General features: G+C 51.8%; 1 protein-coding gene across 1 annotated transcript; it reads left to right on the plus strand.

Moving 5' to 3' along the window:
- Positions 1-37,416: 37,416 nt before the first annotated feature.
- FA2H (fatty acid 2-hydroxylase) lies at positions 37,417-114,790 on the plus strand. The gene is made up of 7 exons (XM_039502554.1): positions 37,417-37,756; positions 76,632-76,724; positions 92,847-92,989; positions 94,084-94,190; positions 99,293-99,465; positions 100,564-100,816; positions 112,874-114,790. The coding sequence occupies exons 1-7, from the start codon at positions 37,484-37,486 to the stop codon at positions 112,951-112,953; spliced, it is 1,122 nt and encodes a 373-aa protein (XP_039358488.1). The 5' UTR covers positions 37,417-37,483; the 3' UTR covers positions 112,954-114,790.
- The last annotated feature ends 28,161 nt before the right edge of the window (positions 114,791-142,951 follow it).

Genomic DNA, 142,951 nt, shown 5'->3' on the forward strand with positions numbered 1-142,951 from the left:
TAGCTATGGGCACTGGGTGGGAGAATCATAGAATCATAGAATTCAAGATCAGAAGGGACCATTATGATCATCTAGTCTGACCTCCTGCAAGATGCAGGCCACATAAGCCGATCCACCCACTCCTGAACTAATTCTCTCCCTTGACTCTGCTGTTGAATGCTCCAAATCATGATTTAAAGACTTCAAGTAGCAGATAATCCACCAGCAAGCGACCCCTGCCCCATGCTTCGGAGGAAGGCGAAAAACCTCCAGGGCCACTGCCAATCTACCCTGGAGGAAAATTCCTTCCCGACCCCAAATATGGCGGTCAGCTGAACCCCGAGCATGTGGGCAAGACTCTCCAGCCAGACCCTCTGGAAAAGGCTAACAATATCCCAACATTGACCCTTTGTACTAATTACCAGTGTGGCACGTTATTGACCTATTGACTAAACCCGTTATCCTATCATACCATCCCCTCCATAAACTTATCCAGCTTAATCTTAAAGTCATGGAAGTCCTTCGCCCCCACTGTTTCCCTCGGTAGGCTGTTCCAGAATTGCACTCCTCTGATGGTTAGAAACCTTCGTCTAATTTCAAGCCTAAATTTCCTGACTGACAATTTATATCCGTTTGTCCTCGTGTCCACATTAGCACTGAGCTGAAATAATTCCTCTCCTTCCCTGGTATTTATCCCTCTGATATATTTAAAGAGTGCAATCATATCTCCTCTTATCCTTCTTTTGGTTAAGGAAAACAAACCGAGCTCCTCAAGTCTCCTTTCATACGACAGGCTTTCCATTCCTCGGATCATTCTAGTGGCCCTTCTTTGTACCCGTTCCAGTTTGAATTCATCCTTCTTAAACATGGGAGACCAAAACTGCACACAATACTCCAAATGAGGTCTCACCAACGCCTTATATAACGGGACTAGCACCTCCTTATCTCTACTAGAAATACCTCGCCTAATGCATCCCAAGACCGCATTAGCTTTTTTAACGGCCACATCACATTGCCTACTCATAGTCATCCTACGATCAACTAGGACTCCTAGGTCCTTCTCCTCCTCCGTTACTTCCAACTGGTGCGTCCCTAGCTTATAACTAAAATTCCTGTTAGTCATCCCTAAATGCATAACCTTACACTTCTCATTATTGAATTTCATCCTGTTACTAATACTCCAGTTTACAAGGTCATCCAAATCTCCCTGGAGGATATCCCGATCCTTTTCCGAATTGGCAATACCTCCCAACTTGGTGTCATCCGCAAACTTTATCAGCCCACTCCTACTTTTGGTTCCGAGGTCAGCGATAAATAGATTAAATAAAATCGGACCCAAAACCGAACCTTGAGGAACTCCACTGGTAACCCCCCTCCAACCCGACAGATCACCCTTCAATACGACCCTCTGCAGTCTCCCCTTTAACCAGTTCCTTATCCACCTCTGGATTTTCATTTCGATCCCCATCTTTTCCAATTTAACCAGTAATTCCTCATGTGGTACCGTATCAAACGCCTTACTGAAATCAAGATATATTAGTTCCACCGCATTTCCCTTGTCTAAAAAATCTGTTACTTTCTCAAAGAAGGAGATCAGGTTGGTTTGGCACGATCTACCTTTCGTAAAACTATGCTGTAATTTGTCCCAGTTGCCATCGGCCTCAAGGTCTGTAACCACTCTCTCCTTTAAAATTTTTTCCATGACTTTGCATACTACAGATGTTAAACTAACAGGCCTGTAGTTACCTGGGTCACTTTTCCCCCCCTTCTTGAATATAGGAACTATATTAGCTAATCTCCAGTCAAACGGTACAACCCCCGAGTTTAGAGATTTATTAAAAATCATCGCTAACGGGCTTGCAATTTCACTCGCCAATTCCCTTAATATTCTAGGATGAAGATTATCCGGGCCCCCTGATTTACTTCCGTTAAGCTGTTCAAGTTTGGCTTCTACCTCAGATACCGTAATGTCTACCCCCATATCTTCATTCCCGTCAGTCCCTGGGCTCTCCGGCTCATGCTGTACTTGGTGGGAGAGGCTCAAGCAGCCTACAAGGCGCTGAGTGAAGAGCATGCCTGGGATTATGAGACCTTACGCGCCGCCATTTTGGACTGCGTGGGCCTGTCAGCCGAGCACTATCAGCAGAAATCCGGGCTGCGCACTGGATGGCAGCCGTGCGGCCTTGAGCCTTTGCTCAGAGGCTAGTGGACTGGGCGACCCAGTGGTTAAGGCCAGAGACATGTGCCACAGCGGAGATAATAGACAGTTTAGTCCTGGAACAATTGTTACAAAGCCTCACTGAAGCCATACAGGTCTGGGTGAGGCGACACCAGCCGGGTATTCTGGAGGTAGCAGTCAGATTGAGGCTGAGGGACCGGTCCCGGAAGGAGAGGGGGCCTGGGAACAGACAGTCTGAACCAGTTTCCGGGGCGGCCCAGGGGAGGAAGGGCGAGCCCCGAGGGCAACCCGAACGAGTGGCCAGGCTAAGCTGCTGGCAGTGTGGAAAGCCAGGACATATAAAACGGGACTGCCCGGAGATGGAGTGCAGGTGGGCTGAATTCTGTGGGTGGACCCAGGTAGAGGGACAGATAGGGAGACATAACCTGACCACCATCCCCGTAAGGGTGGGGAGAAAACCCCAAACCAGCCTGCTGGATACAGCTTGTGCAACAGGCATTGGTAAAACCTCATTGGCTGGTCGGGGGGTGAGAATGGCCCTTGGCTGCATACATGGGGATAAAAGTTTTGCCAGGAGGCTCAGGTACCCCAGGAAGTGAGGGGCTGCTTCAGGTGGAAGCGGGTGGGGGGGTCTTGGAGGGGCTACCCTATTTGGTGGTGGTGGGCAGGGACTGGGCCTGTCACTAAGAAGGGAGTGGGGGGGTACCCTGGTTAGGTGGGCGTACTGCCCGTGCCAGAAGGCTGAGAGGTGTGAGGCCGGGCAAGGGTTTGTCAAGACCAACAAGACTCCTAGACAACAGAGCACAGAGTGGGCGGACCTGCAGGAGGTCTGCCTGGGAGAGCTGGTGGGCCCAGGCCCCTCAAAGGGAGGGCTGGCCCCTGAGGAGGGCCCCATGAATGTGGTACCCACGGATGAGACCCCAAACCCACAGGAGAGTGTGGGGGAAACTGAGGCAAGGAAGAGCCGGCCAGAAGAGGGGATAGGTTTCGACCCCATACCTGAAGTACGGGACGAGCAGGGGTTGGGGGCCCTGCCGTCACGCGTGTGGTGTGATGACCTGCGCACAGGTCGAGTTATGGGGACAGCCACTACCGCTGCAGTGTACCTTCTGTGGGCGGAGGATGGAGCGACCACCGGCGGAGGTAGTTGGGGTCCACCCGGCCACAGGTGGAGGCCTCCCACCGGAAGGCCCCACCCCGGGTTGACAGCGAAAAGGCCGAAGGGCAGGTGGGCCGAGGGCGGCTGGGCCTTGTGGCTCTTAAGGGGGGCGAGGGTGCAATAGGGTGCTGGCTAGGAGATCCAAGCCAGGCCCCTGTTAGCCCAGCTCCACTTAAAAGGGGGATTAGTTAGGACTGGCCGGGGAGGCCACGCCCTAATCACCTGAGGGGATGCACCTGTGGGCCTGAGTGGCCAGCCTGATATATAAAGCTGGCTGGGAGGCAGCAGATGAGGGGGAGACAGGAAAGGGAGGAGCAAGGAGTAAGGAGTGCTAGATCCCTGCTGGCAGGAGATGCTAGCGGTCTCCCAGGGTGTTGGTCTGTAAGATATGTAAATAGTAGGTGGTGGGCATAGTCGCGAACAATAAAAGAGCACTGGTGCCTGTACTTTGGAGTGGTTTCCCACTGAGTTTGTGGTGAGGCTGGGAGAAGGCACTGCTACAAGGATGAACAATTTATGAATTTATCCGGAATAAGCTTTATACAGGGTAAAATGGATTTATTTGGGGTTTGGACCCCATTGGGAGCTGGGGACAGGAACTTCTTAAGCTGTTTTCAGTTAAGCCTGCAGCATTCAGGGTACATGATTCAGACCTGGGTCTGGGTTTGCAGCAGGCTAGCGTTTCTGGCTCAAATCAGGCAGTGTTCTGAAGTCCCAAGCTGCCAGGGGAAATGGGCTTACAGTTAGTCTCAGCACATCAGGTGGCAGTTCCCAAGGGGTTTCTGTGATCCAACCCATCACAGAAGGTTCATTTGCAGAGTTTTTGTTGCCAAACCACTGCATAGGCTGGGTGAGGAAGGGAAGCTATTTCAGTGCTCATCAGAGGGTGATGGAGCATTTTCAGAGTTGTAAAGGCTCTTGTATCTGCTCCTGTCTTGGCCTCTCCAGGGTTCAAAACCCTGCTCGTATTGGACACACATGCTTGTGCTTGTGGTCTGGGGGCAGTATTGACCCAAGAACACAAGGGACTTGGGAGGCTGGTGGCTTATAATAGCAAAAGCATAAGCTCTCCTGAGAGAAACTATTGCACCACCCGAAAGGCAGTGGTGCAATCAATAGAACACTTTCATCACTATTTGTATGGGAGGAAGTTTATGGTCAGGACAGATGAGACCAGGTTTCCCTGTAATGGCCCTTTAGATTTAGGAATCCCAAGAGACCACTCGCCCGGTATTTGGAGAAACAACAGTGCTATGATTTCAGTCACACACTGGCCCAGCCATACACATGGCAATGCTGATGTCAGACAGCCTTGTTGGGGAGCTAATTGCAAACAATGCCGTAAGCAGGAGAGCAAGGAATTAATTACTCGAGGAAAAAGGTGTGCGTCTCTCCCTCTAATTCACAGCCTGGTCCTGTTTCATCCAGTGGATGAAGACGCCCCAAACCAGATCCAGTGGGAAAGCTTGGACTTTCAAGTTGAAATCATGTAAAGGAGCTGTGGGAAACCAGTGGGTGATGGGCACCACCTTCCTGTACTGGATACTGTGGAAAAGGAGTGTCTGAGGTGGTGCTGTGATCTTAAAACCGCTGGATATTTTGCGGTTGCAAAAACCTTAGCCAAGCAAAGGGAGAATTTCAGCTGGATTACAATGCAGGCAGGATGTAAAAAGCTGCTGCAGGAAATGGGACGCTTGTGTTGCAAAGAGGGATTGCCCTAAAACTGGGAGAGCTCCTCTGCAGCAGCAGCAGCGTGTGGGTGCACCAAGGGAGTGCATTGCTATTGGTGTTCTTGGGCCCTTACCTGAGACAGAGACTGGCAGCCCATCCTTGCTGGGAGCTATGGACTACTTCACAAAATAGCCTCAAGCTTATCAAGAAGGTGAGACAGTAGCAGGGGTCTCAGTGAATGAATTTGTCGCCAGATCTGGGGTCCCGGAGGAGTTATACCCAGATCAAGGGAGAAATTTTTGATTTCAAAGTGTTTCAACAGGTTTGTGAGATGTTAGGGATCCATAAAACTCCCAGTACACTCCCAGTCTGATGGGACTGTGGCAAGGTTCCATGGGACTTGGGTTTGGCAGGCTAGCTTTGCAGAACAGCACCAAAGGGACTGGGACCAGGATCTCCTATTCCTCTTGACGGCTATTAGGACAGCAGTAGTCCATGAAAGTACAAAGCGTACCCTAGCACTCTTCATGTCTGGGCATGAGCTGATGACTCCAGCAAACCTCTTGTATGGAGTTCCTGGAAAGAGAAAGATCTGGACTATGTGGAAACCCAACAGTTCAAAACTGGAAAAGTTTCCACATTTGTTTGGGAAAATTTTAAGGATAGCCTCTGATGAAATGAAAAGACTCTGTGGCCTAAGGTTATGTGGAGAAACTTTTAAAAGAGGGGGAGCTTGCTCTGGTTTCACAATCCTAGGAGAAAGGTTAGAAGCCCTAAACTAGATAAACCTTTACAGTACTGACCTGAATAAATGAAGTTGTGTACAGGATACAGCTGGGCTGCAGGAGTAAACCCAGTTATCCATAAGGACCATCTGAGGAGGCACTGGGGACAGGATTCCAGCTTTGCGGTCCCCGGAGGTAGACTGCTGCTGTGGAAGCTGAGGCTGGAAAAGTTGTGACAGAAGTGAACTGCAAACCCAGAGTGCCCACATGGCTAGGAGAGGTTGTGCTTAAATGACTGGGGAGAATGGGGGAGGAGGGGAGGGAGTCAGCAGTGGTCCTGGAGGCCTAGGGCAGATGGGAAGAGATAATAGACTGGCAGCCCGGGCCCTGAAAATGTGCCAGAGAGACCAGGCAGACAGTGCTACAGCCTACCTCAAACAAGGGAAGCTGAAAGTGCACACGTCCAGTGGATTGGGACCCCATACTGCAGCCTGAGGAGTGTCCAGCAGAGGGAGTTTCACCAGGGCTGTGTGTGACACACCTCATTTAACAGGTAGGGAAACTGAGGCACGGTTTAAGCTGAGGATGCACTTGATTGGGGTGAGAAGTCCTGTGCCATCACAGGAGGGACAGAACCCCTTAGCCCTGAGCAGTTCAGCCTCCCCAAAGGGCTTATGAATGTGACCTGCTGATTTTGATTCCTGGAACCAGAACTACCAACATAGCACCTTTCTCCGTAGAGCTGGGCAGGCTCCTTAGTGTAACACAAGGCTTGGGTAGTCAGGGCTAGCTCAGTCCCTGGGCAAGCAGGATTCTGGGAGTGCAGAGGCAGTGAAGTGCTCAGCCTGTGGGACCAGGAATGCCTGGCGTTGCTTTCCAGGGACTCTCGGGGGGGATGCAAAGAGCAGCATTGGCACGGTGTGGGTGCAGTGATGTCCTTGCTGCTCTGCAGAGGACTGGAGCATGGGTGGCGGGAGGTGTTTGGCTGATCCAAAGTGTCTCTTGTTCAGCATGTCCATGTAAAGGTTTGAGCCGTTCTGCACGTGACTGTTTTACTATTGACATTAACTGAGTAAAGTCTAAGCATGCCACGGCTCTGCCCGTGGCTGTGGCTGAGCTCTGCTTTCCCCCCATTTTGATTGGATCCAAAATCTGATGGGCTGGGTTCTTTCTCCACTGTTTCTCCCCCCCACTTTATTATTTCCCCTCTCCTTTTACGCTTCACCCATCCCTCTCATTCAATCCTCCTGACACCCAACACACCCCCAACACTCCAACTTCCCACCACCATCCATACTCTCTGGTCCCTCCCATGTCCCTGCCTTCCCCCCATTTCTCTCTCTATATATGGAGATATACCTATCTCCTAGAACTGGAAGGGACCCTGAAAGGTTATGGAATCCAGCCCCCTGCCTTCACTAGCAGGACCAAGTACTGATTTTGCCCCAGATCCCTAAGTGGCTCCCTCAAGGGTTGAACTCTCAACCCTGGGTTTAGCAGGCCAATGCTCAAACCACTGAGCTATCCCTCCCCACTACTTCCCCCATTGAGTTGTCCCTCCCACAGTGGGGTTCATCTCAGCCCCTTCCTTCAGGTTCCCCTCTACAGTGTGGGGGAGATGGTAAGACAGAGCTCGTTCTTTATAAACAGTCCGGGCCTGCAGGACAGGGACGATAGAGATTGCTGGGCACTGTACACAAGCAGGAAAATGCCTCCCCAGATCTCTTGCTCGAACTACACATTGAGTCAAGATTTCGCAGCCCTCACATTGATCCCAGAGACTCTCCCTTTCCTGTGGTTTGCACACTGCAGATATCCCTACACTGCACTTTGGAGGTCTGACTGCAGCTTGTGTTGATGTGCCCGAGCCAGCTAGGATCCCCAGGAACAACAGCTGTCAAGCTGCAGCAGCATGGGTGGCACATGGGCTAGCTCCACCCAGGACCGTGGCCCGTGGGTGTATATCTATATGAGTGGACCCTCACTGCCAGGATTTCCCATCTATGGTTACTGAGCTAGCTGCGCAAGCTGCAGTCACTCCTCTGGACTGCTAGGTAGACGGACCCATGGGAGCTTGCACTGTCTGACAAATGGCAGGCAGGTGGGAAACTCCTCAAACCTTTAAACTGATTTTCTCCTTCTCCTTTTAGTGGTGCTACAGTCAACAAACTTCTGTCCATGGCTGAAAGCCCCAGAAGCGATTGGAGAAAGCATCCAGCATGTCTGAATTTGGATCTGATCAGCCAAAGTGTGTGTGAGGGAAAAAGCAGAGCTCAGCCACAGCCAGGGTATGCATCAATGAGAGGTAACTGCTGTGGGGCAGAGAGTAATAGACTTTATTCATCGGCCTTGCCCTGGGGGAGGGAGCTGGAGCATGGCTCTGTGGGCATCCTTCTTGAATTGTGCACACCGCAACTGGACACAGGATTCCAGCAGTAGTTGCATCAGTCTCAAATACAGAGGTAAAATAACCTCTCCTCCTCCTTGAGATTCCCCTGTTTCATAGAATCATAGAATCTCAGGGTTGGAAGGGACCTCAGGAGGTATCTAGTCCAGCCCCCTGCTCAAAGCAGGACCAATCCTGTTTAGCCATCCCAGGATCATATTAGGTCTGTTTAGCCACAGCATTGCACTGGAGCTCATGTTCACCTGATTACCCACCATGACCCCCAAATCTTTTCAGAGTCACTGCTTCCCAGGGTAGAGTTGTAAGTATGGCCTTCCTTATGGTCTCTCAAGTCCCAGAGTACCACCCCGCAACCACTGGATTGTTCCCTCTCTAGCAAACAGCAGTCGAGAGCAAATTCTGGGCTTAAGGGCAGCATGAAGGAAGGCCCAAAGTCACAAGAGGGCAAAGGAGACAAAGGAAGCCATCAGCAGAGAAGCTTGTGGGAAAGAGCAGGCAGGGATGAGGCAAGAGAGACACCAAGGCAGAGTCCTATCCAGACTTGATGGATGGACTAGCTTGAACTTGACATGGCAGCTAGGTGGAACGGGGAAGCAGGAGAGAAAGATTAGCTGACAAGATGTGTTTGAAGTTTAAAAGTTCAGCCATTTTTGATTGCACAAAAATGTTCCAAGATTTTTTCCCCCTTCCCTGTCCACAGAGTCTCTCATCTCACAAACCACTGTAGGAATTTTCCTCACACCCCCGTCCATGTGCCCCTTTGGGCCGAGACCAGGCTTGGAGACTGCAGCCCAAAAGAAGGCTGTTTGGGAAAGCTATGAGGCAATGCAAAGTAGGGGCTTAGAATAGAAACTGTTTTGCAACCTGTTTGAAAGCAGGAGACTGCTATAATTTAGACCTCTACAAATTCTACACCAGTTGAGCCACCTGCCTGATTGAAGAGTCTTGACCATGTTCTCTAAAGGCCCAGTGGGGTCATGGGTCACTCCATTTGGGGCTAGGAGAACTCATGTGGCCTGATTTTGAACTCATGGGCTCTAGATTCCATCGGCACTCAGACCATTCTAGAGGTTTGAGTTCCCTTTGGTTCTGTCCATGTCTGGAGAGGCCAAGGGGCAGGCTGGGCCCTGTGGAGGGGTGTGAGACTCAGGCTGCAGTTCCTGTTGATGGGAAGGAATGGGCACCTCAGCTAGGAGAGCTGTGTTGGAATCCAACTGTTCTACCTCTCTAGACACAATTGTTGGCAGTTCCAAGCCTCTTCCCTACACCTCAGTGCATGGAACGGTGAGATGGGCCTATGAGAGCACTTCATCCTCAGTTAGTCCCTCAGGGGTGCATGAAAGATAAGTGCGAAGAACTTCTCTCAGGAAGGAAAAATCAAATGCACAATTATAAAATGGGGAATAACTGGCTAGGTGGGAATGCTGCTGGAAATGACCTGGCTGGTATAGTGGATTACAAACTGAAGGAGTCAGCAGTGTGATGCAGTTGTGAAATAATGCTAATATCGTTCTGGGGTGTATTAACAGGTGTTAATACACAAGACACAGGAGGTAACTGTCCTGCTCTACTTGGTGCTGGTGTGTCCAGTTCTGGGCACCGCACTTCAGGAACAATGTGGACAAATTGGAGAGTCCAGAATAGAGCAACAAAAATGAGAAAAGGTTTAGAAAACCTGACCTGTGAGGAAAGGGTGAAAACCTGGGTGTGTCTAGTCTGGAGAAAAGAAGACTGAGGGGGGGATCTGCCAACAGTCTTCAAACACCTTGAGGGCTGTTATAAAAAGGACAAGGATCAATTTTTCTCCATGTCCACTGAAGTTAGGACAAAAAGTAATAGGCTTATTCTGCAGCCAGGGAGATGTAGGTAAGATATTAGAAAAACTTTCAAAATCTCAGGGCAGTTCAGCTCTGGACCAGGCTTCCAATGGAGGCTGTGGAATGCCTGTCACTGGAGGTTTAAGAACAGGTTTGACCAACCCCTGTCAAGGCTGGTCTAGGTTTAACAGTCCTGCCTTAGCACAGGGAGTGGGCTGGATGACTTCTCAAGGTCCCTTCCAACCTGACATTTCCATGATTCTAGGATGACACTCCTTGTCTTGTCTCACCGAGCCTTTATCAGCTTGCCTATATATGTTACACCCGTTAGGGAAGAACTCAGATCTCAGACAGTGAGTCACTGGACCTGGTCTTCAGAGTACATGGGAAAGGTGTGGGCTTTGCCTTGGGACAGGGCTTCAAAACATATTTAATGCTCAGAGGTTGGGTGTAGTCTTGAGCCCTGAAGCATTCGCTAGACAAATTTTTAGAGCAAGAGTCCAGAAATTCAGGGCCATTGAACCACCCCTGTTGGCCCATAGGCAAACTCCAATCCAAGTGTATGGACAGGGACAATGAGAGAGGTCCTCATATTAGATAACAGAGACTCTTACAACAGTGGAAGAGGGAAGGGAAGCCAGGCTGTAGACAAGGCATGAAAGTGCCATCTTTCACCAGAGAGTTGAGAGCTGGGTGATTGTGTTGACAATGGACATTCAAACTCTGTACACACCCTAACCCAACATTCCTCCCAAGGACTTGCTTACAGGTGTGTTCTGTCCTCACTGAGGAATGAGGAGGGGTCATTCCTGCCTCGGCCTTATTTGATAAAGCTAAGGAGCCCCCAGCTAACGGTATCTTGGGGAGCAGTGAGAGCGAGGAAAGGGAGAGGCCTCTGTGGCAGGTGTTGCAGAGCAGCTCTCCATGTGCTGATGTCTTTGTTTTCTGTTTCACATGCTGAATCCTCACTGGAGGCTATTTGAATAGAAGGACTGGTTCACCCTTGCCTGAAGTACTACAGCTGGGAAATGCGCTGACACTCCCGTGTGATGCAACAGAGATAGGATTGGATATGGCTCTTTCGCAGAAGCAGTCACTGATGCCAGCAGAAACTGAATAGGGATGGGCCCAAACAGAAGAAGAGTTTTTGGTGGTGGTATTAGGAGTGAGGTGATCCCATCAATACATCTATGGCCATCCAGTGATAGTGCAGTCAGGCAATCATGGCCAAGCCCCTTCTTAGCCAGCAACGCATGTTGCTGTACCTTCGGTGCTACCAGGTAGATATCAGACATTGTCCAGGACAATCACTGGTGTTGGCTGACCCCTCAAGAAACCTATAGATCCAGCATCAGTGAGCTGGGGGAAAGGGGTCAGGACATTGAATCCATTGACAGGCTGCACTATCTCCTAGTTTCAGCAGTGAAGCTGATGGAAATCAAAGAGGCGCTGGAAAAGGCCATCCAGCTACAGGCAGGCCAGAGAGCAATCCTGGCAGTGTGGCCAGAAGACGCTAGCCAAGGAGGAGCAGAACCATATTTTCAAATTTTAAGATGAGCTGTGTGTGCAGGATGGAATCTCATTTCCAGGACGGGGAGGAGTTGTCCCCACATTACATAAGGATGTCATGTGAAAAATAAGTCTCATGCCTCAGCATGGCCCCTGTCAAGAGCGTGTTTACTGGCCAGGAAGGAATTAGCAACTCTGCTCCTTGATAGCAGGGTGTGACGCCTGCCGCTCATGTGATAACTGCCACAGAAAGAGCGAGACCAGCTGTGTGAGGCAATATCTTTTATTGGCCCTTCTGTTGGTGAAAGAGACCAGCTTTGGAGCTCCACAGAGCTCCTTAGACCTAGGGCTTGGCTACACTTGAGAGTTGCAGCGCTGGGAGTTACAGCGCTGGTCTTACAGCTGTGTAGGGAAAGTGCTGGTGTGTGGCCACACTCACAGCTACCTGCGCTGGTGTGTGGCCACATTTGCAGCATTTGCAGCGCTGTTGGGAGTGATGCATTATGGGCAGCTATCCCAGTGTTCAAGTGGCAGCAACGTGCTTTTCAAAAGAGGGGGGTGGGGTGCAGTGTGACAGGGACCGGGGGGGGGGGGGAGAGTGGATTTTTGGAGCCGACACTGTGTATCAGCTCCCTGCCTTGCAAAATCAGAAAATTTTCCCGACCCCTTACTCTTAACTGCAAACAGCCTGCAGACCAGATAAGCAGCTGTTTCTCTCATCAAGCAAACACTCATCCCCCTGCCTGCCTCATTCACAGGGGTTATCTCATTTGATTGTTCACAGTCAGTTACAGATTGATCACAGCAAACAGGAGCTGTTTGTTTTTTAGATAAGCAGCTCCTGGAGCCCCGAGTTCACAACAAAACAAAGAGAGGCTGCATAACAAAACAGAGTCATTTAGTTAAAAGCATTCTGGGATATTGCCTGATACCCTGGAGGCCAATAACAGCACTGGTGTGTGGCCACACCTGACGAGCAGTGCTGCATCACCAGCGCTGCATTCGTTACACCCCAAGCAGACCAGGTGTACAGCCAGCGCTGCAGCCAGGGAGTTGCAGCGCTGGATGTGCCTTGCAGGTGTGGACAGTTACTAAGTTGCAGCACTGGAAAGCCTCCACCAGCGCTGCAACTTTCAAGTGTAGCCAAGCCCCTAGGAAAGGTAATCAAAGTGTCCCTGCTAAATACAAGGTGGACCAGATTGCTAAGCATAAAGAGGTAACACATGTTGCAAGAGGCCATTCAAGATGAATTGGGCAATTAACACCTCTGCATTCATGGAACTAAGGAGGGTTAGTAGGTTACAGAGGGCTTGTGTTACAGCACTGTACTGTGCAGCTGTGCCCCGTAGCACTCACTGAAGACCCTGCCTACACTGACAGGGGATCATCTCCTGCCGGCGTAGGTACTCCACTCCCTGAGAGGTGGTAGCTATGTCGACAGAGGCTACACTTACAAGTTGCAGCGCTGGTGGAGGCTTTCCAGCGCTGCAATTACACCCCGTCCACACTTGCAGGGCACAACCAGCGCTGTAACTCCCTGGTTGCAGCGCTGGCTGAAAACCCGTTTGGGTTGGGGTATAAGGAATGCAGCGCTGGTGATCCAGCGCTGCTCAGCAGGTGTGGACACTCACCAGAGCTTTAATTCACCTCCAGGGAATAAGGAGTTATCCCAGAATTCCTGTTCAGCCACTCTGCTCATCAGTTTGCACTCTACTGCTCTTGCCTCAGGTGACCTGCCCTTTAAATGCCCCGGGAATTTTAAAAATCTCCTTCCTGTTTGCTGCAGCCAGGTGTGGAGTGCAATCAGTTAATCAGTTACAGGTGACCATGCCTCCACATGGCAAACGAGCCCCAGCATGGAGCACTGGTGAATTGCAGAACCTCATTAGTGTTTGGGGGGAGGAAGCTGTGCAGTCCCAGCTGTGCTCCAGCTGTAGGAATTACGATATCTTTGAGCAGGTATCAAGGTCCATGCTGGATAGGGGCCATGATCGGGACGCACTACAATGCAGGGTGAAAGTTAAAGAGCTGCGGTGTGCCTATTACAAAGCCCGTGAGGGGAATCGCCGATCCGGAGCTGCCCCCACGACCTGCCGTTTTTACAGGGAGATGGACGCGATACTTGGGGGTGACCCCACTGCCAATCCCAGGACAACGATGGACACTTCTGAGCAGGCTGGGGGACAGGAGGAGGAGGAGGAGGCGGATGCGGAGGCGGCTGGGGGGGAGGAAAACACGAGTGAAGCTACTGGGATGGGGGAAGACACCCCAGAGTGGGCATGCCGCCAGGAGCTCTTCTCAAGCCAGGAGGAAAGTACCCAATCGCAGCAGCCAGCAGTTGCAGAAGGACAAGCAGAGCAGCGGGTTACCGGTAAGCGGCTTTTATTTTCTGGGTGGAAATGTTTCTGGAGAGGAAGGGGGTTTAGGGCTGCATGCATGCATGCCTAGATGTGGACTAGCCCATTGATGTGGTCTATCACGTCGCGGTAATCGGCTGCAGTGATCTCAGCAAAAGTTTCAGCCAGAGCGTGGGCAATATGCCTGCGCAGGTTTATAGGGAGAGCCACTGTGTTCCTTGTCCCAGTCACGCTGACGCGTCCGCGCCACTGTGCCGCGAGGGGTGGGGGGACCATTGCTGAACACAGGGAAGCCGCATAGGGTCCAGGGCGGAATCCACATTGCTGTAAAAGAGCCTCCCGCTGTTCCCTAGTGACTCGCAGCAGGGAGATATCTTCCAGGATTAACTCCTGTGAAAAATGTTGGGAGACTCTTTAGTGAAGAGATAGGGAGATAGTGAAGATCACCCCTGCAGCTGCATCTTCACTCAACCCCTCTATCACTCCAGATTACCCGAAGCAAGCACCCGAAGCCCCACTTCTCCCTCTATAAGCACCCCTCACTCACCATTTCGTGGCTTCTGTTGTGTTATGTGTGTGGTAAAAGAATGCTAAACTGAGGACTAAGAACTCCCTCAGTGTAGCAATTAATGTCTGGAGATAGTGAATACAATGCTGCCCTGTTAAATGTATACATTTCTGGCTTTCTACAGTGACCTTGACTGCTGGACTGAGCAGATGTACCACAGCACAGAGGCTGCACAATTTGAGGAAAAATCCCCGAAAGAGCAAGGAGGACATGTTGAAAACTGTTCTTCATCACTCTGCTAGAGAGAGTAAAGAATTGAAGGAGTGGAGAGAGAAGGAAAGCAGGATCCGCAAGAGAAATGCAGTGGCCAAGAGGAAAAGCACAGAGCGGCTGCTAAGCATCCTGTCGCGCCAAGCGGACTCTATAGAGTCACTCGTTGCCATGCAAGCAGAGCACTACCGTGCTACTCCACCACCACCCCCATCCCAAAGCTTTTTGCCTTGTGCCCCAATGTCAGCTCAAACCACCTTTCCCCAGCATCCAGGTTCTTACCACCACCAGCTGCCTCCAACACCTGTACGTTCACCAACCAGCCCTGATACCTACCACCCTTACCCTCTGCACTCAACCCCCATCACCATGCAGTATATGCACCCTGAAGTGCAGGATTCATTAAACAGCACTCCAGACAGGACATATGCAAACTTGTGACTGTACAGTTCACCAACCCACACCCCTGCCCTCTTGTGTTCATGAAATGTTGTGTGTCTGTCTGTCTGTCAAGGAAGTTTTTTTCTTTTCAATAAAACAATTCTTGGCTTTGAAAACAGTCTTTATTATAGCAGATAGTGAAAGATACCTTAGCCCAGTAAAGAAAGAGGCACTGCAAATCATATTATTATTATGGATAATAGAATAACAGTGTAAACAGTGCAATTCACTCCCATGCAAGGCAGCAAACATTACTGTTGGCTTTCAGCCTCAAATTCTTCCCTCAAGGCATCCCTAATCCTTGAAGCCCTGTGCTGGGCCTCTCTATTAGCCCTGCTCTCTGGCTGTGCATATTCAGCCTCCAGGACTTGAACCTCGGTGGTCCATGCCTGACTGAATGTTTCACCCTTCCCTTCACAAATATTATGGAGGGTACAGCAAGCGCATATAACCGCGGGGATGCTGCTTTCCCCCAAGTCTAGCTTCCCATACAAGGAACGCCAGCGTACCTTTAAACGGCCAAAAGCACACTCCACAGTCATTCAGCACCGGCTCAGCCTGTAGTTGAACCAGTCCTTGCTCCTGTCAAGCTTCCCTGTATAGGGTTTCATGAGCCAAGGCAGTAACGGGTAAGCGGGGTCTCCAAGGATCACAATGGGCATTTCGACGTCCCCTACTGTGATCTTCCTGTCTGGGGAAAAAAGTCCCTGCCTGCATCTTCCTGAACAGGCCACTGTTCCGAAAGATGCGTGCATCATGCACCTTTCCAGGCCAGCCTGTGTAAATGTCAATGAAACGCCCGCGGTGATCCACAAGCGCCTGGAGAACCATAGAGAAATACCCCTTACGATTAACGTACTCTGATGCCAGGTGGGGGGGGGCAGAATAGGAATATGCGTCCCATCTATCGCCCCTCCACAGTTAGGGAAACCCATTTGTGCAAAGCCATCCACAATGTCCTGCACGCTCCCCAGAGTCTCGGTCTTTCTTAGCAGGATGCGATTAATTGCCTTGCAAACTTGCATCAAAACGATTCCAACGGTCGACTTTCCCACTCCAAACTGGTTCCCGACCGACCGGTAACTGTCTGGAGTTGCCAGCTTCCAGATTGCAATAGCCACCCGCTTTTCCACCGTCAGGGCAGCTCTCAATCTTGTGTCCTTGTGCCGCAGAGTCGGGGCGAGCTCAGCACACAGTCCCATGAAAGTATCAGAGGGGTAGCCGTGTTAGTCCGGATCTGTAAAAGCAGCAAAGAATCCTGTGGCACCTTATAGACTAACAGACGTTTTGCAGCATGAGCTTTCGTGGGTGAATACCCACTTCTTCGGATGCAAGTCCCATGAAAGTGGCTTTTCTCATACGAAAGTTCTGCAGCCACTGCTCGTCATCCCAGATTTCCATGACGATGTGATCCCACCAGTCAGTGCTTGTTTCCCGAGCCCAAAAGCGGCGTTCAACGGTGCTGAGCATTTCCGTGAATGCCAAAGCACTTTAGTGTCACACGCGGCAGGAGAATCGATATCGATATCATCGTCAGACTCCTCACTGTCACTTTGGAGCTGAAGGAATAGCTCGACTGCCAAACGTGTTGTGCTGGCGACACTCATCAGCACAGTCCTCAGCAGCTCGGGCTCCATTTGCCACAGAAATCGCGATTCACACACAGAGAGTAAAACAGAAAGACACTCACAATGGCGCCAAACGTTGCCGGAAAGAGTGAATGCTGGGATGTGAAGCGATGCACCACGGGGCGTTGGCACAGGAAACGGAATGACCCGCACACTTCCTTCCCCTTCCCACAATACTCAGCGCCAAAATGGGACGAGGTGCTCTGTGGGATAGCTGCCCACAATGCACCTCTCAATACAGCGCTGGAAAGTGCTGCAAGTGTGGCCACACTGCAGCGCTGGTAGCTGTCAGTGTGGCCACACTCCAGCGCTGGCCCTACACAGCTGCATGACCAGCGCTGTAACTCCCAGCGCTGCAACTTGTAAGTGTAGCCAAGCCCAGAGAAGCCCTCCCTTTGACATAGCACTGGCTACACCACAGCTGAGGAGTATAATGAGGTCCCTCAGGGGGGTGGATTTCCACCCCTCTGAGCAATGTAGTTATACCCCCGTATGTTTAAGTGTAGCCCAAACCAGCTTGTTGTAATGAGACATCAAACCAGTATCTCTACTGAGTCCATGATTTTTGGTGTCTAGGAAGTTATGAATTAAAGCTCCCAGGCTCGTCTCTCGAAGGTGTAATGCAGGTTCCCTTTGAGGTCAAACAGAGTGATTGTTCAGTGAAAGTTGGTCAGCCACAGGCGAGAGGGTGTTTTGTTTGTTCTTGTCGACAGCTCTGCTCCTTGGCCCAGTCGAACTCTCTGCACTGAGAATAAAGCTTGTCTGGGCTGAGAGAGAACTTACCCAGACTGTGGAATGAACTCCCTGGAGAGCTAAGGGCCATCCCCGACCTCCCCACCATCCACTCCAAGTGCAAGGCCCATCTGTTTGACCTGGCCTTTGCTAGTATAAATAACGACCACAACAAGACACTCCACTGCACGTGTTTCTTCCCTGGGGAGAGGATGGGGAAAAAAACGACATGTGGCAGACCTGTTGGTGAATGGGTTACTGGCAGGCTCTCAGATATTGCAGTGATGAGCGTGATATAGTTGGGAGCAAGGGAGAGATTGTGGCGATATTGCCCTACCAAGTCTCATAACACACTGGGATACAACTTTGGCACGCAGCTGTGGGGATGGGAATAGAAGGGGCGCGGGGGATGGAATGCAAGAACAAAGTAGCTGGCATAGCCCACTTGCTTCCTTGGTCCTTTATACAATTGGCAAGAAAATACCTTTTTGATTAGACCAATGGACTTTTCAGAGCCGTTCCCTCCACCCAGCAGCAAGTGGTATGTTCTGCCAGGGGACAGCAGAACTACATATGCTGATGGTATCTTAAAGGAAGGAGCGTTATAAGCATCTCACTTGTGGGAACTGAATAAACACATCAAAACACAGGCCAGCGGTGATTGGCGAGTGGCGATGGGAGCAGAGCAGTGATGACCGGAAGCACCTCGTCGTGGGCTGGCACTCAGACGGCTGCTGTTGGATGGTCGGTTTGCATTTGGACAGAGGCAGGATTGCAACTTGGCAGCTGCAACTGTGATTGAGCAGCCCTTTTCAGGATCCACTCTGCTCACCCCTGCATGCGGAGATGCTGGGGTGCTGGAACCGGGAGCCTGGGGGGCTGTGGCCCCATCACTTTTGAAAGTGGGAAGAGGTGGCATGGGGGCGGGATCTTGGTGAATGGGCAACATGAGGGCAGGAACTCGGCGCGGGAAGGAGCGGCACGGGGAGTGGGGGGAGCCACTAATGGCCCCCACGGATTTTTAGGTAGCTTCCACTGCTCCTGGGGAGAGGGCTAGAAAAGGTACTCTAAACATAAGAATGGCCAGACTGGGTCAGACCAAAGGTCCATCCAGCGGTGGTGTGGCTGGCGCCAGCCAGGCGGCACAGCTGTAGTGCCACCAGTGCTCCAGGGAGCAGGGAGCGGGGAGGTTGGATAGAGGGCAGGGGAGTTTGGGGTGGTGGTCAGGGGGCAGGGGTGTGGATAGGGGTCAGGTTGGGGAATGGGGTTGGATGGGGCAGTGGGAGGCAGTTAGGGGCAGGGGTTCCGGGGGCAGTCAGGGAGAAGGGGTGGTTGGATGGGGCAGGAGTCCTAGGGTGGGGGGCAGTCAGGAATGAGAGGAGGGGTTGGATGAGGTGGCAGAGGCAGTCAGGGGTGGAGGTTCTGGGGGCGATCAGGGGACAGGGAGCAGAGGCGGTGGATGGGGGAGGGGCCATTAGGGAAGGAGGGGGTTGGATGGGGCAGGAGTCCTGGGGGGGTCATCAGGGGGTGAGAAGTAGGTGGGGATAGGAGGCAGGAGCCAGGCCACGCCTGGCTGTTTGGGGAGGCACAGCCTCCCCTAACCGGCCCTCCATACAATTTCCGAAACCCGATGCAGCCCTCAGGCCAAAAAGTTTGCCCGCCCCCGGTCTAGATAATACTTAGTCCTGCCATGAGTGCAGGGGACTAGACTAAATGACCTCTCAAGGTCCCTTCCAGTCCTATGATTCCCACATGGTGTGAAGGAGTGTACTGTCCCTTTAAGGAACGGGCTGGAGCCTTTTTTGTCTTGCAGAAACTTTTGATTTTCATCTCATTGAGAAGTTTTGTTTAGAATCTGATGAAATTGAAAAATAAAGTCGTGGGGAGTTTTCCCACTTCTCACCCATGTTTCCCCCTGAAAAAGGGGATGAATTAACCCCCAAAATGAAAACTAAATTTATTTATTTGTTTATTTATTTTGCTCTGAATCCAGATGAATGGAAATTGGGAACCAGATTTTATTTAGATGGTACCTAATCCCAGAGCAATGACACAGTTTAGAGCAGAGTGTCTGAAATCTCCTTTACACACACTGGTGTGCTGGAGCCTGCCCATAATACACTTCTGGGGAAAGCTATAGGAAATACTATGGGACAATATTCTCGGTGGTGCTATCTCTCGCAATTTTATCACTTGTTTCGAGATATTTGGTGGGTTTTTTTCTCAAAGCCTCAGATCCTGGAGTCATGTTATTTTCTGAAATTATCGACTTTCCTTTTTAAAGAGTGAATTTCTACCTGTCTGGTTGCAGAGAAAAGACTGAAAACAAGAAGCTAGGGCAGAGGTCTGCAAACTGTGGAGTGCATTCCCCTGGAGGAGGGAGTGGAGGACTCTTAGGATGGCACAGCAGGGCCCAGGCCAGCCCCCATGTGGGGTGGGGAAGGAGCACCACCCAGCCCCTTCCTACAAACCGCTCTGCTCCGATCCCACCTACAGCTGAGGCTGGGGGCAGGAGCAGAGCTGCACCTGGCTGTGGGCCTAGCTGCTGGCCCCCACTGCAGCCCAGCTGCAGCTCTGCTCCTGCCCCCAGCCTTGGCCTCTGGTTGCAGCTCCGGCCCTGCTCCTGGCCCCAGACCCACCCCCAGCTGCGGCCCCCTTACCCCTGTCAATGCCCCCTCACCCCCAAGCCCCCGGCCCTGGGAGGGTCTAGGGGAAGGCATGGACAAGAGTAAGAGGGGACATGACCCTCAAAAGTTTGGGGACTGCTGAGCTAATGCAACCCCAAGGTTCAGAAACTAAAAGGCAAAGAAAAAGAACCAACATTTTAAAAAAAAGTCATGAATTTTATGATTTGAAGGGAGGAGAGGCCTAAGCCTTGAGCTGTGATGCTTGGGGTGGACAGTACCGGGGTGATACAGGAAATAGACTCAGGCAGTACTCAGACATTTTGTGATGTGGACACTGGCACTGCCACCCTGGGTTCCCAGCAGCAAGTTGGCTCCAGCTTCCAATATGAAATTGCATCCTGAGCCTCCTCTGGTGTCATGTGACCAGGGGCGAGAATTCATTTCCTTTCTTTCGTTTTAGTCCAGAAGCCACAACTGCCTTCAGCTCGTGTTCTGTGTGACCTGCCTTTGGCCCAGCTCAGCTCTGCCCTGCGCGATGTGCTCATTTGGGTGGGTACAACATGGTCCTGCTCCGAAGCAGTAGCTCTGTGCAGTCACAGGGCAGTAGGGCAGATGACTGCATGAGCCAACAGAACTGGCCCCGCTATTCTCTTCTTTGGGCTCTCCCTGACCGCTGTGCTCAGCTCTGTTGGGGATTGGCTGTGGCGAAGGGCTCCTTCCATGCAAGCTGTTCTGTAGGATCACCAGACTGAAAGGTTGGGCCAGGCTGACCTCCCTCCTGCAGGTTCTTTGCTGCTTTGTGTCTTGCTGGAGTCCACTTCCAACCCCACGTCATGTGACCATGGTGCAGAAACCAGGAGTGAGCCACTTTCTTCTAACACTGAACGAGAAACTTTAATGGGACCAGGAAAGCAGAATCATCGCTAAAGCTACTCCACCCATTTCTCTCTGCTTCCCTACAGTGTCTTCCCCAGATCCCTCCTGTTGCAGATTTAAAGCAAAAGTCCACACAACCTCACAGTTCATCCTTTCTCACTGCTGCATCCCTCAGCCATAATCTCTGACAGCAAATGTGCCATAACGCTGAGTGATTATGGAAAGTAGGACTTTGTCTTCAAAGGGCATTACAAAGATCAATGAGCTAATCCTGCTCATCTGAGTAAATGAACATGGTTGCCATGGAACCGGTGGTGAAACTGATCTTCTCAACACTCATATGAGTAAACAAACAGTGTCTCCAGTTAGCGGATGGTGAAACTGAGGTGGGGTGAAATGCCTTGGCTAAGGCCATACAGTAAGCCAGTGTTGGAGTCAGGGATTGCTGCTGGTAGTTAGTCCCAGTCCGTACCCTTTACACAACACCACTTCTCCGCTGTGACACAGTCTACCCAATTCCATGTCGTGTGCAATTCAACACAGAGCTGTAGCCAAGTGCTACCGTGAGGCTTGCTGCAGAACCAAACAAAGTATAGAATCCGACCCTGCAACCTAAAAGGTGTGTGTGTCGTGTGCTTGTGCGACCACGTCATTGCATGGTGAAGGCAGCTGGGGAATAGCTGTTTGTTTGTGCATACTGGTATTACCAGCTGCATTCCTTGGTCATGCAGAGACAGATCCTCAGGTGACAGAGCATGTTCCTGGCACCTGGGGACAATAGGGCACTGGTGGTTTCATGCCACCTCTCCACCTCCTCGGTTCTGGAGGTTGCCAAGGGACCAGTGGGGCTCAGGGCTACTCTGACTTGTGCTGGTGGATAACACCCCCTAAGGGGCTGCTCAGTTACCCGGGATCTCTGGCTTGTATTGCTGTCTTCCCCTGCCCCCTCTCACCTCTGAATGCCCCCTGCAAGCACAGCTGGCATGCAGCTGCCTGCACCAGTAGTGAAAGTGATACACTGTCCCTCAGCCTCCATTAATTCTGGCTGAAATTTAGAACCATGTCTGGAAGTTTAAAAGAAATAACAGAAGATGCATTCAAATGCAGTGTCCTTCTTAAGAACATAATATAAGAATCGCCATGCTGGGTCAGACCAAAGGTCCATCTAGCCCAGTATCCTGTCTTCTGGCCAAGGCCAGATGCTTCAAAGGGAATGAACAGAACAGGGAATCATCAAGTGATCCATCCTCTGTCTTCCACTCCCAGCTTCTGGCAAACAGAGGTTAGGGACACCATCCCTGCCCATCCTGGCTAATAGCCATTGATGGACCTACCCTCCATGAACTTATCTAGTTCTTTTTTGAACCGTTATAGTCTTGGCCTTCACAACATCCTGTGGCAAAGAGTTTTACAGGTTGACTGTGTGAAGAAAAACTTCCTTTTGTTTGCTTTAAACTTGCTGACTGTTAATTTTCATTTGGTGAGCTCTAGTTCTTGTGTTATGAGAATGAGTAAATAACACTTTCTTATTTACTTTCTCCACACCAGTCATGATTTTATAGACCTCTAGCATATCCTCCTTAGTCATAGAATCATAAAATATCAGGGTTGGAAAGGACCTCGGAAGGTCATCTAGTCCAGTGCTTCTCAAAGACTGTCCGCTGCTTGTTCAGGGAAAGCCCCTGGTGGTCCGGCCCGGTTTGTTTACCTGCCGCATCTGCAGGTTCGGCCGATCGCGGCTCCCACTGGCCGTGGTTCGCCGCTCCAGGCCAATGGGGGCTGCAGGAAGAGCGGCCAGCACATCCCTTGGCCTGCGCTGCTTCCCGCAGCCCCCATTGGCCTGGGATGGTGAACCGTGGCCAGTGGGAGCCGCGATCGGCCGAACCTGCGGATGCAGCAGGTAAACAAACCGGCCTGGACCGCCAGGGGCTTTCACTGAACAAGTGGTGGCCCGCCTTTGAGAAGCACTGATCTAGTCAAACCCCCTGCTCAAAGCAGGACCAATTCCCAACTAAATCATCCCAGCCAGGGCTTTGTCAAGCCTGACCTTAAAAATCTCTAAGGAAGGAGATTCCACCACCTCCCTAGGTAACCCGTTCCAGTGCTTCACCCACCCTCCTAGTGAAAAAGTTTTTCCTAATATCCAACCTAAACCTCCCCCACTGCAACTCCTTGTTCTGTCATCTGCTACCACTGAGAACAGTCTAGGTCCATCCTCTTTGGAATCCCCTTTCAGGTAGTTGAAAGCAGCTATCAAATCCCCCCTCATTCTTCTCTTCTGCTGACTAAACAATCCCAGTTCCCTTAGCCTCTCCTCATAAGTCATGTGCTCCAGCCCCCTAATCATTTTTGTTGCCCTCTGCTGGACTCATTTCAATTTTTTCACATCCTTCTTGTAGTGTGGGGCCCAAAACTGGACACAGTACTCCAGATGAGGCCTCACCAATGTGTACATTTAAGTTGAGCCTCTATTATGGTGTCTTTAAAAAGTTTCCATGCAGCTTGCAGAGATTTCACTTTTGGCACTGTACCTTTGAATTTCTGGGTCTTTGTCCCAGGGCTTAAGATGTTCTTTTAGCTATCCTGGGCCCAGGCCCAGGCCATGGAGCACTTTGAAGATAAGGACCAAGACCTTGAGCTTGATTAGACGTTCTTTGGGATGCCAGTGCAGAGAGTGGAGGAGAGGTGCAATGGGCTTACAAAGCCTGTGTTGTTGAGGAGATGCACTGTAGTGTTTTGTACTCCTTGGAGTTTCCTAAGCACTGAAAGTTTAATGCCCAGGTAGATTGCATCGCAGTCATCCAGCTCATAGGTGACAAAGGCATGAATAACTGAGGCCAGGTCATTGTCCGCCAGGATGGGATTGGTATTTCCTAGCCAACTGGAGATGGTGGAAGGGCTTACTTGCAGACACTGGTGTGTGAGAGCTCACTGTTAGCAAGGAAACCAAGAAGGCTCCTCAAGTACAGACTGAACTGGCCAAGTGTGAGAGTGAACCTTCACTGTGGCTGCGAGCTCATGCCCCTGGCATACACCAGAACCGACCAGTGGGTTGCTCTAACTTACAGCCACTTTACCCAGACTACATATGGGCCTGGTCATCACCCGGAATCTGTTATGCCATGTGCTATGGAGATGTCCCCTCCCATTCCTGCATGCCTCTTCCTGCCCTTTCTGCTGGGGCTTGCATATCAGCCCTACATTGCTTCCGCATTGGAGGAACTCTCCCCCAGCCCCTTTCAGACCCTATCTAGAGTGGAGAGAATCCCTTTCCTGCAACCCCTCTCTGGGCCACATTTGGGCTCTCTGCCCTGCCCTGCTGAGGCTCAGAGCTATTTTAAAATCATATTTCTGCTCTCACAGCCCTAACCAGCTGCACTATTTTTGCTCAGAACTTGCAGAAGACATTTCCCCTGGGGCAGGAACCAGCCCTTGGAGAGGCGAGGCGGGTGTGGTAACCCACAAGCTGGAAATACGAGTCCAATTGCTGTGACTGTAACCTCCCTGAGAAGGGAAACTGGCTTTAACCAGCCAACTGCCCTATTGAAAAAGAGAGAAGAAAAATGCAATTGAGCTGCGCCAGGAACTGGCCCAGTGACAATCCTCAGGCTTGGCTGGAAGACACCAGGCCCCATCCCTAGAATACTCGCAGGGGAAGAAACGTGGGTGAAAGAGGGAGGGGATATTAAAGCCAGCTCATGCCTCAGGGGCCCACAGGAACAGGAGTGTCTGGCCTGGGCTACACTTAAAACTTAGGTTAACGCACCTACAGGGCTCAAGGCTGTGAAAACCCCACACCCCTGAGCCCAGTAGCTCTGTCGTCCTAACACCCCATGTAGACACGGCTGGGTCGATGGGTGAATGCTTCCATTGCCCTAGCTGCCATTGCTTGGGGGAGGTGGTCTTCCTACAGTGATGACAAGAACCTTTCCAATGCTGCAGGGTTACAGTGGCATAGCTGTGCTGCTGTAGTGTCGTCATGGCTGGAGTCATTCTGGCTTGAAGCCTGGGTACAAGACCCTGTTTCACAATGAGTGCAGTATCAGCACATTTCACCCTCCCACAGCTTCACTCTTTTATATGGCTAGACAACAATTTATTTCTTAGCATCCTGGATCCATTTGATTTCCAGCAGTCTGTACAGAAGAGGCAGCTCCCAATCCTTTGTTCCAGGAGTCCTTGACACAACCATAGACACAATGAATCAAGAGACAGCCCAGCTGCCCATGGAACACCACAAAACTCCCTCCTCCATCAAAACTCTTCTGACTCACAGACAGCAGCCCCCTCCCCAAGCCAGAGCAAACAGAGAGGCCTTGCAGCACTCTCTGAAACCCAACAGACCTGGGCTACTTAGGACCAAGGCAGGGAGCTGGGACACCAAAAGGGGCAGGCTCTGAGTCGCTACAGGGAATTCTTTTCCAGCTGTCTGGCTGGTGAGTCTTGCTCACATGCTCATGGTCTAACTGATGACCATATTTGGAGTCAGGAAGGAATTTTCCCCTGGGTCAGATTGGCGGAGATACTGGGGGAGGGGGTTACCCTCCTGTAGTGGGGCAGACTACCCCACTCCCAGAGAGTGTGGGCTGCAACAGGCCAGGACACCTGCGCAGACAGGGAGCCCATTAGAGAAGGGCTTATTGTGAGCCAATCAGGGCCCAGACTGGAGGCATCCAATCAGGGCCAGGCTCAGCCCTATAAGAAGGCTGCCCAGGAAGAGAGCCTTTGAGAGGGGAAGGTCAGTCTCCAAAGGTGGGAGACTAGCACTGTGGACAGTGCAGTGCTGGTCAGGCTCGGGGAGAAAAAGGGAGCTCTAGCCCGTAGGCTGCAGGTCCTGAAGGGAAGGGCCTAGCGGGTGCAAGGGGCTGTAGGGGAAGTGGCCCAGGGAAGCAGGCAGACAAGGGGAGAGAAGGAGGACAGCAAGGCTGCTGCCAGAGGGACCCAGAGTAGAGGGTGGGGCCTTCCTCCCTTGCAGTACACCCAGCCATTGGCTGTAGGAAGCGGTCATCATAGACTATGCCAGATCCCTGGCAAGAGGGATTAGACTTTGGGGTGTGTGGTTGGACATGGTGGCTGGCGTGTAGAGAGACTGCTGGTCACCCCGCCTCCCTGCCCCCAGAAGGGGGTGTGGCTGGACTAAGGGGCACTGCCGGAGGGCAGTGGTCCGGAAGAAGACGCCGTGAGTTGGGAGCTATGCGGGTCCACATGCCAAGTGAGGGTGAGATGATGGACAGGACACCACCAGGAAGGGGGGGCTCCAGAGCTGGAATGAGCTAATTCCCTGAGAGACCAGCAGGAGGTGCCAGGTGGTGAGTCCCCACCCATTACACCTCCTCTTCAGCATGGGACACGGGTCACTTGTGCACTATTGTATTAAGTGAGTTGGGTTACAGACCCTTCTGCCTCTATCCCCCAGAAGCCTGATCCATTTTGTCCCTGCCTCCTCCAACCTGTTCTTGGCCCAGTCTTCTCCCCCCACCCCATATCTCCACATAGCTCTTTGTCCCAGTCTCCCCACACACCCTGGGACTCTTGTCCCAGTCTCCCTACTTACCATTCCCACAGGCCTGGCTCCTCATTCCTCTGCACTCCAGTCAGAGTGCTGCTTCTTTCTCCTCCTCACGGCCTTGGCACCAGCAGGGGACAAGGGGGAGTGTGAGCACAGAAGAGACAGTGTCAGCTCTCAGTTCCTGTGCCCAACAGCAGGGAGAAGCAATTGCAGAAAAAGTCCTGCTCAGCCCCTGCATCCCAGGGCTGGAGCATGCTCAGAGGAGATGGAATCTTCAGAGAATTTAGGTGCCAAATTCTGACAAGTATCTACGGAGCATGTGCAAAGTGAGTTTTTCAGAGGCTCATAACTTGGCCAAATTTCATTGAATGTCCTCTTGTTCTTGTGTCATGAGACACTGGGACAAAGTTCAGAGGCCTAGTACTCTGATCATTGTAGCCTCATTTGGTTTCCCCAGAGATAGATGGTTGAGGAACTAGGGAGGAATTAGCTAATCAGATGGGGAAGCTGGGTGAGGTCAGGAACAAACAGGCCCATCAGCTGACTAGCTTGAAAAAAGGCAGGAAGGAAGTGATAGAGGGGAGGGGGAAGAGGACAGGCAAGGAAGGGCTAGGCTAGGCTAGCTGTGCTCAGACAGAAGGAGAGCCCAAGGAAGGGAGATTTCCTCCCAGGGCTTTGATGAACAGGGGCTGAAGAAAATAAAAAGGATCACTTGACGATTACCTGTTCTATTCATTCCCTCTGGGGCACCTGGCATTGGCCACTGTTGGAATACAGGATACTGGGCTAGAGGGACCTTTGGTGTGACCTGGTATAACCGTTCTTATGTTCTAAATAGGGTCATAGATAGTAGAATTGTTGTGTTACACTATGCAGGTGTTGGTGGAGGGGACATGACTAAATTCTGTGTAGTGGACACTAAAAAAAAGTCTGAGCAGTTTCTGTCAACTAGTTCTCCTTTATCCACTAATTTACTGCACATTCAAAGAAATCTAAGAGAATAATGCGATGCATTTTACTTGGTAGAAACTACGCCGGTTAGACGATGTCGGATGATGATCTTCCAGGTGGTTTGTTACTCTGTTTTTAATTGTCTCATCTCAACCAATTTGCCAGTTGTAGATGGAAGGTCTTACTGATTTATAATTCCCCAGATCACATTTTAAAACATAGGGACACTTGCTAGGTGGCTCTTTGTAATAAGAGGGGGTATATTTTTGATAGCAGCTCAGCTACTTCATTCTTGAGCTCCTTCACAGCTCTTGGCTTGACCATCTGGCCTGGCAACTTATTGGAATTTAAATGGTCAGTTTGCTCCAGCACCTCTTCTTCTGTCCCTGAAAACTCAGAGTGCATCACCTTTGTTGGCAGAAAAGAGCTGGTCAGAGCGGTGAAGACTGATGTAAAAAATGATGTAGCTTCTCAGAAGAAAGTGAAATGTGTAGGTACACACACACACACACACACACACACACACACACACACACACACACACACACACACACACACACACACACACACACACACACACACACACACCTCCTCTGCCTCCCTCTCCTCTCACCATCCATAACACTCCCTTCTAGCTTTGTTCCACCTGTGATGGGTTTCGGCCCTTTGGGGGTATCATTTGATGTGCTGAGATACCACTGAGCCTGCCTGTTATGCCAGGTTGGTCACCCCTTTTACCTGTCTTGCTCAACTAGGCTATTAAGCCTCTTCCAGCCAAGCACACAGGCAGGGACACACCCAGCTGCACAGAGAGCGAGAACAATCCGCTCTGGAAAGATTCAGCCTTAGGGGCTCGCCCCAACGCTCTGGTGCCCACTCCCTTTAAGGGGTACAAACCCAAAGGTTTTATGAAACTTGCCCCCAACCTCAATGTGGCAGGAAATATGCACAACTTCTTGGCCGCCCCAGTTAGAAACTGCATAAATTGGGTTTCATTATAAACAAGTTTATTAACTACAAAAGGTGACTTTTAAGTGAATATCAGCGATAACACACAGAACAAAGCAGATTACTGAGCCAATAAAACCAAGTACACAAGCTAAGCTCAATATACTTAAGAAACAGGTTACACAATGTAATTTCTTACCCTAAATGTTATTTTGGGCAGCTTGCAAAGTGTCTGTGGTTCAGAGTTCCGGTTCTATTTCTTTTCAGACTGGACCCTGTCTCAGTCTGGACTCCCCCTCCCTGCCCCCCTGCCCCCCTGCAGGTGACTTTAGCAGTCGTTATTCTTGGGCAGACAGGCCATGAAGAGGAGGAGGAGACCTGTTTGCCTTCCTCCCCACCCTTAAATAGGATTTACATAAGGTGGGAATAAATTTGTTTCCCAAACTTGGCCGCCCCCCCTTCCCTTCCAGTGGAAAGTTACAAGTCGTCTCAGGTAATGTTTAATATCAGGTGACAAGACCCCCTGACTCTGTAGGATCTCAGCGTCCATGAGTCAGTGGCAGTATGGAGCATCCGCAGGAAGACCAAGCCTTTTCACAGTCCATGGTCCTCGGTGATGGGCCATCCGCCCTGTCTGGCTTTTCCGTTGTTGTACCTGAAATGTTAGGAGTGAGCATCACCCAAAGTAGCATAGCTGAAATACAGATACATAGTCAATATTCCTGACTTCAGATACAGAAATGATACAGGCATACACATTGGATAATCACATTCAGTAAATTACAACCTTTCTAATGATACCTTACAAGACCCATCATGCATAAAGTACATCTCAATTATACCATATTCATATCATAAGCATATTTTCATAAAGAATATGGAGTGAAACGTCATACCACCCCCTCCACTCAACTAAATGTGCTCTTGCTAAGATCCCCCTTCTCCTAGCCACAGTCTTTCTCCTTGTCTCATCCCCCTTGCCTCTCCATTGGCTTGCTGCCCCAAGTACAATCCCATCTAAAACCCTAGGTATGTCCTTGGGCAGCCAGTGCCTCCCACCACTCGCACCACCACGGCGACGCTTCTATTTGTAGCGCACTAGCTCGATCAATGCTAGCACACATACATCAAGAGAAGCTGGAAATGACACTCCCAGCCGCAGTGTAGATGCATGCAGAGGTCACATCCTGGATGGCTCACCAGCTGCTCAGTCTCAGCATACTGAAAGCTAAGCTCCCTTTCCTGCCAAGGCTATTTCTCCTTCTTATTGCTACCAATGGCACCCCTTTCCCTCTTGCCACCCAAGCACACCACCCTGGTGTTTTCTCTCTTCTCCCCACATATTCCTGGTATCACCAAATCCTGTTGCTTCTTCCTCCAATCTCTGCTTTTGTCTCCATTGCTAGAGCAATGGCCCTTGCCCATGTCCCACCTTTGCTCTTTGGCTTCCCTGATTCTGACCTCTTCCTCCTCCAGCCCATCCAGGGTGCAACTGTTGAGCTCAGTTTCCTTTCCCACTGCTTCCGCCTCATCACTCCCCTATTTGAATCACTTTGCTGACTACTCATTGCCTTCTGCATGCAGTTCAAACTGCTGGTCCTCAAGGCCAAGACTCTACAAAACTCAATTCATGACTCTCTGGCCTTGTCTCCACAGGTGGAGGTGTGTAGGGTATGTGTAGCTTCATGCATTGCTGCAGTAAAAACTGACTGCAGCCGTACTTTGGTGTGTAGCCACATGCTGCAGTGAAAGGCTCTAGCAGCAGGGAGGCAATGGGACACTACACTGATACGGGAGGCACCCCTTGGGTATGTAAAGAGCTGTGTAGGGTATATACCCTAAGGTTCTGGAGTGTCTTTATTCACCTAAGCCATGCCTCTCCATATACACTGGTATTTAGAGCCATGCTCGGAGGGGGGCGTGCAGTGTGTGTTCTCGGCACGTGGCCATAAAGCTCTGTCTATACTTGCACGTGTCCCCGGGTACTTGTCCTGTACTGATAGCACAGGCATCCCACACCCGAAGTGTCCACGTGTGCTGTGCTGGGTATATACCCACGTTTACTCTGCCCTTTTTTGGTACATGATGCTAGTGCTACCATTTCCGGGACAGTATCCCAGAATTCTGTGCAGCACAAGAGACACTCTAGGTACTGCCTTGCTGTGTGTTACTGGTATGATAAGCCGCCCTCACACATACAGTGATGACAGCTCCTGCTCATCTCTTTCCTGTGCCAAACTGGGCAGTCAGAGAGTGTCCCTTTACCCCCTCCCCAGGTTCTTGTCATGCAGACAGAAAGCAGAAGACCAGAAGTCCGAAGTGCGGACAATGAGGTGTTTATTGGGATTAGTTCCAAGCAAACCTATCCAGAACTCTACACGCAGCAGAGTCTGTTTCCCAGTGTTCCATTCCCAGCTCTGACACCGCAGAGCCTTGCCTCTGTCTCCATTCAACATTCCCCCGTGTCTATTCCCCCCTCCTCCTCCTCCTTGGCAGGCTGTAGCGGGGTGGTTACCTGCTCCAGCCCTGACAGGGTTAAAGCCACCCCTGGGAGAGGGAGGCAGCCTCAGCTGGAGGACATGCCCCAAACAGACCCAGTTGGCCCTATAAAGGTCAGGGCAGCCAGGAGTTCAGAGGGCTCTCTCTGGTCTGAGAGGGAGCAGGGTCTGGCTGCCAGCAGAAAGGGTACTAGGAGTGAGGCAGGGCTGGGGAAAGCCAGGGGGTCCTGGCCCCAGGCTGGCCTGGTTTAAGCCTAAAAAAAAGGTACTGGGGGTAGAGGGAAGGCAGCAGCTCAAACCCTTGCCTGTGATGAGTGTGGGACACTGCAGTCTGCCCCCCAGGGGGGGGGGATAGATGGTGACTAGTAGTAGCCCACAGGGTGGGTGCTGTCTGGTAAGTCTTGCATCTTGCCCATTCTCTGCTCAGAGTTTATATTTGGGCCAGGGTCGGAAGGAATCCATTCCAGGGCAGATTGGCAGAGGCCCTTTTTTTTTTTCCCTCTGCAGCGTGGGCATGGGGGCTGGGCTGGGGGATTCTCTCTCTCTGGTCTTTAAACCACCACAATTTAAGGACTTCAATAAGACACAATAACAGGGGTTTTGTAGGGGGGTGGGTGGGGTGGGTTCTGGTGGCCTCGTTGCAGGAGGCAGCAGGTCATGATCATGAGATATTGGTCCCTTCTGACCTTAAAGTTAAAGTTGGGGGGGGGTGGGGGGGGGTGGGTGGGGGGGGACCAGAGACTGAGAGAGTGTGGGGGGTACTGCCAGAGGCAGCACCCCCAGAAAAAAGAGGCAGGGGGTCCTGGAGGGGACGGGGGGGCGATCACTGGCCTGCAGAGGGTGCTCTGGCCTGGAAATCGAGCTAATTCCCTGAGAGACCAGCAGGAGGTGCCGCAGGGGTGAGTCCAATCGTTTACACAGGTCCAAATATACCTGCAGTGAATGCCACTAGTCACACCCCTTACAACTTATAGTCATGTTCCATTTTGGAGGGTCGTGAGTCTAGGGTCTTCATCCCACCTCATCCAATGGGAGGGGTAAGGAGTGAGATTGTGTTCTGGCCAAGGACAGGCTTTTCTTTGGCTTTTAGTGTTTTTATGCCTCCCCCCATTCCCCCTTGCCCCTCCTAACTGGTTGCTTGACCTTGGCTTAAGAAAGGAGCCAGGCAACCTTTCAGTGTGTGCTCATATATTACACTCCCACCATGCCCTGTAACACTTTAACTGCTCTATCGCTTATCTCTTCCCATTTTACTAAAAGTCTCATCTGGTTGTGGGAAATGCAACACACAGTGTCTTTGTTCATTGTTCTTCACACATATTAGTATAAGATACACAATTTTGGGTTTGACTTTTTAATACTCTTGTATCAGGTAGACAAACAAGCCTATATACTAACAGGTGGAAGTTCCTGACAACGTGGGTCTGCACAAGACAAATGTTTGTGGTGCAGTACCGGATACTGGATGGAATATTTGAGACACTGAAGATGGCTGACCGAGAGGGTGAATGAAGATCCAGTGGGCTCCCATGGAACAGATGTATTGAATGCCGCTGGGATTGCAATGGTATGTCCCTGGTATTACCCACACACTCTAGGGCACTCCACCTTTCTCTTCTGTGGGCTCAGGGTGTATCCTGGTTAATTTATGCTCTTCCACCCTTACCCAGTTCCTAGAGCTCAGCGTGGAACCTGTTGGTCATTGTAGCAGTGGAGATATGTCTGTAGGTTTTGCACCTGTTGTTCTGGTAGGGTCTGGTGCAGCTTTGAGTTGGTGTGTCCTGGTCTGTGGGCAGCTTGCTTCTGATGAGGAGCTTGGAGAGGTTGGGGGGTTGTCTGAAGGCCAGAAGAGGGGGTTCAGGAAAGATTTCTTTCCAGATGGAGTTCTGATTGAGTATGTGTTGTAGTCTGATAGGTTGTATGGGTTCCATTATGGTGTGCTAGAGGTGTGGAAATGTTTTTGTTATACGTTAACAGCTCTGTCTAAGGGTGCTTTTTGGTGAGCAACAATCATTGGTAAATACATGAAAACAGGTCAGTTTTCCCACTCTTTTCTGCCACCAGTGCTCACAGCACTTCCAAGGTTTCAAACAATGAATGTTTGTTGAGGATGGAGGAAGAGAGGCAAGGATGACAGATCTTCATGGCTTTTATCCTGACCTGGCTCTGGCCTGGCATGAGGGCAGGGTCTTGGGGCCAAAGAGCTGCAATCAGGCCATGGTAAGAGACCTTCCACGTGCCCTGGGCTGCATCCCGGGGGACAGGGATTGGCAGGGAGCTGCTCTTGGTCCTCCCACCCCAGGCAGGAGGAGGGTCCATGGCTCCCCACAGCTGCCCGGGCTCCCTGGGCTGGGCTCCAGCGTCTGGCCTGGCTGGGGGGAGGGGCAGGGGGCCAGGCCCATGGTGATAAGTGGAGGTACCAGGCCCATCCTTGGCCCCCCTGTTCCAGTGCCCTGATGAGGGGTTGCTAAAGCACAGCTTAGGGTCAGATAGCTACATTCTGCACTGTTAATTTTTTAGTTTTGTTTCCTTTCTCCATGTTGTCACTTGCATTCTTTACAATGGCATGAAGATGTACACGTACACATCACTTGTGCTCTGCATTCTGGTGCTGTGGACAGCAATCGTCATTTCCGAGCTTAGCTCATTGGCATGAGCCATGGTTTTGTTGTTGGATTTTTTTTTTTTTAAGATGGGCATGGCTGGAGGGGATGCGAAAAGGAAAAGAGGATGTGGGGGAGAGAGAATTCATTGCATTTGTATGGCACTGGACAGTTACAGAAATCACTGTCATGAGCTGTAAATCTTGCCGACCCATTCAAACCATATGGGGAAACATCCCGTTGGTCGCACTCACAATTTAAATGTCAGCTGTATGGAGTTTGGGGACCACACAGTCTGGGTTGCACAGGGACTGGCTTGGGTTCATTCTTCCCCTCCTGCATGCTCTGGGGGTCCCCATGAGGATTTTCAGATGCTGGCTGAGGATGCTGCACTGGGCATCTGTCAGGCTCCTTCCTGTGATGGGGAGCTGGGTTGGATCCGCTGCCTTAACAGCAGCATGGGCAGCAGCTGGTGGTGGAGGAGGAGCAGAAGGAGAAGGTGTGTGTTCCCAGAGAGGAGCCCTGGCTATGGTGGCAGGCTGGACCTGAAAGCACTCAGCCACCAGCTGCACTAGTGCCTGCCTAAATGCATGACTTATTCCATTCAGTATGCAGCACTGCACCACATGAACATTCTTCTCACAAGCAGAAGAGCCACAGCATCATGGACTTCGCCACATCTTCCACCCAGGTTGGCGGATCGGAGAGATGAACAGAAGCTGCCTTTGTCAAATGTGTGAAGGCAGCACGCAGCACCGGCAGCACGCAGCACCGGCAGCACGCAGCACCGGCAGCACCGGCAGCACCGGCAGCACGCAGTAAGGCAGTTCCTAGGGCAAGGGTCAACTCAAATGACCACGAGGGCCACATGAGGACTAGTACATTAGCCCAAGGGCTGCATTACTGACACCCCTGTCTCGCTCCCACTCCACCCCTTCCATGAGACCCCCTACCTCTTCCCACCCCTTCCCTGCCCCCATTCCAACCCCTTCCCCAAAAGGGTGACAGTAGGGTGACCGGACAGCAAGTGTGGAAAAATTGGGATCGGGGTAATAGGTTCCTATGTAAAAAAAAGACCCCAAAATCGAGACTGTCTCTATAAAATCGGGACATCTGGTCACCCTATGTGACAGGGAGTGTGTTGTGTGTATGTGGGGGGAGAGAGTGGGGTTTGGGGGTCTGAGAGCATGTCAGCATGCTGTCTTGCAAGTTCAGACAGTAGCAGACCTCCCCCAGCATTCCACAGTAATGGTTCCTTTGTCTCGGAGCAGATAAGCAGCCAGCTGTCAAATGGAGCTTTCAAAGGGCATATCCCAAACAATGACAAGAGTGGCCACTTGATTTAAGTGGATTATAGCACTTTAATGGTTTGCAGACTCACCCAGTGGCACCTCCTGCTGGTCTCTCAGGGAATTAGCTCTCCAGCCTCCAGAGCGCCCTCTGTCAGCCAGTGTCTCGCCTTGTTCTGGCCCTGTGTCTCTCCCAGACCCTGGTGCCCCTTTCGCTGGGTGCTGCCCCAGGCAGTACCCCCACAGTGTCTCTGGGTCTCCCCACCCAAGGGAACCTGCACCCACTATCCCTGCCTCACCTCCGTCATAGGTTACTGCCAGTCACCAACTAGCCCCTGCTCCCTGGGGCAGACTGCAGTGCCAGCCTCTCATCACAGGCAAGGTTGGGGTTGGACCTGCTGCCTCTACCTATAGCGGGGCTGCCCCTCTGCAGCCCTAGTACTCCTTAGTGGGCCCTTACTTCAGCCTGCAGCTCTGCTAGGCTGGAGCTCCCTGGCCCTTCCCCAGCACTGCTCTGCCCTCAGTACCTTCCTCAGCTCCCCAGGCAGCCTGGTCCCTCCCTCTCCAAAGGCTAGAGAGAGAGTGAGAGTCTCCTGGCCCATGGCCTACTTACAAGGGCCAGCTGGGCCCTGATTGGGGCGTGGCCACAGCTTAGCTTGCCTCTCCAATCAGTCTGGGAGCTACTTGCTCCAGCTACAGCCCTTTCCTGGGCCGTTTTTAAGCCCCTCAGGGCCGGAGCGGGTAACCACCTCACTACAGACATGTTTCTGCCCGGAACCCAACAGGTACAGACCTGTTTCTGGAGGCCAATCAGAGTTCAGTAATGCAACACCTCGTTCACACTGATGCCCGGGTGTTGTAGCCAAGGCGCAGCAAACATCATTCCTCTAGCCAAGGTGGAGAACCTGCAGCTGTGGAGTCAGAGCGCCATGCCAGGGTGGACGGGGAGTGAGCTAGTGCGCCCAGGGCTCCTTTTTGCGCTGTAACTTGCAAGTGTAGTCAAGCCCTTTGTAACTCTTTGCCACTGCACTGTTGGGTTGTTGTTGTTGTTGGCTTTTTTTGAGTGCCACTTCACCTTTTTCCAGATCATTTATGAATATGTTGAACATCATTGGTCCCAATACTGATCCCTGGGGGACCTCGCTATTTACCTTTCTCCCCTGTGAAAACTGACCATTTATTCCTACCATTTGTTTCCTGTCTTTTAACCATGAGAGGACTTCCCCTCTTATCCCATGATGGCTTACTTTGCTTAAGAGCCTTTGATGGAGGACAAGTACATGAGAACATGTGCAACTAGCCATAGCCCCCATCCCCCTCTCTTCCCCACAACCTTCCTTCCTAACCATTCCTCTGGTCTTCTCCCATGCTGTCCTGTAGGCCTGGGTCTGTCCCCCTCTCCTTGTTCACCAAACAGCCTCTGTTTCTTTATTCTGCACATGCTAATTTTCCAGTGAAAGGTACTTCCGTCGTAAAGATATTTATCAGCACAGTAAAGTAACAAATAGGAAATCTGTGTCACACAGAGTTTCATGTTCTTCTCTTTGGGGGAAAGTACAACCCCACCTCACCCATGCCCCAAGAGGAGTATCCCCTTCCCTCTTTTGGTGTGCCCTTGTGCTCCACACCCTTCCTTGCACCATTATCAGCTGTTATCCACGCTATGGCTCTTCCCGGTTTGTTCCCCTGGATTATCTCTCGTACACTAGGGCAGTGCTCCCCAACCTTTTCGTCTGGCGGGTGCCAGACGAAGGACTGTGGTGGCGGTCGAGCATCCGCTGAAATGCCGCCGAATTTTGGCGGTGATGCCTCTGGATGACGTCACCTCAGGGCTGCTCTAATTTATAGCTGTCTGCAACATCCCCCATTATGGAGGCTGAGGATTGTCTGAGGGCAACCTGTTCTGGCCATGGTCCATCCACAAAGCACCCCCTGTGCTGGGGTCCCCTGAGCATCCCCAGCCAGATTCTCTGGCCAGGTTTCATGCTGCTTTGGGCCTGCAAAGTAGTGCGAAGGGGCCAAGGATGCAACTCCTTGTATTCTCAGCCCAGCTGTAGCTGACCTGCACTTGGGGGAGGGCTGTGGGTCCCTTGCCTGTGTGGTTTCCTGGAAGGTGACACGCAGTTATAAACCTAGCAGCTTTTGGGGGATTGTACAGTGAATAGGGCTAATTATTAACCAGCTGGGTAATTATTATTACTAATAAGTCACCTGCTCCCTTTCTAGGTATCCAAAACCTCCGTGAAGTGGCTTCACACCCTCCTCTGGGTGGCTCCCCTCTATCCCCTGTGGGTGGGGTGAGGTATCTTGTCTGTAACCCAGCGGAGGGAGGCAGTGTGTATCTCGGGACTGGAGCGCTAGGCTCTGGGCCCCGTTCCCTGCCAGGTGACCTAGGGCAAGCCACGCTGTGACTCAGTTTCCCTTCTGTAAAATGGGGCTGCCGCTCCTGCCCACCTAGCCGACGTGCTTTGCCGCTAGAGGGGGCTGGGCGCTGTTAATAACACTCAGCTGCGCCCAGCACCGACGCAGGGCCCCGCCCGGGGCCAGCCTGCCCGAGGCGGGCGGGATCCCTCCCTTGCTCCGGCTGCCCCCGGGGGAGGCGGGTCTGGCTCAGGGCTCCGCCCTCACCTGGGCGCTCTCGCCCTGCCCGCCGCCCCAGCCACCAATCAGAGCCATGCGCGCCTCGTGAATATTCATGAGCCCCGGGGCGGGGGCGTGGCATGCCATGTAAACGAGCAGGTGCCGGGCTGGTGGCGGAGTGTTCCCTGGCTAGCGGAGCTCGCGCGTCCTGCGCCCGGCCATGGCCCCGCCGCCCCGCGCCTACAGCCCGGCCGAGGTGCGGCAGCGCTGCGCCCAGGGCGCCTGCCTGGTGCTGCGGGGCCGCCGCCTCTACGACCTGAGCGGCTTCGTGCGGCTGCACCCGGGCAGCGAGCAGCTGCTCCGGGAGCGGGCGGGCAGCGACGTGAGCGCCGCGCTGGAGGGGCCGCCGCACCGGCACTCGCGCAACGCGCGCCTCTGGCTGGAGCAGTACTACCTGGGCGAGATGGGCCCGGCCCCCGCGCCGGAGCCGCAGGTACCGTCCCGCCGGCCCCGGCCCCGCATTGCGCACACCTCCAGCCGGTACCCCCTGCGCCTAATCCTGTGCCCCGTCCCCGCCCTCTGCGCCCCGTCCCCGCATTGCGCACACCTCCAGCCGGTACCCCCTGCGCCTAATCCTGTGCCCCGTCCCCGCCCTCTGCGCCCCGTCCCTGCATTGCGCACACCTCCAGCCGGTACCCCCTGCGCCTAATCCTGTGCCCCGTCCCCGCCCTCTGCGCCCCGTCCCTGCATTGCGCACACCTCCAGCCGGTACCCCCTGCGCCTAATCCTGAGCCCCGTCCCCGCCCTCTGCGCCCCGTCCCCGCATTGCGCACACCTCCAGCCAGTACCCCCTGCGCCTAATCCTGCGCCCCGTCCCCGCATTGCGCACACCTCCAGCCGGTACCCCCTGCGCCTAATCCTGCGCCCCGTCCCTGCATTGCACACACCTCCAGCCAGTACCCCCTGCGCCTAATCCTGAGCCCCGTCCCCGCCCTCTGCGCCCCGTCCCCGCATTGCGCACACCTCCAGCCGGTACCCCCTGCGCCTAATCCTGTGCCCCGTCCCCGCCCTCTGCGCCCCGGCCCCGCATTGCACACACCTCCAGCCGGTACCCCCTGCGCCTAATCCTGGGCCCCGTCCCCGCCTCTGCGCCTGCCCCGCATTGCACACACCTCCAGCCGGTACCCCTGCGCCTAATCCTGCGCCCGTCCCCGCCTCTGCGCCCGGCCCCGCATTGCACACACCTCCAGCCGGTACCCCTGCGCCTAATCCTGTGCCCCTGCCCTCTGCGCCCTGTCCCTGCATTGCACACACCTCCAGCCGGTACCCCCTGCGCCTAATCCTGTGCCCCGTCCCCGCCCTCTGCGCCCTGTCCCCGCATTGCACACACCTCCAGCCGGTACCCCCTGCGCCTAATCCTGTGCCCCGTCCCCGCCCTCTGCGCCCCGGCCCCGCATTGCACACACCTCCAGCCGGTACCCCCTGCGCCTAATCCTGTGCCCCGTCCCCGCCCTCTGCGCCCCGGCCCCGCATTGCGCACACCTCCAGCCGGTACCCCCTGCGCCTAATCCTGTGCCCCGTCCCCGCCCTCTGCGCCCCGGCCCCGCATTGCGCACACCTCCAGCCGGTACCCCCTGCGCCTAATCCTGTGCCCCATCCCCGCCCTCTGCGCCCCGGCCCCGCATTGCACACACCTCCAGCCACTGCAGCCAGTACCCCCTGCACCTATCCCTGCACCCCGTCCCCACGTTGCACACACCTCCAGCCAGTACCCCCTGTCCCCACCCTCTGTGCCCCGTCCCTGCATTGCACACACCTCCAGCCGGTACCCCCTGCACCTATCCCTGCACCCCGTCCCTGCCCTCTGCGCCCCGTCCCTGCATTGCACACACCCGCAGCCTGCACCCCGGGTCCCCTGTCTCTGTCCATCTGTGCCCTATCCCTGTAGTGCACACCCCTAGCCCCTGCATCCATCCCTATACCCTGTCTGTGCCCTCTGCACATCAGACCCCCAGGTCCTGTCCCTGCCCTCTGCAGCCTGGTCCCTCCCTGGGTCCCTTCTCTGCTCCTCTGTGCCCTGTCCCTGCAGTGCGCATCCCCTGTGTCCTGCGTCTATCCCTGTACCCTGTCTCTGGGCTCTGTGTTCACCTGCCCTGTGCATGGTGTGCCCTTGTGCCCCCCGCATCACTCCTTTCTTCATCCCTCCCTTCTGCTCCCCCTTCCCTTGTGCTGGGCTCTTCACCCACCTGCAGTGCCACTGCTCTGCTCCACCTGGGCCCACTGCACTGCCACCCCCCTCTCATGCCCTCCCCCCATTGCCTTACCCCAAACCTACCCCGTGACACCCCAGCCTCTGCATTCCACCTGCCCCCACCCTGTGTCCTTCCCGCTGCCCAGATTCTTCTTCCTCCTCCTCCTCCTCCTCATACTGTCCCCTGAGTCCCCTTTTCCCTCCTCCCCGGCCCTGGAACTTCATGTTTCCTTGGTCCTGCAACAACCTGCTGCCCCCCCTCCCCCCCAGTAGTACAGCTGGGAGGGGTGCTTAGGGACAGCTGAGCCTGGTCTGGCAGATCTCACCACCTATAACTGTAAGTGTATCCAGGCACTTGTATTTTGCACCCACTCAACTTCATCCAGCCCCTTGAACCATGTCCCACACCTGTCTCCTTTCCTGTCCCCACCCTTCACCTGCGTGGCCCCCCCTTCATGTCCATGCTGGCTTATTGCTCATTTTCTGAATTCAGCACTAACCCTCTACCCCCATCCTCTTCACCTCTGTTCTCTTTAGGATGTGGAAATATAATGGGGGGGGGAACCCAAGGTTTGTGGTTCACTAGCCCCGCCTTAGCTCAGAGCAAATCCCTTTTGCAATCTCTGCTTAGTTCTAAAATGTTGTGTTGATGGGGAAACTCCCAGAGTTAGAGCAGTTGTTTCTGGATGGCAGGGAGGGGAAGATCATGCTGGGATTTGTGCCCCCTCCCCACCCCACCCCGAAGTGCATACATCCCCCTCAAGACTCCCCAACCCCCCCCCGCCCTGTCCATTTATACTGCAGAGAATTTCACCACTAAGAATAAAATAATTGTCTCCTTTAGGCTAAAATGAGGGTTTAATATTTCAAAATTGTTACCAGAAATGGTGGAAAAATGCTTCATTTCTTCATGCAGAGATCCTGGTGCTCAATTAGTTAATTCTCCTCTCAAATAGCTTGTATGCTGCTTTTGAAAGGCTTCATTTCTGTGCATGGGCGAAAGGGGTGGGAGGGGTAGTTAACAACGGATGCCAGAGCAAACGCTGCACTCCCATCACTGCATGGCACTGCCCAACTGCTCAATCAATATTACACTGGTAATGATTATACAGAAACAGTGAACTAGTCTTTTGAGCTTGTACCCAGCTTCTGTCATAAAGCTCTGTACTGACACACCAGTAACTTTAGCAGTAAAAATTGGTCGGGTCTGAAAAATTACCAGATTTTCTCTGAAGGCGAAGAGGAATGCTTGTGTAAAGTTTGAAGAAAATCCATCCAACTGGTTTTGAGTAACTGGTCTCTTAAATAATTACCTTGATTTTTAAATCTTGATTCCTGTTTAACGTTTCCTGGTCTCTCATAACCTCAGGAAAAAAATGCCTTGTTACTAGCGCTAAATGCTGTTTTTCTTACAAGTACTTTATTTGCTAAAAAATACAGTTTCAGTTGATCATAAAGGTCAGTGATAGGGCGCTCACCTGAGGTGTGAGACATCAGCTTCAAACCTTTGCTTTGGAACAGAGCCAAAACAAAATCTTCTGATTTAATTGAAAACTCTGAATTTTTATTTGGTTTGACCTGGATTGAATTTTTTTTTTTTTTTTTTAAATTCCGTACTGGCACCGGACCATAAGAACATAAGAACGGCCGTACCGGGTCAGACCAAAGGTCCATCTAGCCCAGTATCTGTCTACCGACAGTGGCCAATGCCAGGTGCCCCTGAGGGAGTGAACCTAACAGGCAATGATCAAGTGATCTTTCTCCTGCCATCCATCTCCATCCTCTGACGAACAGAGGCTAGGGACACCATTCTTACCCATCCTGGCTAATAGCCATTTATGGACTAACCACCATGAATTTATCCAGTCCCCTTTTAAACATTGTTATAGTCCTAGCCTTCACAACCTCCTCAGGGAAGGAGTTCCACTAGTTGACTGTGCGCTGCGTGAAGAAGAACTTCCTTTGATTTGTTTTAAACCTGCTGCCTATTAATTTCATTTGGTGACCCCAGAACATCAGTTGTTCACCAAGCTCTGTTTGTTGTTGTCCCTGCAAACTTTCCCTAAAGTTAAATCACCTTCAGCTCATGTGCCAGCTGGATTTAAAGAAAAGTTTTGCTTAATCCTCACTATTAGCAATAGTAGAGATAGATTTGAGCCCAACCCAGCTGCTGTCAATACCAACTCTGTACTATGTGTTGCTCACTTCCATTAACAGGCATGTGATGTGCAGGGTGTCTTCCCAACATGAAAGTCACTGCCCAGAAGCTTTACACTTCAAAAAGACGACAGGCAGAGATGGAGGGTAGGGGAGAGCAGGGGACAAGACAGGGAAGTTGGCCCAGTGATGACAGGCTACGTGTTGATGATGCACAGCTTGAATGTGTAATCGTGTTAAACTACATATTGGAATGTCTAGCAAATGCCAGATTATTTTAGAGCCTTGCTGTTATCCCTGTAGGGGTCCTGGTGGAAATGCATGTTCAGGAGTGGATAGTAGCTGTGCCACCTGACTCAGGAATCATGCTTGGGAGGTGGCGTGGTGACCTGGGCTGGATAAGCAGAACAGAGGGTCACACTGAGCCTGGCACTATTGGGATCACAGTGGGGATGGAGGTGCTAAATAGGGAAGATCTTGTCCTGTGACCAAGGAAGGTAACTTTAGCAGTGTTTTGGAGGCAACATACAGTAGGGAGGCCAGAGAAGAGTCTGCAGTAATCACAGCTGGATACTTGGGTCCTTGCTCAGAGTTCCTGCTGTCGGAATAGAGAGAAGGATGGATCTTAGCTGTGTGGCAGAAGTGGCAGCAGGGTTCAGATATGTAGGGCAAAGGAGAGAGACGAGTCAAAGCTCACTTGTGGCGTATGCACCAGGTTGTTGGGAAGGCCTGTGTGCTGCCCTCAGTTACAGTGCAGGGGGTACTCCAGGCAGAGGGGGGGATTAGGAGTTCTGTTGTAGCCAGGGGATGGTTGCATTGGGAGGGAAAGCAGCCACAGGGCATTGAGGTTACAGTGTCTGAAGGTTTGCAAAGACTGCAGATGTGGTGCCGTTAGAAGGCTTACTTTGATTTCCCCCTAGTAACTGTGGGGCAGTGTCCTTGTGCTTCCATTAGGGTGACCAGTTGTCCCCATTTTTATAGGGAGAGTCCCAATTTTGGGGCCTTTTTGTTATATAGGCACCTATTGCCCCCCACCCCCTGTCCTGATTTTTTACACTTGCTATCTGGTCACCCTAGCTTCCATATCTGTAGGTTTGAGTTTCATCAGCAGCTAGACTGTGCTTGAAATGAGGATTAAATGGAGGAAGTACTTGGCTTGAGATGAAAAGATCCAAAAATGGCTCCTTGAAATTTCAAATGTTTAATATTACTTGTGTCCCACTGTCTACCCAGTGAAACCTTATTGTGCCACAACATTTGTGTGGTAGGTAGCTTTGGAGGCAGACTCGGACGCAGGCCAGCTTTCTAGGGTAGGGATAGAAAAATGGTTAAGGAACTTTCATTATTTGAAAACTAGGCTTGGTTCACTCCCTCTGAAGCTGCTGGAGAGAGAGCTTGTGGCAACAGATTATTTTAATCATCAACCTCAGAACCAGCTAAAGAAACTTCTCAAATGTACAGTAAATGCCAGCATCTTGTAGCAGTGCTAGTTGTAAATCAGGCTGATCAGAGAAATGTAGGGTTGGAAGGGACCTTGAGAGTTCATCTAGTCCGACACACCTCTACACCCCTAGCTGAGGCAGGATCAAGAATACTTAGTAACCCTAATAATGCTTATTCTCTGTTGTAAATTTGCTTGACTGTTAGAGCTGGAGAAGCAGGACGTCGCAGCGCGGCTTTGTCAGCCACCCCTTTCAGACAGGCACAAAGAGGGTCTGTTTGGAATGGAGACTCAAATCAAGAGCCCAGGCTTTTCATCCTAGCTTACTTTGACTCTTATTTTTATTCTCTCCTCCCTCTTCTCGCACTCCTTTGCCAATGTTGGAATGAAGGCGGCTGTTCTGTGCCTGCGTGGTAGCTATAGGCTGCAATGGCACATCTTGTCAGGTGGCCATTGAATCAGGCAGTGCTCTCAAGGAGTCGTCATTAAGCTTGGCCAGCAGTGCTCACATCTTAAATTTAAAGAGCCAGTGACCCATCCAGTGTTTGTTTAGAACTTAAACCCCAAGCAATATGACCTCAAAAGCTAGTTGTGGGTGAGACGTGAGGGTAGTTACCCAGGGCATCTCTCACCAAACTCAAGCACTTGGAAGCAAGGCAGTGGCTACCTAAGGAGGCTGTAAATAGTGTGTTCATGTAACAGACGGGTACAGTATTCTTATCCAGTACAAAGAGCTCCTACGTCATCACAAGACCCAGGTAGAGAGGGGGGCCTTGAACCTTTAACCTCTGCAATTCCTGAGACTGGGGAGCTGGCTTCTTCCCCTAATGCCCTCACCTCCCCAGTGGGGAAAGCAGCAGCTCGCCACTGCTGGTCACCTCCGTCCAGCTCCCTCCCTGGCTCCTTAACTACTCCCCCACAGAGAGGGTGCTTGCTGCTGCCATCCAGGGATGTGGAGGTGTAGAAAAGAGCCATCACACCAGGCCAAGGGAGTGGAAGATGAGGGCTCTCTCTTCTGCTCCTCCAGCAGGTCTCCCAGTAGTGGTTCCACTCACTGCTGGCCTGGGGCGCTGTCTGCTTGCTGGCTGATTTCTGATCTCCTGCCCCCTGCTCTCAGATAAGCAGAGGCCGGGGTTATAATCCAAATAGGTCATTCCAAGGGCCTGCTCTCTGGAATGTGGAGGTGCTCCCTTGTTGAAAGCTGCCCTGTTCAGGGACACTTGCCCGAGACCCCCTTAGAACTCTGCATCCCCTTCACAGCAGTGAATATCAGCTGGACTCTTGCTGCCTACCCCGGAAGTGATCTAGCCTGAACTGGTGGCAGGTCTTTCATAACTAAGGCCTCCTCCCTTCCCTTTGGACTGCTTTCCCTTGGGGAGGGTGTCAGAGCCAGCCCTGAGTGACCTTCAGGGCATGGTGTGCAAGGTTCCTGTTTGGTTACGTTTTGTTTTGTTTTCTTGGCTTAGTTTAGCCCCTGTGTTTCAGCATGGAGTAGCAAGGGCCGCGCACCAGCTATCTCTCAGGGATGGCTTTGTAAATTGTCTGTATTTTGGTATCATAGGGCTCCTATTAGCACTTTTTAAAATAAAATTCTTCTGTCTTCCAAATCCTTGAAATGGCAAACGTTCCCCAGCTCAGAGACTCTTCTCCTTTCTCCCATGCCACTCCCCTTCCAGCCCCCTCCCCCGTGCTCCCAGAACAAGTCCAACGAGTTGATGTGAATGAAGCTAGCTGGACAAGCAAGTTCCTACTCTGCAGCCTGTTCTGGAAGGGAATGCCATTCATTGTACAAATGCATCAAGAGCCGAGAAACCAAACAGTGGAGGGAGATCAGACACAACCTGGGACTAGGCAAACTGTCTGGCATCTGCTGATTTAAGTGACAAGTGACTTGCTGCACGTGCTGCCCTCTGACTCAGGTTTGCTTTGCCTGGACCAGGAAGGATTTAAATCCCATTCTAGTGGCACTGCAAACACTTGTCACCCACAGTTCCTGTTAAGAGGGTGAAAGTACACATTTCCCACTTGCCCTCAATGGCTGCTCGTGTGTGTAGTGGTGGTGCAGTAATGTCAGTCCCAGGATATTAGCAAAACAAGCTGGCTGAGGTAATATCTTTCTTTTATTCTCTCTCACTGACAGAAGTTGGTCCAATAAAAGATATTACCTCAGCCACCTTGTCTCTCTTCTTTTCCATATGTAAATTACTCTGTCCTTTGTTCAGACACCACAGTTGTTCGGGCTTTAGGAGAGGCTTATCTCTGCATTTGATGTGCCATGAGGGTTGCACTCAGAGCATTTTGGGTATGTCTACACTACCCACGTTACAGCGCGGTTGCGGCAGCACTGTGATGGGGGCAGTGTAGACACCCTTTATTGCCAGGGGAGAGCTCTCCCCGCGATTTAAAAAACCCACCCTGAACGAGTGGTGGTAGCGTGGCGATAAAGCGCTGTTTACACTGGTGCTTTTCAGCGCTAAAACTTTTGTCGCTTGGGGGGGTGTTTTTTCACAGCTCTGAACAACAAAAGTTTTAGCACTGAAAGTGGCAGTGTAGACACAGCCTAAGTCTGCCTTTTTAAGGCCCCCATGACATCATGACATGTCTTCAATTTTTCTCCAAACAGAGGCAAATCCTTCTCACATAAGTCTGGATTCTACTGTAGACTTAGGCACTGATTCTGATCTCCGTTGATGCTGGTGAGGTTACTACTCTGCTCCGTTCTGTTCTGTGGGAGCTTTGCTCTTGTTTCCCAACGGTGGGGAATGCCTGGTGTACTCAAAGGATGCTCAAGCAGCCCACGAGCTCTGTGAAATGAGACGAGCATGATTTCCAGTAAGCACCTTCCAAACGGTCCCACTGGAAGAACAAGCCTGCAGCCTATGGTTATTTCCTATTGCCACGGTCCTGTGCTAAGGACACCCTGTGCAGCTAAAAGAAATTCTCCATGTCTCTGGGTGATTGGAATGCAGGCTTTAGGCCAGCTCACTTGCCATCTAGGTGTGTGTGGCTGAAGACTAGACAGGCATCCTGGAGAGGGAGGATTTTGAGGAATGCCGCATAGAACTTGGATGGGTCTAATGCTGGTTTCTTCAGTCTCTGTTAATAGCTTGAACCTGTTGGACCACATTCTGGCCCTATGTCTTGTATAAAGATACGGTCTTTGACAGCAAAGAGGCTGGAGGACTGGGTGTGCACTTTGAACCGGGGTTTGCTGCCTCTATCAGCTCTTGCAGGCAGAATTAGTTAACAGTAGGTCCGGGGTGAAAGTAATTTCAAGGATTTACCAGTATGCAGGAGTCCTGAGCGGGACGTGGCCTCGATGGGAAGAGGTGGAGCCTTTCAAGATTTAAAGGCCGTGGGGCTTGGAGCCCCAGGGCCTTTATATCACCCCAGAGCTACCAGCTGCAGAGGCGTCTGGGAGCCCCAGAGCTCAGGGGTGAATTAAAGGGCCTGGGGCTCCAGCTGCCACGGAGCTCTGGGCCCTTTAAATCACCGCTGGAGCCCTACTGCCACTACCCCAAGGTGGCAGGGCTCGGGCTCAGGCTGGGGTAGCGGCGGCAGGGCTCCGGCGGTGATTTAAAGGGCCTGGGTCTCCAGCCACTGCAGGGAGCCCGGGCCCTTTAAATCCCCACTGGGGCCCTGCCGTGAGGCTGCCAGAGCTCTGGCGGTGATTTAAAGGGCCCGGGGCTCCCTGCAGCAACTGGAGCCCTGGGCCCTTTAAATCACTTCTGGAGAAGCCGGTTCGGAGCCAGTATGCCGGACCGGACCGGCTTACTTTCACTTCTGAGTAGGTCTGAAATACAGGCAGAAGCCCCCTAGAATGTATGTTGATTTGTTCACTTGAACTTGCGGAGTGGCTTGTTCTGTGACTGACTCTAATGATCCAGATAGACATGTTATCCAGTTCTGCAATTGCCAATATATCACATTGCCTCTTAAACTTCAGTCATTCACCTTTTTTTCCACTAGCAAGTCCGTAGAGAGTGTCTTTGAGTTCTGATTGCCAGCTGCACTGCAGGCACTTATTAGTTAAGTGGTAGATTCTGAACTAATAGCCTGAACTGTATAGAAGATTCTCTAAAATCCACAGCCTGGCTGATGCAGGAACTGGAGTCCAAAGCTATAAAATAGAGCATTATAAACAAGGTATAAAGTTGGGCCCCCATACAAGAAGTCCAAAATTTGCACAGAAATTGTTAAATAGTGCTATATTTAATCTTCATTGTTTTTGGGAATGAATGATGTTGGAAACAGCTTACATCAGTTGATTCAAATGGGATTTTCCAAATGGAGGTGAGTGCTCATACAATCGAAATGCATTGGGAGTTGGGTGTCTTTGAATCTCCCTGTCTAAAGTGACTAATTTTGCAGTTAAGTGGTCTAGTTCTCTCTGCCTTGTATGAGACTCAAGGGTCTCTGAGCAGTGGCCTGAGTGAATGTTGTTTGGCTACTGCATGTTCTAATCAGGGTTCCTGATTCCCTAATTTTTAATTGCCATTTTTCAGAGTTGGTGTCCCATGCGTACCACCCTTTTGGGGTTCAAGTGTTTCCCATGTCCTGGCTTCCAGGGAGCACTTCTGAGTATGGAAGTGTTCTTCGAGTGCTTGCTCATATTGATTCCAATTAGGTGTGTGCACACCGCGTGCACGATCGTCGGAAGATTTTTACCCTACCAATGCTTGGTGGGTTGGCTGAGGCGCCCCTGGAGTGGTGCCCTTATGGTGCTGGATATATGCCCCTGCCAACCCAGTGCCCCCTCAGTTCCTTCTTACCGCCCATGACAGTCGTTGGCTGATCTCCACCTCCCTAGCTTTACTCGTTGTACTGTAGATAGTTGTTCAGTGTAGTAGTTAATAGTTTTTAGCAGTTATAGTTTAGTTAATAGTGTAGATAGTGCTTGGAGGAAATAGGGTTTATCCCCTTCCCTCCTCCCCGGTACCAGGGCCCATGCCCAGATCTCCGGGTTTCAAGCCGTGCTCAGCCTGTCTCAAGCCGATGCCTACAGGACTCCTGCCTGAAGTGCCTGGGGGAATCCCATCAACCAGATAGGTGTCGCATTTGTAAGGCTTTCAAGCCTTGAACAAAAAAGGAGTGGGACTTTCATTTAAAACAGCTCCTCATGGAAGCAGCATTTAGCCTGGTGCCTTTGGTACCGCGCGCAGACCAGGCGCCGTCGGTCCGAAGCATGCCTCTGGCACTGGAATGACCCAGCACCAGCAAAGACTCTCTGCTCCGGACGTCTCCAGCACCAGTACAGACGCGACATCGTTCACTGTTTCCGCGGCCCAAGAAGCAGCACAAACCACCTGCTGCTTCTGTACAGTTGCAGATACTGCCTGTGCCTCCATTGGAGCAGCAGCCCGGGCCAGACTGTCCCGTGAAGGCTCCAACTTCGGCACCATCAATTCCGGCACCACAAGGGCCGTTAAGTCTGGTGCACACAAGCTCCCCGGTACGCACCGTGGTTGAGCTCGGCCTGCCGTCCACTCTGGAGACCTTCTCCACCGCTTGTGACCTGATCGTGCTGACGGAGCCTGGAGCGTCTCATCCCCCGGCACCACCGGTGCGAACTGCCCCATCCATGGGGAAACTCCCGATCCCGGTACCGCCCCAGATCCTGGCACTGGTCTCCAGCTCCCAGGCGTGGAGCGACAGAGCGGAACGGTGCCATGCTGCATGGGCATTCGGCCCCGCCTTGGCCTTTGCGACCGAATTCGACATCGTCCCAAGCGGGGAGTGGCTACCACATCCAGGGCCATGACACTGATGGCGCTAGCCAGGGGCAAGATGAAGGACAGGATCCTGATCAGGGATCCCCATAATGGTCCTTCTGGACTTCTTGGGCATACCACCAAGCCCAAGGTGTCCCCTCAGGCGCTTCTCGATCGGCCCATTCGGAGCCTCAGATGCCTGAGGCCACTGTGAGCTGTCCTCCCCCGGTAGCCTCGGAGGCGACTGCCCTGCCACCAGATCAGACCCATGCCACTAGCGTGGGGGACCTAGGGCAACCAGATCCTCCCCAAACAGACCTTCCCCAGGATCTGCTAGTCCCGGGGGTGTCCTCTTCCTCCTCGCCTGATGAGGCAGTGGCAGGCACATCCTCCTCTGGCCCACCACCTATAGATCTTCGTGCACACCAGGATCTGTTACATAGGGTGGCACAGAACATGAACTCCCAGGTGGAAGAGGTGGTGGATGTTTTATTGGCCGATGCCCCCACACGTGTCGCTCTACCTTTCATTAGGACCATCCAGGCTAATGCCAATACAATCAGGCAGTCCCCAGCATCTATTCCTCTCCACGCCCAGAGGGGTGGAGAGGAAATACATGGTGCCCTCTAAGGACTATGAATATTTGTATGTTCTTCCCCCCCCCCCACCCATCCTTGCTCCCTTGTGGTACAGTCTGTGAACAAGAGGGAGAGACACGGCCAGCAAGCGCCCACCACTAAGTCCAAGGATGCTAGGCGCTTGGATTTATTCGGGTGCAAGATTTATTCAGCTGGTGGCCTGCAGCTCAGGATAGCTAACCAGCAGGCCCTCCTGAGTCATTATAACACCTGGACCTCGATGGAGAAGTTCAAGGAGAGGAGTTTGTGGCCTTGCTAGAAGAGGGCAAGAAAGTGGCAAGGACATCCCTGTAGGAGTCTTTAGATGCGGCAGACTCGGCGGCTAGGACTCTAGCCTCGGGCGTGGCTATGCTCCGCATCTCATGGCTACAAGTGTCCGGTCTTCCACTGGAGCTGCAACAGACCATTCAAGACCTGCCCTTTGATGGCCAGGGGCTATTCTCTGATAAAACTGACCCCAGGCTTCAGAGTTTGAAAGACAACCAGGCTATCATGTGCTCACTGGGCATGCATACCCCAGTGATGCAACGTAGGCCCTTCCGGCCCCAGCTGCAGTGCACCTACCCTAACCCTCGACGGTGACAAGACTTCACTAGAAGGCGTGGCCGTGGTACTAGGAGGAGACAATCTGGTCCTCAATCAAGCCAGAATCCAGGCCCCCCCAAAACCATCGGCGGGGCCCAAGCAAAACTTTTGAAGGTGCGCCCGAGGATGGCGCACCAGTCTCCTTGCAGGATCCTTCCCTGCCTTTCTTCAACCACCTCTCCTCCCTGCATGGTCCCGCATGACATTAGATTGCTGGGTCCTATGCACGGTGGAAACTGGATACTATCTTCAGTTTGTTTCGCCCCCTTCCCACCCTCCCTCCTCGTCCCTCTTCAGGGACCCCTCTCACGACCAACTCCTCAGCCAGGAGCGCCTGTACCTCCTGTAAATCGGAGCGGTGGAAGAGGTCCCAAAGGATGTGAGGGGCAGGGGTTTTTACTCCCATTACTTCCTAATCCCCAAGGCAAGGGGGGGCTACGGCCCATCCTGGACCTGTGCAGACTCAACAAATTCATGGTGAAGTTGAAGTTCTGCATGGTTTCGCTGGGGACCATTATCCCTTCCCTGGAGACTGGTACGCCGCCCTCGACATGAAGGACGCGTACTTCCACATAACAATTTACCTGCCACACAGGCAATTCCTTTGCTTTGTGGTCAACCAGCAGCATTTCCAATTTACCATCCTTCCCTTTGGCCTGTCCACAGCACCAAGAGTCTTCACAAAGTGTATGGCTGTCGTAGTGGCCTCGCTCTGCCGACGTCAGATACAAGTGTTTCCGTGCCTCGACGACTGGCTCATTCGAGGTCGTTCCGAGCTGCAGGTGCGGTCTCATGTTCATCTCGTCATGAGCTTGTTCAAGCAACTGGGCCTGCTGCTCAACACCGAAAAGTCAGCTCTGGAGAATACACAGAGAATAGACTTCATTGGGGCGATCCTGAACTCGAATCTCACCAGGGCGTGCTTACTGCAGGCCCGCTTCCAGTCCATGATGACCATTATTCATGGCCTCCAAAGCTTCCCGACCTCGACAGCACGCACGTGCCTCGCTCTTCTGGGCCACATGGTCACGAAAGTGCATGAGACCGACATGCCAGACTATGCCTCCGTCCACTTCAGACCTGGCTCTCGTCAGTGTACCGTCCAGGCTGAGATAGTTTGGACACAATTCTCACTGTGCCGATGGAGATCTTATCCTTTCTGGGTTGGTGGCTAAAAGCCAGCTTGGTTTGCGGGGGGGATGCCATTCCATGCCCCACAGCTCTCTAGCCCTGACCACGGATGCATCATCTCTGGGCTGGGGTGCCCACCTCGCAGGCCTTCGCGCACAGGGTCTTTGGTCCGCGCAAGAAATAACCCTACACATCAACATAAGGGAACTGAGAGCAGCATGCCTGGTGTGTCAGGTATTCCGTGAACACCTTCAAGGCCGTTGTGTCACAGTCTTCACAGACAACACAACAGCCATGTTTTACATCAACAAGCAAGGTGGAGCGCGGTCGTCCCTCCTCTGTCAGGAAGCCATGCATCTCTGGGGAGTTTTGCATAGCCCATTCAATCGACCTGGTGGCGTCGTTTCTCCCAGGAGTACAGAACGCCTTGGCAGATCGCCTTCCTTTAACCATTATAGTATTTCCCCAGGACTTTGCTTTCAAGGCGCAGGGGGTTGCATCTGCGTGCTCTTTGGTGATGCTGTGGACATAAACTGAATGTGATTGGTGGCAGAAGCCAGACATCTTTGATTTTGGCCTGCAGTCTCTAAAACACATGCTCTGAGGAATTCACCATCAACAGATGCCAGCAGTGAATTTACAACTCTCAGCAAGTAGCTGGCTTGGTCTGGAAAACGTGTCCTGAATACATGCTCCCCACGGTGAATGCATGACCAGGTAACACAGCTGGTGAAGTAAGTGTGTGTGTGAGGGAGAGAGGATGTGGCAGCAATTACTGGTGAGGGTGTCTTTCATGAGCTCTGTTGCCATGAGTTTGCTAGATTTCCATCACAGGTGGCTCCGGCACTGTCGAGCTCATGGTGAGCAACAACCAAATGAACTCTGCTTTGCAAAGCTAGGCTGGATCTGGTGGAAAATCCAAATTGTACAGGCTACGACTGCCCCAAGAGATGCTGTAGTGGCTGGACGAGCAATCTACTTCAGCAGTTCCTGGGCTTGATTCACCACTGTTACTGCAGTAACGCTATGGAAATTGATGGAGTTACACTAGCGCAGAACTGCATTAATGTACTGGAGCCTCAGGCCCATTGTTTGTAACTAGATTTCTAGCTTGTTGATATCTGGACAATGGACCAACTGAAGGCTGCCTCCTACTTTATTGCTCGTTCCAGCTGAAGGCGTGGGGTTGGCTTCTGGAAATGCAATCTAATCACTATTGCGACTGGAGCTGCCTTTGTGTTTTTAAGATGGCATGTTTGTGGCTGGGAGGAATTGGTGTGGCCACACCCGCTAAATCTGAGCGTCGGATCTGAAGCAGCATTTGGCAGCTTTGTGTGGGTGTTCATGTGGGCTTACAAATCTCAGCTATGCAAGTGTGTCAGAGGAGGGAGGAACTGAGACTGCATCCACAGGGAGGATGCCAAAGGAGATACTAAATGACTTTCCAGCTTCTTTGTCGGTGTTACATATGAGTTTGGTTGGGTGCAAACAAACTGCAGGATTGAGCGGGGGCAGCATGGAATTCTTGCCAGGCTGGGGGTCAGAACTCCAGTGCTCCCCTCTGGTGTGAGAAGCAGGAGTCTCTAACTCTTCTCAGCCACTTCATTTCTGTCCAGTCCGCAGCAGGCTGTCTACTCTCGAGTGTGCGTCAGCACAACTCGACCTCCTTACCTGGTGGGCCATTCTCTCTGTGCACAGGTTGCTGGCCTTTGGGGAGGCAGGGGAGCATGAAGGCTAACCTGGGGTGCCTGGGGTCTATTGAGGATGTGATTGTGTCTTAACACTTGCTACTAGCAGCAGCCTTTCCAGACGCCCTCTGCACATGTTAAATGGAGAAATCCTCAGGACACATGGCCTCTGGGAAGCCCATCCACGTTACAAGCATTTCAGCGTGTGCTGGGCTCCTGCCCTGCTGTGTGCTGGGCTCCTGCCCTGCTGTGTGCTGCATCTGCCTGCTGGCCCCACAGAATCATAGAATCTCAGGGTTGGAAGGGACCTCAGGAGGTCATCTAGTCCAACCCCCTGCTCAAAGCAGGACCAACCCCAACTAAATCATCCCAGCCAGGGCTTTGTCAAGCCTGACCTTAAAAACCTCTAAGGATGGAGATTCTACCACCTCCCTAGGGAACCCATTCCAGTGCTTCACCACCCTACTAGTGAAATAGTGTTTCCTAATATCCAACCTAAACCTCCCCCTCTGCAACTTGAGACCATTACTCCTTGTTCTGTCATCTTCTACCACTGAGAACAGTCTAGATCCATCCTCTTTGGAACCCCCTTTCAGGTAGTTGAAAGCAGCTATCAAATCCCCCCTCACTCTTCTCTTCTGCAGACTAAACAATCCCAGTTCCCTCAGCCTCTCCTCATAAGTCATGTGCCTCTGTAGTGTCTTGTGTCTGAATTATTGTCTAGTCATCTCTGCTCTCTCGGGGCAGGGGACGAAATGTGGTTCTGCTCCATGGTGTTCACAAAGTGGCGTGTGCCCTGTCAGTGCACCACAAATACACCTACCTTCCCTTGATGGCTGCATGGGCCTGCAGTTAATGTGCATTTCCTGAGCCCAGTAAAATATTAGGGAGGATTTTAATCTGAATTCCAAAGGGAAGGGTGCTCTGGGAAGTCTGGGTCCTCTTGTGGTACAGGGGAATACACTCACCCCATCCTTCCATTACCAAAGCACCCAGTAACTTCAGAATGCTCGACACCCCACATGGTACCAGGCTAGAACAACCTTGGAGGCTGAAGGCTGTTAGCCCTAGAATAGGTACAGTGTGGACAGTGGCCGGGCAAGCATCTTGTGCACTCTGCCCCTGCTAATGCACCATAAATCTGACCTGGAAAGGGCATATCTAGGCGTCACAAGGGAATTCAGTTGTTTTGACCGAGTCACTCTACTGACAGATGGTCAGCAAGGCTAGTGGTGAAGATGGCTTTTGTGCTGTGGATTATAGCTGTTTTCTCAATGGAATCTCTTTAATGCAGACCGGCGTATGCCCTAGTCATGGTGCAGGACCCCATTGGGCGAGACACACAAACACTGAACACGAAGATGGTCCATCCCACTTTCAGTCAATACTGGTGGCAGGCCAGGGCTGACCTAGCAAAGGAAAGCTCTTGATCCCATTGTCAGCACCTCACCACTTCTCTTAGGTTTGGGTGCCGGAGAAGCCCAAGGGAGTAAAACACTGCCTGAGAGTAAATGCATACTTCTCATGGGCACCTACCCTGCAAAAATCAGACTCTGCCAACTATCTGCATAGCATTTCGTTCTGGAAATGGCTGGTTACCCAACAAGCAACCTTTAGTATCTGAAGTATTTCACTCATAGGATAGCTAATGTGAGGCCAGTTTTTAAAAAGGGTTCCAGAGGTGATCCTGGCAATTACACACCTGTAAGCCTGTCTTCTGTAGTGGGCAAACTGGTTGAAACTATAATAAAGAACAACATTGTCAGACATATAGATGAACATAATTTGTTGAGGAGGAGTCAATGTGGTTTTATTAAAGGGAAATCATGCCTCACCAATCTCCTAGAATTCTTTGAGAGGGTCAACAAGCATGTGGCCCAAGGGGATCCAGTGGACATAGTGTACTCTAGATTTTTCAGAAAGCCTTTGACAAGGTCCCTCACCAAAGGCTCTTATGCAAAGTAAACTGCCACAGGATAAGAGGGAAGGTTCTCTCATGGATCGGTAACTGGTTAAAAGATAAGAAACAAAGGGTAGGTATAAATGGTCAATTTTCAGAATGGAAAGAGGTAAATAGTGGTGTCCCCCAGGGGTCTGTTCTGGGACCAGCACTATTCAACATATTCATAAATGATCTGGGAAAAGGGGTAAACAGTGATGTGGCAAAATTTGCAGATGATAAAAAATTACTAAAGAGAGTTAAGACCCAGGCAGACTGTGAAGAGCTACAAAAGGTTCTCTCAAAACTGGGTGACTGGGCAACAAAATGGCAGATGAAATTTAATGTTAAATTTTAAAGTGATGCACATTGGAAACCATAATCCCAACTATACATATAAAATGATGGGGTCTGAATTAGCTGTTACTACTCAAGAAAGAGATCTTGGAGTCATTGTGGATAGTTCTCTGAAAACATCCACTCAATCCTCACAAAACGAAGAAAGGAGAGTAGCAAAAGACAGACCCTGGACTTCAGAAAAGCAGACGTTGACTCTCTTAGGGAGCCGATGGGAAGCTAATATGAGGGAGAAAGGAGTCCAGGAGAGCTGGCTGTATTTTAAAGAAGCCTTATTGAGGGCGCAGGAACAAACCATCCTGCTGTGCAGAAAGAATAGCAAATATGGCAGGCAACCGGCTTGGCTTAACAGTGAAATCTTTGAGCTTAAACACAAAAAGGAAGCTTATAAGAAGTGGAAATTTGGACAGATGACGAGGGAGGAGAATAAAAATATTGCTCGAGCATGCAGGGGTGTAATCAGGAAGGCCAAAACACAACTGGATTTGCAGTTAGCAAGGGATGTGAAGGGTAACAAGAAGGGTTTCTACAGGTATGTTAGCAATAAGAAGGTGGTCAGGGAAAGCATAGGCCCTTTACTGAATGGGGGAGGCAACCTAGTGACAGATGATGTGGAAAAAGCTGAAGTACTCAATGCTTTTTTGGCCTTGGTCTTCACAGACAAGGTCAGCTCCCAGACTGCTGCACTGGGCAACACAGTATAGGGAGGAGGTGAGTACCTCTCAGTGGTGAAAGAACAGGTTAAGGACTGTTAGGAAAAGCTGGACATGCACAAGTCCATGGGTCCAGATCTAATGCATCCAAGGGTGTTGAGGGAGTTGGCTGATGTGATTGCAGAGCCATTATCTTTGAAAATTTGTGGCAATCGGGAGGTCCTGGACGATTGGCAAATATAGTGCCCATATTTTAAAAAGGGAAGAAAAAGAACCCGGGGAACTACAGCCTCACTTCAGTCCTCGGCAAAATCATGGAGCAGGTCCTCAAGAAATCCATTCTGAAGCACTTGGAGGAGAGGAAGGTGATCAGGAACAGTCAACATGGATTCCCCAAGGGCAAGTCATGCCTGAACAACCTGATTGCCTTCTGTGATGAGATAACTAGCTCCATGGATATGGGGAAAGCAGTGGATGTGATGTATCTTGACTTTAGCAAAGCTTTTGATACGGTCTCCCACAGTATTCTTGCCAGCAAGTTAAAGAAGTACGGGCTGGATGAATGGACTATAAGGTGGATAGAAAGCTGGCTAGATTGTTGGGCTCAATGGGTAGCGATCAACAGCTCGATGTCTAGTTGGCAGCCGGTATCAAGCAGAGTGCCACAAGGGTCGGTCCTGTGGCCGGTTTTGTTCATCTTTATTAATGATCTGGATGATGGGATGAATTGCACCCTCAGAAATTTCACAGATGACACTAAGCTGGCGGGGGGAGGTAGATACACTAGAGGGTAGGGATAGGGTCCAGAGTGACCTCCTAGACAAATTGGAGAATTGGGCCAAAAGAAATCTGAGGTTCAACAACAAGTGCAGAGTCCTGTACTTAGGAGGAAAGAATCCCATGCACCGTTACAGGCTGGGGACCGACTGGCTAAGCAGCATTTCTGCAGAAAAGGACCTGGGGATTATAGTGGACGAGAAGCTGGCTATGAGTCAGCAGTGTGACCTTGTTGCCAAGAAAGCCAACGGCATATTGGGCTGTATTAGTAGGAGCATTGCCAGCAGATCGAGGGACGTGATCATTCCCCTCTATTCAGCACTGGTGAGGCCACGCCCGGAGTATTCTGTCCAGTTTACCTGTTTTGTTCATTCCCTCTGGCCTGACTGAATGAACCTGGCACTGGCCACTGTCGGAAGACAGGATACTGGGCTAGATGAACCTTTGGTCTGACCAAGCAGGGCCATTCTTATGTTCTTATAGAAGATGAAGCTTTATTTTAAGTTTAGAGGAACCTTCCTATTTCAGCTGGGTTGTGAACTCCCATCTTGAGACTCTGCGTGAAGTCTGGTTTCTGATTAGCAGCTAAGATTAGTGTCTCCCACTACTGCGGCAATTTATCAGGCTAGTTTAAGCCAAAGGAATTGGGGCACTTGTGAAAGGTGTTGGCTGGGAAGTTAGTTAGTTTTGGCACCACAACTTAAAAACATCTGTGTCTTTCTAATGTATCTATCACCTTAATTTCTAGGAGAACACATGACATTTTGGCATGCGTACCTGCAGATCTGAAATTCCTGAGAGAGCAGTGTAGATGCAGTGATCTTGGGTAGGCTGTTTGTAATTATCTTTGCACTAATTGTTCAAGCCCTGTTTGGAACCAGTTCGCTTGCTGGGCCTGCATTTCACATCCTACTCCAACTCCTCTGGAAAGGTTCCAGAAAGCCATCTCTTCAGAGTCTTTGCTGGCAATCCTCTCTTGGACAAGAGCAGATTTCCAGTTCTCCTAGTCTTCAGAGAACACTCTCCTTTGTGTCAGTCCTTCTTCCACTCCAGCGACCACCTCGGCACACTGCCTCCTTTCTCTGCATTCCATCAGAATGGCCTTGCTTTGTTTGGGTTGTAGCCAGGGCCGGCTCCAGGGGTTTGGCCGCCCCAAGCAGAGAGAGGGGAAGGAAAAAAAAAAGCCGCGATCGCAATCTGCGGCAATTCAGCGGGAGGTCCTTCGCTCCGAGCGGGAGTGAGGGACCCGCCGCCGAATTGCCGCCAAATATGTGAAAGTGCCGCCCCTCTCCGGAGTTGCCGCCCCAAGCACCTGCTTGATAAGCTGGTGCCTGGAGCAAGCCCTGGTTGTAGCATTGGAACTACGCACCTGACTTAGTTCAAAAGCTCCCCCCCATAACTAGCTTTAGAAGAACAGCTGTTGCCATGCTGGTGTCCCACATGCTGCTAGCCTGGCTGCAGGAGGGAGGACATGGAGTGTAAAAGAGAGCAGGTAATGGAGCTCTCCAGAAGCTTTTAGCTAAACTCGAGTGGGGGGTGTGGTGTCAGAGTGAGGCTGTCGAACTGATGTCAAGCAGCTCAGTGTTTGCCGTTGACTAGGGGTAAATCTCCACTGCAATTGGCAGTGTGACTGCAGCCCGTGTAGACACATGCACTAGCGGGATCACAGCTAGCTTGGGTGAGTACAAACAGCAGCATGGGCTTCAGTGCAGGCTGTACAAGCCTGCCTGGGCCCCTGGGGGTTTACTCAAGTGGCTAGCCTGTGCTAGTATGGCTCCGCTGCTGTTGGTACTCCCCCAAGCATGTCTACCTGCACTGCAGTCACACCTCCGATTGCAGTGTAGACCCCCAGGTTGGTTCCAGCGGTGCTGGAAATCCCTGCTTTGCTGCTTATGCAGATGCACCTTGGTATCTGTTCTGGGACAAGGTGATGGTAGGTTACGTACTAGTCTTTCCCATCTGAGACATGGGTAAGAATCCTACCCTGGTCCTCAAATAGGAAATGCCTTGTCCCTAGGCAAATTGTATGCTGACTCCAGCTGAAGTCACTGCTCAGCACTTAGGTGTGCGTCAGTGCCATCACAGTGCTTGTTGCCTAGTACCTGTCTCTCATGCCTGGTCTGTCTCATTTTTCCCCCCACTAGTCTAAAGTCCATGGTGTCTTGGAAACCCCTTGCGCATGGGAATGTTTTCCCCATTGGCTGCCTGTGGTGTTTCTCAGCAGCGACTTAAGGCTACATAGCTACTTACCATCTGCCTTTCACAGTGAGGTCACAGATTGGAGTCCAGCCCATCAGCCATTGTTTGGCTAGTCCATGGCTAAAGTGAAACAAATTAGCTCTTGGTCCCGTTCTTAGTAGGACTTTCGGCCCCTAAGTGCTAAATCCCTTCTGAAGATGACAGAGGCCGCCTGGAAATGCCCATGTCAACACCTCCATTCCTGTGAAAATCTGGGCCTGGAGCCTGGGTTGTGCCTGCCCCCAAGAGGGAGCCTCCCTGTGTGTCTGACTCTGAGGGCATGGCTCCCCTTGCGAGTTAGAGTGCACGGGGCTGCTGTAATGTGCTCTAACTCATGATGTGTCCACACTGGCAAGGCACGTAGAGCGCTCTTACTCCACGACTAGAGCGGTCCTGGTACTCCACCTTGGCGAGTGGAATCACGTCTGATGCACCCCTGCTGGAGCACTGCGGCGCCAGTGTGAATGCCCTGGTCTGTTAATGTGCTCTGATCGGCCTCCAGAAGTGTCCCACAAGGCCTGTTCTAGCCACTCTGGTCATCACTTTGAACTCTACTGCCCTGCCCTCAGGTGATCAACCACCAGACCAGCCCTTTAAATTCTCTGTTTGCTCAGCCAGGCGTGGAGTGCTCTCAGCGAACCTTTCCAGGTGACCATGTCTCCACGTGCCAGGCGATCCCCAGTATAGAGCAATGGTGAGGTGCTGGACCTCATCAGTGTTCGGAGTGGGGGTGGGGAGGAAGCTGTCCAGTCCCAGCTGCGCTCCAGCCGTAGGAATTACGATACCTTGGGCAGATATCAAGGGACATGATGGAAAGGGGCCATGACTGGGATGCTCTGCCATGCAAGGTTAAAGTGAAGGAGCTGCCGATGCTACTGCAAAGCCCGTGAGGCAAACAGCCGCTCCGGTGCTGCCCCTGCAACCTGCCATTTTTACAAAGAGCTGGATGTGATACTTGGGGGCGACCCCACCTTCACTCCGAGTCATAGGTGCCGACTCTGTGGGTGCTTCGGGGAAAAATTGGTGGGTGCAGAGCACTCACTGGCAGCTCCCTGACCAACCCCCCTGCCTGGAGCAGGGGGGCACAAGCACCCACTGGCGCCTACAAAAGTTGGCGCCTGTGCTCCAAGTACTACCATAGACCCTTCAGAGCCCAATCCAACAAGGCAGGAGGAGGAGTAGAGCGAGGGTGCTGAGGAGGAGGAGGAAGACACCCTGGCATCCCTAGATACATGCAACCAGGAGCTGTTCTCAAGCTAGGAGGAAGGTAGCCAGGCACGGTGGCCGGTGCTTGGGGAAGGACAAACACCAGAGGAGGTTCCTGGATATAACCAGGGGGATGCTGTTATTGGCCAGGTCCAGCTTCCCATACAGAGAGTACCAGCCGCCCTGTAAACGGCCAAAAGCACACTCCACCGTCATTCTGCACCGGCTCAGCCTCTTGTTGAACCACTCCTTGCTGCTGTCAAGTCTCTCTGTGTAGGGTTTCATGAGCCATGGCATTAAAGGGTAAGCAGGGTCTCCAAGGATCACAGGCCAGTGTTCCAAAAGATGCGTGTGTCATTCACCTTTCCGGGCCACCCTGCGTTAATGTCAATGAAACGCCCACGGTGATCCACAAGCGCCTGGAGAACCATAGCGAAATAGCCCTTCCAATTAATGTACTTGGAGGCTAGGTGGGCTGGTGCCAGAATTGGAATATGCATCCCATCTATCGCCCCTTCGCAGTTAGGGAAACTCATTTGTGCAAAGCCATCCACAATGTCCTGCACGTTCCCCAGAGTCATGGTTCTTCATGACGGGGAAAGGAGTCGAGGAAAGCTGGCTGTATTTTAAAGAATCCTTATTGAGGTTGCAGGAACAAACCATCCTGATGTGTAGGAAGAAAAGTAAATATGGCAGGCGACCAGCTTGGCTCAACAGTGAAATCCTTGCTCGTCTTAAACACAAAAAAACAGCTTACAAGAAGTGGAAGATTGGACAAATGACCAGGGAGGAGTATAAAAGTATTGCTCAGGCATGCAGGAGTGAAATTAGGAAGGCCAAATCACACTTGGAGTTGCAGCTAGCCGGAGATGTTAGGAGTAGCAAGAAGGGTTTCTTCAGATATGTTAGCAACAGGAAGAAAGTCAAGGAAAGTGTGGGCCCCTTGCTGAATGAGGGAGGGAACCTAGTGACAGAGGATGTGGAGAAAGCTAGTGTACTCAATGCTTTTTTTGCCTCTGTCTTCACAGACCAGGTCAGCTCCCAGACAGCTGCACTCTGCAGCACGATATGGGGAGGAGGTGACCAGCTCTCTGTGGAGAAAGAAGTAGTTCGGGACTATTTAGAAAAGCTGGACGAGCACAAGTCTATGGGGCCGGATGTGCTGCATCCGAGGGTGCTAAAGGAGTTGGCCGATGAGATTGCAGAGCCATTGGCCATTATCTTTGAAAAATCATGGCGATTGGGGGAGGTCCCGGATGACTGGAAAAAAGCTAATGTAGTGCCCATCTTTAAAAAAGGGAAGAAGGAAGATCCAGGCAACTACAGGCCAGTCTCACCTCAGTCCCTGGAAAAATCATGGAACAGGTCCTCAAGGAATCAATTCTGAACCACTTAAAGGAGGGGAAGTGATCAGGAACAGTCAGCATGGATTCACCAAGGGCAAGTCTAATTGCCTTCTATGATGAGATAACCGGCTCTGTGGATGAGGGGAAAGCAGTGGATGTGCTATTTCTGGACTTTAGCAAAGCTTTTGATACAGTCTCCCACAGTATTCTTGCCAGCAAGTTAAAGAAGTCTGGGCTGGATGAATGGATGGTAAGGTGGATAGAAAACTGGCTAGATGGTCGGGCTCAACGGGTAGTGATCAATGGTTTCATGTCTAGTTGGCAGCTGGTATCAAGTGGAGTGCCCCAAGGGTCGGTGCTGGGGCCGGTTTTGTTCAATATCTTCATTAACGATCTGGAGGATGGTGTGGACTGCACCCTTAGCAAGTTTGCAGATGACACTCAACTGGGAGGAGTGGTTGATACGCTGGAGGGTAGGGATAGGATACAGAGGGACCTAGACAAATTAGAGGATTGGGCCAAAAGAAATATGATGAGTTCAACAAGGACAAGTGCAGAGTCCTGCATTTAGGACGGAAGAATCCCATGCACTGCTACAGACTAGGGACCGAATGGCTGGGCAGCAGTTCTGCAAAAAAGGACCTAGGGGTTACAGTGGACAAAAAGCTGAATATGAGTCAACAGTGTGCCCTTGTTGCCAAGAAGGCTAATGGCATATTGGGTTGTATAAGTAGGGGCATTTCCAGCAGATCGAGGGATGTGATCATTCCCCTCTATTCAGCACTGGTGAGGCCTCATTTGGAGTACTGTGTCCAGTTTTGGGCCCCACACTACAAGAAGGATGTGGATAAATTGGAGAGAGTCCAGCGGAGGGCAACAAAAATGATTAGGGGGCTGGAGCACATGACTTATGAGGAGAGGCTGAGGGAACTGGGATTGTTTAGTCTGCAGAAGAGAAGAATGAGGGGGGATTTGATAGCTGCTTTCAACTACCTGAAAGGGGGTTCCAAAGAGGATGGATCTAGACTGTTCTCAGTGGTAGAAGATGACAGAACAAGGAGTAATGGTCTCAAGTTGCAGTGGGGGAGGTTTAGGTTGGATATTAGGAAAAACTTTTTCACTAGTAGGGTGGTGAAGAACTGGAATGGGTTACCTAGGGAGGTGGTGGAATCTCCTTCCTTAGAGGTTTTTAAGGTCAGGCTTGACAAAGCCCTGGCTGGGATGATTTAGTTGGGTTTGGTCCTGCTTTGAGCAGGGGGTTGGACTAGATGACTTCCTGAGGTCCCTTCCAACCCTGAGATTCTATGATTCTGAGCAGGATGTGATTAATGGCCCTGCAAACTTGCATCAACACAATTCCAACTGTCGACTTCCCCACTCCAAACTGGTTAGCAACCAGTCTGGAGTTGCCAGCTTCCAGATTGCAATAGTCACCCGCTTCTCCACCATCAGGGCAGATCTCAGTCTCCATGTCCTCGCGCTGCAGGGTGGGGGCAAGCTCATCACACAGTCCCATGAAAGTGGCTTTTCTCATCCGAAAGTTCTGCAAGTCTGGGATGACAAGCAGCGGCTGCAGGACGATGTGATCCCATCACTCAGTGCTTGTTTCCCGAGCCCAAAAGCGCCGTTCCACAGTGATGAGCATGTCTGTGAATGCCACAAGCAATCTCATGCTGTATGCATTACTCGAGTCAATATCATCTTTGGAGTCCTTACTGCCACTTTGGATCTTAAGGAATAACTCGACTGCCAAATGTGACGTGCTGGTGAGATTTGTCAGCATATTCCTCAGCAGTTCCGGCTCCATTCCCGCAAACCAAAAGGAAAGACAGAGCGCGCAGTATAAAAAAGTTGAAAGATGGCCCGAATTATGGACGGAAGCAGAGGGGTTGCTGGGATGTGAACCGATGCATCATGGGGTGTTTGGACAGGACCAGAATGCCCCGCACATCCTGCCCCCTTTCCACAAGCCACAGCATCAGAATGGGAAGAGGGGTTCTGTGAGAGAGCTGCCCACAATGCACCGCACCCAATGCTGCTGCAAGTGCTGCAAATGTGGACCCGCCAGTCCGCTTGCAGCTGTCAGTGTGGACAGACTGCAGTGCTTTCCCTACTGCGCTCTCCGAAGGCTGGTTTAACTCAAAGCGCTCTGTATCCATGCCCTGAGGCAGCAAGGAGACGCACTGCCCATGGCTCAAGGTCACCTGAATAATGAGACCCTCAGTCTGCAAGGCTGCCAACCAGAGCTCTTCCACCACCAAAGTAGCTGTGTTTTTCAATAGTACATAGATCCCCGTGTGATTGTGATGCTTTTCCTAGCACCCAACAGGACTGCAGCCCCTCGAGTACTCTAAAGAGCTCAGATGCGGGAATAGAGCTGCAGGGAAGCGCTAGAAGTGATGCACTGATGTGTGTCCAGAGCATTCTAGCCCAGGGTCACTTAATCAGGGGAGCTAGACAACTTCCTGGGAAGAGTCATAGTCTCTTTCCACTCTCACTGTCAGACTTGCATATCTTCTAGAATATAGCTAGAAACGCTGCATCATAGTTCCTCTGTAATGCGCTGCTGGCTATGGGCCCCCATAGGGCTATGAACACCAGCAGTTTCTAAACCGGCTCTTATTGTAGAGATCGTATTGTGTACACCTCCCCTCCCAGGCTCCAGGCCCTCTCTGCACCAGAGTGGGTGACACCAGAATGGATTTTTTTAAGGGGGCTGAATGAAAACAAATGACCTTTTTAATTTTTGGTCCTGTCTGCCCAGCATGTCTCAGCTGTTCCTACATCCAGCAGGGAGATGTCTTCTGTGTGGATAAGGGCTGGATCTCCACTAGTCTCCTTGCACTGCTCTCCTCTCTTCAAATCTTTCTTCTCTTTGATTCTAACCTCTTGTTTGCTACTCCGGCTGACTTCTAGGTTGTCTGAAGCTTGCTCGTGGCTCAATTTTACACCAGTGAAACTCCCGGCAGAGGTGAGTTGGCCATGGACCGTACACACAGGAGCTTTCTGTCTTTGGTCTAGATGGTTGAGGTTTATAGGAGTCCTAGGAGTATTGGAGTGGGGCGCAGCCATTAGCTCTCCCTTTGGGGACTGATGCCTGCATTGTCCCTGACAGCTGTGCATGGCTGGCTGAGACCTGCTGCTCTCCAGAAGTCACGCACCTGGAAAACTAAATAGCTGTTACCCAGTCAGCACTGTTGATCAAGTGAAATGTGCTTGGATGTGCAGTTCCCTGCTGTCTAGTTAATGGGTAACTCAATGTGAAATACCTGGAGGAAGGGCATGCTTAGTATGCTGCTGTTCAGAGAGCTAGCCTCCAGCTCTGTGCTTCCTTGCTGGGGAGGCTAGCTGTGGGCGTGCGCATGCAGGTTAGATACGATAGATCAGGATCCTTCACTACTCTGAATATGGAGGCAGATCTCCTGGCTTTGGAACTCAGTTGGAGGCAAGAGCCAGAGAGCCCAGACCACCTATGGCACTTGGTACCTAGGTGTGGCCATTGCCTAGTATCTGTCAGGACCCTGGTCACTGGATATTGTCTGGAGATCCTGCCCATCCTGAAAGCACTTGGCAACTGGTCTGTTGCTCCCATATCTGTCAAGGGGCTCAGACTTGTAGGGCTTGTCTCTGCTGTCTTGTTAATGCCTCTGGAGTTGGCCTAGCTCCAGTGAGAGCTCCAAAACACCACTGGAGCTGCATAGTGGTTGGAAGTATCAGAGGGGCAGCCGGGTTAGTCTGTATCCACAAAAACAATGAGGAGTCCGGTGGCACCTTAAAGACTAACAGATTTATTCAGGCATAAGATTTTGTGGGTAAAAATCCCACTGCCTGCATCTGAAGAAGTGGGTTTTTACCCACAAAAGCTTATGCCCAAATAAATCTGTTAGTCTTTAAGGTGCCACCGGACTCCTCATTGTTACAGTGGTTGGATTACTGCAGAGTCTATTAGCATCACAGAACAGCTAAGTCCCCACTGCGTTACTAGCTCCAGTGTTGTCAGCACATGAGTGTCACCCTATGCGCTCTGGCAAGCCAGCCAGCTCCAGGTTAATGCACCATTTAACTCGTGCTAAAGGATTCCCTGTGTGGACGGGAGTCAGGGTAGGGGGCCACGCTTGTTATAGCTGAAGATAACATTGCAGCGGCAGCAGCGTAAGCCACAGAGGTGGTGATTGGTCTTGATGCTTCTGGTGGGGGACAGCAAGCGCACTGGGGACTTTTAAGCAGACACAAATCTGCTGGGAAGTGACCCTCCACCATCCGATGGCAATGCCTTTGGACTGAGGTGCACAAGTGGCCTAGAGGTGATGGCCTCTAAATCCCATTGCCTACCCCACGCCATCCTGTTCCCAGAGGCATGTGCAGGTAGTGATTGAGGGGTGCCTACAGAGGAGGTGGTGATTATTGTTTACCAAGGTCCTAAACATGCAGCTGGGTTTGGATCCTTATATGAAAAAGTGTAGCTTCAACAGTCATCTGCAGATCTGAGGGAGGCTCTCAGCTAGCTCTGTAGTACCTGCAGATGCTCACGTAGGAGGTGTCTGCCTCCACGTGTGGTATAATGCAGATCACCACTGTTCTCCGTACTCTCCCCATGCTTGATGCTGGAAACTCCTTCAGCCCTGATGAAAACCTATTGTGGGGGCTCAGGCTGTGTCAGAACAGTGACCGTGACCTTGTTTCTCATAGCCACGATGGTGCAGGCAGGGCCATTCCTTGGTCTACCCTTGCTCAGGGAAGCACTAGTATGTTCCTCCATACTTGGGAGTGCGTTGGATCCTGGACATTTAGCTGCAGAGGGTTTTCTGAACCCTCTGAACAAAAGAGACCTTTGCTACTTGCTATGATGCAGAGATGAGCTGATGTGGCTGGTCACCTATCAGAGCTGGGAACCTCGCGTGGGAAGACACCTGTGACCGAGAAGGGTGTTGGCTAGCAAAGAAGGATGTCCAATCTGCTGAAGTGTCCCATGTTAGTGATCGCTCTGGTGAGATCTTCTGTCGGATGGATCCTTTGCAGTAGCCCAATAACTATAGGGCTTGTGATCCATGTATGGGGTAATCCAGAGTCCACTGAGTTACTGTCTCGCACTGAGAAGAACACAGGAATAAAGGATGATGCATTATTACAATCAGAGCTGGATGAATAATGCAACAAAATTACTTGAGCCCTCATTCACATTTTCAAGCACAGTTGCTTTGGCTGTTGTCTTTCTACAGACAATGGAATGAATAAGTTCACTGGGAATGCTGCTTGACATGCCAAATTTTCACCAGTTAGTGTAATTCAGTCAACAAACAAACACGTACCACAAACCAATCAAAACAACCCGCAAGTTAAAGGCACAGAGCAAAGACTTCACAAGCAGCCCATGGGCAGAGATTGGCATAAAACAACTGGAATACCTCAAAAAACCAAACCTCTGGAACTTCGGATCTGTTCACAACCTGGAGGGAAGCTGTGGATGGAGTCTCAGTTGCTGCAAAGTGTGTGCGTACACTTGTAAAACTTGTGTGTCTGAGAGCAGGGGTAGAGGACATGACAGCAGTCCCACTGCGCCAGGGTGCACGGTGGTTTGCGCCATTGAGTCTGGTGCAGCTGTAGCACTGGAGGAAAAACATTTAGACTTTTCCTAGTGTGAGTGAAGCCAAGGAAACTGACTGTGAAGTCTGAGTTGGGGATCTTCCCAGGGCATAACATCCACCTTAGCCTGAGACTGGAAACTTGCAGTGTGGGGTCATGGAATCATGGGATGGACAGAAGGGTGAGAACCTTGGACCTTACATTATTCATATTCAGATAGCACACACAGTGCCTTGCAGAAGAGAGAGGGAGGAGGAGGCATTGAGCAGGGATTGCTGGTAGAGGAGCATCTGTAGGGTTTCGGTAGATGGGTAGACACCTGCGTGGGAAGACACACTGCAGCCTCTCTCTCGTGGGGCTGAGGAATCTGAATTCATGAAGTGGGTTAGGTGTTTCTCCTTTGATGTCTTGATAACTCGTGCTGTGATAGCGCTGCCAGACGGTACCATAGTGCAAACATGCCCTCCATGCAGTACATGCGATAAAAGAGGCTGCTAATGCGTCTCTCTAACCTTGGCACACATGTGCCCTTCTAGCACTCTTTAACTTGCTTGCTTTCTAATGGTACCTCTTGTGTTTAAAGTTTCTGCTAATAAAAGGGATGTTTTACTGAATGTTTCTAAACCAGGGCTGATGCGGCATTAAATTCCCACCTTTCCCACCACCCCAATGAAATCCAGCATGCATATGCAGCTGCAGTTGGGGGGCTCTGGGTTATGGCGGGAAAGTGGAGGGATAGCTCAGTGGTTTGAGCATTGGCCTGCTCAACCCAGGGTTGTGAGTTCAATCCTTGAGGGGGCCACTTAGGGATCTGGGGCAAAAATCAGTACTTGGTCTTGCTAGTGAAGGCAGGGGGCTGGACTACAATGACCTTTCAAGGTCCCTTCCAGTTCTAGGAGATTGGTATATCTCCAATTATTTATTATTATGCCACCCCTCCACAATGCCCTCTTTTTCTGAGCAGGCAGGTGACCATCAAACATCCTGTTTTCTGAGCATTGCTGAGAGCAGCAGCCTGTATGTTCCATCTCCAGCTAGCAGGAACAACACTGATGAGCATCTGAATCATGGGCAGTGGGTATCACAGGCCAGGGGAGGCTGAGCCTCCCCAAACAGCCCTGCATGACCCCACGCATCCTCCACCTCCAGAGCCTCTCCTGCTTCCTGCTAGTGCTCTTCCCTCATGGCCGGCTTGTGGCCCAGGATTCCCGGGGCTGGGAGATGCTAGGGGCTGCACTGCCTGCCTGGCGCTCCAGGGCCGTGCCACCTGCCCGGTGCTCTGGGGCTGGAGACACTGGCAGCGGCACGGCCTGCCTGGCCAACATTCCGGGCCTGGAGGTGCTGGGGTGGCGGGGCCGGCAGCTGCAGTTGGGGGGCTCTGGGTTACGGCGGGAAAGAGGCAGGGCAGGGGCTAGCCTCCCCAAGCCGGCAGTTCATGCACTGCCCATGATCTGCATTTATAAATACTTGGCCTTGTGTGGGGGTTGTAATGTTGTCACAGGAGTTCAGGAGTGGTGGGCCCTCTAACTTAGGGTGGGGTAGTGTGCAATGTTTGACAGGTGTCTTTTTCTCTTTAAATAGTGGCAGCGGAGCTAGTTCAGACTGGTGCCTGCCTGGTTTCCAGCCTGAGGGAAGGTGATTTACTGCAGCTGGGAGCAGAAGGGGAGTGGGGAGGGGATTGGGAGTGTCCAGCATCCTACTCCATGAATTGCCAAGTAGAACAAAAGCACAATTCGCACACTCTTCCCCTCCAACCCTTTCTGAAATGCTGAGCAAGAGTTTAGTTGAAGGCTTTCTTCCAAGTGGAAGCATTGGCTTCTGCAGTTAAATGTTTCTGCATTTTGCTCCTAGCTATACTTGGCTACAAAGAGGCCTTTCCGGCATTAATGCTTAATGGGTGGGGTGGGAACACTAGCAGGTAGATTTTTGTCAGTGTTTACTTTAACCACCATGTCATCTAACTGAGCCGGTTGGGTTTAGATAACAGGGCAACTCTCTGACACCCTCTGTCAGTTTCTCTGGACTAGTGCTCCCACCATTGGGCCAGTAGCAATGGTGGGAAACTTTAGGAGAAAGGACAGTGAATGCAGGAGGAATTAAATCCTTTAGGTTTAATCAGGTGCAAGGCCTCTCTGCCTTCTCCCTTGTGGAGAACCTTGTAATGGATCTATTCTAGAGCAGTGGTCTCCAAACTTCTTTGATCGTGCACCCTATCAGTAAAAAATTTTTGAGCACGCACCCCCAATATATGTATGTATATTTGTATATAAATTATATACATGTACTACTGTACTAATATATTGTGTACACTATAAAACATACACAAAAAATAGAAATTAAAAAAGATGCGATAAAGATGAAAACCAATATTTTAAAAAATTAATTTTATTTACTAACAGTACAAAACCCCATTTTGCGCTCTCAAAAAAAATTAATATTTTTTTTAGTGAGAGCAATGTGATTGAATATGCTTCATTATTTCTGAATATCTTGGTTTAACACTTTGTGATATAGCGATTTGAAGGTCTGGAGTAGGGTTAGGGTGCAGGAGGCACTCAGGGTGGGGTGTGGGGTCTGGGAGGGAGTTAGGGTGCAGGAGGGCACTCGGGGTGGGGGTGCTGGAGGAGGCTCAAGGCTGGGGCAGGCAGGAGGTGCAGAGCACTTACCTGGGGCAGCTCCTGTTTGGTGCAAGGGGTGTGCAGGTGGCTCTGCGGCACTGTTCTCGCGGCTCCCAGAATTGCGGCTATAATTCTGGGAGCTGCCCCCCAACCCCGGGCAGGGCCACCCAGAACGCAGGGGCTTGAGGGGCTGCAGGGCCCTGAGCTAAGGGGGCCCCGGGGCCCTGGCCTGCAGCTCTAAAGCCCCTTTCGGAATGCGGCCCTGCGAGCACGGGCCGGAGGACTCAGGAGGAGCAGGGGCAGCCGCGCAGCCAGAGACCGGAGAGAAGCAGCGTTTTCCCCTTCAAAGCTCCGCTTTCCCCTTCAAAGCGCCACTTCTCTCCAGCCGGCTTTGAAGGGGAAAGCGCCGCTTCTTTCCTGCCGCTGGCTGCGCGGCTGCCCTGCTCCTCCAGGGCCGGAGGACTCGGCCACATTCCGAAAGGGGCTTTAGAGCTGCAGGCCGGGGCCCCCTTAGCCCAGGGCCCTGCAGCCCCTAAAGCCCCTGTGTTCCGGGTGGCCCTGCCTGCGGAGGGGGTGGGGCAGCTTCCCCGCTCACTCGTTCCCTCCCTCCTCTGGCCGCCCCTTTCTTTCTTCTTTTTTTTTTTTTTTTTCCTCCAGCGATGCTCCTCCTGCAGCGCCGTCCTTTTGCTCCGGCGGTGCTCCTCCCGCCGTGCCCCCAATGAATCGTCTTGCGCACCCCCTGGGGTGCGCGCACCCCACTTTGGAGGTCACTGTTCTAGAACATGACAAAGGTAATGTTTGTTAAACTAATTGTGCCTCCACTAGGTCTGTACTAGGAGCTGGACTTTCTCCTTTGATCAAATGATATATTTAAAAAATCATAAATTTATTATATAAAGCAGTGGAAGAAAGGGGAAGTTGATAGTAATGAATATAAATTAGGCGCTAGGAATTGTAGACCACTGATAAGGGAAGCAAAGGGACATAAGGAGAAATCTGTTGCCTGCAGAGTTAAGGATAATGAGGTGTTTTTTTCAAGTATATTAAGAACAAAAATAATCCTAACAATGGTATTGGTACATTACTAGATGGAAATGGTAGAATTATCAATAATACAGAGAAGGTAGCAATGTTCAATATATGTTTCTATTTTGTATTTGGGAAATAAACAGATGTCATACCATATGCTAATTCTCTTTCCATTCCACTAGTATCTCAGGAGGATGTTAAACAGCAGCTACTAAGGCTAGACACTTTTTTAAATCAGCAGACACAGATAACTTGCATCCAAGAGTTTTGAAAGAGCTAGCTGAGGAGCTCACTAGACCATTGATATTTATTCCGCCCCCCCTCCCCAATAACTCTTGAAAACTGGGAATTTCCAAAAGAGTGAGAGAAAGCTATTGTTGTGCCAATATTTAAAAAGGATAAACAGGATTACCAAAGTAATTATAGGCCTGTCACTCTGACACCAATCCCAGACAACATAATGGAGCAACTGATATGGGACTTGAATAATCAAGCCTTAAAGGAGGGTAATATAATTAATGCCAATCAACATAAACAGATTAAAAGCTGGCGAACTGAGAGGTCTCAAAATGTAATTTTAAACAGGGAGTAATCATCAACCAGATGTGTTTCTAGTGGGACCCTGCAGGGATCAGTTCTCTGCCCTATGCTGTTAAAGCTAATTAATAAAAGTTGTTAATCTTCACTGATAAAATTTGCAGCTGATCCAAAAAATGGGGGAGTGGTAAATAATGAAAAGGACAAATCAGTGAGAGAGCGTGATCTAGATTGCTTGATAAACTGGGTACAAGCAAACAATATGCATGTTAAGGCTAAATGTAAATGTATATGTATACATCTAGGAAGGAAGAATGTAGGCCATACATACAGGATGTGGGGGACTCTACCCTGGGAAGCAGTGACTCTGAAAAAGATTTGGGGGGTCATGGTGGATGATCAGCTGAACATGAGTTCCCAGTGCGATGCTGTGGCCAAAAGCGCTAATGCCATCCTGGGATACATACATAATGTTGAGTAGGAGTAAAGAGGTTATTTTTATCTCTGTATTTGGCATAGGTGCAACCACTGCTGAATACTGCATCCAGTTGTGGTGTCTACCATTGAGGAAGGATGTTGATAAATTGGAGAGGGTCCAGAGAAGAGCCACCAAAATATTGAAGGGTTAGAAAACCTGCACTATAGCAGTAAACTCAAATAACTCAATCTATTTAGCTTAACAAAGAGATGGTTATAAGGGGTGACTTAATTATAGTCTATTAATACCTACCCAGGGAACAAATATTTAATAATGGGGTCTTCAGTCTATCAGAGAAAGGTATAATGTGTCCAATGTCTGAAAGCTGAAGCAAATTCAGACTGAAAATAAGGATGTAATTTGTAATAGTGAGCGTAATTAACCATTGGCACAATCTACCAAGGGTCATGGTGGATTGTCCACTGTTGACCATTTTTAAATCAAGACGGGATGTTTTCTAAAAGCTCTGCTCTAGGAATTACTTGGGGGCATTTCTCTGGCCTGTGCTCTACAGGAGGTCAGATGAGATTATCATGGTTGTCCCTTCTGGCCTTGGAATCTATGAATCCATGAAAGTGCTATACACCAAGAAGGCAAGAAAGCTGTTAGAATACAGTTGCCAGACTGTCCTGCTGAGTGGGACAGGTTATACCCTCTGTATACTGACAACCTACAGCAAGTCAACAGCTCTGCTGCTTTCTGTTAATCAATCTGTTGGCCATGAGCTTTGGATGCTGTCAAACAGATGAGGTATGTACCCAAGCAGGAGGAGGATCAAACTAACCGAGGGTAGGGAGTGAAATGCAACTGACAATTAAGGGACATGGAGGCACTATAGGGCAATCCTTTTGCTGGCCTTCACTGCTGAATGCGAGGTCATGCCATGTGCAGTGCTGGTATTGATCGGTTTTCTTGCATGTGGTAACATTGCATTGGAATTAGATTCCTCAAAAGACAGCATCTCTGGAGTGCAAGGGCAGCGTTAGAGGTGTCTTGGCCTCATGTGCCTGGTCTGTGAGGCAGCTGCCTGCCATTGCGTTATCAGAATTCTAACAGCAGGCAGGGGTGCCTTAAGTTGACCAGGATCTTCAAGTTCATCACAACAACCTCTACCCTTCTCCTAATGTGTTAAGTAATTCTGGCAAAGTTAATTACACTTAACTGTTCTACCCAGCATAAATAAATATGGTCAGCAAGCTGTGGAAACCGTGCATTGGATAACCTCTTGCCTTGCGCATTCTTGCAGGAAATGTTGACTCTTTGGTTCCAGGTACCATTGTGCCTTTGTTGCCTTGTTTTGTCACAATGGTGCTAGGTGGAGATCTGGTCCCCGTACCTCCCGCACTCCAATAGGGTTGCAGGCATGTTGTATGAGGCGAGATTGGGAGAATTGCAGACATGTCCGCTCGGGTGTTATTTTTGACACACGTAGGTTGGCACAGTAAATACCTGCACACGTTCTGTTGAACAGATGTCATGCCCATCTGTTTAGTTTTGTGGCAGAAGCTCATGCTCATGAAAGCACTGGCTCTACGCAAGCACTAAGAAAAGCTTTTGATGTCGATAGCTGTTACGGGCTTCTCAAGGATTCTGACAACTATGTCCAGTGGCCTGATTTATTTTTGGAACCGACTTGTTTCCCAAGTTGGGACTCAACTCATGTCTCTGTGGGGTGAAAGCTACTCTGCTGCCCTATATCTACATAATTTAACTCCCGCATCTGCTTTCCTTCCCCCCAGGGCTTTGGAGCTGTGCTCCAGCTCCGCTCTAGCTCCAGGCAAAAACCCGCAGCTGCTCTGCGCTCCAGCTCTGGGCTCTGCTCCAAAGCCCTGCTTCCCCCTCCACCTCCAGGCCCGTATGCATGAGGAGGACTCTTCCTTGGAGACATCTGGGTGGGTTTGTTGACTGTAAAACTTGCTCCAAGGCTCTTGCTAAAGCTCTTCTGCTAAGATGTACTTAGCTGCAAACAAATGGTGTGTGCTGGGGGATTGTGTGTGTGTGTGTGTAATAATGTAAAATAACTCTGAATTTCCTGTGTGGGTATAATATAAATAGAAAATTTAAGATTATGCTTCAAATACTTTGGAATGCATGGAGTGGGGAGGAGTTCTACCTCAAATGTCTCTGCCTGTGCACCTTTTGTAATGGGTAAAGCCAAATCCTGCATTTTGGCAGGGGGTTAGACTAGATGACCCTTGCGACCCTTTCTAACGCTATGATTTTAAGTCTTTGACAAGTGTCGCAGTTAGTTGGTACTCATACACCATTCTCCAGGTAGGCGGCTTGGCCATGAATCTTGTACACTTTGCAAAGTAGACAGTTCTTAAGGGCCTTAGTCTGTGGCCATTACACCAGTGATTTATGTAACAGGGTCTGTGTGGGGGTATACAGCGCATCCTTGGTCCCTCTGGAAGTCTGGCCAGCAGGGTCTGTGAGTGATTATGGATGGCCTTCCTATTTGTATTGGAAGATGCCTAGCTCGCTCTTGGAGGATGATAAAATCCCAATTGGTGCATTGCTTCCACTCTTGGGTGTGAGGGGTGCTAAAGGGTTTCCCTTCACTCCCTCCCCTGGTTCTTGTCATGCAGATGGAAGGCAGAAGACCAGAAGTCCGAAGTGCAGGCAATGTGATGTTTGTTGGGGTAAGCTTCCAGCGAGCATATTCATAGCTTTACATGCCACAGAGTCTGTTTCCTAGTGTTTCTTTCCCAGCTCTGATGCCACAGAGCGTTTCCCCTGTGTCCCCCTTCCCAGCTATGACACCACAGGGCCTTGCCTGTGTCCCACCTCCTCCTTCTTAGCAGATCCAAATATACCTGCAGGGCACACCCCTAGTTACTCCCCTTAGAACTTATGGTCTTGTTTTGTTCTGGAGGGTTGTGAGTCTGGGGTCTTCATTCCACCTTTTTTGTATTTTATGGGAGGAGTGAGGTGGTGTTCTGGCCAAGGCCAGGCTTCTCTTTGGCTTTTCGTGTTTCTGATGCCTTGCCCCTCCTAACTGGTTGCTTGACCTTGGCTTGAGAAAGGAGCCAGGCAACCTTTCAGTGTGTGCTCATATATTACACTCCCACCATGCCCTGTAACACTTTAACTGCTCTATCGCTTCTCTCTTCCCATTGTACTACAAGCCCCATCTGGTTGTGAAGAATGCAACACAGTGTCTGTTTTATACACATACTTTCATATTTGTATTAATATCAAAAGTCAAACCCAAAATTCTATTTCAGGCTAACAAAGAAGCCTATATACTAACAAGGGGTCAAAACGGGGAATGGGGCAGAGGCTGGCGTTGCTCTTGCCAAGGGGAAGTGAACTGGCCGTGGTCTCTGGCCATGCTGATGGTACTTAGATGAGTAAATCAGCCATGGTGCAGTGGTAGATGTATGAGGCTAACTGTGTTGAAAGTGTCTGGATTTGATTGCTGATTGCTGTCTGTTTGGAGCTATTCATTTCCATACAGTCCACTTCTTGCCCCCAGTGTTAACCTTAATGCTGGATTTCCCATTTTTCCAATGCTTGTGTGTAAACCCCTTTGAAGCACACGTGGCTTGAAAGAATCAATAAACAAGAGAATTCACTTTCCTGACTGTAACCCCCTAGTCTGATTCTTCATTAGCTATAAGTAGGTGACCTGATCTTACTTCCAGTTTACTTGGCTATTTGGAGCCATGGGTTTCCAGCTGCTTTTCATAGTGGTTCTCCTTATTTGCTCATCGTCTCTGCTTTTATGTGACCCCCTGTTGTCCATAGCAGCTTCTCAACCTTCCACTTCTGCTGTTGTGACGCCTGTCGGGAAAGTTGTGCATCTGAAACCAAAGTTGTAGAAATGTCTGTCTGCAGATGTGGTGGGAGTGCTGCAACTTGAAAGGTGTCCTCAGGGTAGCCACCTTGGTCACATGGTATCTAGCTTGCAGTGCTGAGAGTGAACTGATGGCCTAGTTAGTAGAAATTAAAGCTGGCTGGGAACTCTTTGATTAAATGCTGTTTCATCAGAAAATACTGATTTAGTTGAAACCAAAAATGTGGGAATGGGTTGGTTTCAACAAGCTTCCTATTTCAAAAGCTCATTGCAGGGAGAGTTCTGAAATTGTTGAAACATCCCATTTTGATGTTTTCTAAATGGAAAATTCAGTTAGGTTTCAATGTTAAGTGGCTTTGGACTGAACTGATAGTAAAGACAAAAGTCAAAATTGAAACACAATTTGATTGACCTGATCCAAAAAGTTGTTTGGATTTTGGGGGTGTGAAAATTGAGGGTGTTTTTTTTTTCTTTAACTCTTTATCCCAATCTTGGGCTGGAATTTTTTTTCCCGAATCTGATGTATGCAGGACAAGGAAACAGTTTCCCAAGCTGGTTTAGTAGAAATGTTTTTTCTATGGACAATACAATTGCACATGTCAAGATTTAAAAAAAATGGAAAATGATGCTTATTGGTGCTCTGATAATGGTGTGCTTGGGACACTGCATGCTGCCAAGCATCAGGTCTTGTTCTACACATGGCTATTCCACACACAAAGGTCATGGCTAAGATTTTTCAAAAGTGACACCAACTTTTGAGAAGTCTTATTTTCAGAAAATACAGAGCACCCACTCTCTGAAGATTGGGAAAGGCTCTTCAAGGTTTCTCAAGTTAGACACCCAATATATGGAGATGCCCAAAATCTCTGTCCATGTGAATGTGGCTGCAGGAAAAAGTGCCATCAGAACTCAATGACTTCTGTGTAAAGCCTTTATGTATGTGTGTATGTATGTAACTTACATGATTGTGAGGGGTTGGGGGTGTTTTGCCATTTGTCATGTACCAAAGAACAAAGATTCTAGACTTCTTTGACAGCATAAAACTAGTGCTTCCCTGATACATACGAAATCTGCTGTGGGAACTTAGTAAAAATCTTGACTAGCCACTTAATATGTGGGTGTTAGCCATACACCTCAGGTTTTATTGCTGAGACTAAATTCATGTGATCTCTTGTGGATTTAATCCTTTCTTGTTCTTGTCTCTAGAGCCTTCTTAAGACCGAGAAACCAGTAAATTCCACAGCTCAGACAACAAACCATAGGATGGATCCCAGATGTAAAACAGTAGATCCAGATAAGGTAAGGAGCTGGTTGTATAGTATTTGCAGAAGCATGCTGTCTTCTCAAACACGGTTACCTAGCTTCTGGAGATCATTTGAGCAAAGTGTTTAATCACTGTTCTCTGTGTCTGAAAATGGAAATCTCCCTTCTAACCTGTAACGAAGGAACACAGTCCAAATCCAGATCAGGAGCAGAGATGTTCCAAATAAACACAAAGTAGGACAAGAATGGAGTTTTGCAAAGTTCATCTAGAGCCTGCAGGAAAGAGGCTGGATTAGTCACAGCCTCTCCATTAGAAAGACTAGCATAAGAACCATGGGCATTGGTGACGGATACCACACGGTACCTTTGCTGGTTCTGACCTTAGGTGAACGTAGTTGGCGTGCTTATCAAAAGTGTTAGACTGACATATTTTTCCTCCAGACCAGCCACTGTAGCTTCCACTGCGCTGCCCTACCAACGTGCCATGCCACCATCTCTCAGAGCGAGGAGGGCATGCATTTTCCAAGCCCCTTCAAACCGGGGCGCCTCTGAGAAGTGTGCACCAGCAAAGGGGCACGTTGTGATAACTCCTCCACCATGCGTTGGCGATCCACACGCTAGCGTTGTGTAGGTCACCAAACAGCCAATGAATGATAATCACTAGCTGCCTGAGCTGGATTTGAGCTGCTGGCCTAGGGTAAAAGGCTCTGTCCCCCCTTCTGCCTCTTTTTCCTCCTCCCCAACATCCAAATATGCTTCTTTTGTCGCCATAAATCCAGAGTAATTGGAAGTGTGCTCCAGTATCCCAAGTGCAGTCCTAGAGGTCATATTGTGCCCTTGCATGTTCTACGCTCTCAGGAATTGTCCATATATGACTATGTGAAGGAGAGCTTTCTTCGCTGTTGTACAGCTCCATGCAGTTGTGCCATAACAGAGCAGCAGGCTGGGCAGCAAACACCCCTCTGGGATATATAAACAGTGGCAGTAAATGGCAGAAAATTATTGTAGGACTAGAGGAGAATATAGTGATGGCCAAAATGGAATCCAAGATGCTGTTCTAGTCCTCGTATTAGAAGGGCAGCTGGAGTGCAACAGAGACTGACTTCCATAAGAAGGTTATGGAAAAACTGCATCTGGTGGGAGAAGAGGAGGCTGAGGGTCCCTTGTAGAAACCCAGCTGTGAAGAGCAGGATGGATTGATAATACAAGGCGATATTTTAGTGTCTGGACAGCAAAAGTTGTGGCTTGGTGCTTCATTTCGTTCAACCCTCAATACCCAACTGATGCATTTTCATGTGTTTTGTTGTACATGTTAACTAGCCATTGTCTCCTGATCCACCACCCCTTAGAAGGAAATTTCTAAGTTGTTACATTTCAGAAATGGCCTTCTCATTTTAAAAGAACCTTGGAACACAGAAAATGGTTTGGCCTCCGTAGGCTCAGTGTTGCCAACCCCAGACATTCAAAAATTATGATTCAGGTCCCCCAAATTCATGCGATCCAGATAACTATGCAAGTTGTGTATAGAGGAGCTGGGGAGGCTTAGCCCAAGTTTCATCCTGAGCTCCTGCAGTAGCGAGCTCAGAGCTGAGTATGCTTGGCCCAGGTGCTGCTGGCTGCTGCGGCATTCTAGAGAGTCTGGAAGGAGCGGTGCTCCATTTGGGTAGCCGGCAGACTGGCCCATTGAGGGCTTTGAAGCTGACCTGGAATTGGATCAATAGGAATGAAGGTCTAGTGTAGCATGAGGCAGCTCTGGTGTGACTTGTTCTCATTTACCTCTCCTACATGGATGCACTGCCGTGTTTTGAAATTGCCTGCAATGTCCCTGCTTTCCTCTACCCTACTGAGGCCACGTCTTTGCCCATGAGGAACAGGCACACATTTGGCCAGTTGGAGGTGGAAAGAGGCCTTCCTGGCCACTTTTGCAGCTTGTGCTACCAGACACAGCGCAGAGCCAAGAATGACTCTGCACCTTGCTGATGTTCTACAGACAAACTCATGTCCTAGTGTTTGCGAGATCTCCTGCTTGTCCTCTGCCCACCAGTATCGCCCTTTCCTGTCTGAGTTGAGTTTTGAGTCTACTGCTTATGTGCCACATTCCCCATTGCCAGCCCTCATCTCAGGCACTGACACTTAACTTGCTAAGAATAAGCCTTTCACCACAATGGACGTTGTGGGTTGCTCCTGACGCTGGGTAAGAGAACTGCTAGTGCTCAAGTGACTGAGTGGATACAATGACCTTGCTACAACAGGAGCTCTTTGATTAGTAGATGCACGTGTAGATCCACAGATTCACGTGGGACAAGATTTGCTTTCCTTTGCAGTAGTGAGTGTACAAAGTGCTATGGACATTAGACACTAGGCTTGCCCTGGCTGCGTAGTGCTCTCCATTAGTTCTGTCAGTCTGGACGCCGGAGCCTGGGTAGAAATGCAGGGGAATGCTGGGCAGGATGCTACTCCCCTTTAATGTGTACCTTTTTATGATCTTCAGCTTTTACCCTTCAAGCATAGGAAATGCCTCTTAAAATGCAGCTTGCCCCTCCTTCTGTACCATGCTCCAGCATCACCACTGGATATGAGCTTAAGTCATTGTGCAAGGCGTGAACCCATGACTGACTGCCTTGACTCAGGCAAGCAAGTTATACACTGATATGGTGGTTCTCTTGGAGACATATGTAGTTAGTGTGCAAGAGGCTTTTCCCTCCTCCACACCCATCCACTCCAGAGAGTCAGCATGCTACAATTCTGATAAGGAGGCTGCAACCTGCCCACCTTTGATCCGCTCTCAAGTACTTACTTCCCTGGTTTAACTGGAGGTGGCTTTCTGGCGGCAGAAGCAGGATTGCAGTTCACGGCTGCTTCCAGACTGCTTGAGATTTGCCAGGCAGCAGCTGCTGTGTCTCTTGAAATATACATGACTGAGTCAATTTGCCTGCCACACCCCACTAGCTGATGGGGCTGCTTATGCTTTGTCACCCAGGTGTGGCTAAATAACGTAGCAGGAGTGATTAGCAGGAGGTGGTTTCTTTGGCAGCAGCCTTGCATCTCACTGTGAGCAGTTCCTCTGCACGCTAACCCTGAGCATCAGCAAGGAGACCCGTGTTGCAGAGCCAGGCTGTGTCACTTCTAACTAAGAACATTGGCTCAGCCTCAAGCCCTCTGGCACCTTTGAACCCCAGCCTAAGCAACACCTCCACCGAAACACTATCAAACCAATCCCCCCTCCCTCCCTCCCTCCCTCTTGCTCTGGAGCAGAGCTCAGACTCCGATCTGCCCTTGTGGAGGGGCAGCCACATGGGAACAGACTTCGCATTTGGAGTGAGGTATGTCCAGAGTCGGTCTGACGCATGGAACTGTCCACTGCCTAGGTCAGTGGCTCCCAAGCTCTCCAGACTACTGGACCCCTTTCAGGAGTCTGATTTGTCCTGCACACCCCCAAGTTACACCTCACTTAAAAACTCCTTGCTTACAAAATCAGACCTAAACCTACAAAAGTGTCCTAACACACCAGTACTGACAAATCGCTTATTCCCATTTTTTACCATATAATTATAAAATAACTATTGTATTTACACTGAAATGGATAGTCTATAGAACAGTATAAACAAGTCGTTGTCTGTATGACATTTTAGTTTGTACTGACGTTGCTAGTGCTTTTTATGTAGCTTGTAAAACCAGGCAAATATTTAGCTGAGTTGATGTTCCCAGCTGGATGACATGTACCCCTGGTTGAGAACCATTGCCTGAGGTCATACAGTGTGTTAGGCAACACAGGCTCATTTGCATCAAGTTGAACGCCCACCATAGTCATTGCAGAACTTACCAGATCCGTTCCACCCTCAGGCATTAAGCCCACACCCTGGCAAACCCCTGCTCCCTGTGAAGGCCACTCCTTGCAGCACTATCAGGTAAGGCAACAACAAAAAAGAAGGGCTGAAGAATGGGGAAGTGAATGATGTTTCCAGTCCCCTCCTCCGTGGTCTTGCACAGTCACTCCCAGCCTTATCGGCCTTTCATAGCTGTTCCAACTCGGTCATCCTTCAGCACGTACATAAAGGGAGTCAAAGTGCAATCTGACTTCTCTCCGCTGAAAAGTGATTAAAAACAACTCCTTTGCTCCAAGATGAAGGTGCTGAATTTATTCATAAGTGCTGCACTCTGCAAAGTTGAGGCTGTTTGAAAATGAGGGTCACTAGTGTAAGGGTGTGGAATAGAACAGTGCTTTTCTAGAGAACGTGCCCGTGCCCGGGAGATCAAAGGTAGGTAGGGCTTTGCCCTCCCTGCCCCAAACGGTGTGGAAACGAAAAGCGAAGGTTCCCCTAATACTCAAAGCTGTGTCCACACCCAGTGAGAGTGACCTGGTGAGGAGGGCAGCAGCTAGAGATGTTACATTCTGGGTAATCTACCTTGGCACTTTGGCCACAAATCCAGCTGGGGAGACAGGTACCCTTTTGTACTGCACAGCTGTGATTTGGGCAGGGGCACACTTCTAACCAGAGAAATCAATACGACTGTCCAGCATTTAAGACCCTTGCAGATGCAGGGACTCTCGCCAGAGTGTGGTTAAACTGGCTGCCTAATAACTTGTCAAACATACTTAGGTGTTTGGGCAAGGTGCCCGCAGTAGGTGGAGTGGGAGGACAGGGCGTGCAAAGGGTGTAGTCCTTTTGGCGGTTGGCTAAAGTGTGTGTGTGTACTCATACAAACTGCTCAGTGTTTGAAGCTCAGCCTCTAGCTCTTTTGGAGAGAGAAAGGACACGCGTTCTCTCTCTGTGTCCAAGAGAACTAAAAATAGACCACAAAGAAATGGCAGAACTGGCTTGAAAAAGTGTGCCTAGTCTTACCAAGCTGTGCTATATCAATGCAGAGTTGCTGTCCTGTGGTGTGGAGCCATGCAGTCCTGCAGTTGGTGCCAGGACCGCCCAGAGGATTCAGGGGCCCTGGGGTCGTTGGTGGCGGGGGGGCCCCCGCTTCGGCAGTAATTTGGTGGTGGGGGGACCTTCCGCTCCGGGACCTGCCGCCGAAGTGCTCTGAAGACTGGGGGTGGGGGGGGGGTTGCCGCTGAATTACCACCGAAGCGGGACCCGCCGCCGAAGTGCCGGGTCTTCGGCGGAAGGGGGTCATTCTGCCCCGGGGCAGAAGGACCCCCCGCCACTGAATTACCACCAAAGACCCAGAGCAGAAGAAGCTCTGGAGGCCCGGGGCCCGCGAGAGTTTTCCGGGAGCAAGTGAAGGACCCCACTTCAGGGCCCCTGAAACTCTTGTGGGGGCCCCTGTGGGGCCCAGGGCCTGGGGCACATTGCCCCACTTCCTCGCCCCCGGTCAGCCCTGGTCGGTGCAGGTGCTCTCTGGGAGCAGGCAGTAGGCACTTCATAACAAGTGGTGCCACAGCGCAATGCATTGTTAGCTCGGTTACTGGACCATAGCCCTTCCTGAGCTGTAAGCCCTGGAAATGGATTTCTTCAGTGGCTCGGGAAGTCTGAGTGCTCTAACTTTACAGAAGGGTTGACAGTAAACAAGAAGCTTGGAAAAGAGGAGACTAAGGGGGGATATGATAGAGGTATATAAAATCATGAGTGATGTTGAGAAAGTGGATAAGGAAAAGTTATTTACTTATTCCCATAATACAAGGGGAATATAAGTAAGTTATTTACTTATTCCCCTAGGGGTCACCAAATGAAATTAATAGGCAGTAGGTTTAAAACAAATAAAAGGAAGTTCTTCTTCACACAGCGCATAGTCAACCTGTGGAACTCCTTACCTGAGGAGGTTGTGAAGGCTAGGACTATAACAGTGTATAAAAGAGCTGGATAAATTCATGGTGGTTAGTCCATTAATGGCTATTAGCCAGGATGGGTAAGGAATGGTGTCCCTAGCCTCTGTTCGTCAGAGGATGGAGATGGATGGCAGGAGAGAGATCACTTAATCATTGCCTGTTAGGTTCACTCCCACCTGGCATTGGCCACTGTCGGTAGACAGATACTGGGCTAGATGGACCTTTGGTCTGACCCGGTACGGCCGTTCTTATGTTCTTAGCTGATACTGCTCTTGTTTGTAAGAGAACTGGCTGGATGACCCAAAAGCTCCTTTCCCGCACTCCCAGCTAAGAAACTCTTGGCTGCATCCTCCACCATAGGACGCAAGGATTGTTGTAGCAGGATCCTGATACACGACGTCTCTCCAAAGCAGGCTCCCTCAGTGTGTCTGGAGCCAAAAGGGGTGAAAGGCTGAATATGAGCCCCAAGCCTGACACCCCCAGATGGTTCATTGTTGGAGTGAGATGCTGCTGCCCCAGATAGCTAGTGAGAGGCTCCTTAATGGGTAAAGCCCCATTGTCCACGCTCCCTTGTCGGCTGGTAGCTGTGTTTTTACTGTGTCTGCGGGTATCCAGAATTGCACATATCCCCGTGAGGCCTCTCTAAACCAATATCTCTTTGCGCCCCCTGCAGAGAGCCGGGAGGCACCTGAGGCCTGGAAAATTTAGTCTGGAACATACTCGCATATTAACTGTTAGCGCAGCTCCAGAATCCTGCCTGACCTGCCTCGTTTGTCTCCCCCTTTACAAGGAGATGCTTCCTCCCCTGCTTTTGAGCCTTCCTCACCATTCCAGGCCCCAGTTCCCTGCCATGTGGCCAGCCTCTCTCTCCTGCTCAGCCTGCCAACACGCAACGCTCTGTTTCCAGGTAGACGCACGCCCTCACCATAACCTGGGCTGGGCAAGTAGATTTTGCTCAATATGCAGGTTACATCCATCAGCGTCCCCTCATAACATATGGTTGTCAAGCGTCCTTATTAACAGAGCTAGGGGAGGGCAGGGTTGCATCTCCACCCCCCACACAAACAGTTTGACCTCACTAGCTGTTAGGCTCTGAACTGAGAGGGTAACGCAGCTTCCTGGAATGGCTCCTTTGCAGCGATGAAGCAGATACGCTATGAGGCAGGGTTATATACCTGACCATGGCGGGAGACTCTAGAGGCCTGCAAGTGCTTTGGATAGGAAGTGTTGGAAGTGCAAAGTCCAATCACTGTGTCTGGCTGCATTTAAAGCCAGCTGGGAGTGAATGGCTGTGGAGAGGGAATTCCCCTCGCCAGGGAAGGAAGGTGGTAAATGAGGAACGTTCCCTTCTGCCACTTACGCTCAGGCCACAAGCATAGCTGGGAGTGACACTGCGAACATGGAGCTGGTTCTGGTTTGCCCGAAGCAGCTGATGCGAATTGGCCCTAGTCTGTGGCTACTCCTGGGGCCCATCCTGCGGGTGGAGCTAGCAGCCTTCCCTCTACCCACCCTGGGCCCATTCTCTACCTGGGATGCAATTCGTCCTCTCCTCTTTTGTGCCATTCCCGGCATAGCTTCTGACAACGCCTCCCCACCTTTCCCTAGGGAAGCTGAGTCTGGAACACACTGCTGGCTGAGCCAGCTCTCTCCTTCCCTGGGCCCTTCGGGGGAGAGGAGGGAATGGCCGGGGAAGCACTTAACCCACCCACACTGCCTGGAGCAAAGCAGCCTGGACACTGAGAAATGTGGCTGAACCAGACTGCGGTTGCAAAGCGATTCTTTGGGAGGAGCGGATGAGACAGTTAGACACTTCCTGCTGAAGTCACTGCGTTAAGCCCCAAGGAAATGTTGTTGGTCTGGAAGACACAATGCCTGGGCATCTTAGCACTGCCTGTTGCTCTGGAGAGTCCCCCTCCCCAGCCCCCGGGAGCGGGGGGCCTGCAGGGAGCAGCCAGGGTGGGACAGAAAGGAGTGGGCCCAGCTCTTGTATTTCATGAATGAACTCATCTACGGTATGGGGAAGGGTTTGATGATTTTGTTCTTAATAGTTTTAAGTGTGAAAGATTATAAATGACGAAACCTCCCTCTACCTAAATAAGGGCAGTATCGGCCAGGTGTGATTGCTTCATGTATTAGCCGAGTTCTAATGTTCTGCCCAGTCTGGGCCATTCTCCCCCGGGTCGGAGTGCCAGGGCCCTGACTGTGTAGACTGGTGTGCTGGTCGCTTTCCTGGTGATTAGATTTCAAGGCCAGAAGGGACCATTGTGATGATCTACCCTGATCTCCTGTACAGCACAGGCCAGAGGCCCACCCCAAAGCCATTCCTAGTGCAGAGCTGGTAGAAAAACCTCCCATCTTGATTTAACAATTGTCAGTGATGGAGAATCTACCATGACCCCTGGTCAATTGTTCCAGTGGCTAATTGCCTTAGAAATGTACACTTTGTTTCCAGACTGAATTTGTCTAGCTTCCACTCCAGCCATTGGATCCTGGGACGGGGCGGGGGGGGGGGGGGGGGGAAACAGAGCTCCAAGGGTTGAGCCACACACCCCCCCACCACAGCTTGTACACAGAGAGCAACCCACAGCTGGCCCAAAAGCGCCACTCACCACGTCCCACTGGCTCCAAACACGGAGTCTGCAGCTTCTCCCTCTGAAACTCCACCGTTAGCTGCCTCTGGTCATGGCCCCAGAAGGGAATGGTTCCATGGAAACCGCTCTCTGGGGTGTGAACTTCCACAGCCTGATGGGAACAGAAACCACTTAACTATTGGGCTCGAGTGACTGGCCGGCCTCTGTCTCACTGCAGGCAAGGGAATGAGTGCGTGATTGGAACTGCCTGCTGCAGTTGCATGACAGATGGCCTAGAGCAGAGACTGCTCCCCCGCGAGCTTCCCTTGCTCCCTGCAGGAGCATGAGGACTGCACGCATTTCCATGCTGTGCTTGCACTGCGGAGACCTGCTGGGATCTTGTTGGCAGGCTGCTCTGCCGGGTCTGCAGGTGCCTAGGTCCAGCTCTGATCCTCAGAACCGAGTGCTTTTTTTAAGCAAATTGCATGTTCTCTCCTTTATTTGCTGGGCTGATGCTTACTCCTAAACAATTGTCCCGGGTGGCAGGAACTCTAGAGCAAGAACGGTGTCAGGAACATCAAACTTTTCCACTAGTGTCTGATCTACTACCCAGGCATGCAGCTGTGGAGGAGGGGACCACGAGGCAGAGGCTGTCGAGAGAATTATAGGGCTGTCCCACGGCTCTGTCCTCACTTTGCAGCTCCTTTCTCCTTCCTGTTTCATTGCACTCTGGCCCATAGAATCCCCATGGCCCAGCCAGGGTCGGCTTGACCTTTTTTGCCACCCAAGCCGCGAAGCAAAAGGAAGAAGGGGAAAAAAAAAAAAAAAGCTGCCGCCGAAGAAGAAATGGAAAAAGCTGACGCTGAACGGCCACTGAAGAAGAAAAGAAAAAGCTGTTGCCAAACAGCCACTGAAGAAGGGTGGGGGGGAGTTGGAGTGCTGCCCCAAGAATGGATGGATTGCCGCCCCTTCAGATTTGCCGCCCCAGGCACCTGCTTCCTTAGCTGGTGCTTAGAGCGGACTCTGGTCCCAGCAGCCGGCACCTTTCTCCACCCGCAGTCACGCTGCTCCACCATCTGCGCTGAGCTCCTGTGTGGGCCTTGGCCTTCCCACAGCCATGTCGAGAGAATTACATGGGAGAATTGCCCACACCATCCCACTGGCTGCTTCCCAAGCACTGCTGTCAGAGGCAGGGGCTGGAAGAAATCAAATTAGTGCTCAAATTTGACTTGAGCATCAATGGGAGTTATGCTGAGGCTGTGTGACCCTCCCTGTGGGAGGGAAATTGTCCCTGTTTGAAAAACAAGCGTCCCTGACTTGCTTCTGAGATCTGACAGCTAACACATGTTGCACCGCTCTGCCAAGTGACTATGTACAAATTAGTCTGGGGACCAGGAAGAACAGTTCTGGACATGAACTCGGTGGACTGATCTTGTGCGGACGGGCCTTTTCCATCCTCCTGGTCTTGTAGGTTTCACCAACTGGGACTGAGAGGGATGGGAGAGGCAGAGAGTGATTTCCTCTGTGACCAGGCCCTTTGGCAACTACAATACAAGAAGGTGGTGTCACTGTAGCATGAGCAAAGCCTCCTGTGTTGGCAAGTTGTCGCACAGGTCTAGACAATTCCTGTCTTTCACTCGGGTGTACAGAGAGACTTTGTTTTTCCTACAGGATTCTCTTTCCCCCATGTGCTCTGTTTTGGATCCCAGTTCAGATCCAGGATCCAAATACCTGCTGACTTCGTGAGAGGGAATCTTAAATCCCTGGGTCTGAACTCTGTGGGCACAGCCCATCTCTATGCTTCAGAAAGAAACCAGGCAGAATCCACATAGAACCCGTTTAGAAGTGTTACTTCGGCCTGGAAGTGCCAGTCGTGGAGACACTGGCAGTGAAACTCGGTGGGGAGCCGCTACTGTGGCATTGAGCATTAAGGGGAGGCTTGGGGAGGAGGTCACAGCTTGGTAGTTCTGAAGTGCACTCATTTGTGCAGCAAAGCGACCCTACAGCAGATATCTCTGAAGCCCACATGTGTGATGATGGTGGGAAAGAGAGAACGGTCCTGCTGGTGGTGAGGCCAAGGAATAGTGATTTATTTTTTTCCAATTCACCTGCCTATCTCTTCATTGATTTTTGCGCTGTGATTCAGGGACCTCTTGATGCCACCAGGCAGAGGGCAAAAGGGGGTGCATAAGGGTTACAGGAATCCCCTGGGTCTGGTACATGCATTCTGGTTCACCAAAGAATGTAATGTGAGATCTCTGATAAAAGCCCGTGTCACACTGGTCTTCAATACAGCTGTGAAATGCACGGACAGCTGTCATGTAAGGAGCTGTGTATATACACTGACAATTACGCTCTTACAGCCTGTGTCTAGGGTCTAGTCACTGGCAAAGGTGAAAAGTGAATTTTCTTTCAGACAAGAGCTGTTTATCCATCTATCTGTTTACATGTAACCTGACAGGAGGAGAACTTGTGAGCTAAGTTTAATCTTTATAAAGCATGTTACTGATTTTTTGTTTTTACATGAAACCATTTGTTGCTAATATTCGTACTTGCTGTCACTTGAATCCAGGGCTTTGGAGCTGTGCTCCAGCTCTGGAGCAAGCTCCAGGCAAAAACCTGCAGCTCCACTGCTCCAGAGCTGCCTTACCCTTCAGCTCTGGGCCCCGCTCCAAAGCCCTGCTTGAATCTCTGTTCTTTGATTATAAACTCCATCGTCGTTGTCACTATAAATTAGACCTAAGCACACTGCAAGGTATAACTAGTTAGCTGTGGTGCACTGCTCCTTTGGGAATATCAGGCCTGGTAATTCTGTGAGTATTCTGTAGATAAGGGACTGGACTTTACCGAGAACTCTGAGGACTCTTAAATCAGTGTGTACCTATCGCTACCTGTATAGACTCATAGACTTTTTAAGGCCAGAAGGGACCATCATGATCATCTAGTCTGACCTCCTGTACATTGCAGGGCACAAAACCTCACCCATCCGTTCCTATAATAGACTGAGGGCTTATGTCAACACCCAAAAGTCGACAAAACAAAAATTGTCGAAGGGTGTTCACACTTGCTCCCTTTGTCGGCAGATCATGTCCACATTGAGGACACCATCAGCGACAGGGTGAGCAATGCACTGTGGGTATGTATCCTACAGTGCAGTGTTGTGGGAAGAGAGCCGGATTAAACTTCTGTGGGCCCAGCACCAAACATATTTGTGGGCCCCCATGGGGGCGAAGGAGGATAGCGTGGGGAGGTCGGTCCCCAGAGCGAGGGGCCAGCCAGGGGCAATAGGGCAGAGCATGGTGGGACCGGCCCCGCTCCACCCAGCCCAGGGCAAGGGCACTGTACTCAAACTGGCAGTTGCCAGACTCTCACTGGCCCGCCCAGCCCTGTGCTGCCAGCGTGCCCCTTCCCCTTGGGGGTGGGCCCATGCCCTGCCCCCAGCCCCCGCCTCCCTATGCCCAGCATCCCCCGGAAGTGCTATGCCCAGCAACCCCACACACAGACTCTCCACCACAAATGCACAGCGGCCTGCACACCACCACCCCTGCCCAGCATCCCCCCCCCCAGCCACACCACTACTGCCCAAGGCACTTCCCCGCAGCCCATCACCACCACTACCTAGCACTTCACTCAGACCCCACTGCCCAGCATCCCAACACGCAGCCCTTCCCACCGCCCCCAAGAGACCCCTGGCCAGCAGCTCCCCACATACCTCCAGAGATTCACTCCCTCACACCCTGGCCCCTGGCCATACTCCCTGGCCCTGCTGGAAGGTAATGGCATTTGCCAGGCTGAGCTGGCAGCGTGGCCGGGGCCAGTCCAATGCCAGGGCGTGGAATCACTCCGGCCTCTCTCTGGGCCCCTTTGGCGCTGGGCCCAGACTCCATGGGAAGGAAGAGCTGATTGCTGCACATCTGGGGATTCTCTCCGAGTTCTCCCACAGCCCCCTCCGCTGCCGAGAGCAGCATTACGAGTAGCTCTGTGAGCTCTCCATGTGGAGGAATGGCAAAGCAGCACAGGGTCTGTCCCCCTCCCCCTGCTGCTGTGTTCCTAGTGCCGGGCAGAACAGGAGCAGTCCAATGATTTGCTCTTTCTTTCCCAAAGGGAGCAGCACACAGATACTTCCCGGAGCTTTGAAAGGGGAGGGCGCATGCCTGCAGGGTAGCAGAGGTCAAAACACTGAGCAGAGCAATCAGGGCAGCTATTGGGGGATACTGGTGGAAGCCAGTTCTGTCAAGGAAACAATCAGCAGTGTCTACACTGGCTCTTTGTCGACAATAAAGGGAGGGGAAAAGACAAAAGTCTCTCGTAGGGGTGGAGGTTTTTTGTTGCCAAAAGTGCTATCGTAGTGTGTGCACTCTTGCTGTTTTGTCGCCAAAAGGAAGTTTTTGGCAACAAAACTTGGTAGTGTAGACAAGCCTTGAGTTACTGAAATCTTCAAATCTTTAGTCAAGACTTCAAGTTATAGAGAATCCACCATTTGCACTAGTTTAAACCTGCAGGTGACATGTGCCCCATGCTGCAGAGGAAGGCGAAAAACCTCCAGGGTCTCTGCCAATCTGACCAGGTGGAAAATTCCTTCTCAACCCCAAATATGGCGATCAGTTAAACCCTGAGCATGTGGGCAAGACTCACCAGCCAGACACCTGGGAAAGAATTCCCTGTTAGTAACTCAGAGCCTGCCCCATGGAGTGCCCAGTCCCTGGCTGTTGGGGATTTTTGCTCCAGGCAGTCACCGGTGGGCCACGTTCCATTGTAGGCATCTCATCATTCCATCCCCACCATAAACTTATCAAGCTCAGTCTTGAAGCCAGTTGGGTGTTTTGCCCCTACTGCTCCCCTTGGGAGGCTGCTCCAGAACTTCACTCCTCTGACGGTTAGAAACCTTCCTCTAATTTCAAGCTTAAACTTGTTGATGGCCAGTTTCTATCCATTTGTTCTTGTGCCAATATTGGCGCTTAACTGAAATAACTCCCTTCCCTCCTTGGTATTTATATATGTGATGTATTTATAGAGAACGATCATAGCTCCCCATAGCCATCATTTGATGAGGCCAAATAAGCCAAGCTTATTGAGTGTCCTCTCACAAGGTAGGTTTATCATTCCTTGGATCATCCTCCTCTGCACCTGTTCCAGTTTGAATTCATCTTTCTTAAACATGGGAGACCAGAACAGCACCCACTGTTCCGGATGCTTGTATAATGGCAATAACACTTCCCTGTCTCTACTGGAAAGAGAGGAAGTGAGGCCTGCAGAGTTCTGGAAGGCAGGGCTTGTGCTGCCAGAGGCTGGGGACAAAGCTGTCACATGCTGAGGGCAGGTGCTGGCGAGGTGCCTCACAACCATGGGCGGCAGGTGAACGCGTCCTTGGAGGAGGCTAGTCTCTGGCCTCTGCCCAAGGCCCCTGCCCCTTCTGTCCCCCTCCCCTGCTGGAGGCCAGAGCGAACAGCAAGCAGCAGGTGGCCTGGGGATGGAGTGTGAGCGGGGCCACACTAGGCTGTTTGAGGAGGCACAGAGTTCCCCAACCTACAATACCTGCCACCTATACTCACAACCCAGGGTGCCCCTGGGGAGTGGCACAGGCAGGCACTGTTATGAGCTGGTACGTGACACTACAGTCCTTCAGATAAGCCAAATGACTCATAACATGGCGACATTCTGACTTCCTTGGGCAATGCAGAGCCAAGTAGCTGTGTTGGAGCGTTATCTGCCCTGAGCATGGGAGGGATAAAGGAGGAAGCGATTTCAATCTCCCTAGATTGACTCACCTTTCACACAGTCAGAACCGTAGGGCATGGTCAGCAGCCAGGCGGCCTCATTAACCAGTTGCTTCAGCAGGCAGAAACGGATGCTGCCAGCTCAACTCTCCCTCTCCTGAGAGTCCCACAGTTACCTCTACTCCACGCATGCTTGGTGGGCCCTCTTTTACTGACAACCAGCGTGTCTCAGAAATGGAGCCTGTCACCCACCCTGAGAGGAACGAATCCCAGGGCACTTGCTTCTGGCATGTGTAACTTTTTTTTGGTGCCCTTCAGTTTGGGCCACACAGTTATAGCTACAGTTGGGGGAACAAACCCTGTCCCTTCAGCAAACTCTTCGCAATTGTTAGTCAAGTAACTACAAACTCTAGCGAATGCTGTAAGCTCCTTCCTCTTGGGTAGGGTGACCAGATGTCCCGATTTTATAGGGACAGTCCCGATTTTTGGGTCTTTTTCTTATATAGGCTCCTATTCCCCCCCTCCCCCGTCCCGATTTTTCACACTTGCTGTCTGGTCACCCTAGTTTGTTTCCTTGCCTTGTCAGGATTTGGATGCCTGGAAACGTGCTCCGGCACATAATGATCCAGCAGCCTTCACCTTGAGCCTGTGGAAAGCGCCTGAGGCCTTGCTGTGTTTGCACATGAGCACCGCAGGTTATCTGGCTCACCCTGCTGTTTGTGGGAGATAGGGTTAGCGTCTTGGTCGGCTTCGTTGACGTGCAGTGGGCCTCCATCACCTGGCACCATAAAGCCACCTGTGCTTCCTTGCCCTGGCAGCATGAACCCCTCAGCCCCAACCCTCATCCCCCTGCACCCCCTCATATCCCCAAACTCCATCCCAGAGCCTGCACTCCTCCTGCACCCTAATCCCCAGCCCAGGACCTACACCCCAGACCTCCTCCCCCGACCCAACCCCTCTCCCAGAGCCTTAGGCAGGTGGTGGGGTGGAGTGGAGTTGGGGGGCCGGGTTCTGGGCACCACCAAAATTTCTACAAACCTGCCACCCATGCCAGTGATCTAGCCACAATACCTTGGTCTCTTCTACTCGCTGCCTGTGATAAAGCAAGGGTGGGGATGTTTGTAAGTGCTCTGGCTCCATTGACTTTAGGGAGAGCAACATCAGGCCAGCACTGAGCATTTTTGAATCATCCCCACTCTAAATTGTCTTCCCTGTCCCACACCCAGCTGCCAGGCCTCCTGCTCCTTCTGCCCCACCAGCGACTCCTGCAGTGAAGCTCTTAATTGTCTGTAACCCAGGGGTCACAGCACTGATTGAGGGGGGGTCACTTTCATATTCAATTTTAAAAGCTGCCACAGAACTTTCATCCTGCTGCACAAACCCCCAGGGGCTACAGGGGGCTTTGAGCATAACTTAGCAGGCCAGCTTGCCACAGGGATCTGTCTGTCTGATCACAGAGATCACTGTGTCTCTCACAGTGCAGATAAACAGTGTCTTACAAAAAACCCTCTGGATGCTTCCATACTTTAAATGCTAGAAAAAAAAAAATCTGGCCCATAGAGCAGCTCAATAAATAACGAGTGTTAAACTGAGCAGCACTTAGCATTTCCGATACGGAGAGTTGATTCTAATTCTGTTCTGCCATCATTTAGCCAGCAGTACGATATCTCTCCTGCACCCTCCGGGCTTATGAAACCCCTAGCCTTTTCTCTAAGGGAGAGCCCTTTCTTACCCACCTGACTCTAATAGATTCAGCTCCTTGAAGCGAACAGCTCACTCTATGATGGACATACGATGTTACCATTTTTAGTTTTTGCATAACCTGCCAGCTCCCCAGCTTGGGGAAGTGTCCTAGCTCATATTAATGTAGCAATCTTAACCTTTAGCCCGGCTAAAGCCCCTTAGGTGTTGCTTTGTACAGAGGAGAAGTTCTTGGATGCTGGTTGCACAAGCTATCTGGCTCACCCTGATGGTCCATGGGAGATATGCTCATCAACCAGTAATACACAGTAAGGCATTGTGCTAGGTGAGGAATGTAAAATGGCTTAGTGACTTGATTGTAAAAGATCTCGCCCCCTGTTCTCTGCTCCTCTAGGATCTCGTGGACTGGCACAAACCATTGCTCTGGCAGGTGGGCCATTTGGGGGAGAAATATGACGAGTGGGTGCATCAGCCTGTGGACCGGCCAATTCGCTTGTTCCACTCAGATTTCATAGAGTCCCTCTCTAAGACAGCATGGTAAGTGTCAGCTGAGGGGGGCTTGCCGCAGGTCTGGCCTTGTCTGATCTCTCCCCCAGGGCTTGTGCTTCTTGTCATGCCCAAAACTAGAATCTCAAAATAGAGATTCATTGTGAGACCATGTCCCCAGGGGAAGGGGAAGGAAGCTGGTCCTGTTGGATGGACAGGGAGCTCCTGGGGTCCAGCAGGGAAAGCCAGCTCAGTGCGGTGGCTCCGCCATGGGCCGAGCTCAGATAACAAGAAGCTCCCAGATGGGATGTGTCTTGGGGCATCAGGTGTTTCTGGAGCCCTCAGGCTCTCTGCCTCGTCATCTACCACCCTCCAGTCAATATTGTATCCACAGTGACCGTGGTGAGACTTGCTTCTGCGTCCCTCAGTGCCCCTCAGGTGATGAGGCGAAGGGGAGCAGCTGCAGAGCAATGTGAGGTGCTTCCTCCACAGCATTCCTAGGATGGGAAGAAAGAGACCTGGAAACTGAGCCTGAGTCTCTGCCGTGGTCATGCACAGCCCAAGCCACTGGGCTGACTCCTCTGCAAAGCAGCCTCTGGTACTGGGGCCTGCTCCTTTAGGATGTAGGATTGCGGGTGCTTAAAGCTCTTCTCCCAGTAGTTTGTATTGGGTCCCCTCCTCCTTCTCTCTGAGCTTGAGCAGGAAGCAAGGGCCTGTGAAGTGTAGGACAGCCGAACGCTGGCTTTGGGGCCACTCGGTATCCCCTGAAGCATGGGCCCTATTTGGAATAACTAAGGGCTAGTCTGCACTAGATGCACCACAGCAGCCCAGCTGCACTGATGCAGCGTATCCGGGAAGAACGCTCTATGCCAGTGGGAGAGAGCTCTCCTGCAGGCACAAGAACTCCACCTCCAGGAGAGGCGGTAGCTACGTCTGCGGGAGAAGCTCTCCTGCCGACGTAGTGCTCTCCACACTGGCACTTAGCTCCGTGTAAATTACATCACTCGGGCGTGGCTTAGTCACACTCCTGAGTGATGTACATTATACCAACACAAGTGGTAGTGTGCACAAGCCCTAAGTTTGCCATAGAGCCTGGAGAAAGCTTGTGAATTTGCTCAAATGAATTCCTCTCTTCCATCCTCTAGGTACATCGTTATCATGGTGTGGATCCCTGTGGTGCTGTATCTCAGCTGGTTCTGTTACGCGGCTCTTGCGCAGGGAACTACCAGACTCTTCTCGTCATTCACAACAGGTACTGAACTCCAGCACAGCTCCACCTGTCCCTGTCTAATCCGGGTCCCTGAAGCAGGGCCGGCTTTACAGTTTTCACCGCCCCAGGCAGTGCACCGAATTGCCGCCGCGGCGGGGACAGTCCGTGTGCCCTCAGGGCAGCAGGTGTGTTTCTGCGGCGGCAATTTGGCAGCAGCTTCTATGTTTAGCTGAAGCCGCCGCAGACAGCTAAACATAGAAGCTGCTGCGAATTGCCGCCACCGCAGAAATGCGTGTGCCGCCCTAAAGGCACAGGGACTGCCCCCGCTGTCCGCAGCGGCAATTTGGCGCGCTGCTTGGGGGCAAAACAGGGACTGCCACCCCTTGCAGATTGCCACCCCAAGCACCAGCTTGGAATGCTGGTGCCTGGAGCCAGCCCTGCCCTTAAGCAATTGCACTCACCTGCATCCCCGCTTTCCTGATGGGAGTCATTAGCATGTACATTGGCACAAGCTATCCCACTAGCATGAAGGGGTCAAATCCGTGTGTGTGCGTGTGTACACATGTGTTGTACGTAGAGGGACGAGGGGATGGCTGGTTTGCTTTCCAACACCCCACCCCACCCCACTGATGCATGTTTGAAGCTACAATTAGTTGCATGGAACAGCGGCAAATTAACCCTTTTTGTCAAGTACAGCTTTTGAAATAACATCCAGTCTCCTTTAAACCCAGTCACAGCCACAGTTGTCCGCATCCAGCCCCATTCTGGGCTTGTGGGCGGCACCAGATCACTGGCTTGCTGCAGAAGTCTGGTTGCTGGGGGCTGTGGTCTGGGACAGCTGTAATCCATCCTTCACAGTGGTGGTTTTGGGCAAGGTGTATCAGAGGAAGAAAATATTGTACCAATCCAGTGACTTGTGCCAAGTTTGCAACACTTCTCTGTTGTCAGTCCAGCCCCCAAAGCTTTTTACTGAGCACATGAACTGCAGCGCTGGAACCAGATTCAGCTTCACTCCAGACACACCTGCGCAGGCCTGCTTTATCCAGCTCCCTATGGCCGGATCCTGAGCAAAGACAGAAGCCATTTCTTCTTTGTCCCACTTCACTAGAACACCTTATTTGGCCCTTTTGGGTGTCTCTACACAGCGGCCAGGAGATGTAATTCCAGTTTGGGGAGATGTACACGTGCTAGCTCTGCTGGAACTACCATGCTAAAAATAGTAGCAGGCACCCAAGTACAATCCCGTCTGACCCTGTAAATGATGGAGTCTCTGTAACTTGAATTCTTTAAACCATGATTTGAGGATGACGGTGACTCAGCCAGAGGTTAGGGGGTCTATCGCAGGAGTGGGCGGGTGAGGTTCTGTGGCCTGCGATGTGCAGGAGGTCAGACTAAATGATCATAGAATCAAAGAATATCAGAGTTGGAAGGGACCTCAGGAGGTATCTAGTCCAACCCCCTGCTCAAAGCAGGGCCAATTCCCAACTAAATCATCCCAGCCAGGGCTCTGTCAAGCCAGGCCTTAAAAACCTCTAAGGAAGGGGATTCCACCACCTCCCTTGGTAAGCCATTCCAGTGCTTCACCACCCTCCTAGTGAAAAAGTTTCTTAACATCCAACCTAGACCTCCCACACTGCAACTTGAGACCATTGCTCCTTATTCTGTCATCTGGCACCACTGAGAACAGTCTCTAGATCCATCCTCTTTGGAACCCCCTTTCAAGTAGTTGAAAGCAGCTATCAAATCCCCCCTCATTCTTCCCTTCTGCAGACTAAGCAATCCCAGTTCCCTCGGCCTCTCCTCGTAAGTCATGTGCTCCAGCCCCCTAGTTGTGATGGTCCCTGCTAGCTTTGGAGTCTGAGTTTGGGTATATATTTGTGTGGCTAGTGGTCCCACTGCCCATGAACTAGCTCCAGCAGCCAGCATGCGTACAGCAACCCGAGCTGTGGATTACCCCTCCCAGCTTCAGTATGGAGGTACTGTTAGTGTAACAGAGGTATGCTCGCCATCTTTAGCTGTGTTTCTAACTAAATGGGGGGGTCCTCATGACTGTTTCTGCCAGTGGCTTGCTGCTCCCCCATCTCAGATGGTGGGGTCCCCAGAGCAGACCTTGACTCTTTGCCAGGGTGGGGCAGATCACTGTGCCGCTGATGCTTGCTCCCAGTCCAAAGATTAAAAAAAAAAAAAAAAAATCACTGACTCCAGTCTCGAAAACCCTGGCTCTCATGCCCTGTGTTTTTCTGGCCCTCTCTGCATTCATGTGTCTGAAATGGAACCATCCTGGTGTCGGATAGATATTGAGTCTCTCCAGATTTGAAGAGCTATAGGTGTCCAGACATCAAAACCCGGCCCCCCAGAGGGGTCTGTGAATTGCTTGTAATTCCTATTTAAGGCTAAGGTTTTATCATGGTTTTTAGTAAAAAGTCAGGGACAGATCACAGGCAATACCTAGAAATTCACAGAATTCGTGACCTGTGGCTAGGTAGGGGGAGGAATGGAGCCCCGTAGTGGGGGACTGCCAGCCAAGCCCCCCGCCATGGCAAGGAGAACAGCCCCAGTTCCAGCAGGGGTCGCACCCACGGGGAGCACACAGCAACCACTCTGGAGCTGAATGGAAGCAAAAGAAATGACCAGCACTGTCAGTCTGTAGCTCTGTAAGGTTGTTCGAGGAGCCCATCCTTCAGTGCTGCTGGCGCTGGGCAGACCTCGCACGGTGTGTGGCTTGTTTGTGTGAAATCCCCCACTGGCCACCCTCCTGCCAGCAACAATTGCAGCCAGAGCATGTTGCTGCCTTTGTTTCTAATGTGCTGTTTTCCTCCCCTGAGCTGCATTCCTTTGGAGATGCCATTTGGTGTCAGTGTTGGCTGTGTCCAGGGGTGGGTGAACAGCGGGAGAGGGAGGATCTCCTCCTCTCGTGGCCGTGTCCCACCAGAGCCTGCCATGGTGGCGCGGGTGCAGCTCAATGGGCTGGAGGGGGCGTTGCATTTGGAGCAGATCACTGTCCAATGCTGTTAGCTGGGGTCTTAAAGGGACATCTTCAACTTGGAATCTAGGTGTGTTTTTTTGTTTGTTTTGGTTTTTTTTTTAAACTAGTCTCAAGTAACTTGAAGTGCTGCCTCTGTGCCCCACCCCCAGCCAGCCTCTGTGCCTTTTTTATGAATAATCACGTTTCTGACAGCAGTGCCTAAGGGCCAGCTAAGAACAGGCCCCCACTGTGCCAGGTGCTGTACAAACGCAGTAGCTGACGGTCTCTGCCCTGCAGCACTTACAGCCGACATAGACCAGGCAGACGCGGGTGGGGAAAGGGTAGAACAGCGAGCAGGGTGAACAGTGCGATGGCAGCAGAGAGCAGGGTAATGCTGTGATTTTTATTATGTTAGGGGCTGGGGTTGAGTGAGGTGGGGATCAGCTAAATGGAAAGAGCAGGGATGGGTGGGGGCAGAGCATGAGAAGGGCAGGTGTGAAATTAAGCTGTGGTGAAAAGACCATGAGGCCGGGAAAAGGTTGGTGCAAACAGCCAGTGATGCAGAACTCGGGAAGTCCAGTCAAACCTGTAGCTAGATCTTCAACTGTCGAGAGGATCCAAACTCCCTGCATTAGGAGCCAGCCAGGAGGGGCAGAAGCAGCCCTTGTCAAGGCTTTGTGACACTAGGCAGACTTCCTAACATGTATCTATTGGTGCCCCCCTGCCCACTGCAGCGTTTGCTCTACTGTGCTCTCAGATGGGTTAGGGAGAGCGCTTCCCCCTTGCACCGCTACACGCTTGCAGAGAGTCACCCGTGCAACTGATTGTTCTAGGGTGAGGCTTTCTCCCCTTCTTCCCCCCACCCCTCAAAAGCTAATTGTGAATCTTCTGTGCTGTTGTCTGAGGCCTGATCCATGACACTGTCAGTCACAAGAGAGGGGGCTTGTCATGCCCATTTTAAAGATCTAAAGTGTCAAACCAGTAGTAGATTCCTGGCCTCAGCTGGTAGCAAGTTGAACAGTCTGTAGCCGGGGGGGCGTATTATCTTGTTCCTTTTTCAGTAAGCACTACTGTCTGCAGGAAGCATCCCCTAGGGAGTGGGCTTGGGGGCAGGGCGGCACCGTAGGGGCGTACCCAGGCTGAGACTGAAGGCTGCATGTATCGTGTATCACTAGAAGTACGAACTACAGCAGCGTTTAGTGGGGAAGCGGGTAGGCACCACATGGCCCAAGTGCTAGGGACTCTCACGCTAGCTGGCTTCCCTCTCCAGTGAACATTCCCCCCCACACACCCCAAGAATCTGGCTTTGCTCCTGCAGCGTAAATGACTGGGGATCATACAAAGAAGCATGTTTGAGCCATGCCATGGGAAAACAGCCCTCCCATTGATGTTCTCTGCCTAGCGCACAGTGTCCTGACAGAGGCAGATCTGTCTGTGGAACAATGGGAACGCACTCCAGCCTGGCAGCAGCCTCCACGCAACCTTCCCTTTAAATACACAGAAGACGATGGCAGAAGCATCAGCTGCTCAATTAAAAATCTGGTTGGAGGGTGGGAGGTTTAGTCCTTGCTGGGAGACTCCATGGTACACATGGTGGTTCTGCTGCTGCAAGCAGATTCAGAGGGGCTCTGGCCCTTTCCAGTGCGAGGGGTATCAGGATGTCAGGAGGGGGTGAAGGAGCCAAAGGGTGCAACGGGCAGGGCACAGGAAGCAGGGGTGCAAGGGAAGAGATGGGGTGAGTTAGGCAGAGTCTGGAGAGAGGAGGAGATGTGGAAGGAATGGAGATCACTGAAAGCATCTGAGGGGGACGAGGTGGGTGGACATGGTCAGTGTTGCTCCAGGGGAGGAGGAGAATCTTGACTGTGGCATTTGGAGGGTGAAGAACTGAGGAACTGGAGGTGTTTGCAGTGGCCAAGTCAAGGATTGACAGGCTTTAGCAGTAAGGCTAGCTTGTTGCCAGAACAGAGCCTGGATGGCAGGGGAGAGGAGAGGAGACTCCGGGCCCTCCTAGAGGGTCTGGGTGGATATGTCTGAAGCTGCTAAAGAGGAAATATAATAAATCTGGGAAGCACAAAGTAAACGTGAAAGAAGCAGTGACATGTGATGTGGTCCCGTCTTGCTCGCTATCCGTGGTAGTGCTGCATGGTTGCTGATAGCTGCATGTCTCCTTGTTGTGTAGAGTACTCCATCCCTGTGCACAAGTACTTCTTCCCATTCATCTTCGTGCTGGGAATGTTCCTGTGGTCCTTAGTAGAGTATCTCATCCATCGCTTTCTCTTCCACATGAAGCCACCTGCTAGTAACTATTATCTCATCACACTGCATTTCTTGTTGCATGGCCAGCATCACAAGGTGAGTAGTGCTCACCCCTGCTTGCAATGTAGGGAGTGGCACAACAGATCTCTGGAGATAACAGCCTCAGACATGGGAATTGTGGAGCTTAGTCATGCATGTCAGCGTGACTCGTGGCATCTCTGATTAGGAAAGGAGCACCACCCAGTGCTATTAGACTTGCCCAGAGCAACAGCCTTGCCATGAAAGCTAAAATTCAAGGTCTGACGGAAGTTGCGGAGCCGTGCTTAGACACGCACAGGACCAGCTCCAGTGGCAGCCTGCCAGTCTCTTGGCACATGGCATGGCAAGCCATATGCAGCAAGACTCCAGATGTAGGGGCATTTGCCTAGAATTTCTCAATGGTGACTGGAAATGCTTTAGCACCTGCGAAGGCTGCCGACGCAGGGTTGTATTTCTCAATGACTCAAAGCAGGGTGAGGTGCTTCTACAACAGTAGATGCTTTAGCACTAGTGATGGGAACTGTGGAAGCCCTGAGTCTTGTTGGGTAACTAGAAATTGGGTGAGTTGATTTGTGAATGTAATATCCCAAATCCATGAATGCAGTGCCAGCTTCTTGGCTGGCAGAAATCAACATCACTCGACTGAACTCAAAGAAGCTGGGCCAGTCTGCACCGGGTAGGGGTCTGACCAGGTTGAAACTTAGATGGTTAAAAGTAGCTTTTAACAAACTTACCCTTCTGTGGGCACCTGAGCTGCCTTGGCAACCTCTAGCTCTGTTAGGGTTGGGAACAGTGGCAAAGTAGCTTTAGAAGTGGCCACTGCTGCAACTAGAAGAACTCTAACCCCCTGAAAGGTGGAGCTGGCCATCGTAGCCAACCTAACACCTCAACAGGCTCTTGTAGACGCTTCTGACGTTGCTTGGAAGCTCACTCATGATGCCTTAAACACAGCTCCTTGACTGGTCAGAGGTTCCACAATAGCTGTTTGTAGACCCTGAGAGCAGAGGCAGACGTATTTGTAGCTTCTGATCTGATGGTAATTGTTCACGTTGCCCCCTCTCTCTCTCTGGGTCACGTGAACCAGAAGAGTATCGCACCTGGGTTCCTTAAACACGCTAGGAACTCATCTTGTCCATTGTCCTTCTCTGCCTCCAGTCTCCATTTGACAGCTCCCGTCTGGTCTTCCCTCCCGTGCCTGCATCGCTGGTGATTGGGTTTTTCTACACCCTCTTGCGCTTGCTCCTGCCTGAAGCACTTGGCATGTCCATATTTGTCGGCGGACTGTTTGGTTATGTTGTCTATGACATGACTCATTACTACCTGCACTACGGCTCGCCAAAGAAAGGCACCTACCTATATGGGCTGAAGGCTTATCACGTGAAGCACCACTTCGAACACCAAAAATCAGGTACCTGCCCCTTTCTCCTCCTTCCTGCTGCCCCCTCGGAACAGACATGTGACCGGCGAACACTGCTGACCCCTGGAGAGCTGAGACAGCAGGTCAGACTGTGCTCGTTAGGGCTGCATCATCCATGCCTTGGGGTGACATGTCTCTGAACCATCATTTGTCTCATAACCCCCCCAGGCTTTGCTCTTCTCTGGTAATTAGTACCGAGGGTCAATGTTGGGATATTGAAAGTCTTTTTCCCGAGTGTCTGGCTGGAGAGTCTTGCCCGCATGCTCGGGGTTCAGCTGATCGCCATATTTGGGGTCGGGAAGGAATTTTCCTCCAGGGTAGATTGGCAGTGGCCCTGGAGGTTTTTGGCCTTCCTCCGCAGCATGGGGCAGGGGTCGCTTGCTGGACGATTACCTGCTACTTGAAGTCTTTAAACCAGGATTTGGGGACTACAACAGCTGAGTCAAGGGAGAGAATTATTTCAAGAGTGGATGGGTCAGCTTTTGTGGCCTGCATTTTGCGGGAGGTCAGACTAGATGATCATAATGGTCCCATTCTGATCTTAAGTTCTATGATTCTATGATTCTCCTCTGAGTCAGCTGGAGCTCCGCTCCTGTGCGCGTAAATCTCCTGGAGACTTAAAACTGGGCCCATGCTTTTAATCACAAGGGCCTGACTTTCGGTGCCCAAGGCCACATTTAGGCAAAGAAAACAGTGGCCTGATCCTCATACATGTTGAGCCCTGGCAGCCTCTCCCAAGGTCAAGAAAAGCTGCAAGTTCTCAGCAACCACTTATTGTGGTGCCTAAACATGGCCTTGGGTATCTAAAGTTAGGCACATCTGATTAAAAGCCTGGTCCCAGTTTTGAGTTTCCAGGAGGTTTATGCATGCAGCGGAGAAGTTCCAGCCTGGCGGTAATGGCACAGACGCATACACCACCCCAACGTGGCTTTGTAAATAGGGGTGGTATGTTCTCTTGTCAGTCTCTGTTTTCCTCCAGTTACTGTCTGACATTGGAAGAAAGTGTGGGATGCTTTTCCCCCTCTTGATTCACTTTCTTCAAACTTGCTGTTAATCAGGGGGGCTGAAAGCAAGCTCAGGAAATTCCAGTGCATATGGCTGACTACTGAGCCTTAACTCTGCCCCTGTTTGTATGTGCCTTGATTTAAGGCAAGTTGTGTACTTGGGTCAGGAAACTTACTCTGATTTATTAAATGTGCAGATTTAATACTCTACAATTACATACAAACATATACAAAAAATTAATTTGAATCAGTTGCAAACAGATGCTTCCTAGTCTACCAAGAATCCTATTTCAGAGCTTTTTACATTTGAAGCAAACCTTAACTACTTCCTTGTGTGTGCAGACATAGGTAACGGGGACTGTGCACAGTCCCCATGTGTACCTGAAACAGCGGTGGCTCCAGGCACCAGTGCTCCAAGTGCGTGCCTAGGGTGGCAAGCTGCGGAGGGCAGCCTGCTGGTCACCGTGAGGGCAGCAGTCAGGCTGCGGATTTGGCGACAATTCAGCGGTGGGTACGCCAAAGCCGTGGGACCGGCGGACCTCCCACAGGCAAGCCACCGAAGGCTGCCTGACTGCTGTGCTTGGGGCAGCAAAAAAGCTAGAGCTGCCCCTGACCTGAAATTGTAGAAAGTTTTTTCCTTGTGACCAGAACACTAGTATGTGAGATGAAGTTGAGCTTGTGTGATTCTATTGGTGCAAGAGGGCAGAGTTAAAGTGATGCGTTCAGCCGTGACTTCTGAACTTGGGAGGATTTTAAGGCTGTAAATAAAGCTATGGTAATGTAAGGCTGGTGGATTTAAATAATCATAGAATACTAGAATATCAGGGTTGGAAAGGACCTCAGGAGGTATCTAGTCCAACCCCCTGCTCAAAGCAGGACCAATCCTCAACTAAATCATCCCAGCCAGGGCTTTGACAAGCGGGGCCTTAAAAACCTCTAAGGATGGAGATTCCACCACCTCCCTAGGTAACCCATTCCAGTGCTTCACCACCCTCCTAGTGAAACAGTGTTTCCTAATATCCGACATACACCACCCCCACTGCAACTTGAGACCATTTCTTCTTGTTCTGTCATCTGCCACCACTGAGAACAGGCAAGCTCCCTCCTCATTGGAACCCCCCTTCCTTCAGATAGTTGAAGGCTGCTATCAAATCCCCCCTCACTCTTCTCTTCTGCAGACTAAATAACCCCAGTTCCCTCAGCCTCTCCTCATAAGTCATGTGCCCCAGCCCCCTGATCATTTTCATTGCCCTCCACTGGACTCTCTGCAATTTGTCCACATCCCTTCTGTAGTGAGGGGACCAAAACTGGACAGAATACTCCAGATGTGGCTTCACCAGTGTTGAATAGAGGAGAATAATCACTTCTCTCGATCTTCTGGCAATGGTCCTACTAATGCAGCCCAATATGCTGTTGGCCTTCTTGGCAACAAGGGCACACTGCTGACTCGTATCCAGCTTCTCGTCCACTGTAATCCCCAGGTCCTTTTCTGCAGAACCGCTGCTTAGCCAGTCGATCCCCAGCCTGTAACGGTGCATGGGATTCTCTCTTCCTAAGTGCAGGACTCTGCACTTGTCCTTGTTGTTGAACCTCATCAGATTTCTTTTGGCCCAATCCTCTAATTTGTCTAGGTTCCTCTGTGTCCTATCCTTATCCTCTAGTGTATCTACCACTCCTCCCAGTTTAGTGTCATCTGCAAACTTGCTGAGGGTGCAATTAATCCCATCATCCAGATCATTAATAAAGATGTTGAACAAAACTGGCCCCAGGACCGACCCCTGGGGCACTCTGCTTGATACCGGCTGCCGACTAGACATCGAGCTGTTGATCGCTACCCATTGAGCCTGACAATCTAGCCAGCTTTCTATCCACCTTTATAGTCCATTCATCCAGCCTATACTTCTTTAACTTGCTGGCAAGAATACTGTGGGAGACTGAATCAAAAACTTTGCTAAAGTCAAGATACATCACATCCACCGCTTTTCCCCGTATTCACAGAGCCACTTATCTCATCACAGAAGGCAATCAGGTAAGTTAGGCATGACTTGCCTTTGGTGAATCCATGTTGACTGTTCCTGATCACCTTCCTCTCCTCCAAATGCTTCACAATGGATTCCTTAAGGACCTGTTCTATGATTTTGCCAGGGATTGAAGTGTGGCTGCCAGTCTGTAGTTAGGGGCGGCTCTAGACATTTCGCTGCCCCAAGCAGGGTGGCATGCCACAGGAGGCGCTCTGCCAGTCGCCGGTCTCGTGGACCTCCCTCAGGCGTGCCTGTGGAGGGTCCGCTGGTCCTGCGGCTCCACCGGACCCTCCGCCGGCACGCCTGCGGGAGGTCCACCGGAGCTGCCTGCCGCCCTCCCGGTGGCGTGCTGGGGTCTGGAGCCGCCCCTGTCTGTAGTTCCCCGGGTTCTCTTTCTTCCCTTTTTTAAAGATGGGCACCGTATTTGCCTTTTTCCAATCGTCTGGGGCCTCCTCTGATCACCACGAGTTTTCAAAGATAATGGCCAATGGCTCTGCAATCACATCAGCCAACTCCCTCAGCACCCTTGGATGCATTAGATCTGTACCCATGGAGTTGTGCACATCCAGCTTTTCCTAATAGTCCTTAACCTGTTCTTTCACCACTAAGGGCTGCTCACCTCCTCCCCACACTGTGTTGCCCAGTGCAGCAGTCTGAGAGCTGACTTTGTCTGTGAAGACCAAGGCAAAAAAAGCATTGAGTACTTCAGCTTTTTCCATATCATCTGTCACTAGGTTGCCTCCCCCATTCAGTAAAGGGCCCACACTTTCCCTGACCACCTTCTTGTTGCTAATATACCTGTAGAAACCCTTCTTGTTTCCCTTCACATCCCTTGCTAGCTGCAACTCCAGTTGTGTTTTGGCCTTCCTGATTACACCCCTGCATGCTCGAGCAATATTTTTATACTCCTCTCTAGTCATCTGTCCAAATTTCCACTTCTTGTAAGCTTCCTTTTTGAGTTTAAGCTCACCGAACATTTCACTGTTAAGCCAAGCTGGTTGCCTGCCATATTTGCTATTCTTACTGCACTTTGGGATGGTTTGTCCTGGCACCCCTGATCAGGCTTTTTTAAAATACAGCCAGCTCTCCTGGACTCCTTTCCCCCTCATATTAGTTTCCCAGGGGATCCTGCCCTTCAGCTCCCTAAGGGAGTCAGTCTGCTTTTCTGAAGTCCAGGGTCCATATTTTGCTACTCTCCTTTCTTCCTTTTGTCAGGATCCTGAACACAACCATCTCATGGTCACTGCTGCCCAGGTTGCCACCCACTTCTACTTCCCCTGCCAATTCTTCCCTGTTTGTGAGCAGCAAGTCAAAAGGAGCACGGCCCCTAGTTGGTTCCTCCAGCACTTGCACCAGGAAGTTGTCCCCAACACTCTCCAAAAACTTCCTGGATTGTCTGTGCACTGCTGTATTGCTCTCCCAGCATGTCATGGTGATTGAAGTCCCCCATTAGAACCAGGGCCTGTGACCTGGAAACTTCAATTAGTTGTCTGAAGAAAGCCTCATCTGCCTCATCCTCCTGGTCTGGTGGTCTATAGCACACGCCCACCACGACATCACTCTTGTTGCTCTCGCCTCTAAACTTAACCCAAAGACTCTCAACAGGCTTTTAGGGTTATGGGGAAATTATTCCACTGTTTAGTTATTAAATTCATGAGGTGGTGTACCTTAAGTTTTTTTCTTTTTATATAGCAGACCAAGTTTGTAATGTTTTTCCTGCTGTATTAAGCTTTAAGTTTATTCACAGGTAATAGCTGAGAAGCATCATTACCATATTACCTTAAAGGATTTTTCCAAAAATCATACACACTATATGTTGTTACAGGGGTACTTACTAACATTACATTTATGTCAATGTTTAATATTAACAGTAACATTAGCATCAAATCTATTAAAGATATCTTGTTATACCATGTCTTTTATTTAGGCAATTTCTTTTGTGCTGGCAGTTCTCACCTTCCTTTATCAGTTAGGTAATTTGCATCAACACAGGCTTGGCTTTTGGATTCAAAGCCATCAGCAGAGCTCAGAGACTCTGTCTTAAAAGGGACACAAGAGTTTTGATTTCTTTCCACTTTCAACTCCTGCTTGCAAAACACACAGAGATCTGAAAAAGAAAACAGTCTATTGCGGCTCTTTTTGGAGCCCTAATAGGATTTTAATTCAGTAGCACGTTTTATTTGCATTTCTTTTACCCCTTTCTACAATATACACTGCATATGTCCTAGGGAAAAAGCGCATTCCTTCTATACTACAACTTTTTTTTTTTTTTAAAACATTAGCCATATCAATTTTTACATAAGGTGTAACTGTTTCTTTTGTTCTTACAGAGTTTTCATGTACCCTTATCAAAGTGACAGTCTGATTACACGGAGCCATTTTAAGGCTCAGTGTTTTTAACGTTGCTTCTTTTTTGTTTTGTGCACCTCACCTCTGCTGTTGCTTCAGAGGGTCACTGTTAATTTCTTATTCTTTCACTACAGCTCTTAACTGCTATTGTTACCAAAAAAAAAAAAAAACCCAAACAGACTCCAGAATCTCTCCCTATTCTCCTGATTTTGACTGCCCTATTGCAGCCATGACTTGGTCTTTATTTAAAAACATTTTAAATTTTATAAAGAATCAAGTTACCCCTTAAGGGTTAAATGCTAAATCCCAAAGCCAAACAACACTAATTTACCTGTGTTTTGCAAAAAGGTTTATCAGTTTTGAAACTTTAAATTAAAGAGTCAAATGAATTTTTAGTGGCATTAAAAACAAAAACAAAACCAATTTATCTTACACCTACAAAACAGGAGTTTTACAAACCAGATGTGCTGGTTTAGATTCTTAGAACTTTACATATTTTCACAGACAAATAGATACATACACATTTTCTATTCCTTTACACTGCTTTGTTTTTACATAGCTCTATATATATTTGGATTATTTACAGGCATTCTTCTGGAAAAGGGCCCATTTTCCCTTCAGAATGGCTGCAAAGAAACCAAGAATTCTCTCTCTTTAACATGGTCCTTTTTAACATTTTCACAAAGTTTAACTGCTTAATTCTCTCCAGCCTCTGTAGAGTTAACTTTTCACTTTCTTTCCTTAAATCAATTGTTTATTTCCCAAAATGACACCTGTATCACCTCAGATTTCACCATTTTCCGCATTGTTCCAGGGATTCATGCCTGCACCTACTGCTTTTTTTACTCCTTACACTAGGCCCTTAGGGCTTCCAACCTGTTTTTCAGTTTCTTTGGCTTTGGCTACACTTGCATTTCAAAGCGCTGCCGCGGCAGCGCTTTGAAGTGCTAAGTGTAATCAAAGCGCCAGTGCTGGGAGAGAGCTCTCCCAGCGCTGTCCGTACTCCACCTCCCTGTGGGGAATAACGGACAGCGCTGGGAGCCGCGCTCCCAGCGCTGGGGCTTTGACCACACTGGTGCTTTGCAGCGCCGCAATTTGCAGCGCTGGAGAGGGTGTGTTTTCACACCCTGCTGCAGAGCTGCAAATTTGCAAGTGTAGCCAAGGCCTTTATGTTGCTTGCCTGCTTTTCTGGGCCCGATCCTGCTTTTTTCCAGTGAACCGTTTGAGTGATATTGTGGTCACTTCACAATTTTGAAAGAAATGTTTAAGGAAAGGGACCAAGAAAGGTGGGGGCTAGTTGAGGAGCCCACCCTCTTTGCTGAATTGGTAGTGGAACACTAAAGAATCAGTTTTTGAGGCAGACAACAAAGGGGAACAGAACAAGGGGCTTTTTGTCCTTTTTACAATGAGATGGGAGTATTAAGGGGGTTGGATGGATCCGGGGTGGAGGTTTTTTGAGAACAGGGTAAAGGGGAGCGCTCGGTCTGGTGGTGGGAGAGGAGGCTTTTAATAAAGCTTTTAACTTATTATTTGAATATTTGAGAGAGGCGAGTTTTGATTTTGTCCAGCTACGATTTGCCTCTTCCCACCACTGAATGAAACAATTAACCTCTCCCTTTAACCAATTTAGTTTTAGGTTGGCCGAGTTTGTCCTTTAAGATGTCCACTCGGTCTTTGTTCCAAGATTTTAACAGTGGCCACTGAGTTTTGGGATCCCCCTGAGTTAGCCTAGACCATTTTCCCAGAAATTTACAGGAGTCCGGACCCTTCTTACAGGAGTCTGGACCCATCCTAAATACATAAAAGGAGCTGGCGTTCGTTTAGGGAACTTTCCCGACTTAGATGTCTGGTTACCCATACAGGAGGACTTCACACACCAGTCGCACAAGAAGGAAATTTGGGTTCATCAAAGCAATGCCCAGTGCAACACACAAAAGGAGCCCACAGGCTACTGCCTCAATCGCCCTTGCTTTCACACCAGGGGTTTTACCCAAAGTGTGGTGCGGCTGCGATTGTACAGATTCCATCACTCAGACCGCAGGGACAGGAACTCCTTGGTTGGCCGATCCCCGCACGGAGATGGCACCCAGACTCAAACACTCCACAGGAGGACGGATAGACACAGAGACAGGACAGTCCTCAGTCCGGACAAAACACAGAAATAATTACCTGACCAGATTCCTGATGTCAGATCCCGGGATCCCTACCAGAACAGAGTGGGAACCAACAGGTTCGATGGCATAGACTTCACTGTGGTCGTGCACCTTTCCGTTCTGGTGGAGGACCGCTCGGGCCAAATGCCCAGGTGCCGGTTGCCACGGTCGTCCTACAAAAACAGTCAGGAATCACACAGCCCCAGTGAAGACGGTTGCCATCTCGGTGGAACCTCCAAATTGTCAAAGTTAGACTCAGGACTCACAGTTTGTCAGACCACTCTGTTTTATTAGCACAGCGCTGTGCTAATAACACCCAGATAATGTGAGCACCATGCAAGACACAAACTATCTTATTTATACAGATAAAAGGGTGAGAACTTAACAAGATAAGAAAGGAAGCAGAATCAGATAATTTTACCTGGGCTAGGCATGCATATCTTATTTCCTTACTAACTATTACTGATCTTCTGTTTAATGTTTTGCCATTAGCACCATTGTTTATGCCTAATGTTTCTTTTCCTGGCACCTGTATTTCAACATTTATTTCTGCTTAAAGGTACATACAACATTTCTTTAATCCATTCTTATTTTTACAATATAATTCATTCTACTTTCACAACCAGGGCCTGTGACCTGGAAACTTCAATTAGTTGTCCGAAGAAAGCCTCATCTACCTCATCCTCCTGGTCTGGTGGTCTATAGCACACGCCCACCACGACATCACTCTTGTTGCTCTCGCCTCTAAACTTAACCCAAAGACTCTCAACGGGCTTTTCTCCAGTTTCAAACTGGAGCTCTGAGCAATCACACCGCTCTCTTACATACAATGCAACTCCTCCACCTCTCCTCCTGTACCTGACCTTCCTGAACAGTTTATACCCATCCATGACAGTGCTCCAGTCATGTGAACTGCCCCACCAAGTCTCTGTTGTTCCAATCACATCATAGTTCCTTGAATATGCCAGGACTTCCAGTTCTCCCTGCTTGTTTCCCAGGCTTCTTGCATTCGTGTACCTACACCTAAGATAACTAGCTGATTGCCCTACTTTCTCAGTATGAATCAGGAGGCTTCCCATCTTGTACCCTCCTCCTTGTGTTTCCTCCTGGTATCCCACTCCCCCACTTACCTCTCGGTTTAGTTCACCATCCCTGGCGAACCTAATTTACAGCCCTCCTCACTAGGGTAGCAGCCTGCCTGCGAAGATGCTCTTCCCTCTCTTTGTTAGGTGGAGCCCGTCTCTGCCTAGCAATCCTTCTTCCCGGAACAGCATCCCAGAATCCAAAGCCCTCTCGCCGACACCGCCTGCGTAACCACACATTCACCTCCACAATTCCCAGGTCCCTACCTGGGTCTTTTCCTTCAACAGGAAGGATGGACGGGAACATGACTTGCACCTCAAACTCCTTTATCCTTCTTCCCAGAGCCACGTAGTCTGCAGTGACCTGCTCAAGCTCATTCTGGGCAGTATCATTGGTGCCCATGTGGAGAAGTAGGAAGGGGTAGTGGTCTGAGGGCTTGATCAATCTCCGCAGACACTCCGTCACATCCTGGATTCTAGCTCCAGCAAGCAGCACACGTCTCTTTGTTCCTCTTTATTAGAAACTTAAGCCATCTAGTCAGCTGCAGCTCTGCAATGGCTTGACAGGTATGTGGGTGGGAAAATCTAGGTGCTGAGAAGTGGGTCCAAAGGTTTTAAGAAGTGGCTGCTGCTTTCTGAATTGGCACTAAAATGCAGCAGTGCTAAGGGCACTGTCCCCCTGGGCTTGTAGCCTTTCTGATGGGGTGTAATGCAAGTCCTGACTATTTCTGGTAATTAAAGTGCCTGTTTAAATGTTAGGCAGGGGTCAGGGTGTTGGCCTCAATGACCTGTTAAAACTCCCCTGTCATGCTAAATTTCCACCTGTACCTTTTGCTTGGGTTTTTGTAGAGTTCGCTTCCTGCTAAACTGCTGTGCTCTTCCTCAGAGGTGGCTGCATTTCAGTGGTGGGAGAAGTAATTGTGGCTTCTGCAATTCTCAACACATTTTTGTTAAAGCTCTGAGGATATGTCTATTCTGAGCACTCCTTAGAGTGACGTGTCGAGTACATGCACTGCATGCCCAGCTAGCCCAAGTACGAAGAGCAGTGGAGATGCTTCCAGTGCCGGAGCGTTTCCTCGCTGCCTCCCCCGTGCCAGAGCCTTTCACTGACACATCACAGTGTGGATGCATCTTGTTTTTCTCTGCGGTGTGTAACTACACTACCCTACATGCTGCTGCCAGTGGGGTGCACTGTAGATGTACCCTGCCACTGTTTCATTAGGGTGAAAAGTTCTTATAGAAATTAAAGCTCAGATTTAGCCTGCAGCATAGAGTATGAGGCTTATATCTGTGGGCGTTGCCTAGCCAGCATTATCTGACCAGCCCTGAGCTCTCGGCATCTTCCTCTTCCATTAGCCACTGAGGACATGCTACCTGAGCTGCCTCCAGGCTATGCAGATGGAGAGGCACATCCCAAATGCCTCAGGCTGGTGGAAACGTCAGGATCCAGGATACCCCTTTCCGCTTCTCAAGTGATCATTGGCCCAGGAGCGCAATGGTTATCTCCATTTTCCAGACAGGGAAACTGAGGCACACTGGGATTAAGTGACTTTCCCAAGGCTACACTGTCACCAAAGAACAGGCACCCTAAAACCATGCTGATAAGTCTACATCCATACTCTGAGGAGAGGGTGAGGTCTCCAAACAGGCATATCTCTCTGCCTGGTTTCCTAGGAGAAAAGTGCTGTGCGTAGGTAGCTTTTGTCGTCATGAATGCAGGATAGCTTGGCTGTCAAACACTTTCTCCTCCCACAGGCAGGCAGCCTTCGTTCTCTTCTCTTCTCTCTTCTCCGAAGGGAATGGATTTCTCTGTGCCATGCAACGCTCGCAGTCTGGGACTGGTTCTAGAGGAGCCCTGGGTTGCTCAGGCTGGCGAGGATTGGCTGTGTTAGTGGTGACCCATTTGGGGCCCAGAGGGAGGGAGCTGGTCCCGCCTCTGCTTCTCATTCCATGGTTGCTTTTAGTCTCTGAAGTGCATGAAAACCCTCCGGCTTTCCCCAGGAACGCATGCAATTCCCTGGAAATGCTCTGCCCCTCCCGCCTTCCTGGAAGAGCCTCTAAAGGCCAGTGCTGGGTTTTTAAAAACTCCCTCACTTCTTACCAGTGTCTTTTTCAAATGGAATGATTCCATAGATCAAAGGTATTCCTCCCTGTCTGCAAGGCCTTAGTCCCCTTATATGCCCTGCTCCCCTGGGTGTGGTGGGGAGCATGCAGGCCTAGCACTGTGCAGGAGCCCAGTGCAGACTATTCATTGGGTATTGTGGGTAACCATGCCACAGAAGGGTTGCTAGCCGGTGTCCGGGTCCGTGCTGCTGCATCAAGCACATACCCAGGGTCCCCAGCGGGCTCATTGGCCTGGAGCATGGGAGGGGCTGTGCTAAATTTAATATCTTCAAATGCAAAATGAGCAAACACTCTCTGGAGGGTGCCCAAGAGCTCTGCTGTGTTCAGCAAAGGAGCAATGACCCTTGGAGCAGCACTTAACGGCGCTCAGACATGCCTGCTTTGGGGGGCGTGCAGCTTTCTGAGCCATGGCACCTTCTCCCACCACTGAGAGTGCAGCAGCTGATGCACACAGCAGTTTAGGCAGGAAGTGAACATTACAAAGCCCAGTTGAATGTACGGATGGAAATTTAGCATGACAGACTGGTGCAGAGCGCTTGTTGCCACAGCTTCCCTCACTGTCCATGCTGAATGTCTAGCTCGGGGGGAGATGCAGCCAATTCCGTAATGTTCTCCCTCCCTCCGCCTGAGCCAGGAAAACCTCTTCCAAACAGGAGCCACCGCATACAGAGCCTGTGCCAGGTGACCATTCTCTGGGAATGCCCAGGGACCTGGCGCCAGCTCTCCCCTTGCTCTTGGGACTTGGCAGTGTGACGGAATCTCCCGAATCTCGCGCTGTGTCAGAGAAGTCTCAGGCTGCCAGCTGCTCCTAGGTGGCTCACATTCGGGGGCTGAGGCGTGTAGGCCCGAATCTCCTCCCATCGCCTTGGTGGCCCAGCACTTCGGTTGTTACTTGCCTCAGAATCGGCTGGTGGCTGCAGTTAGTCTAAATTCACCTCTGGGGAGCAGCAGCGTTCCAGCCAGAATGCAGCTGGCGTGGAGTCACCGTACACTGACCTGGCTGGCTGTGCTCCCTGGGTGTCTCCGCTCTCACTGACTGAGGCAGGAGGAAAGGGGTGGGGGTCTAATGGGCAGGACGCCGGACAGGGCCAATTCCCAGTTCAGCCCCAGCGGGACCTTGGGCGAGTTCCTAACTTTATCCTGTGCCTCCCCGGCTGTAGAATGGGGACCCTTCCCCACCACTCAGGCTCCATTAATGATGGTGAGGTGCTCAGACAGGAAATGATAAAGGCCATATAAGACAGATCAAGGGACCATTTTCTGAATGCCAATTCACACAGCCCCTCTCTTTCTTCTCTCCCCCTCCCCTCCGCAGGCTTTGGCATCACCAGCCGATTTTGGGACCGTCCATTTAAAACACTAATCCCAGAAGAAACCTTTGAGAAAGAGGATTAACATCTGTGGCTCCCCTGCTTGGCATCTGGCTCCTGTGTCCCTGGTGTGTCACGCTGCCACCTCCCTTTCCACCAGCACAGGACATTGTGGGAGGGCGTCCACCTTTGCAGAACTGAATGACTGGGGGTAAAAGCCCCTTGACCACGGAGGGAGAACTCTGCTCTGTGTTGCTGGCTTCTGTCACTCTGACCTCACGGCCTCTGCCCAGCTCCTGGGAGGCTGCGGCGCCTGTGAGTTAAAGGCAGGTATTTCTCCCGAGAGGGATCTACACAGTGTTCTCTAATGATGCCTCAAAGGTCGTCATGCCACTCAGCGTGGAGCAGTAACTTTGTGTGTTTGCAGCGAGTCCGCCAGGAGAAGAGGTGGCTGCTATGTAAGTGCTCTGGGTTTCTTTGCTCTGAGCTCATCAGCAAGGAGGGAGGAAGGAGTGGGGACAAGAACTAACTGCCAAGCCATGAGCTGCATCTAAACCATCCTTGCAACCTGCGTTGTAAGCACCAGAGCAGGCTGCAGCCAGCTCCGGGGGGGAGCTGCGGCTCAGGGAGACTTCAGATCCCATGATGCACTAAATTCTGCATCCGACTGTCCTGGCCCAGTGCTGAACTGGCCGCTCTGGTCAAGGGGAAGCATTGCATGCTGGGACCTGTATTCTCTATGGGTGGCATCTTCCCATTCAAGAGGGGAAAGGGGAGTCTGGGCCTTAGGGGAAGACTCGGCAGGCAGCCACATGCAGCCCCGCTGTTGGCGCTGGAGTGAAGGGATGGATGCTTCAGTTCTCCAAATGCCAGGGGCTGGCCCCACTCCCAAGGGCTTGTTAATTCCAAGTAAAGCATGGCAGTACACAGAGGAGGAGGGGCTGCCGCTCTGTTGGACACTGGCTTCACATCCTGCTCGGCAGTCGGGGCCCAGTGGGAGGTGAGGACCCTGTGCTGCCATTTGTCCCCCAGTGCGTTAGCCGTGCAGTCAGAATCCCGCCCACCCAGCGCGCACACGCATTAGGTACAAAGCTTTTGGCTTTGGTGCCACATGGCAAAATCGTGCCTGCGACACCATCCCCCCTTGGAACCAGCCTGTCCATCATGGCCCCTGCTCTGTGTGCCGGAGAAGGTGCATGGGCTGCAGCACCAAAACCCTGCAAATTGCAACCCCTTCCTGAGGGGTTGCCTGCCCTCCAGAGGGCAGAGTATCCCGGCTCACTGCACTGCCAGTCTGACGCATCTCCTGCTTTGGCGTCTGAGTGGAGAGGAGCCTGTGGCTGAAGGGAGCTCTCTGGGCTCAGTGGGCAGAGGGAGAGGAATTAGAGCAATGATGCTCCGGCTTCTGCCCCTGCTCAGGCCCCTTCCCTCTGTCTAGTGGGTTTGTTAGGGGTGGGGGTAGGATATCTGTTCTCCCTGCCCCAACTTCAATCCTTGCAACAGCCAAAGTGAAGGACACTGCCTGTCCAGGCCAGTCCCACTGGAAGCTAGGAGTCCCTGAGCCCCGGGGAGGAGGAGGGTGCTGCAGTGAATGGCCGCCCTAGGGCCTGCTGGGAGCAGAACTCCCTCCTTTCCCATCTGATCTTCCCAGTTGTGGGGCCATGGACTTTCCTCTGGGGCTCCAGAATGGCTAGGTGGGGTGTTTTGAATATGGATGCCGGTGACTCCAGGAGCCACTGAGGGCCCCTCTGAGCCAGGCTGAGCTCTTGGGCCACGGCACGGCCTGCAGAGCCGGAACTGCCCTTCCAGCTCTGTCGGGGATGGGCAACACCCACTGTCTCCTGCCTCCGTTGGCCCTGCCCATTCTGCCCAGCGTCTGGCACTGGGTGCAGACACGGGTGGGGCACTGGGACTCCCTGATGGGTGCTCTGTGCTGTGGCACACCTCTGGGCCTGTTGGCTCCCTTGTAGAAGAGGAAAACGGTGCTGCTGTCTTTCCCCTTGGCTCTCAGTTCCATGCCTTTACCTGCCCCCTCCCATAAAGGGGGAGGAGAGGGATGAGAGAAATGAGAAGGAGCTTGTTTGGCTCGGTCATCTGGCCACAAAGCAAGTGATGGAGCCAGCAGCCTTTGCCAGGGCTCTTCTGAGTCCTATCCCAAGACTCTTCTTCTGCGTCTGCTGCCGGCAGATTCGGAAGCATCTGGCTCACACCCTGCCCCTCATGGGATTCAGGTCTTACAGTAGCAGAGGTGCCATCTGCTTTCTGTGTGAGTGCCACCCGTGCCCAGTCCCATGCTGGAGAGACACACCAGCTGGGCGAGTGCTCAGAGTTCCAGGAGAAGTCTCGCTCCCCTTAGAACTAGCTTAACATCTGGCGCTGCTACATCCTAGGTTTGGGGCCAGGGGGCTCTGAGAACTCTGCCCTTCTCAGGGTGGGCCAGACTGTCCACAGCTGACTTGCCAAGGTAGGGGATTCTTGGATCCCCAGACTTTCCTTCCCCTGCCCCATGGTGGGCCACTGATACACGGGTGGAATCTGCTGCACAGCAGGCCCTCATAGATGAAGTGGCAAATGTGCCCCCACCCCACACTTCCTGCCCTCCCCTTCTTGGGGCTGCTGCAGGCATTCCCACTCTTTCTGCTTCTCCTCGGCTGGCAGTGTTCCCTAGCTCTCTCTCTGCCTTGCCAGCCCAGCACTCTCCTGCTGCTCTCCGAGTCCCCTTGCCATGCGTCTCCTTCCCAAATTCAGCACCTTGCTCCACAGCCCAGCCGCCGGAGCATCCAAAGTGTAGCTAGCTGCCTCCACAAGACGGCACTGACTGCTCCCTTGAGGAGACCGTGTTCATATGGGGTCCAGTACCCCCACCCCACCCCCCCGACGTCGGAATCCGGGCCGTTGTTAAGCATCGTGCAGTGTTCATGACTTTTGATGTTAAATAAGCTGCTAGAGTCTGGAAGCTGCTGCTAACATGCTTGCCACAAACCTTCAGCTGACTAACCCCTGGACATATGACAGCTCCTGTATTGCAAACTAGGCCGTGCCCTGGCACTACCTTCCCCACCCCAAGATCTGAGCACATGTGACATTGACCAGATCACTTCAGAGGGGGCTTTTTTCAAGTCAACCCCCTAAGCTGGGATCTGGGGCGGATCCCAGCTGTGGGGGGAGTTGCTTGGGGAGCCCAGCTGAGCCAGGGGTAAGGCTCTTGCAGTTTTGTGTCTTGCTGCCTTCTAACCCAGTGTACAATATCTTTTTTGCCAGATTTATCCTGTTAATGTTTTTTGTGACATTGGCTACTTGAAACTTAAACTCCATAATTGCTAAGAGGCCTCTTATTTTTGATGATCCTATGATTTGTTTTTCCCTAATGTCTACTGCTGTCATTGAAAGGCTTGAAATAAAATTATCCATAAAACTGTAGACGTGACATAATTGTAAATAAACTGTATATTTTGAGAAAAAATTGTTTAGAAGTGTGTGGATGTTTTCATACTTCTTGGGATGCTCTCACCCCGGAGGGGGGCACCTAGACTGGTTTACCTTCACAAGAGACCACACCCAAGCCTGCAGCCCCATGATGTCCCATCTACCTGTGGTTCCTAGCTACCAGGCTGGCGCATGGTTTCAGATGCCTCCAGTCAGGCAGTTCTAGAAGGAATTTCCCTGGACTTTCTCCCTACTTCACCATCTTCCATCTCTGTCCCTCGAGACAAGGCAGAGCGCTCAGCCATGGCACCTGCAGGGGAGCAGCTCTTAGCAAAGCTGGGGGAACTGAATGTCCTGCAGACTTCTGGGCATCCCCATTGGCCATGAATTGGTTGGGAGTATGTAGATTTTCCCTGGACTTGTGCCAATCACTGGGGGAGGGGTCCAGCAGCCATGAGTCAGCCTGTGAGTACACCTGCCCCGGAGCTGAACTTTCAGATTGCAGACACATACCCACGCTAGCTCTGAGAGTGAAGTGTAGTGGTACAGCGTGAGCACCAGGAGGGTGAACCGCCCCGAGTACGATCCTGTCTGCAACCCTGGCTACGTCTGTGGGGAATCTCACCCGTGTAATTGCTGACCACAGGCCAGCAAACTGGCTGGCAGGTGCTACCTGCACTGCAGCATGGTGGTGGGGTTGGGGTTGGAGTGGGAGCTTGAAGGGGGAATTACTGGTTCAGTCTCTAGCGTTCAGTGCAGCTGGTGGTGGCTATAATGTCTCATAATAGCCACCAGAGGCAGCCCACGCTGGTTAACAGGATGGCCCTAGGGCAAGGGAGTGCTGCTGTCTAACTAGGGCAGAGGGATGAAATGGAAGCAAACCCACCCCCATGGTGAAGCGTGCGGGGCAACAGCCCATGGCCCCTCGCCCATGCAATGAGTTCAGCAGCTGACCTGCTCGCAGCTCAGCCCTCTCCTTCCTGCCCATCCCATGCAGTGTGCCTGTGCCCTTGTGATGGCTGAGCCGAGGCAGCTGGCATGGCAGAATGTCTTCTTGAATCAGGAACAGGCGGCCGGGTGCACCTCCTGCTGTTGCCTCCTCGTAACTAAAGCAGCTGGCTGCAGCTTCTTTCTCACCTTGGACACAGGGCTCTTGTGTGCTGGAGTTGGGGGTAGCTGTGGATTCTCCTTCCCGTGGGGCTTTCGCAGCAAGGCCTTTCTCACCTCCCATGCTCCACCCCTGCATTAGACCCTGTGACTCCTGCCTGCCTCACGCTGCCCTCAGGCCCAGGCACCTCTCTCCTGGTCTGCCTTGGTCCCAGCACCCACATTCTGCCCTTCCCTTGAGCTCTGGGCCCTCTCGTCACAAGCCCACATCCCCAGCCTGCCCCACCCCATTTCTTTCAACACGTTTAATGCTGTTTGGTTCTTGGGGAGGGTTCCTTTCACTTCCTGCCCAAGGGGGAACCTCAGCCCCAGCGCTGGCTGATGGGTGGGTGACCCCGATCCCCACAGTGCCCCCAGCAGCAGGTGCCTCAGCTAGGGTAACCAAGTGTCCGGTTTTGGACCAGAACACGCAGTTGAAAAGGGATGCTGGTGGCTCCAGTGAGCACTGCTGGCCGGGCTGACTGTGCGGGCTGGTGGACTCCCTGCTGCCAGCCTCCACGCCGCACGGCTGGGTCCCGAGGCCAACGGGACCCGTGGGGGTGGCTCCTGCGGACGGGGCAATGCGCAGAACACCTGGCTGTGCCTCCATGTAGGAGCCGGTGGGGAGGACAAGCCACTGCTGCCTGAGATAAGCGCAACCTGGAGCCTGCACCCCTGACCCCTTCCCAGACCCCAACCTCTGCCCTAGCCCTGATCCCCCTCCCACCCTCTGAACCCCTCTATGCCAGTCCAAAGCACCCTCCTGTACCCCCAACCCCTCATCCCCTGCCCCACCCCAGAGCCCACAGCCCCAGATGGAACCTTCACATCCCCTCCTGCCCACTGACCCCTCGATCTCAGCCCAGAGCAGCCTCCTGCACCTCAAACTCCTCATCCCCTGCCCCAGACCTGATCCTGAGCCCTCAGCCCCAGCTCCTGCACCCCAAATCATCCCTTACCCCACATCAGAGCCCATGCCACCAGCCAGCCCCCTCACACACACACTCTTGCCCCAGCCCTGATCCTGATCCCTCAGCTCCTGTACCCCAAATCATCCCTTACCCCACATCAGAGCCCATGCCACCAGCCAGCCCCCTCACACACACACCCCTGCCCCAGCCCTGATCCTGATCCCTCAGCTCCTGTACCCCAAATCATCCCTTACCCCACATCAGAGCCCATGCCCCCAGCCAGCCCCCTCACACACACACACCCTGCCCCAGCCCTGATCCTGATCCCTCAGCCCCAGCTCCTGCACCCCAAATCATCCCTTACCCCACATCAGAGCCCATGCCCCAGCCAGCCCCCTCACACACACACCCTGCCCCAGCCCTGATCCTGATCTCTCAGCCCCAGCTCCTCCACCCCAAATCATCCCTTACCACACATCAGAGCCCATGCCCCAGCCAGCCCCTCACACACACACCCTGCCCCAGCCCTGATCCTGATCCCTCAGCCCCAGCTCCTGCACCCCAAATCATCCCTTACCCCACATCAGAGCCCATGCCCCCAGCCAGCCCCCTCACACACACACACAACCCTGCCCCAGCCCTGATCCTGATCCCTCAGCCCCAGCTCCTGCACCCCAAAACATCCCTTACCCCACAACAGAGCCCAGGCCCCCCGCCCGCCCCCGCACCCACACACACACACCCTGCCCCAGCCCTGATCCTGATCCTCAGCCCCAGCTCCTGCACCCCAAATCATTCCTTACCCCACCTCAGTGCCCATGCACCCATCCAGCCCCCTCACACACACACACACACCCTGCCCCAGCCCTGATCCTGATCTCTCAGCCCCAGCTCCTCCACCCCAAATCATCCCTTACCCCACATCAGAGCCCATGCCCCCAGCCAGCCCCCTCACACACACACCCCTGCCCCAGCCCTGATCCTGATCCCTCAGCCCCAACTCATGCACCCCAAATCATCCCTTACCCCACATCAGAGCCCATGCCCCCAGCCAGCCCCCTCACACACACACACCTCCTGTCCCAGCCCTGATCCTGATCCCTCAGCCCCAGCTCCTGCACCCCAAATCATCCCTTACCCCACATCAGAGCCCATGCCCCCAGCCAGCTCCCCCCACACCTCTGCCCCAGCCCTGATCCTGATCCCTCAGCCCCAGCTCCTGCACCCCAAATCATCCCTTACCCCACATCAGAGCCCATGCCCCAGCCACCCCCCCACACACACACCCCTGCCCCTGCCCTGATCCTGATCTCTCAGCCCCAGCTCCTGCACCCCAAATCATCCCTTACCCCACATCAGAGCCCATGCCCCCAGCCAGCCCCCTCACACACACACACACACCCTGCCCCAGCCCTGATCCTGATCCCTCAGCCCCAGCTCCTGCACCCCAAATCATCCCTTACCCCACATCAGAGCCCATGCCCCCAGCCAGCTCCCTCACACACACACAAACACACCCCTGCCCCAGCCCTGATCCTGATCCCTCAGCCCCAGCTCCTGCACCCCAAATCATCCCTTACCCCACATCAGAGCCCATGCCCCCAGCCAGCCCCCTCACACACACACCCCTGCCCCAGCCCTGATCCTGATCCCTCAGCCCCAGCTCCTGCACCCCAAATCATCCCTTACCCCACATCAGAGCCCATGCCCCCAGCCAGCCCCCTCACACACACACACACACACACACACACCCTGCCCCAGCCCTGATCCTGATCTCTCAGCCCCAGCTCCTCCACCCCAAATCATCCCTTACCCCACATCAGAGCCCATGCCCCCAGCCAGCTCCCTCACACACACACAAACACACCCCTGCCCCAGCCCTGATCCTGATCCCTCAGCCCCAGCTCCTGCACCCCAAATCATCCCTTACCCCACATCAGAGCCCATGCCCCGAGCCAGCCCCCTCACACACACACACACCCTGCCCCAGCCCTGATCCTGATCCCTCAGCCCCAGCTCCTGCACCCCAAATCATCCCTTACCCCACATCAGAGCCCATGCCCCCAGCCAGCCCCCTCACACACACCCACACCCAGCCCCAGCCCTGATCCTGATCCCTCAGCCCCACCTCCAGCACACCAAATCATCCCTTACCCCACATCAGAGCCCATGCCCCAGCCAGCCCCTCACACACACACTTCTGCCCCAGCCTGATCCTGATCCTCAGCCCCTGCTGCACCCCAAATCCCTCATCCCCAACCTCATCCCAGAGCCTGCACCCCAGCCAGCTCCTCACCTCTGCCCCAGACCTGATCCTGATCCCTCAGCCCAAGCTCCTGCACCCCAAATCATCCCTTACCCCACATCAGAGCCCATGCCCCCAGCCAGCCCCCTCACACACCCACACCTGCCCCAGCCCTGATCCTGATCCTCAGCCCCAGCTCCTGCACTCCAAATCATCCCTTACCACATCAGAGCCCATGCCCCAGCCCCCTCACACACACACCCCTGCCCCAGCCCTGATCCTGATCCCTCAGCCCCAACTCCTGCACCCCAAATCATCCCTTACCCGACATCAGAGCCCATGCCCCCAGCCAGCCCCCTCCCATATTCCAAACTTCTCAGCCCCAGCCTGGAGACCCCTGCTGCACCCCAAATCACTAATCCCCAACCTCATCCCAGAGCCTGCACCTCCTGGGGACCCCACTCTCCCTGCACCCCAACACTCCCACCCCCCTCCCCCCCCCCCTCACCCCCTCTGACACCGCAGCCCCCTGAGCCAGCGGGTGAAAAGGAGCGAGTGGGGTGGGGGGTATGGAGTGAGCGGGGGCAGGGCCATGGCATGGCAGTCTCGGAGGAGGGCCGGGCAAGGGTGTTCGGTTTTTTGCAAGTAGAAAGTTGGCAACCCTGTGCGCAGTCAGCCTCCCCCCGCAGGGGCTTCCACTGGCCTGTTTGGAGCCTCAGCTACTCCTGGGGGGACCCCACTCTCATAGCCCCACCAGTGCTCACCCCCACGCGGCTGAGATCATGTTCTCCATGGGTAGCCCATGCCCGGGGACACTCACCAGCAGAGTAACGACTCCAGTGATTAGACCAAGTGAAGATGCCCCAGGCCTGGTGCCTCAGGGAGCCAGAGCCCAGGGTAGGCGGCACCATCTGGGCAGGGCAGAGAGGATGGCAGGGGGGATCAGGGTTGGGGACTGGTAGTGGAGCAGGCCCCTGCAGCATATCCCCGCCAGGCAGCAAACCAGAGGCTTATGGGAGGCGAGCAGCAGCTGGCAGGCTGGTGTGGTTGGAGACGTGTGCTCAGCCCCCCTGGCCCCACTCATGCTGGGGAGCTCCCTCTGTGAAGTACGCTGCTCTCTCGGGGCTGGCCCTGGCTCTTTGCGCCAGTCTCGACGTGGGTATCTTGGTCACCAGCTAACAGCCGGCCTTGCTGTGGGGATGCAGAGTCACCCTGCTACACGCGCGCCCCTCAGCCTACCCCTCCAGCCCTGTGGGGCTGTGGGCAAGGATGGGGGAGCTGTAGGGACAGTAAAAACCATCTGCCTCCCGCTGGCAAAGGCTGGATGAGCTGAGACGGGGGCCCCAGCCCCAGCTATGCCATCAGGTTTGGGCAGCACAGCTGGGAGCTCTGGACTAGCCACGTGGTGCTGGGGCCTGCGCTGTATCCTGCCTGGTGCAGCTGTGCACCTTGGCTCCTCCGCTCAGAGCCGCCTGAATGGCTCTAGGGACGAACACAGCTGACAATCGCCCAGCAGCTGCTGACCAGCAACTGCAAGACGGGCCAATACCACTACTCTGCCATGGCCCCAGGAGCCCGTGGCCCGCCAGCATGTGGCCAAGGATGCCCCAGAGCCAGGCCATGGCCACATTAGCCTGCAGCAGTGGGAGGATCTTTTGAGTGACCGGGCAATTTGCAGCTCCTCCATTCCTGTCAACCAGGCTCTCTGCCCCGCAATGCCCAGCCTCCCACTGACACAGCCCCAGCCCTAGCCCCAGCCCTGTTGGTGCCTCATAGCCTCCCTCCCGTCACGGCTCCCTGGGCACCATGTGGTGAGCTCCAGGGGCAGGATGCCACCTCCCACGGACAAGAGCCACCATAGCCGTGCGCGTCGGGCGGAGCTGCTCTCGGTAAACGCTGGGACAGGGTGGGGTGAGACCAGAGGCCGCTCTGGCTGGCTGGTTTGGTGCCTGGGTGCGCACAGGACCCCAGCCTGGGGCTGTGACTGCCCTGAGCTGTTTGTCCTGACTTGATGCCTCAGTTGGGTCCCACCAGGACTGGCATCATGACACCCTGCCAGGGCTGTTGTGAGATGAGCGGGTGGCACTTTGGGAGGGGCTCTGATACCCTGGGGGGTGAACACCCTTGTAACACCCATCAGTAAATATGGTGACGCCGGCCCAAGAGCCAGGCAGCACCTAGGGGTGACACAGCCTTCACCCCTCCTGCACCCCGATCCCCTGCCCTGACCCCCTGCCGCACCCCTCACCCCTCCTGCACCCCAAACCCCAACTCTCTGCCCTGAGCCCCCTGCCGCACCCCTCCTGCACCCCAACCCCCTGCCCTGAGCCCCTTGCCGCACCCTGCACCCAGACCCCCCTGCTGCACCCTTCCTGCACCCCAACCCCCTGCCCTGAGCCCCCTGCTGCATCCCTCACCCCTCCTGCACCCCAGACCCCAACTCTCTGCCCTGAACCCCCTGCTGCACTCCTCTTGCACCCCAATCCCCTGCCCTGAGCCCCTGCCACACCCCACTCCCCTCCTGCACCCCCTGGGGGCAAGGAGGGGGCAGAGTTGGAGTGGGGATTTTGGGGAAGGGGTGGGAAGAGGTGGGGCAGGGACGGGGCCTCATGGAAGGGGTGGAGTGGGGGTGGGGCCGAGGGCAGCAGGAGGGAGGTGTCAGTGATGCGGCCCTCGGGCCAATGTACTAGTCCTCATGTGGCCCTTGTGGTCATTTGAGTTTGAGACCCCTGGGCTAGCCACAAGTCACACAAGCAATTCCCTTAGACACTCCAGTCTCCCAGTATCACCACCAGTGCCACTAGTTATGGGGACAAATGGTTATGAAAACCAACACCCCAGTAAAAGAAAAAAAGGTTCTCTCGAGCCCAAAGGACCAAGCCCCAGACCCAGGTCAATATACAAATCAGATCTTGCCCACAAATCATGCCGTTGCCAATTCTTTAGCATTTAAATTCTAAAGGTTTATTCATTCATAAAAGGAAAAAGATAGAGAAGAGCTAGAATTGGTTAAATGGACTCAATGACATACAGTAATGACAAAGTTCTAAGCTGCAGGTTCAAATCAAGTCTCTGGAATACATCCACAGCTGGGATGGGTCATTAGGCCTTTGTGCAGAGCTTCCATTTGTAGCACAGTCCCTCCAGAGGTAAGAAGCAGGATTGAAGACAAGATGGAGGAGCTGCAGCAGCTTTTTATAGTCTCTTGCCATGCAGCCTGTGCTTTCTTTGTCCCAAAGACAAGCTGTCCATCACATGGCCTGGAAAAACCTGAGAGCTCTGTCCAGAGGCATGTCCCTGCATGCCTTGCTGAGTCACAAGGTGTGTCTGCCTTCTCTCAATGGGTCGATCCTATAGCTGATGGTCCTTAATGGGCCATCAAGCAGGCTAGGCAGAGCTGACACCAACTTGTCTAGGATGTCACCCAGAAGCATAGCATAAGTTTGAAATACAAACAGTATAAAGCCAATATTCCTAACTTCAACTACAAAAAGCATAATTATAACCAGCCAATCATAATCTGGCCACAGATACCTCACACGACAACCTTTGTACAATATTTGCTGCAAATATATAACAGTGGTTGCAACAATGATCTATACGGTTACAGATTCTGTCAATAACGTCACACAGGGTTAAATATTAGCCCTGTTTTGCAGATGGGGAAACTGAGGCATGGAGTGGCTAAGAGTTTGCAGCTGTGCTGAGCACACAGAACTGCACCTGAAGTCAGCAGGGAGTGGAGCTGCTCAGTGTAATGAGACCCCTGCAGGGACTAAACCTGGCTCTAAAAGCACACGTCAATAATGCCAGATCTATCAACTTTGCTTCAGTAACAGACTTGCAAATGTCATTACATGGGTCAACCGGAAGGGGACAAAGAGCCACAGTGGGGGCTGATGTAGGTTAGACCATACTCAGCACCTCTTGTTATTTATAGGTAAGTGGGCTCAGGTCTGTGGTGGGCAGAATCAGGCCTCTAGCTCCACCCCACTACTTCCTGGTATAAATTGGATTTGCAACATGTCCCTACCCGCAGCCACCACCAGGTGCAGACTGAGCTGCCTCCAGGTCTTGCTGGACCAAGGGGTTTGCCCCATCTGAGGAGAGCAAGTGACTTTGTCCCAGTCCAGCCATTTGATATGCTAGGATGGTGGGGGGTAAATGAGGCAGGGGATTTCAGGAAGAGAAAGGAGCATCTCATGGTTAAAGCAGGTGAATGCTGACCTGGAGAACTAGATTCTAGTCCTCCCTCTGCCACAGAGTTCCTAGGGGATACTGGGTAGGTCACTTAAACCCAACTTTTCACAGGTGGCCATGGATTTAATCATGTGTTCCTCATTTTCTGGGTGCCTGACTTGAGACTGTGACAGAGTGCATGAACTGTCACATGGGTGGGGGAGAAAGGAGGAAAAAAACAGCAGCTGTAGGCAGTGGAACCCCAACAGATGAGAACTAGGGTGTGGTCCAGCTGGTGCTCATCAACCGCCACAGCCCACAGAGGCTATTGGGAGTGGGAGGAGTCTCTATAAATCAGATCCAGTTTATTGAAGGTGGTTGTAATAGTGTGCCATGCCCCAAGGTCTAAGGAGATGCAACATATTGGAAAAGAAGGAACTAAATTAGGGAGAGTTTGGGAATAGGGCATGGAGAACTTATGAGGAAATGGGTCTAAAAGGAAATGGGTGTAGATGACCAGTAAAATAAATACTAATGCACCCCTTCTTGGAGCTCCAATCTTCCCTGGCTTCCTTTCCTTCCCCCCAACCCCTGTTTCTGTGGTACTTGTATCAGGCTGGTCAATAACCTGAGGACAGACCCTGGGGTGTGATCTGCAGTTGTGCTCAGCACTGTCAATGTGAGTTGTGGTTTGTCTATCTAATGCTGAGCACTCTGGAAAACTAACTCCTGGTTGTCTTTCACTGCACACCCAAAATCAGTGGATGCTTTTGACCTTGAGCACTTTGTCTCTCAGTTCTCTCTCTGTAGAATGAGACTGTGATCAGGGCCGGCTCCAGACCCCAGCGCACCAAGCGCGCGCTTGGGACGGCATTTTGCCGGGAGGGCGGCAGGCGGCTCCAGCGGCCCTTCCGCAGTCATGCCTGCGGGAGGTCCACCGGAGCCGTGGGACCAGCGGACCTCCCGCAGGCATGTCTGCAAGAGGTCCCCCGGAGCCGCGGGACCGGCGACCGGCAGCGCGCCCCCTGTGGCATGCCGCCGTGCTTGGGGCGGCCAAATTCCTAGAGCCGCCCCTGGCTGTGATTCCCTCTTGCCTAAGGGAGGTGTTGTGAAAATAACTTCCTTAATGTGTGGAAAGCCCACCCATGCTGCAGCTGGCAGCACCTTGAGGAAACTGATAATTCTGCCCTCAAAGCGGGGTTTGAATAGTGACCTGTCAATAAGGCCCGAGACCACCCGCTGAACAGTAAGGAGAAAAGAAAACATTGCCCAGCTGCTCATTCAGGGAGCCCTGTCCCGCCTGTGCACTGAATGAGACAGGGGTCCAGTGGAAAAAGCACACAGGATCATAGAACTGTAAGAGACCTTGAGAGGTCATCTAGTCCCGTCTCCTTCACTCATGGCAGGACTAAGTATTAACTAGACCATCCCTGACCGGTGTTTGTCCAACTTGCTCTTAAAAATCCCCAATGATGGAGATTCCACAACCTCCCCAGGCAATTTATTCCAGTGCTTGACCACTCTAACAGTTGGGAAGTTTTTCCTAATGTCCAACCTAAACCACCTTTGCTGCAATTTAAGCCCATTGCTTCTTGTCCTGTCCTCAGAGGTTAAGAAGAACAATGTTTCTCCCTCCTCCTTGCAACAACCTTTTATGTACTTGAAAACTGTTGTTATGTCCCCTCTCAGTCTTCTCTTCTCCAAACTAAACAAATCCAGTTTTTTCAATCTTCCCTCATAGGTCATGTTTTCTAGACCATTAATCATTTTTCTTGCTCTTCTCTGGACTTTCTCCAATTTGTCTACATCTTACCTGAAATGTGGCGCCCAGAACTGGACACAATACTCCAGCTGAGGCCTAATCAGCGTGGAGTAGAGCAGCGGAATGACTTCTTGTGTCTTGCTTACAATAATCCTGCTAACAGCGTTTTTTGTTTTGTTTTGTTTTGTTTTGTTTTTTGCAATAGCGTTACACTGTTAACTCATATTTAGCTTGTGATCCACTATGACCCCCAGATCCCTTTCCGCAGTGCCCTTCCTAGGCAGTCATTTCCCATTTTTCACATGTGCAACTGATTGTTCCTTCCTAACTGGAGTAATTTGGATTTGTCCTTATTGAATTTCATCCTATTTACTTTAGACCATTTCTCCAGTTTGTCCAGATCATTTTGAATGTTAATCCTATCCTCCAAAGCACTTGAAATCCCGCCCAGCTTGGTATCATCCACAAACTTTATAAGTGTACTCTTTATGCAGGGCCGGCTCCAAGCACCAGCACAACAAGCAGGTGCCTGGGGCGGGCAATGAAAAGGGGCGGCACGTCCGGCTCTTCGGCGGCAATTCAACGGCGGGTCCCTCAGTCCCTCTCGGAGGGTAAGACCTGCCGCTGAATTGATGCCGAAGAATGAAGCGGCGGCGGTAGAGTGCCAATCACTTTTTTTTATTTATTTTTTTTTTTATTATTATTTTTGCCACTTGGGGCAGCAAAAACGCTGGAGCCAGCCCTGTCGCTATGCCATTATCTAAATCATTGATGAAGATATTGAACAGAACTGGACCCAGAACCAAGACCCCACTTGTTATGCCCTTCCAGCATGACTGTGAACCACTGATAACTACTCTCTGGGAACGATTTTCCAACCAGGTTTGCACCCACCTTATAGTAGCTCCATCTAGGTTTTATTTCCCTAGTTTATGAGAAGGTCATGCAAGACAGTATCAAAAATCATAGAATCATAGAATCTCAGGGTTGGAAGGGACCTCAGGAGGTATCTAGTCCAACCCCCTGCTAAAAGCAGGACCAAACCCAACTAAATCATCCCAGCCAGGGCTTTGTCAAGCCTGACCTTAAAAACCTCTAAGGAAGGAGATTCCACTACCTCCCTAGGTAACCCATTTCAGTGCTTCACCACCCTACTAGTGAAAAAGTTTTTCCTAATGTCCAACCTAAACCTCCCCCTCTGCAATTTGAGACCATTACTCCTTGTTCTGTCATCTTCTACCACTGAGAACAGTCTAGATCCATCCTCTTTGGAATCCCCTTTCAGGTAGTTGAAAGCAGCTATCAAATCCCCCCTCATTCTTCTCTCCTGCAGGCTAAACAAACCCAGTTCCCTCAGCCTCTCCTCATAAGTCATGTGCTCCAGCCCCCTAATCATTTTTGTTGCCCTCTGCTGGACTCTCTCCAATTTATCCACATCCTTCTTGTAGTGTGGGGCCCAAAACTGGACACAGTACTCCAAATGAGGCCTCACCAGTGCTGAGTAGAGGGGAATGATCACATCCCTCGATCTGCTGGAAATGCCCCTACTTATACAACCCAAAATGCCATTAGCCTTCTTGGCAACAAGGGCACACTGTTGACTCATATTCAGCTTTTCGTCCACCGTAACCCCTAGGTCTTTTCTGCAGAACTGCTGCCCAGCCATTCGGTCCCTAGTCTGTAGCAGTGCATGGGATTCTTCCGTCCTAAGTGCAGGACTCTGCACTTGTCCTTGTTGAACCTCATCAGATTTCTTTTTGGCCTGTAGTGACGCGGCCTGGCTCCCAGCCGCTCCTGAGCGGGAGGAGCCAGAACAGCCGCCACCGTGGGCCGAGCCATTGCCGCCTGTCCCCGCCCCCCGGAAGTCAAGGGGCGGGACAGGAAGTATAAAAGCCCCGGCCCAGCGCTCAGTTGCAGCCCGGCGGCCGGAGAGGACAGACGCTCCTGACCGAGCTTCTGCTGGACCGAGCCTGCCCCGAGCCCGGTACCCTGAGGAGGACTGGCCAAGCCTTCCCCGGGCCCGGTATCCCGAGGAGCGACCCGAGCGTAACCCCGACCCGCGTCCTGAGGAGCAGCCCGAGCTAGCCGGCACTCAGCACGACGAGGAGCCCATGGTGTGGGACCCAGCGCTGGACCCCAGTACTGAGCAGGTACCCATGGAGGGGGAAATGGAAAGTAGCCCGGGGGTAGCTGACCCCAGTCTGGCTACAGCAGACGTTGAGCCGATGTCAGTGTGTTGCGGTCAGGGACCCAGCAGCAGACTAACTGCTGCTGTTAGGGCCCCGGGCTGGGACACAGTGGAGTGGGTGGGCCTGTGTCCCCCCTGCCACCCCAGTCATGGGTGGCAGTCTCCCCCTCACCCCGGCGCTCAGACAGAGAAGTCTGGACTTACCACCTGGTTGCTCAGCTCCTGCCAAGGATCTGAGCCTAGAACTGCTGTTTGCTGCCCCGCCCGGACTGTGGGCTTGGGCGTAAATTACTGACTCTGTGTGCTCAGCCCCTGCCTGAGGGTCTGAGCTAGAACTGCTGTTTTGCTGCCCCGCCCTGACTGAGGGCCTGGGCTTAAACTACTGACGCTGTTCGCTCAGCCCCTGCCTGAGGGTCTGAGCCTATAACTGCTGTTTGCTGCCCGCCCTGACTGAGGGGTTGGGCTTCATTGACTGTTGTTTTGCTCAGCCCCTGCCTGAGGGTCTGAGCTCGTGGTCCTTCGGAGACTGACTTGCGGATTTAGGCCGTGTAGTGACGCAGCCTGGCTCTCGGCCGCACCTGAGACGGCCGAGCCCCCACACCGGACGCTTACATGGCCCAATCCTCTAATTTGTCTAGGGCCCTCTGTATCCTATCCCTACCCTCCAGCGTATCAACACTCCTCCCAGTTTAGTGTCATCTGCAAACTTGCTAAGGGTGCAGTCCACACCATCCTCCAGATCGTTAATGAAGATAGTGAACAAAACCGGCCCCGGCCCCGACCCTTGGGGCACTCCGCTTGATACCGGCTGCCAACTAGACATAGAACCATTGATCACTACCCGTTGAGCCCGACCATCTAGCCAGTTTTCTATCCACCTTACCGTCCATTCATCCAGCCCAGACTTCTTTAACTTGCTGGCAAGAATACTGTGGGAGACTGTATCAAAAGCTTTGCTAAAGTCCAGAAATAGCACATCCACTGCTTTCCCCTCATCCACAGAGCCGGTTATCTCATCATAGAAGGCAATTAGGTTAGTCAGGCATGACTTGCCCTTGGTGAATCCATGCTGACTGTTCCTGATCACTTTCCCCTCCTTTAAGTGGTTCAGGATTGATTCCTTGAGGACCTGTTCCATGATTTTTCCAGGGACTGAGGTGAGACTGACTGGCCTGTAGTTCCCTGGATCTTCCTTCTTCCCTTTTTTAAAGATGGGCACTACATTAGCTTTTTTCCAGTCATAGAATCATAGAATCATAGAATCTCAGGGTTGGAAGGGACCTCAGGAGGTCATCTAGACCAGGGGTCTCAAACATGCGGCCCGCGGAGCTCTTCCCTGCGGCCCGCGGAGCTCCCCAGGGCCGCCCAGAGGGGGGGGCAAAGGGGGCAATTTGCCCCGGGCCCCGCAGGGGCCCCCAAGAGAAAAGCGGAGGCTCCCGCCTCCGCCCCTCTCCTGGAGCCTCGGCGCATAGAGCACTGAGTCTCCGTCCGAGTGCCTGAGCCCCGCCCCGATCCGAGCCGCGTGGGGAGGGGGCGGGTCTGGGAGCTCTGGGCTGAGCGCTGCGCTCGGCGTGGAGCTCACAGCCCCGCCTCACCACGCGGCTCTGAGCGGACGAGCTCAGGCCTCGCCGAGACGTGCTCGGGTAAGGGGGAAAGGGAGCCGCGGGGCTGGCCGGGCCGCCTGGGTGGGAAGCGGACCCGCCGGGCCGGGCCGGGCCGGGCCGTGGGAAGGGAAGCGAGACCGCCGGGCCGGGCTGGGGGTGGGGAGGGAAGCGGACGCCGGGCCGGGCCGGGGAAGGGAAGCGGGACCTGCTGGGGCTGGGCCGGGGGAAGAGAAGCGGGACCCGCCCGGGCCGGGCCGGGGTGGGGAGGGAAGAGACCGCTGGGGCCGGGCCGGGGAAGGGGCCGGGCCGGGCCGGGGAGGGAAGGGACCCGCCGGGCCGGGCCGGGAAGGAAGCGGACCCGCCGGGCCGGGCCGGGGAAGGGAAGCGGACCCGCCGGGCCGGGCCGGGCCGGGAAGGGAAGCGGACCCGCCGGGCCGGGCCGGGGTGGGGAGGGAAGCGAGACCCGCCGGGCCGGGTGGGAAGCGGACCGGCCGGGTGGGGAAAAGAGGGACCCGCCGCTGCCGAAGCGCAGCCCGGTCTTCGGCGGCGGGGGGCCCCTTCCGTTCCGGGACCCGCCGCCTAACTGCCCCAAAGACCCACGGCGGGGACCCCCCCGCGCCACAGGTCTTCGCCGCCGAAGACCCCGGGCCCCCGGAATCCTCTGGGCGGCCCTGGAGCTCCCCCAGTTACTTCCTGTCACTGCCAAACTCCACTCACTCCCGCCCCCCTCCCCGAGTTATTTTCTGTGCCTAAGCTCCCCGCGCGCTGCTCCCCAATGTTTGGGGCCGGGTCTCTCCCCTGGCCCCACCAGCCCCCCCCCCGCCCCGCCCCCCCGGGGCGCCCGGCCCCCACGTGCTGCCCCCGCACCGCCCGGGAGCCTGCCCGGGAGCTCACGCTGACTCCACTCCTCTGCTATGCCAGCTTCCGGCATCACCTGCTGCCGCAGGGTCCTAGAGCCCCCCTTCACTAGGGCCAGGGCAGGCTGCCCTTCCCCTGCCCTTCTGCCCTAGTCCTGAGACAGAGACAGGGCAGGGGCGGGGCCTCATGGAAGGGGTGGATTGGGGGTGGGGCCAGGGGCAGCAAGGGGGCGTGTCAGTGATGCGGCCCTCGGGCCAATGCACTAGTCCTCATGCGGCCCTCGGGGTCATTTGAGTTTGAGACCCCTGATCTAGACCTCCCCCGATCGCCATGATTTTTCAAAGATGATGGCCAATGGCTCTGCAATCTCATCGGCCAACTCCTTTAGCACCCTCGGATGCAGCGCATCCGGCCCCATAGACTTGTGCTCGTCCAGCTTTTCTAAATAGTCCCAAACTACTTCTTTCTCCACAGAGAGCTGGTCACCTCCTCCCCATACCGTGCTGCAGAGTGCAGCTGTCTGGGAGCTGACCTTGTCTGTGAAGACAGAGGCAAAAAAAGCATTGAGTACACTAGCTTTCTCCACATCCTCTGTCACTAGGTTCCCTCCCTCATTCAGCAAGGGGCCCACACTTGCCTTGACTTTCTTCCTGTTGCTAACATACCTAAAGAAACCCTTCTTGTTACTCCTAACATCTCTGGCTAGCTGCAACTCCAAGTGTGATTTGGCCTTCCTAATTTCACTCCTGCATGCCTGAGCAATACTTTTATACTCCTCCCTGGTTATTTGTCCAATCTTCCACTTCTTGTAAGCTGTTTTTTTGTGTTTAAGACGAGCAGGGATTTCACTGTTAAGCCAAGCTGGTCGCCTGCCACATTTACTTTTCTTCCTACACATTGGGATGGTTTGTTCCTGCAACCTCAATAAGGTTTCTTTAAAATACAGCCAGCTTTCCTCAACTCCTTTCCCCGTCATGTTATTCTCCCAGGGGACCTTGCCCATCAGTTCCCTGAGGGAGTCAAAGTCTGCTTTTCTGAAGTCCAGGGTCTCTGTTCTACTGCTTTCCTTTTTTCCTTGTGTCAGGATCCTGAACTCGACCATCTCATGGTCACTGCCTCCCAGGTTCCCATCCACTATTGCTTCCTCTACTATTTCTTCCCTGTTTGTTCAAGAAGAGCTTTTCCCCTAGTTGGTTCCTCCAGCACTTGCACCAGGAAATTGTCCCCTACACTTTCCAGAAACTTCCTGGATTGCCTGTGCACTGCTGTATTGCTCTCCCAGCAGATATCGGGGTGGTTGAAGTCCCCAATGAGAACCAGGGCCTGTGATCTAGCAACTTCTGTTGGTTGCTGGAAGAAAGCCTCGTCCACCTCATCCCCCTGGTCTGGTGGTCTATAGCAGACTCCCACCACGACATTACCCTTGTTGTTCATACTTCTAAATTTAATCCAGAGACTCTCAGGTTTTTCTGCAGTTTCATACCGGAGCTCTGAACAGTCATACTGCTCTCTTACATACAACGCAACTCCCCCACCTTTTCTGCCCTGCCTGTCCTTCCTGAACAGTTTATATCCATCCATGACAGTGCTCCAGTCATGTGAGTTATCCCACCAAGTCTCTGTTATTCCAATTACATCATAATTCTCTGACTGTGCCAGGACTTCTAGTTCTCCCTGCTTGTTCCCCAGGCTTCTTGCATTTGTGTATAGGCACTTAAGATAACCCGCTGATTGTCCCGCTTTCTCGGTCTGAGACAGGAGTCCTCCCCTCTTGCAGTCTCCTGCTTGTGCTTCCTCCTGGAATCCCACTTCCCCACTTACCTCGGGGCTTTGGTCTCCTTCCCCCAGTGAACCTAGTTTAAAGCCCTCCTCACTAGGTTAGCCAGCCTGCTTGCAAAGATGCTCTTCCCTCTCTTCGTGAGGTGGAGCCCGTCTCTGCCTAGCAATCCTTCTTCTTGGAACACCATCCCATGGTCAAAGAATCCAAACCCTTCTCTCCGACACCATCTGCGAAGCCATTCGTTGATTTCCACGATTCAACGGTCTCTACCCTGGCCTTTTCCTGCCACAGGGAGGATAGACGAGAACACCACTTGCGCCTCAAACTCCTTTATCCTTCTTCCCAGAGCCACGTAGTCTGCAGTGATGCGCTCAAGGTCATTCTTGGCAGTATCATTGGTGCCCATGTGGAGAAGCAGAAAGTGGTAGCGATCTGAGGGCTTGATGAGTCTCGGCAGTCTCTCCGTCACATCGTGAATCCTAGCCCCTGGCAAGCAGCACACCTCTCGGTTTTCCCGGTCAGGGCGGCAGATAGATGACTCAGTCCCCCTGAGTCCCCCCCTCCCCCGTACTAAAGTCAAGATATACCATATCTACCACTTGCCCCCATCCACAAGGCTTGTTACCCTGTCAAAGGAAGCTATCAGGTTGGTTTGACACAATTTGTTCTTGACAAATCCATGCTGACTATTATTTATCACCTTATTATCTTCTAGGTGTTTGCTTAATTATTTGCTCCATTATCTTTCCAGGTACAGAAGTTAAGCTGACTGGTGTGTAATTCCCCAGGTTGTCCTTATTTCCCTTTTTTATAGTTGGGACTATATTTGCCCTTTTCCAATCTTCTGGAATCTCTCCCATCTTCCATGACTTTTCAAAGATAATCACTAATGGCTCAGATATCTCCTCAGTCAGCTCCTGAGTATTCTAGGCTGCATTTCATCAGGCCCTGGTGATTTGAAGACATCTAACTTGTCTAAGTAATTTTTCACTTGTTCTTTCCCTAATGAGAGACCATGCCATAATGCGGATGCACAGACAACTTGAATTCTGGCACTTCCTGACTGTTGAGAGCTTGATCTCACACTGTACGGTGCTTGTGATGGGCTTTTGAACTTGACTCTACACTGTGTGTGTTCCAGGGGCACCTGAAGCCCTAGGGGGCCAGGTGCTGCACATCGTTTACAGGCACTGAGTCAGGTCCTGCCTGGAAGGTCCTGCCATCCAGCTGGATGAGAGACAACCGGAGGGGAGGAGAAAAAGGAAGGATTATCCCCATTTGATAGACTGTGACTCGTCTAAATCACATGGTGTCTGCGACCGAGCTGGCCGGTCTCCTGAGCCACATGACCATCCTTTTGCGGTGAGTGTGTTACGTGATCGTATAGGACCATGTGTGTCATGCTAAGGCTCATGCAGCAGGGGGAAGCACTCTGGCAGCTGACTCAGACTGGCACTGCAGGGCAGTAGAGATGTTTGTGCTCATGCTGGAGCCCAAGCTCCAAGGCCCTCCAGCCATGAGCTGAAGTCAGTTGACCTGGAATCTGAGTTGCTGCCGCAGGGTTAGCACTGTCTACCTTACTGCACAGCAGAACCCCCTCCAAACAACCAGTCCTCTTTAAAGCCCTGTGCTCTGATCTGTAGGTCACTCCCTGCAGAAAAACCATGACTCTTTGCCTGGGACACTCCTAGAGCCTGGGATAACGGATTCCTTTGTCCACCCCATGCTTACAATGCCATGTCTTCACCAAGCCAGCAGCAGCAGCACAGAACTCCACACCCCTACTGGGGTTGAAATCCCGAATCCAGGGGCTCCTGATCACTCCCAGCCAGTCTCTGGGCAGCCTGGCTATCCAAATGACTAATGCAAATTTCTCCATTGCTGCTGCTGCTGCTGCCTTCCTTTAGTTTGTGCTTTGCCCTCAGACCAGTACCGGATTTACCATGGCGACGGGCCCATGCTTCAAAGGGGCCCCGGCCCAGCCTGCTCTTCTCTGCCCCCTGCCAACCACTCTCTCCTGCGGGGGGCAGGGGGCAGAGGCTTGGTCCTGCCGGCTCCTGCTGCAGGGCAGGCTCCGCTGGCAGCCAAGCTCCCCTGTATCCCACCTCTTCTCTAGAGCGTGCCGCGTCCCTGCCCCTTCCCCTCCCAGCATTTCCCCCGCTGGCGCGAGGGAGGAGCAGAGCCGCTGTGCGCTCACCACTCGAGGGAGGAGGCGGGGAAGAGGTGGGAGCAGGGCCTTGGGGAAGGGGGTGGAATTGGGGCATATCCCCTCCGGCCCCCTGCCATGAGCCGCTCAGGGCAGGGGGCTAGGAGCACCCCCACCCCTCTGTCCTGACCCCTTCACCCCCTCACACATCCCCAGCCCCCTGTCATGACTCCTGCACCCCCCACACTTACTCAGCCCCCCCACACCCAGTGCTCTGACTCCTGCACCCCCCTCACACACTCCCAGCCTGCAGTCCTGACTCCTGCACCCCTCACACATATCCAGAGCCCCCACACCCTGTGCCCTGACTCCTGCACCCCCCCAAATCCTCACCTCCACCCTGAGCACCAAACAGGAGCTCCTGCACCCCCCACATTCCCACCTGCACCCCTAGCACCAAATGGGAACTGCCCCAGGTAAGCGCTCCACACCCCAACCTCCTGCCCGAATCCTGAGCCCCCTCCCTTACCCTAGCTCCTGGCCAGACCCTGCACCCCAACTCCCAGCCTGCTCCTGCACCCTAACTCCCTCCCAGACCCTGCACCCCCAGCCCTGTGCTCAGTGCACCCCCACCCTCAGCTCAGTGCAGAGAGAGAGAGACGAAGAGAATGGGCTAGAACCAGGGAGAAGGTAGATACCCGCTCTATGTGGGCAGGGGCGGGAGAGATCCTGTTTACCCCCTCTCCAGCCCTGCTGCGTTTGCAGTTTACCCCCGGCCCCTCCCTTGCGCCAGTCAGCAGGGACTAATCCTCTCCCCATGCCCCACTGTGCTCATCTTGCCCCTGGCCCCTGCCTCGCTCTAGCTGGGGACCAATCCTCCCCCCCCGCCCCATGTCCTGCTGTCAGGGTGGATAAAAATCAATGAATTCTTTAAAAAAATCAAAAAATCAGATTTTTTTTTTAATTTAAATTGGATTTTTGAGAAAAAAAACTATCTAAAGATACATTATATCTCATCATGGAATAGGGATTATAAATTCTAATTCTATAGTATGAGACAATAGATTCATGTCATGTTTAAGAAAAGTTTTGTAAATGAGTTCCAATAGTTCATGGATTAGGGACCCAATCCTATGGGGTTCCAGGGGCTGCTGTACAGATTATTTAGGTTAATCTTTCTATCTACCCAATGGGACTCAGCGCTCAGTCTAGAAGAAACCATCAGAGATGCTTAGTTTTGCAGTTCTTAAACTGTGGATTTGTGTCTCCAGAGGTAACATGCTTGTGAACAGCAAAAATGTTTTTAAATAAATAAATAATATATAGAGGTGAGAAATAACAGACCTCAATGCTATTGTCCCTCTGCAAATTTGTGTACACAGAGTCAATCCCTGACCTCTCTTTAAAAGTGAAAAGTTTCAAAAAGTTCAATCAATAGAAGATTGTTGGGGGCGGAATAGATCTGGACAAGGACAAGAAGTCTGGAGATAAATGTGAGAAGGGCGGGACATACGCTTTTTTGTTAAAATATTATGTTTGCTGTTGAAGAAAAAAATCCAGAATTCTTAACATTGTTAAATAACAATTTAAATGTCTGTCTGGTGACGTTCTCCTTCTAATACAGCCTGGCAAGAAAATCCTCCAAATATTAATGATTAACCTGTTGAATTGGAGATAGTTCACCTCCCAATGACTTCATAAATATCTGCTTCAATTATCTTTGGTAAATGAAATAACCAAACAATCATTCATTTTCTGATATAGCTGTAAAACTCATCTGAAAAGTTTTCAAAATAAATCACTGTTTAAAAATGTATAGTGTGTACCTTCTAAAAATGAAACCTACATCTATCTCTGAGTTGTGAAGAATATGTATTAAGGTTATAACAACCAACAAGAATGCACGTTTATGTAGAAAACCATGATTAACTTGAGTCTTCCTGACTAGTGATTTAAATCAAATCCACCCTGCCCGCTGTGCTCTTACCCCTGTCCCCTTCATTCCCCACAGGGGCCCACAGATATGTTAGGCACCGGGCCCACAAAAAGTTAATCCGGCCCTGCCTCAGACTGCAGCTTGCTAGCAACAAGGACTCACAAACTGGAGGCTTCAACCTTCCACCACTGCTGAGCATCCACTTCTTGTTCTTGTGTTACTGCTGCACCTTGAGTACTTCAGGAGAGGGGTTGCTGTCCTACCCCTGGCTCCTTGGCCATCTCCAAAAGATGCCTCTTGCACTGATCTGCTCTGGGAACCTGGTTTTGACGTGTGTGTGCCTTATCAGATTGTGGGATTTAGCAGTGTCCTCTTTGGCACCTCACCTTTGGCTTTCAGAGGAGATTTCCTTAGCAAAACCACACGGGCCGAATCACAACCTTCGACCCACCCAAGCTTCTCTGCAGGGACTGGGGAGATGGGCTCCTCACTCAGGCTGAGGAGCTGCTCCACAGATGTGCCTGCCGCCCACAGAGAGGGGAGCGTCTCCAGCTCTCTGTTCTTCCCGTGGACCCCTTCCTGTTCTTGGCGTATTCTCTCAGTGGACATGACTTTTAGGAAATCTCATCACTCCTTTCCTGCAGCCCCTGCTTGTGGACGAGTCTCTTTCTCCCTGGAGGGGTGGTATCAGTGGCATAGCCAGGTGGAGGGAACTGGGGGAATGATCAAAAAAAAGGTGCCACCCGCTTGCAGTGCTTTTATTCACCTGGCTGTGCTCCAGGTCTTCGACGGCGGGCCCTTCACTGGCTCCGGGTGTCTTCGGTGGCACTGAAGGACCCGCCACCGAAATGCCGTTGAAGACCCGGAGCGCTGCCAGCTGAGTAAACCAGAACCCCTTCTGCTCTACGTTCCCTTCGCGGATTCTCTGATTGCAGCCTCTGTACATCTGGAGTTTGTAGGGAAATCTCTTAGGATGGTTCATTGCAGCTTGAGTCGTCCTCTTGCACCGTCTCTGTTTGCTGTTCTGAGTTCCAGCTCAGCTATTTCTCCAGGCGATGGGTCGACTTCTCAACTGAACAACTGTCCCCCCGCTGCTTTTTTTTTTAAGAGTCCCTTTGCTCTCTGACAATTTTTCCCTTCCTGTCTCTGCACCTGAAGGTGCCGGGCGGCCGTTTTGTCCGTTCTATTTGCTTTACTTTCGCTACAGCTCACTTCCTCCTCATTTCTTAAGCCCAGTATCAGAGGGGTAGCCGTGTTAGTCTGGATCTGTAAAAGCAACAAAGAATCCTGTGGCACCTTATAGACTAACAGACGTTTTGCAGCATGAGCTTTCGTGGGTGAATACCCACTTCTTCGGATGCAAGTCTTGCATCCGAAGAAGTGGGTATTCACCCACGAAAGCTCATGCTGCAAAACGTCTGTTAGTCTATAAGGTGCCACAGGATTCTTTGTTGCTTTTATTTCTTAAGCCCGTTTCTCTTTGCTCAGAGCTGGTTTCCATCATGTTTCATTCGTGCTTTACTTCTCTTGTGCTTTTCTAACAATTGCTTAGGTAACTTAGAGACTCTTTTTTCTTTGTGTTTCACTGCACTGTTCTTCCACTAACTTTTCCCCTCGTGCCTCTGTCTTTCTTCTGTCTGCCTCCTCCTGTTCCTGCCATCTCTGTCCCTTCTCCAGGGCTGCCCAGAGGATTCAGGGGGCCTGGGGCAAAGCAATTTCGGGGGCCTCTTCCATAAAAAAAAGTTGCAATATTATAGAATACTATATTCTCGTGGGGGCCTGGGGCAAATTGCCCCACTTTGCCCCCCCCTCCGCCCTTCTCAACGGGACTTTCTCCCTGCCAGCTCTCTGCCCGGCAGCCCTGAGGACGGGCTTCTCGATGCATTTCCACAGGGGCCCACAGTTTCCGTGAGCCCTGGGCTAAAAGCATGAGACACGGAGCAACCCTAGCCCCTGGGGGCCCAGAGTTCTGCTCCCTAGCAGGTGACAGGCCAGGCCAGTCTCCAGGGTCCATTCACTCCCTGGCTTCTCTGCTGGGAGGGCTGGGAGCCAGGACTCCTGGGTCCTATTCCTGGATCTGGGAGGGGAGTGGGGGCTAGTGGTTAGAGCAAGGGAGGGGCTCACTGGGGGCCAGGACTCCTGGGTTCTGTGCACAGCACCACCACTGACTTCTAGGGGACTGTGCAAGTCTCTACTATACACTGAATCTCCAGCCGCTGCTGCTCCCCCAGGCTGGGAACCCCCTGTGACTCTGGCCCCGCTCCCCGGTTGGGTGTCCTTTGGCCCCACAGACACTCACGTCCCAATATCCTGCTCCACCCAGCCAGCCAGTAGTCTGGAAAGGAGACGGGTTGTTAGGGACCAGATCCCAGAGTGACTGGATCCTACATTATGGTCACAGATCCATCGTGGCCCCCTTCCCCATGTTGCCGGCCCAAAAGGCCTGAGGCAGCAACAGTGGTTCGTTGCCCGGTGTGCTTTGTTCCAAATAACACACCAAGGTGGAGAATGCAGAAAAAGTTTATTTGAGCCCAAATAAAGGTGCAAGGGAGATATTACAATCTCAAATCCTGCACACAGATGCAAGCTGTGTGTCTCTTCTTATACATGACTTCAGCCAGGCATTCCTATTACCTGCCTTCCTCTAATCCCCTCCCATATAGTAGACACATTGTCTAGTTAACAATTAAATCATCCTTGACAGCAAACAATTCATCTCGTAACTTTTCAAGGTTGTTACCTTGGTTTACTTCTGAATTTATTACTTTGCCTCCCCTCCCCTCTTTCTAAACTAAACACAAGTAGTAAAAAGGGGCCCTATCTTCTGGAGTCTTACACTGATAAGAAGCTGTTACACATTCCATTCTCAATTCTGACCTGTGAGTTTAATCAGAGTTTAGACATGGAGGCACTCTGGACAAGCATAAAATAACTTTGGTCCATTCAGGCCTGGTACAGAAAAGCTTCATTAATACTGTGGTTTTCTACCCTCCTGAGTTATCTAGGGCTATGCCTAATGGCACCAACACCCATGGGCATACCCAGTGATGAGCTGCCAAAATCTTAACAACTGGTTCCCTCCTCACCCCACAAGGGGGTCGTGGGCCGCCCCCCGGGACCCCTGCCTCATCCACCCCCCTTCCCTGTCCCCTGACTGCCTCCCACCACCCCAACCAACCCCCACTCCTTCCTGACTGCTCCCCCGGGACCCCACCCCCGACCACTCCCCCGAATGCCCCTGCCCTCTATCCAGCCCCCAACCTCTGACCGCCCCAACCCCTATCCATCCCCACCCCGACCACTCCCGAATGCCCCTGCCCTCTATCCAGCCCCCAACCTCTGACCGCCCCAACCCCTATCCACCCCGCCCCAACCACTCCCGAACGCCCCTGCCTCTATCCAGCCCCCAACCTCTGACCGCCCCACCCCTATCCACCCCGCCCCAACCACTCCCGAACGCCCCTGCCCTCTATCCAGCCCCCAACCTCTGACCGCCCCAACTCCTATCCACCCCTCCACCCCCACCACTCCCGAACGCCCCTGCCCTCTATCCAGCCCCCAACCTCTGACTGCCCCAACTCCTATCCACCCCCGCCCCAGCACTCCCGAACGCCCCTGCCCTCTATCCAGCCCCCAACCTCTGACCGCCCCAACCCCTAGCCACCCCGCCCCAACCACTCCCGAACGCCCCTGCCCTCTATCCAGCCCCCCAACCTCTGACCGCCCCAATCCCTATCCACCCAGGGGTGGTGTGTAATTGTCCCAGGTCACTGGGAGGGGGCTTGAGCAGGTTTTGTGTTGTATTGTTGAAAAGGAACCGCTAGATACTGAACCCGGCCCTTGTTGCTGCTGGCTCCACCTGGCAGAAGGGTTACATAAGAAAATAATATTACGCTGAAATCTTCCAGCAAGAGCATTTTATTTTGCTGTAATTTCTGTGTTCTGTGAAATAAAACCTTTAGGTTGGGAAAAAAATATTCAAAATGTTGAACCAAACATAAACCAATGTAGAGATCTGCCTGAGCCAGCAGACCCGAAACAATAGCTCTGAGAGAGGTCGACTGCCCCCATCTCCATGAGATGTTGACTCTGAAGTTTAATGAAGACAATATAATCATTAATCATTTCCTTGTTGGGCAGAATACGTAAGACACATGGACATTAATCATTAACTATCTACTAGGCGTGACGTCATAGCAACTGAAGTGGGTAGGACCTGGCAGAGTCAGTGCTTCCCTCCCCTCCACCCCATCACACTAGGATCAAGCAGCACATCCTCACAGCACAAGGAAATGGTGTTGGTCTGCCGCACAATAGTGAATAAGTCAAAATGTCAGCTGTAAAGCAGCAGCAGCAAGTGGCTCAAAGCAAATCATCTCAGTGGGAGGGTGCAGCTTTGGCTATGGCTTGAGGGGAAAGGGGAGTTTTGTAAGCAGTGCCAGTGAAGCTGAGGTCATCATGTGATTTACAAATAAGGTAGGGAAACCTAGTTAGGCCAGTATTCTTCTTAGCAGTGTTACAGCAGCACCTAGAGGCCTGCACTGAGATTGTTAGGCACAAATCCGTAGTCAAAGGACTGCCCTCAATTGGCTCCCCATCTAGAGCAGAGGTTCTCAAACTGGGGGTCATGACCCCTCAGGGGGTTGCGAGGTTATTACACGGGGGGCGGGGTTGTGAGTCAGGAACAGCACCAGACTCTTCCCAGTGTGGGAGCTGAAGTGGGCCCAGTGGTGTGCAAACTGGGAGGCATGCCAGAGGTTCTCCGGGGGTGCAGGGTATGAAGAAACTTTGTCAATATCACCTTTCACAGCAGACTTAGCATCCCATTGCTACCCTTACTTCTGCGCTGCGGCTGGCAGCGGCGCTGCTGTCAGAGCTGTGAGGCTCTGAAAGCAGTTCTGCGCTGGCTACTGGCAGGGTGGAAAGGGATGGCCAATACAAAAGTTTGAGAACCACTGCAAGACATGCCAAAAAAAAAGGGCAGGAACAGAGGGGAGGAAGGGACGTGCTCAGGGTCACACAGCTAGCCTGAAATAGAACATAGGCTGCCTAGCTACCAATCCAGTGCCGTATCCACTGTGACTGGGCCATAACATCTCACTGAGATGCAGGACATTATCTTAAATATGTATAGCCCCAGTTAATTCCATCAAATGCTGCCTTATCATGGATTTCTGCCAGCACTGGACAGTCAACTAGGCTGCCATTGTGAAAGCGGAGAGAGACCTTTAGCCTCCTTTTCATAGCACCAGAGCCTTGTCGGCCCACAATAAATCCTGCTGATCCCAGGAGATCAAAATTGCTACAAGCAATTCTGATGAATGATCCTCTATATCACAAAAAGAGCAACACAAGCCACACGGGGGAAAGGCTTTAGTGAGCTAACAAGCCAAGATTCAGATAGCTCAGTTTTTTTCCAGTATGTGCTCAGCAAGGTGTAAAACTTACTCCTAGAATCTCAGGGTTGGAAGGGACCTCAGGAGGTATCTAGTCCAACCCTCTGCTCAAAGCAGGACCAATCCCCAGACTTTTACCTCAGTTCCCCAAATGGCCCCCTCAAGGATTGAATTCACAACCCTGGGTTTAGCAGGCCAATGCTCAAACCACTGAGCTATCCCTTCCCCCAATTCCCCTTCCTGGGAGAATTCAGTGTCAAAAATTAAAAATTCTGCACACAATATTTTAAAATTCTGCAAAATTCTGTATATTTTATTTGTCAAAATAATGCAATATAATCACTCTGGTTTAAATTATTTTAGTAATTTTATTTAAACTATAATTCAGTGGATGTAGAATAGGAGGGGGGAGCATTGGAGGAAATTCCCCCACCCCCTTTGCCTAATAGTAATGTAGCTAGTTTTGACCCTTTATTTCTAGTTATTAGTCAACAAATATATGCAGC

Source organism: Mauremys reevesii, linkage group 16, assembly GCF_016161935.1.
Source record: "Mauremys reevesii isolate NIE-2019 linkage group 16, ASM1616193v1, whole genome shotgun sequence".
NCBI lineage: Eukaryota > Metazoa > Chordata > Testudines > Geoemydidae > Mauremys > Mauremys reevesii.

Coding starts and splice junctions, on each gene's coding strand:
- FA2H (XM_039502554.1), top strand. CDS start 37,484: ATGGCCCCGCCGCCCCGCGCCTACAGCCCGGCCGAGGTGCGGCAGCGC. Junction 94,191..99,292: donor CTTCTCGTCATTCACAACAG/GTACTGAACTCC, acceptor CTTGTTGTGTAG/AGTACTCCATCCCTGTGCAC. Junction 99,466..100,563: donor TGCATGGCCAGCATCACAAG/GTGAGTAGTGCT, acceptor CTCTGCCTCCAG/TCTCCATTTGACAGCTCCCG.